Source organism: Zingiber officinale, chromosome 3A (genome assembly GCF_018446385.1).
Source record: "Zingiber officinale cultivar Zhangliang chromosome 3A, Zo_v1.1, whole genome shotgun sequence".
NCBI classification, from domain to species: domain Eukaryota; kingdom Viridiplantae; phylum Streptophyta; class Magnoliopsida; order Zingiberales; family Zingiberaceae; genus Zingiber; species Zingiber officinale.
Genome location: NC_055990.1, coordinates 21,288,042 through 21,432,220, shown reverse-complemented (window position 1 = coordinate 21,432,220; position 144,179 = coordinate 21,288,042). Strand labels below are relative to the sequence as shown.

At 37.8% G+C, this 144,179-nt stretch overlaps 8 protein-coding genes across 18 annotated transcripts; 3 read left to right on the top strand and 5 right to left on the bottom strand.

The window, feature by feature from the left end:
* Positions 1 to 7,990: 7,990 nt before the first annotated feature.
* On the bottom strand, positions 7,991 to 13,371 carry LOC122050254. Its single transcript, XM_042611175.1, has 2 exons — positions 12,991 to 13,371; positions 7,991 to 8,131 (listed from the first exon to the last, which is right to left on the bottom strand). The coding sequence occupies exons 1-2, from the start codon at positions 13,369 to 13,371 to the stop codon at positions 7,991 to 7,993; spliced, it is 522 nt and encodes a 173-aa protein (XP_042467109.1).
* Positions 13,372 to 24,568: 11,197 nt separating this feature from the next.
* On the bottom strand, positions 24,569 to 37,190 carry LOC122051377 (paired amphipathic helix protein Sin3-like 4). 6 transcript variants are annotated; one of them, XM_042612489.1, is made up of 23 exons: positions 36,774 to 37,190; positions 36,088 to 36,255; positions 35,823 to 35,991; positions 35,648 to 35,746; positions 35,397 to 35,570; positions 34,892 to 35,201; positions 33,694 to 33,827; positions 30,972 to 31,047; positions 30,816 to 30,893; positions 30,428 to 30,672; positions 30,173 to 30,327; positions 29,891 to 30,006; positions 29,502 to 29,756; positions 28,653 to 29,315; positions 28,474 to 28,565; positions 26,506 to 27,156; positions 26,333 to 26,433; positions 26,111 to 26,249; positions 25,877 to 26,029; positions 25,557 to 25,729; positions 25,376 to 25,487; positions 25,106 to 25,289; positions 24,569 to 24,958 (listed from the first exon to the last, which is right to left on the bottom strand). In XM_042612489.1, exons 1-22 carry the CDS (start codon positions 36,842 to 36,844, stop codon positions 25,122 to 25,124), a joined length of 4,302 nt encoding a protein of 1,433 aa, XP_042468423.1. In that variant the 5' UTR covers positions 36,845 to 37,190; the 3' UTR covers positions 24,569 to 24,958; positions 25,106 to 25,121. The 6 variants fall into 6 exon arrangements, with proteins under 6 accessions (XP_042468423.1, XP_042468425.1, XP_042468426.1 ...); XM_042612491.1 differs by having other exon boundaries at positions 30,828 to 30,893; XM_042612492.1 differs by having other exon boundaries at positions 30,843 to 30,893.
* A 20,692-nt stretch (positions 37,191 to 57,882) lies between these two features.
* LOC122051376 (phosphatidylinositol/phosphatidylcholine transfer protein SFH8-like) lies at positions 57,883 to 69,855 on the bottom strand. Of its 2 annotated transcripts, none has more exons than XM_042612487.1 (15): positions 69,602 to 69,855; positions 69,434 to 69,529; positions 67,371 to 67,665; positions 66,608 to 66,707; positions 64,546 to 64,812; positions 64,361 to 64,438; positions 64,173 to 64,274; positions 64,047 to 64,096; positions 63,858 to 63,957; positions 63,676 to 63,774; positions 63,475 to 63,591; positions 60,249 to 60,381; positions 58,639 to 59,033; positions 58,360 to 58,434; positions 57,883 to 58,273 (listed from the first exon to the last, which is right to left on the bottom strand). In XM_042612487.1, the coding sequence occupies exons 2-15, from the start codon at positions 69,465 to 69,467 to the stop codon at positions 58,253 to 58,255; spliced, it is 1,866 nt and encodes a 621-aa protein (XP_042468421.1). In that variant the 5' UTR covers positions 69,468 to 69,529; positions 69,602 to 69,855; the 3' UTR covers positions 57,883 to 58,252. The 2 variants fall into 2 exon arrangements, with proteins under 2 accessions (XP_042468421.1, XP_042468422.1); XM_042612488.1 differs by having other exon boundaries at positions 69,434 to 69,518.
* A 12,316-nt stretch (positions 69,856 to 82,171) lies between these two features.
* On the top strand, positions 82,172 to 87,168 carry LOC122051375. Its single transcript, XM_042612486.1, has 8 exons — positions 82,172 to 82,896; positions 83,391 to 83,484; positions 83,771 to 84,142; positions 84,229 to 84,281; positions 84,775 to 84,812; positions 85,035 to 85,353; positions 85,605 to 85,906; positions 86,068 to 87,168. Exons 1-8 carry the CDS (start codon positions 82,330 to 82,332, stop codon positions 86,702 to 86,704), a joined length of 2,382 nt encoding a protein of 793 aa, XP_042468420.1. The 5' UTR covers positions 82,172 to 82,329; the 3' UTR covers positions 86,705 to 87,168.
* Positions 87,169 to 87,862: 694 nt separating this feature from the next.
* Positions 87,863 to 92,261, top strand: LOC122051373 (histone H3.3b-like). 2 transcript variants are annotated; one of them, XM_042612485.1, is made up of 9 exons: positions 87,863 to 88,027; positions 88,120 to 88,154; positions 88,238 to 88,274; positions 88,390 to 88,514; positions 88,634 to 88,708; positions 89,823 to 89,898; positions 91,540 to 91,669; positions 91,742 to 91,855; positions 91,949 to 92,261. In XM_042612485.1, exons 1-7 carry the CDS (start codon positions 87,928 to 87,930, stop codon positions 91,590 to 91,592), a joined length of 501 nt encoding a protein of 166 aa, XP_042468419.1. In that variant the 5' UTR covers positions 87,863 to 87,927; the 3' UTR covers positions 91,593 to 91,669; positions 91,742 to 91,855; positions 91,949 to 92,261. The 2 variants fall into 2 exon arrangements, with proteins under 2 accessions (XP_042468419.1, XP_042468418.1); XM_042612484.1 differs by having other exon boundaries at positions 87,864 to 88,027; positions 91,540 to 91,855.
* A 1,051-nt stretch (positions 92,262 to 93,312) lies between these two features.
* Positions 93,313 to 97,477, top strand: LOC122051372 (ABSCISIC ACID-INSENSITIVE 5-like protein 2). Of its 4 annotated transcripts, none has more exons than XM_042612481.1 (5): positions 93,313 to 93,510; positions 94,355 to 94,420; positions 94,502 to 95,388; positions 95,499 to 95,570; positions 97,140 to 97,477. In XM_042612481.1, exons 3-5 carry the CDS (start codon positions 94,558 to 94,560, stop codon positions 97,218 to 97,220), a joined length of 984 nt encoding a protein of 327 aa, XP_042468415.1. In that variant the 5' UTR covers positions 93,313 to 93,510; positions 94,355 to 94,420; positions 94,502 to 94,557; the 3' UTR covers positions 97,221 to 97,477. The 4 variants fall into 4 exon arrangements, with proteins under 4 accessions (XP_042468415.1, XP_042468416.1, XP_042468414.1 ...); XM_042612482.1 differs by having other exon boundaries at positions 93,314 to 93,510; positions 94,355 to 94,370; XM_042612480.1 differs by having other exon boundaries at positions 93,314 to 93,510; positions 94,355 to 95,388.
* A 1,022-nt stretch (positions 97,478 to 98,499) lies between these two features.
* On the bottom strand, positions 98,500 to 105,938 carry LOC122051371 (probable galacturonosyltransferase 7). The gene is made up of 9 exons (XM_042612479.1): positions 105,409 to 105,938; positions 105,111 to 105,139; positions 104,963 to 105,022; positions 104,168 to 104,291; positions 104,018 to 104,073; positions 103,448 to 103,743; positions 100,138 to 100,495; positions 99,504 to 100,049; positions 98,500 to 99,324 (listed from the first exon to the last, which is right to left on the bottom strand). Exons 1-9 carry the CDS (start codon positions 105,563 to 105,565, stop codon positions 99,043 to 99,045), a joined length of 1,908 nt encoding a protein of 635 aa, XP_042468413.1. The 5' UTR covers positions 105,566 to 105,938; the 3' UTR covers positions 98,500 to 99,042.
* Positions 105,939 to 110,629: 4,691 nt separating this feature from the next.
* On the bottom strand, positions 110,630 to 114,900 carry LOC122051370. The gene is made up of 5 exons (XM_042612478.1): positions 114,671 to 114,900; positions 114,328 to 114,498; positions 112,589 to 113,600; positions 111,452 to 111,621; positions 110,630 to 110,897 (listed from the first exon to the last, which is right to left on the bottom strand). The coding sequence occupies exons 2-5, from the start codon at positions 114,462 to 114,464 to the stop codon at positions 110,795 to 110,797; spliced, it is 1,422 nt and encodes a 473-aa protein (XP_042468412.1). The 5' UTR covers positions 114,465 to 114,498; positions 114,671 to 114,900; the 3' UTR covers positions 110,630 to 110,794.
* Between the last annotated feature and the right edge of the window lie 29,279 nt (positions 114,901 to 144,179).

Here is a 144,179-nt window from a genome sequence, read left to right as displayed (position 1 = left end):
TGGCGAGAAGTCCAAGCGGGTCGACGGGCTGATTGGACACTTGGCGAGAAGTCCAGCTAGGTCAACGAGTTGACCGGATAGCTGGCGAGAAGTCCAGACGAGTCGAAGGGCTGACCGGACGTCTGGCAGGTGAGTAAAGGTAAGTCACTGGAAGGGAGTGACTGTGAGGACGCGCTCCCGGGAAGGGAACATTAGGCGTCGATCCGGCTTAGATCCATTTCGGATATCTAAGTCGAGATCGTGACTAGATTCTAGTCTTGGAAAGACGGAATCTAAGTCATACTCATTTTGCTAAACTATAAAATGAACTAACACTCTGTTTTGCAGGTTATAATTTATCTACTTGCCTCGGACTAACCTTGTTTTGCAGGAAAGATGCTCCCTGGAAAAAGGTGGTCCGGGCGCCCGGAAGGGATCCGGACGCCCGGGAGGCAAAATTTATCCAAACGCGGCGTCGCCACGTGGAGCTCATTGGTTGGACCTGCCACGTCTCACCAGGGCGCTCGGAAGGGATCCAGGGCGCCCCAAGCTTCATATAAAAGAAGGGCCAGAGGCAGAGCTTCAACAACAACTCAGAATCTGCTTTCCTACGCTCCTGCAACGCTGCGAAGTTCCGACAACGCTATTCTTTTAATTTCTTCTTCTGTCGGTATAGCTTTACTTTGTTTTTCATTAGCATTCCTGTATCAGTTTGTAATAGTTATCGAATTGCTAGTGAATTGCCCATCGAAAGCACCCTCGTGTGCGGACCTTGGAGTAGGAGTCGACACAGGCTCCGAACCAAGTTAAATTGGTTCTGTGTTAGCATTGATTTTCTTTTCCGCTGCGCTTACTCTTATCGACGAACGGTTTTCGATATTCACCCCCCCTCTATCGAACGTCTACGCCTTTCATTTTTTCCCTCCAAAACTATTTTTGAAAAATACATCGTCATCTCTTCACCATTGTTTAGTATTGACAAAATATTACATTTTCAAAATTTTGAAATAATATTTTTTTTTAAATATTTTATTAATATTTTATTATTATTTTCGAAAATAGTGAAATATTATTTTTTCCAGTACTGCTAATCCAAGACCAAGTCTTGGGATTTTTTGTCTGTTTCTCTGTGTGCAAGAATAATGCCTCTTCAAGAAGGATGGAACCCCAACGAACCACCACCGTACGATCAAGATTTCAACTACTGGAGGCGAAGAATGGAATGTTTCTTAGGAAGTCTAAACTTTGACTATTGGCTGATATTGAGAAAACTCTCTCAGAACTCAGATATAAACACAAATGTAAGTAAAATTATTTGTAATGTTTTACCTAACAATGTTTTATGCAGACTAGAAAAGTACAAAGATGGACATGAGCTTTGGACCTAGTTAATCAAACTTCACGAGGAGCCGATGAAGCTCGAGGATCAAGTAAAAATCGAATCCGAACTCGGGTTAGATTCAATCGAAAAGCCTACTGAATTAGGGGATGCGGTTAAGGTGAGTAATATTTATCAAAATACTCCTGCTAATAGTAGTTTAAAGAATATACATGTTAATTTGGATATTTCTGGAAATATCTGTGAAAATAGTATAGCTGGCAATACTTGCAAAAATACCCCTAGGATATTTTCTAATAAAATAAATCTAATTAATTTAGAAAATTCAGAAAATATGAAAATAATTAATAATCCTAAAAAATCAAATTTAAACCTAAACAACTGAAAGTTCAAATAATAATGATGATAAGGTCAATATTAATCTAGATAGTATCAATTCAGAAAATCCTATCCAAACCCAAGATAATTTAATTAACAAAAAATTAAATTTTAAATATAATACTTATTTAATAAATTTCACTAATTATATCAACTTAAAAGATAAAGAAAATATAAGGATAAAATCAAACACTCTGATAAAATCAAAAATAAATTTAACAAACTTAAAATTAAATGTTAAAGATAACATATTAAACAAAGATAATCTAGAAAATTCAAAATTAACAGTTAATAAAAGGTTAAAAGATAAACCTTTAAAGAAATATAATTTAAACAATTTGATTAATTCAAACTCGAAAATTAATAAAAACTCAATTATTAACAATAATCTATTTAATAAAGACAATTCAATTAACTTAATAAAATTGAAATTGAAAGAAAATTCAAATATTAAATACACTCTCTTAAAAAATGATAATTTGACAAATTTAATTAATTCAAAATTAAAAACTTAAATCTAAATTACAAATTTAACATTAAATTTTAACCAAAACTTAACTATAATAAACCCAGAACTAAAAATTAAATTAACGGCCAATAATTCAGGGGAGGCTCCAGAATAGCTGTACCTCCAAAATTAACCTACCCGACAAGGGTAACCCTAACCAACCTACCCGACAGGGTAACCCTAATCAACCTACCCGACAAGGTAACTATGACTAGTTAGAAAGGGTTTAAGTTTAACTTGAAAAATGGTATTGGTGAAGTTTTGGATGATAGTACGTTAGGGAAGCTTAGTCTATGCATGTCTAGGAAGATATGGCTTCGACCTAGTGCATTTGGCTAAGTGGAACTGACCGAAGCTACCCTTTATGGATCTTAACCAGTTAGACCAAGGTTTTGTACTAAGTCCAGTGGATATGACTATTTGGAAAACCTCGAAGGCATGGTTACTTTAATGATGTCTGAGTGACTCACCATAGCCCAGAAGTTTATCCAGAGAACGCCTATTTGTTGAATCCAAAGCTAAACCTGAATCTAACACAAGTTAAAAACAAATCCTAAAATTGAACCTAATTCATCTCACAAAATTATAGGATTACCTGATTGAAAACATAGATCGGGTGAGATGACTAAGAACCTAAAATGAACGAAAATAAAATTAAATTAATTAAAATTAAATTAAACTAAATCAAATTTAAATAAAATTAATTAAATTAAATTAAATTGATTAAATTAAATTAAATTTAAATTAATTAATTAATTAAAATTAAAATTAAAATTAAATTAAAATTAAATTAAATTAAATTAAATTAAATTAATTAAATTAATTAAATTAAATTAATTTAAGTTAAATTAAATTAAATCAAATTACAATTAAAAGTAATTTTTTTTAATTAAAAATTTTATTGAACTTAATTTAAAAAAAAACAAAAACTATTTTTAAAATCATTTTAAAAATTCTTTCAAAAATTATTTTAAAAACTATTTTTAAAATCATTTTAAAAATTCTTTCAAAAATTATTTTGAAAACTATTTTAAACTATTTTAAAATCATTTTAAAAATTCTTTCAAAAATTATTTTGAAAATTATTCTAAAAACTATTTTAAAAATCATTTTAAAAATTCTTTCAAAAAATATTTTGAAATTCATTTTAAAAACTATTTTTAAAATCATTTTAAAAATTCTTTCAAAAATTATTTTGAAAATTATTCTAAAAACTATTTTAAAATAATTTTAAAAATTCTTTTAAAAACTTTTAAAGCTCATTTTAAAAAAAAAACTTTTAAAAATTATTTTAAAAACTTTTAAAACTTATTTTAAAAATCTTTTAAAACTTTTTTAATATATTATTTTAAAAATTATTTTAAAAACTTTTAAAAATCATTTTAAAAATTCTTTTTTAAAAAATTTATTTTAAAAAAATTTAAAAATCATTTTAAAAATTCCTTTTATTTTTAACTTTTAAAACTCATTTTATAAGTTCTTTTAATCATCATTTTAAAGTCATGTTAAATTTAAGACACTTAAGTTTATTAAAATTTTAAAACTTAAATTTAAAACTACTTAAATTATAACTTAGAATTAAAACTTTAAATTTATACCTAAGATAAAACTTAAAACTTAAAATTTTGACTTTAAACTTAATCAAGTAATTGTTTAAGTCTAACCTTATTTGAGAACTAAGGTTGATTTGATTAGAACCTAGATTTAACCTGATTAAAAACATTAAAATTATTCTAAATCATTTTTAATCAACCTTTAAAATATTTATTATTTTAATTAAAACATAATTAAAGTTTGACTTAAATTGTACCTTACTTAACTTTGTTTTATACTTTAATAAATTTTACTTCAAACTTTAAACGTAGTTAATCCAACTTAAAAGGAAGTAAATAAAAAAGTCAAATTATAACTAATACTTTTATTAACCAATTCAATTAATTAATACAAAGGTTAAATTATTTTAAATAAGTATTAAATTATTAAATCAAGTAAAAATTAATCAATAAATTATTGATAATGGTTAACTGTTATTGAATTAATAAAATCTTATCTTATTTAACCTTAAACTAAAGCTTAAAAGCCTGAATCGAAAATTAATTATTGATTAATCAAACTCAAATAAGCAATTATACCAAGGATACAGAGATAATAATAAAAGTGTTACTAAATTAGACAAATATGTTAGGGCTTTGAAATTTAACACACCCAAACCTTAGCATTATATTAAGGGGGAGTAATAAAATAAGGAGGATTAATAAATTAAGGGAAAGTAAAAAATTAAAAAGAGTATCAAATTCAAAGGGAGGTTCACATCTTTTTATATTTACTTAAAAAAAAATATTCCCCTGAGTTTTTTTAATTTCTTAGACTTTTTAAATTTCTCTTTAAAATTTCTTTAAAAAATCCTACCTCAATTTTAAAAAAAAATGAGTAAATTTTTTTTTTAAAAATTTATGTCAGGTTCAGGGGGAGGATTAATTAGTCTCATATTTATTTTTCCTTTACTAAAAATATTTTAAAATTGGTTTTTGAAAAATACTTTCTTAAAAATATTTTAAATCTATTTAACAAATCCGACTTCTCTTTGTAAAATCTAATTTGATAAACTTGGTTTTTAAAATCTTACTTTTGTAAAATTATCTTTATAAAACTTATGTTTAAAAAGGTGTCTTAACTTTACAAGCTTATTTTGAAATTTTCAATAATTGGATCTAGCTTTAAAGTTTGATTTGAAAATTAAACTTCACTTCATTTTGAAAATCTAGATTTTGCAAACTTAGACTTGAAAAATAAATTTTAATTAGCTTTGAAAAGTAGAATTTTCAAACTTAGTCTTAAAAATTTTTAAACTTATGTTTTGAATATTTTTTTATATAACTCTATTTTTAAAAAACTAGTTTTTTTTATAAACTAAGGGTTTAGTTTTGAAAAGTAGATTTTCAAACTTAATTTTGAAATTTTGATTTTGAAAACTCATGGTTGTAAAGAATTCCAAGTTGAAACTTATTTTGAAAATTCAATTTCTTGAAACTTGGATACTTATGTTTGAAAATTAGACTTATACTTGAAAATTAGCTTTTAAAAACTTTCTTTTTGAGTTTGCAAATACATTTAATTTTGCAAAAATTATCTTTAAAAATTACTCAAAATATACTAACTCATCACTAAGTTATCTTGCTACAATTAGCTACTTTTTCAAAACTTAGGTATTTTCTAAAAGCTAAAGCTAATGCTTTAACAAATCTTCAAAAGTTTAAAACTCCCCCAAGTTAACTTGACATCATTCTTTACATTTTAACTTGGTCTGTATTTTGTATTTTTGAGTGTTTAACTTATGTCCTTGTTTGATGAATGCAAAAGGGGGAGAGATATGTGGTTAAGTTAGAAAAACAAAATGTCAAAGTTAAAAACTAACTTAAACCCTAAAAATCATGTTTTTTCTCGCATATTTCTCACTAACTTAACCAAGTTGTCATTCCATCAAAAAAGGGGAGATTGTTGGTGCGGTTAGCACTAACGGTCTAACTAAGGTTTTGATGAATGACAAATCAGGTTAAGTTAGGTTTGTTGTGATCTAACACTCTGACCGAGTGTGCAGACAAAGTCCAGACAGGTCGACGGGCTGACCGGATGTCTGGCACGAAGTCCAAGCGGGTCGACGGGCTAACCGGACGCTTGGCGAGAAGTCCAGCTAGGTCGACGTGCTGACCGGATAGCTGGCGAGAAGTCCAAGCGGGTCAACGGGCTGACCGGATGCTTGGAGCGAAGTCCAGCTAGGTCGACGGGTTGACCGGATAGCTGGCGAGAAGTCCAGACGGGTCGAAGGGCTGACCGGACGTCTAGCAGGTGAGTAAAGGTAAGTCACTGGAAGGGAGTGATTGTGAGGACGTGTTCCCGAGAAGGGAACATTAGGCGTCGATCCGGCTTAGATTTATTTCGGATATCTAAGTCGAGATCGTGACTAGATTCCGGTCTCGGAAAGACGGAATCTAAGTCATACTCTTTTTGCTAAACTATAAAATGAACTAACACTCTGTTTTGCAGGTTATAATTTATCTACTTGCCTCGGACTAACCTTGTTTTGCAGGAAAGATGCTCCCTGGAAAAAGGTGGTCCGGGCGCCCGGAGGTCCGGGCGCTCGGGAGGCAAAATTTATCCAAACGCGGCGTCGCCACGTGGAGCTCACTGGTTGGACCTGCCACGTCTCACCAGGGCGACCATAAGGGATCCAGGGCGCCCCGAGCTTCATATAAAAGAAGGGACAGAGGCAGAGCTTCAACAACAACTCAGAATCTGCTTTCCTACGCTCCTGCAACGCCGCGAAGTTCCGACAACGCTGTTCTTTTAATTTCTTCTTCTGTCGGTATAGCTTTACTTTGTTTTTCATTAGCATTCCTATATTAGTTTGTAATAGTTATCGAATTGCTAGTGAATTGCCCATTGAAAGTACCCTCGTGTGCGGGCTTTGGAGTAGGAGTCGACACAGGCTCCGAACCAAGTAAAATTGGTTCTGTGTTAGCATTGATTTTCTTTTCCGCTGCGCTTACTCTTATCGACGAACGGTTTTCGATATTCACCTCCCCTCTATTGAACGTCTACGATCCAACAGAAACATCATCGCAATCCGCTTCCTCGGTGGTGTGGACCCCCCACCCGAACTACCCCACGCCATTCCGTCGAGCGGATTGAAACCTCAACCCCAACCCTAGCATCGTCGACTGTTCCCCCTACATCATCTGATTGGACTCCATCCCTGTCCAGTCTGCCACAGGGAACAATTTGCACGCCGTCAGTTGCCTTCATGCCGCCGCCATCGAAGGTTTAAAAATCTGGCATCCGTCCAACGTCCGGTAGAGCGACCTTGGCCCAGTCAACCCCGAGAGGCCAGTGCTAGAACGACAGTTCTCCATCTTCCGACCGAGGAATGGAGCGAGTCGACTGGCACTGAATCCCGATCCCCTGAGCACCAATAATCATTCAGGGACCGCTAGGGCAGATATGGGCTAACGCCCAAGCTCACGTAGCGGTCATGCCCCCGGGGGTGCTCGCAGACAGTCACACCCAGATGTCCACTGGGATAAGTGTTGTATTCCTCTTAATTTATCTCCGATCGGCGCTTATATTTTCTTGGGTGCTTGCAGTATTGGGTAGAGAGTCTGACCATGTACCAAAGACTCGCTTTTTTGGAGCAGGAGGTGAAGCAACTGAAGACGTCGAGTGGCCAATCATCTGCTTCTCAGGAGTGGCTGGTGCAGATGAACACTGAGATGGCTCAGCTAAGAGCCGATCTGGCTAAGAGCACCGATCTGCTGGAGGCGGAGAAAGGAAAAAACACCGAGCAAGCCACCCAGATAGCTCGCCTTAATAAACAAGCCAACACTTTTGAAGCAAAAATCCATTCGGCTAACACCAGGAAACTCCGAGCTGTTGACGATTTGGAGATCAAGAATAAAGAGACCCGAGCTCTCACCCAAAAACTCAAAGAAGCCGAGGATTTTCTGATTACCGAACAGGAGAGCCGGTCAGCCACAGAAGCTGCCTTTCAAAGCCAACTTTCTACGAAAAATGATGAGTTGGCTACCGCGAAGGACAAGCTGGAGGCATCTCGGGCAGCTCTGAAAACTTATCAAGATGTCGAGGCTCACCGGTTTAAGGCTATGAATAAAAACTACCTTCGCTCGAATGCCTTCAATGATCGGCTTTCCGACTAGGCGCTCCGCCTCTTCAACTTAGCCATCGACGGCACGATTGACCAGCTCCGAGAGGGAGGCTATTTGTCGGCTGCTCTAACCGGCAACGCCATTAGCCTGACGATGTGCTTGATTATCTGGAGTGATTTTGTATTCACCCTTGTTTGTAATCATCTTGCAAGTCTTAATGAATGATCTCTCATCCGACGATCTTTTCTTATTCGTTCTCTTGCCGCCCTTCAACATTTTTCAATTTGACTCGCATTTTAGTTTCTAGTGTTGCCGCATAAAACCTTGAGCGAGATTGCAAGTTGTTTATTGTGACTTTATGACCTTCAGATCGGTGACGAGAAGTCATAGCAGAATAATCCCGAATAGTCACCGTTTTTTGAAGACTTCGAATTTTTGAGTAGTGCGTATTCATGGTCGGTCGTTCATCATTCTTGAGTTATAAGAACAGTGTTTGATAGCTTATCAAGACCAGGGTTTAAGGTCGTCGTGTTAGTATTATCTCTAGTACCAATTATGAGATGCTTGTAAGGGACTCTTGTTGTATCATACTTCATTATTAATAAAAGGCAAAGTTGGTTATTATATTTGTTTCAATTCAGTGCCGATTAAATAAGTATAATAATGTCATTGGGTAGTAGGTTCTTATCTTCAGTATATTAATTGGTTGAATTGATAGAGAGATATTGTAGATATACATAGAACACTACTCTTAGTCAAGCATTAATATATAAAGACAATATTAATACGTTGAGACTAGCATGTAAATCAACGGATGACTTAATCTTACAAGTCATGGATATGAGATATCAGGTTGACACATGGGTATATATTAGAGAATATATACTGAATGACCCGCCATGAAAATATTTAATGGATCGTTATATGAGTGTCATAAACATTCTCATATGACCATTGGTATGAATAGTCCTTAGACCTGAAGTCATTATGGTTCCCTACATAAGGAGTTGTGTACTTTGGTATTGGCAAACGTCACCTGTAACAAGGTGGACAATAAAGTCGATTACTGGGTATGCAATGAATTATGCGGAGGGATGTGAGTGATGTAGATGGGATCTATCCCTTCTGTTAGAGTGTATACTAAAAGCCTAGCTTTTGTAAACATTTACTTTTGAAATAAAAGAATCACATTGGTCAAATGTCTAGATTTATTTGTGAAGTGTAGTTGTTCAATTAATTTATATTGTAGATAACATGGTGTGTGGTGTCACACACAAAAGATCATGTTATCAGTTCCTTATAAATTATAAACAGTTGCTCACGACTAAGATGGAAAGGAACAAACCATTGGAAAAGTCGTAGTGTAATTAGGGATTAGTTTATCTTGATTAATAAATTACACTAGTACACTCTAAGTGTATTGAGTAGAACCATTTTAGGTAAGTTCTTTTTATACTGACTTAATAAAAGAACTAGACCTTAGTTATTATGGAAGTGTGTGCTCTTAATCCTAATATAATAACAAGCATATATATTTAGTATTTATTTCTTTAACTTATCAAAGGGTGAGATTTAGCTCGATAAATCATTAGGTTCGATAAGTTGGAAAATAATATTACTTATAGTGTGTGTTGTTGATTATAGAAGGAAACTGTGTCCTAATAATCTAGGTTGAGAATGCCCCCAAGAGGAGCTCATAAGGATTGTCATGTTAAACCCTGCAGGTGGACTTAGTTCGATATGACAATTAGGTTGAGTGGTACTACTCTTGGACTAAGACGTTAATTAAAGTGAGTTGTCAGTAACTCAATTAAATTAATGGACATTCAATATCTTAAACACAGGGAGACTAACATACTCATAGTAAGAAGGAACTCATAATGTAATTTGAGATTGGTGCGATAGTGCATTAATAACTCTCTAGTGGAATGAGTTATTATTGATGAACTTGAGTTGTGTGTTCGGGGCGAACACGGGATATTCAAGCTCGTAAGAAGGCCAAAACCAATTTCTCCTCTAGGTCCCTGTCGTAGCCTCATTAATGCCTTAAATCCACTCATGGAAAAGCTCATCTTGGTGTCCAAGAGAGGGTCGACCCATGGCTTGGTGACCAAGCCATGTGGCCGGCCACTTCCTCCTCAGACCTCAATGGGGTCGGCCTCTTGCTTGGTGCCCAAGCAAGAATGGGCCGACCACCATAAATCAAATTAGGAGAGGTGTTTTGAATTTTTAAAATCTTCTTTTTGTAGATAACTACAAGTTTAAAAGAAGGATTTTAAATTTACAAAACTTTCCTTATTTGAATTAGGCCACATGGTTTAAAAGAAAGTCCAAAAGTTTTAAAACTTTCCTTTTTAAAACCATCCTCATGGTTTTAGAAAAAAGGAAGAGAAGTTTTAAATTTGAAACTTTCCATTTTTGTAACCATGTTAAAAAAAGGAAATTTTAGATGAGAAGTATTAAATTTTAAAACTTGGTTTTAATTTTTAGAACTTTCCTTTTTTAACATCCACATTCGGAAATTAAAAGAGAGCTTGTAAAATTTTATAAGAGTTTTTTTCTCTTTGCTTATAAAATTTTTACAAGGATTATTTTTCTTCTTTTAAAGGGTCGGTCACCCTTGCTTGGTGCCCAAGCAAGGGGTCGGCCAATCAATGATTGAATCAATCAAGAGGAAGGAAAAGGAAAATGAAAAATAAAAAGGAAAAAGGAGAGACAAGAGGAAGATTTTATTTTTTGTAAAAAGTCTTTCCTTATTTGCCTTGGGCTATAAAAGAAGGGGAGGAGAGGCCTCATAACACATCAATTCTTATTCTCTTGTTGGTGCTCTCCATTGTGGCCGACCCTCTCCTCTCTCCCTATTCTTTTCCCCTTGCTCTATTTTCCTTCGTGGTGGTGGTGGCCGAATATTAGAGAAGGAGGAAGAAGGCTTTTGGGTGGTGTTCATCTTGGAGAATCATCACCCATACGACGTCCAAGGCAAGGCGAGGAATACGGCAAAAGATCTCGAGGTTATTAGCATACAAAGAAAATGTATAACTAGTAATTGTTTTCCGCATCATGCTAGTTATTTTTCTTTGTAAGAATTCCAAACACAAGAGACAATAGATTCTAGTTTTTCGAATTTGTAGTTCGAGTTTGTGTTTTTTTTGTTTTTCGAATTTGTGATTCGATTGTTCCTTTTGGTTAAACCTAGAGTTATATAAGGAAATTAAATATTAGCTTTCCTTAAAAGGCTTTGTCTAGGAAGTGGTGGTTCCTCCCATATCCAAGAAGGCCTAGTGCCTCGCCATGTTTAACCTGGAAGTCAATTATGGAAATTAATATTTAATTGACTTTATAACATAGGTGGATTTGGATCAATAGTGTTAAGTTCCGCTTGCGATCCAAGTCTAAACCATTAAGAATAGATAAGTTAAATTTGGAATCAATAATGTTAAGTTCCGTTTATGATTCTTAATTTAATTTCTAAAGAACACAATAGGTTGTTTAGGAAAGGTTCGACACTTGTACAAAATTTTTGTACAAAGGAACCGGTACGATCTTCCTAGGACTAACCATCACCTTCCATATAACAGAAGCGATATCTGTGGATCCCTTGATTAGTAGAACATAAGCAAGCAGGGTCATGCGCAAATAAGTCAAGACACACAAGTTGATAAGAGGATGACACAATCTATGCCTCATTGATCAATCTAGATATCAAGGATAGAGATGATGTCTTGGATACAAGATAATAGCCACGGACAGGTTAGGTCGGATCCCGACTTTCTCGTCACTTGGATAGCAATGATGTCTTACTAGATGCTACTCATTGCTTATGTATCTAAATGTTGATTTGAGTACATTGCCAACATTACGAGAACCTATTGGGTCACACACAAAGAACAAGCAGATATGGAGATGGGTTCATCGGATTAAGTCTAATCCGAATTGGACTTATTGAGTAAGACTCAATTGGATCTAATTGTTGGATTAAATCTAATTCAAACTAGACTCATTGAGTCAATTCGAATAAATAAAATGGTGATTCATTGAATTCGAAATTGCATGAGAATCAATGAGTTAGACTCATTGGATGAACTCGAGTTCACTAAGGATTTAAATGGTCAAAATTGAACCATTGGATTGAATGGTTAATTTTGAGCCATTAGATTAGAAGATGAAAGGGAAAAACCCTTTAGTATTCATGAGATGGATATATATATATATATATATCATTTTGGATGATATTTTTCATTATGATGAGAAGGTGAAAAATCTTTGATCTTCTTCTTCTTCCTCCTTCCCTCTCTTGGTTGAAATCACCATTGTGGTTACTAGCACAACCTTAAGTGATTTCCATCTCCATCTTGTGAGTTTGTGAGACAAACGAAGGTAATGTTTGTTCGTGTGGATACCGTAGAGGCGCGAATGTGTGATCGTGCTGAGATCCGAGCCGTCGGGAGATCGTGTACACGCATCAAAGGTATAATCCTATTATGTAACTTAGTATAGATTGTTTTTATCAATGTTTTTTCCCTTCGCATGGATCTACTGGATAGAGGATCTAGTTAATTTTCGCTGTGCTTTTCGCGTGTTTAGCGCGCTAGATCCCAACACGCCGCTCGACCGTTGATGAAGATGAGGGTTTAAGGTCGCCGCTCGACCGTTGGTGAAGACGAAAGTTTAAGGTCGGCGCTCAACCATTGGGGAAGACGAGGGTTTAAGGTAACCGCTCGACCATTGGGGAAGACGAGGGTTTAAGATCACCGCTCGACCGTTGGGGAAGATGAGGATTTAAGATTGTCGCTCGACTGTTGGGGAAGACGAGGGTTTAAGGTCGTCGCTCGACCGTTGACTCAGCTCAAAAAGTGGCGTACTTTGCTTTTATTCATATTTGTCCATCATCCAGGAAACAACATACAAGTACATATATATTCACTTGCGTACCTCTTATCCGACCCTGTAGGGTTGGAGATGATTCGCGTTCCATGGTCGCTCGAGTTGCCTTCCGCTCTCATCCTCCAAGTAGTAGGCGCTTGAGCGGAGCCTCTGCATGAGACCTTGAAAGGTCCTACCAATGGGGTTTCGAGCTTGGCGACGTCACCGACCGGCTTTACTTTCTTCCACACGAGATCGCCGACCTGAAAAGACCTCGGGATGACCCTCCGGTTGTAGTTCTGCTTCATCCGTTGTCGATACGCCATTAGCCGCACGGCTGCTTTAGCCCGCGTCTCATCCACCAAGTCGAGCTCCATGAGTCTTCGTCCGACATTTTCTTTATCATAGAACTGCACCCGATCGGACTCCACTCCAACCTCTACAGGAACGACTGCTTCGCCGACGTATACCAAGTGGAAAGGAGTTACGCCGGTCCCCTCCTTTGGGGTCGTGTGAAGAGCCCACAACACACTGGGGAGCTCATCAACCCAGCTACCTCTGGTGTGGTCGAGCCAAGCCCGTAGCCCTCTGAGGATTTCCCTATTGGCGACTTCCGCTTGCCCGTTACTTTGGGGGTAGGCCATAGAGGTGAAGGTCTGCTGGATGTCATAGCCCTCGCACCACTCTCTAAGCTTCTAACCGGCGAATTGTCTCCCATTATCTGATACGAGCCGGCGTGGGATGCCGAACTGGCATATGATGTTCTGCCAAATGAACTTAATGACCATATGCTCGGTTATTCTTACGAGCGGCTCGACCTCCACCCACTTCGAGAAGTGATCCACCATGACGATCAAGAATCTCCGCTGACCTATCGCCATGGGGAATGACCCAACGATGTCCATGCATCATTGGTCGAACGAGCAAGACACCGTGAGCGTCTTTATCTCCTATGTCAGACGATGCAGAATATTTTGATATTTTTGGCAGGACAACCAAGTGCCTACTGTCCGAGAGGAGTCCTCTTGAAGAGTGGGCTAAAAATATCCAGCCAGGAGTACCTTTCGGGCCAGCGAGCGACCGCCCGGGTGGCCTCCACAAGAGCCTTGATGTACCTCCTTCCAGATGTACTCGGCATCTTCCGACCCAACGCACTTGAGCAGGGGCCAAGAAAAGGCTCTTTTATATAATGATCTCCGATGATGGTGAACCGTCCAGCTCTCTTTCTCAGTAGACGAGCTTCTTCTTGATCGGCTGGTGTGACTCCCGATTGGAGGAATTCTATCAGTGTCGTTCTCCGGTCACTCGGGAGGGTTATCCCTTCTATCTTGTCAATATGCGCCACTAATGAGACTTGCTCGATCGGATGCTCTATGGTGATCGACGCTAAGGAGCTGGCTAATCTTGCCAACTCATCCGCTGCTTGGTTCTCTGATCGGGGGATCTTCTGTATGACGACCTCTTTAAAGTTGGCCTTCATCTTCTCAAAGGCTTCTGCGTAGAGCTTAAGTCGGACATTGTTTATCTCGAATGTCCCTGAGAGCTATTGAGCAACCAACTAAGAGTTTGAATGGATGAGGACTTTAACGGCTCCCACATGCCGGGCCGCCTATAAGCCAGCTATTAATGCATCATACTCAGTTTCATTATTGGTGGCTCTGTAGTCCAACTGTATGGACAAATGCATACAGTCTTCCTGTGGTGAGCTTAACATTATGTCAATCCCGCTACCTTGCCAAGTGGACGAACCATCCACATATATCTTCCAGGTTGCCTCCGGCTTAACATTCTGGACCTCTGTGACGAAATCAGCCAAGGTTTGGGCCTTAATTACCGTTTGGGGTTGATATTCTATGTCGAATTCGCTTAGTTCACTCATCCATTTGATTAGCCTCCCAGATGCCTCAGGGTTGAGAAGGACCCACCTCAAGGCGCTGTTAGTCAGCACGATGATTAAGTGTGCTAGAAAGTATGGACAAAGCTTCCAAGCGGTGAGTATCAATGCATAAGCTAATTTTTCCAGATCGGTGTAGCGAGACTCTACATCCTTCAATATATGGCTTAAAAAGTATACAGGCTGTTGTTCCTAGCCGTTCTACCTTACTAAAGTCAATCCAACCGCGTGTTCACTGGATGATAGATAGATACAGAGCGACTCACCAACAATCGGCTTGGCTAATACAAGTAAGAAATTAAGATACTCCTTGAGCTTTTCTAATGCCTGATTACACTCGGCATCCCACTGGAATTTTGTAACTCGGCGAAGCACCTTAAAGAATGGTAAGCTCCGGTTGGATGACTTGGATATGAATCTAGATAGCGATGTGATCCGACCGGTCAGCCTTTGGGCTTCCTTCGGACTCCGGGGTGGAGGCATGTCTTGTAGCGCCTTAACCTTGCTTAGATTGGCCACGATGCCCCGCTCAGTGATGATGTAACCCAAGAAATGGTCACTCTTCGTGTTGAACAAACATTTGTTCAAATTCAGCTTTATCCCATAAGCCCTCAGAGTTTGGCAGGTCTCCTCAATATCTGCGCATAGGTCAGTAGCACAGAGAAATTTTATCAGCATGTCATCCACATATACCTCCATGGTACGACTGATCTGTCTCCAGAACACCTTGTTCATGAGTTGCTGGTAGGTGGGGCCCGTATTCTTGAGTCTGAACGGCATGACGTTGTAGCAGAACGTTCCATCGGCAGTGATAAAGCTGACCTTCTCCTGGTCTTCTCGAGCGAGCGGCGCCTGATGATAGCCTTGATAAGAATCAAGCATGCAGATCAGCTCACAGCCCGTAGTAGAGTCCATCATTTGGTTTATCCAAGGTAGCGGTTGCTAGACCCCGTGGTTGTTTTGATGTGATCAACCAAGTTAGTTAGGTCCTGCTTGTTATTTGATCCCTATGTCTAAGTGTGCAAGAGCTTAGGAGCGCAGGAAATCGAACGGAAGAGCAGCTAGCGAGAAGGACGACACGGGAAGAGAGCCGACAGGCTCGGTGCATCCAAAGGACGAGAGAGCTGCGGAAGAGTACATCGGTGGGCAAGAAGAACGAGCACGACGTTCAAGGGACGTAAAGCCGGGACGGAAGCCTACTCGAGGAGAAGACCGAAAATTGGGTTCGGGTGAGCCCTATTTCGGTTGGCCGGAATCACCCAAAAGAACGGAACTTCGGAAGTTGAAGCAAAGAAGCAAGTGTGCTGGAAACACTGCTCAAGGCGCCTTCATCATAGCTTGAAGGCACCTTCAAGACTTGATGAAGGCGCCTTCATCTGGTCAAAAGTGATCGTTTGAGCGCGGATAAAGTTTTATCCGCTGACTTGGTTAGAGGCGCCTTGGACCCTCGGGATAGACTTTTAAGAGCTATATAAAGGCCCCTGGAGCTAGGAAATATTCATTCATTCAAGCATTCAATTCCTAGCAACTTGTGAACTCGTTTAGTGTGTAAAAAGGCTTCTCCGCCTACAGTGAAGGAGACATTCTAGTAGAGTTGTTCAACCGCTTTGGATTAACAACCATCTTGGTTGTAACCAAGTTAATTTCTTGTCTCTTATTTTTATTCTGCCTTTACTTTAATAGTTGCTATTTATTTTGAGTTGAAAATCTGAGGAGGGTATACTTTTATTTTGACAGGCAATTCACCCCCCCCTCTTGCCGGCCCCGCTGTCCCAACAAGTGGTATCAGAGCCCGACTGCATCAGAAGGACTAACCGCCAACTAAAGCACAAAGATCAAGATGATGGCCGGATCTAACATTCATCCCCCGAAGTTCGACGGAGACTTCGCTACATGGAAGCGAAAAATGGAGGTATTTTTTAAAACTGAATTTGATATACTCTTAATAATGAAGTATGGATATGCAGCGCCAAAAGACAAAGAAGAATGCAACTGGACGAAGAAGGAGCAGACTGATTGCGTGGCCAACGGAAAGACAGAATTTCACCTGCTCAGTGTTCTGCCGCCCCAGGAGGTAAGTCGGATCGAAAGCTACAACTCCGCCAAAGACCTCTGGAATAAATTCCTAGAGCTCCACAAGGGCACCTCAGAAGCGAAGCTAGCAAGGCGCGACGTCCTCCAGACACAACTAACAAATCTCCGGATGAACAACGGCGAGAAGGTTGCGCAACTCCAAGCGAGGATCAAGGAGCTGATAACGCAATTGACAAATCTCGGCGAAACGGTAACAAATTGAGATTCCATCCGGTATGCACTAAACGCCTTCCCAAGGACTCCAGAGTGGGCGCCCTTAGTAGATACTTATTACATCTCTAAGGACTTTGAGGTAAGTAGTTTAGAAAGTTTATTTTCTACCTTCGAACTTCACGAGTCTAGACTTGCAGAGCCTAAACAAGTAGAGAAGTCGAACCTCAACATTGCCCTACAAGCCGAAAAGGACGATCCCAACTCCGAAGCGTCGATCGATGAAACCGAAGCAGCACTACTGGTAAGACGTTTCAATAAATTTCTTAAAATTAATAAATTTAAATCACAGTCGAAGAAGCATCAACACAATAGAAGGACAGTCAGGTGCTATAATTGCAACGAAAAAGGGCACATCAAGGATGACTGCCCAAAGATAAAGCCAAAGACAAAAGACAAAGAGAAGGTAAAGTACAAGTCAAATTCCTCCAAGCACAAAATCCTGAAGGCCACTTGGGGTGATTCTACGTCCTCCGAATCAGAAGTCGAAGCCTTCAAAGATGACTCAAGCTCAGAGATGAGCATAGATGAAGGGGGAGGAACCTCAGAAGGAGAATAAAGCTGCGACAAAGGGGGAGCATCACCAAGTAAGGTAAGTAAGGTATGTGATCTCACTCCTAATCAGTTCTTTCAATTTATCAAATTGCTTACGAAAGATCTAGCAAAATTAGAGAAAGAAAATGCTGAATTGAAATTGAACTTAGCAAAAGCATGCTCACTAAAAATGTATGATAATTTAAATTTAGAAAATGAAAAATTACAAATTGAAATTGAGAAATTGAAAAATAATCATACATGCTTAAATAACTTTCCAAAATCAAAACTAAAGATTTATGGAAAATTAAATTGATACATTAGAAAACATCAGGGACAACTTAGGAAAGTTCCTAGAAACTATGTACCCCCTAAGTTTTTAAATAACCCGGTAAGAAGAAACCTTTACTGAGTTCCAAAATCATTTCTACACTAAATTTTTCTTAAATTAGGGCTAACAGCAAGAAAATTAAACATTACAATTTCTTTATGAAGTTTTGTCTAAGGAAGTGGTTGTTGCTCCAATAACCAAGAATGCCTAGTGCCTCGCCACGACCTGGAAACCAAAATATTGAAATAAAATGTTTAATTAGCTTTCTGGTAAAGCATTAAAATTGAAATTAAATAATACTTTAGAAAATTTTTTTAACATTTTTTAATTCAAACAAAAATATTTCCTGCATAAAATTTTTTTTAGGAAAATTCTCTATAATATTTTTTTTTTGCCTAAGTTAAAAATTTCTTCTAAAATTAGAACTAAATTAGAAATTTCTTTTTCTTGCCTAAGTTTTAGCATAGAAAATTCTTTCAAAGTTCTCATAAATTTGTATTACATGACTTAGGAATTTTTTCCCCCGTTTTTGTTGTAATCAAAGGGGGAGAGTTTAGGGGGAGTTAGGAAAATTAAAATGTTTTTCATTCTAACTTATGCACAGTCTATTAGTTAGGAAAATTAAATGGTTGTTACTCTAACGTATGCAAATTCTATTATTCCAATTTAAGTGTTTAAAATGTTAGTTTAGTAATTTTCTTAAAATTACTACTTGTCTGTTTTTCCCTAACTTGAACTTGGGTTGATGCACATCAAAAAGGGATAGATTGTTGGACCCCGTGGTTGTTTTGATGTGATCAACCAAGTTTGTTAGGTCCTGCTTGTTATTTGATCCCTGTGTCTAAGTGTGCAGGAGCTTAGGAGCGCAGGAAGTCGAGCGGAAGACGCAGTTAGCGAGAAGGACGGCACAGGAAGGGAGCCAACAGGCTTGGTGCGTCCGAAGGACGAGAGAGCTGCGGAAGAGTACACCAGTGGGCGAGAAGAACGTGCATGACGTTCGAGGGACGTAAAGCCGGGACGGATGCCTGCTCGAGGAGAAGACCGGAAATTGGGTTCGGGTGAGCCCTATTTTAGTTGGCCGGAATCACCCAAAATAACGGAACTTCGGAAGTTGAAGCAAAGAAGCAAGTGTGCTGGAAACACTGCTCAAGGCGCCTTCATCATAGCTTGAAGGTGCCTTCACCTTGAAGGTGCCTTCAAGACTTGATGAAGGCGCCTTCATCTGGTCAAAAGTGACCGTTTGAGCGCGGATAAAGTTTTATCTGCTGACTTGGTTAGAGGCGCCTTGGACCTTGTTGGAGGCGCATTGGACCCTCGGGATAGACTTTCTAGGAGCTATATAAAGGCTTGGAATTCCTAGCAATTTGTGAACTCATTTAGTGTGTGAAAAGACTTCTCTGCCTACAGTGAAGGAGACATTCTAGTAGAGTTGTTCAACCGCCTTGGATTAACAACCGTCTTGGTTGTAACCAAGTTAATTTCTTGTCTCTTATTTTTATTCTGCCTTTACTTTAATAGTTGCTATTTATTTTGAGTTGAAAATTCGAGGAGGGTATACTTTTATTTTGGCAAGCAATTCACCCCCCTTTTACCGGCCTCGCTGTCCCAACAGCGGATAGAAATCCTTTGGGCATGCCTTATTTAGGTCGCGAAAGTCAATGCAAGCCCGCCATTTATTTCCTGGCTTGGAGACTAGCACGACGTTAGTGAGCCAGCTCGGGAATTGGACTTCTCTGGTATGGTCGGCCTCCAGTAGTTTTTCTATTTCCGCCTGAATGATCAAGTTTTGTTCCGTGCTGAAGTCTATTTTCCTTTGCTTCACCGGCCGAGCATTCGATCGGACGTGAAGCTCATGCTGAGCGGCGCTCGGTGAAATTCCAGGAATCTCATGTGTCAACCATGCGAACACATCATGATTTTGTCTAAGGTAGGCGACCAACTCTGCCTTCTGCTCCACCTTCAGGTCGGCTGCGATAAAGGTGGTTGCTTCCGTCCGGTTGGGGTGGATCTGAATTTCCTCATTTTCTTCGTATACCAATGAAGGAGGTTTTTCAATGATTGTATTTACCTCTAGGCGCGAATTCTTTCGAGCATTCTTGGCTTCCGACTTGACCATCTCAACATAACATCACCGAGCGGCAAGCTGGTAGCCTTTGACTTCTCCCACCCGGCTGTCCACCAGAAATTTGATCTTTTGGCAGTATGCAGACATTACTGCCCAGAATTCGTTGAGTGTCGGTCGACCCAAGATGATGTTGTAGGCCGACGGTACATCCACCATTATGAAGTTTGAGGTCCTGGTTCTCCTCAGTGGCTCTTCTCCAAGCAAGATGGCCAGTTGAGTCTGTCCGAGCGACAATACCTCATTGCCTTTGAAATCGAGAGCGGGGTGGTCATAGGTAGCAACTCACTTCGATCAATTTGCAATTGATCGAACACCTTCTTGAAAATGATGTTCACCGAACTCCCTGTGTCAACAAAAGTTCGGTGAATGGTATAATTGACAATTACTGCTCGGATGATCAGCACATCGTCATGAGATATCTCCACTCCCTCCAAATCTCTGGGGCCAAAGCTGATCTCGGGCCCTTTGTCCCTCTCCCTGTTACATCCCATGGCGTGAATTTCCAATCGGCAAGCATGCGCTTTCCTGGCTCTATTCGAGTCGCCGACGGTCGACTCCCCTGCTATCATGCATATTTCTCCTCAAGCGGCATTATTTCTATTTTCTTCTTCTTGAGCTGAGGGTCTACTCTGCTCAATATGGGGTCGAGAGGGACTTGCATTTTCCCTCCGTCGGTGTTCTTGATCGTGTCGCTCGGGCACCCTCCTTTCGTCCTCATGTCGCCCCGTGGATATACGCCTATGGTTCTGATTGGGCAATGGAGATCGGCGGTGGCATCCTCTCAGTGCTAGTTGGCTAACAATCAGTGTCAGATCGTAACATTCGCGCGTGTTATGCGTCGTCGACTGATGAAAAGAGCAGAACATTAGCATCCACACCTTTCCTTTTGCATCCTTATGCCGACCGGAGGCCACATGTTGCACGACATGTGTCCTTCCGTCCTAGTGTGGTTACGCTCCCTCTGCCCTTTGCCCCTTGGGCGATTGGTGGTTGTTCGACAGTCGATGCTCGAACGCTGCCGAGGGTTCGATCAGCGCTTCCTTTTTCCTTGCTGCCTAGGCTTCTTCCACGTTTATATATTCGTTAGCCTTCTTGAGCAGGTGGTGGAAGTCTCTGGGTGGCTTTCGGATGAGCGACCGGAAGAATTCTCCTTCAGCGACCCCCTGGGTGAAGGCGTTCATCATCATCTCGAAAGAGACTGATGGAATGTCCATGGCCACTTAGTTAAAGCGCATAATGTATACTTTGAGCGCTTCCTTGGGCCCTTACTTTAGGGAAAAGAAGTTGACGCTCGTCTTCTGATAGCGTCGATTGCTGATAAAATGGTGCAGGAATGTAGCTCGGAAATCCTTGAAGTTGCGTATTGATCCATCTGATAATCTTCTAAACCAGCGCTGTGCCGATCCGGAGATGGTAGTGAGAAAGACTCGGCACTTCACCCCATCTATGTACTGATGCAGCGTAGCCTCATTATCAAACCTATCCAGATGATCATCTGGATCGGTCGATCCGTTGTAATCCCCGATCGCCAATGGGGTATAGTGCCTGGGCAGAGAGTCACACAAGATCTCCTCGGAGAACTGCAAATTGATCCGTTTGGGAGAACCGTGGCTTCTGGACACCTTGCCTTTTCGTGCATCCCGAACGAGCGCGTCATCCGAAGATGATCCCTGTTCTTGGTTCGCCTGGGCTAGTTCTGAGGGGGTTTGGAACAAGGCATGATGGAAGGGGATTGGTGCGAGCGGCGCATCCCCCTACGTGTTGATCAGCCTCCTATTCTGCCCCCATATGGAAACTGGTTCCGCTTGGTCTTTTAGCCCCGCTCATCTCCCGGTTGTCGACGTCGCAAGTTGTGGTGCTTCTCAATCGACTAACGCCTGTTGTTGTTGCTGCTCGACCATCTTCGCCGCTCGGGCTTGCACGAGCATGTCGAGCTCCTCCTTGGTGAGCGTCACGGTAGTGAGTCGTCCAGCGTCCTCCATCTTCTCAACTCAGATGCAGGTTAAGTTCCCACAGACGACGCTAATATGATCTTGTCTGAAAGTCGATGAGATGGAAAGCTGGGGATGTGGATGTCACGCTGACAGCTCATAGACTCCATTCCGCCTTGCAAAACAGATGACGTCAGTGTCGAGCCAGGGAAGAGGTCGTCGGCATTGGCCCTCCGACACTCAAGTCAGTCACCCGCGATAATGTAGAAGGTGGAGCAACAGAAATGAAGACTGTAGCGCAAACAGTGTATATCGCGTACCTCCGCCGATGCTTGAACTCCCCTCCTTTATATAGAGCTCCTGTAGCCCATGTGCACGCTTTCCCAAGCGAGCGCGCTTCTCGAAATTTTTCCTGAAAATAGTTGTCAGTAAAGTGCCTCTGACAAAATACCTTAACAAGCCGAGCATATCTATGATGTGACAGTGGAAGGTTCCGTCGTACGATCCTCTTGTTGACCATACCTGGTATCGGCGAGACTCACTCCCAAAAGGATCTCGAGAAGTAACACAGTGAGTTTGTTGTTGGGCCGAGCGGGTTAGCCGCTCGGCCAGAGATATGCTGTGCGTGTACTGCGTCTGCTCGGCGAGGACTCCGCTAAGCCTGTACCGAGTCCTGTTGTCTGGGCGAGCGGGGTACCTGATCGGCTAGGATTCTGCCTATTGTCTCCTCCTCCTGGTGTCCAACACTCCATTGAGCATGTCGTTTGACACCTCCCCGAGTCAAAAGGTAGGGTCGGACCGGAACTTTCTCCTCCCGGTCGGGGACCTGATCGTCTGACCGGCCAATGAGATTATCCTTCGTTTGACCATATGATACCAGAACGTTGATCACCTTGACTCTGATCTCCATCGTGACAACCGACCCCTTCTAGATGGACCCCTTCATGTCACCACAGCAATATTCATTCTAAATGCTCCTTTCAATCTGTCCTCAGATTATACAAAAGGAAAATAGTCACAAGACTTTAGTAGATATGCTTGAAGGAGCACAAATGTTACAGAACCAAAGCGGCAGTCCAATAGGATTTCCATTTGATTGTCCAATCCAACCAAGATTTGAGTCCGGTGAATCTGGTACGAATCTAAAGATCACTCGGATTCCTAATTAGGTGTTCATTATGACCATGTTTAGATTTTTTTTAAAACACATAATTATTAAGTATTTTCTAAAAACAAACAAAAACAACAGACGAAATCCTCTAATTTGTAATTTACGAATAACAGGATGATCTATTATTTTGGTTGATCCTCAAAAGACAATAAATTAATGCAATTCAGAGACAAATTGTATCACCATATTCAATATTAGCAACCCTATTTTAAATCACTTGTGAATTATTTAAATAGCATCAGTTTTTATTGTAAAATTTTAAGAGAGAATAATAAAAAAAACCTAAGAAAATTGTTAAAGATTAATTTATATCTCAACTATTAACTATAAAAATTATACATCTGCCTTAACGATTAATTGAAAAGTATTTAGAATAAAAATAAAATTTACATATAATCCTAGTTGATTAAAAAAAAATTCTTAGTCCTAAAAAAAATTTATATTAAAAATTATAAAAAAATGTTAACGTAATATATATTAAAATAATCAAGAATATATAAAAAAAAATATAATGATAAAGAATAAATGTTTCAGGCGAACTAATCAAAATATTTTTTATAAAAATAAGATTACACCGTTTAGAAATATTTCCTATAAAAATAAAATTATATAAAAGATCAACTCTAAATATCAATCTTTTACATTAATTATAGATAAATTTAATGAACATATCCAAAATACAATATATCTATCTTTTACATTAATTATAGATAAATTTAATAAACGTATCCAAAATACAATAAATGATACATATTATTTACAAATAATATTATTCTAATAGATAACATATATGGAGTAAATATTATGTTTAAGATTATTTTTTCTAAAAGAAGGAAAGAATTGAGAGATGAGTTATATATAATAGAAATAAGATAGCTGAAATAAAAGAGATCGTGAGGTATATATAATAGATAAGATATGTGGAGTAAATATTATATTTAAAATTATTTTTCTAAAAGACCGAAAGGATTGAGAGATGAGTTGTATATAATAAAAACAAGATAATTGAAATAAAAGAAGCCGTGGGATGTTCTACCTCTAAATTTAAATTTATTTAAAAATTTTACAAATCAATCTAATAATATGTTATATGAAATTAAATGTTAAATTATGACTCAAACACATAAATATAAAATAAAAACATTAAAATAAAAATACATATAAAATAAAAAATAAAAATATTAAAAAAAAAATCAAAATTACACCTATTAAAGAGAAAATCAAAATTACACCTATTGAGAAAAAATTTTAAAAAAATATAAATAAATATTTAAACGACTAATAAACACTTAGTTAGACGATGTAAAATTAAAATAAATATACAAATAAAATAAAAAAGAAGACTAAAACAACTTTAATTAATAACAATAAAATAAAATAAAATTTATTTAAATATAAATAAAAATATAATAAAAGTTAGAATTCAATAATATAAAAAAAAGATTCATATAGCCAACCTCACTTAATAAACCTAATAAAATAAAACGGATTGTTATTATACCTTTTAACACATTCAAATTAAATATACTAGAGGTGAATGGTATCAAAAGATTAATGATAAAAAAAATTATATTTCTTTTTCAAACCTCAAATTTAACCACAATCCAAATCTCCCAACACGAGGCATCCATAACACATGGAAGTGCATTGAAACCTACACTTGTTACAAAAATAAAATAAAATAAAATTTAAAAAAAAATATAAGCATTTTATAACTGAACATTACACATTTGTTCTGGTAGACTGGCAATATGTGAATCAGGTGGAAAGAAAATAGAGTATGAATAAAGAGGGGGAAAGTTAGGGGTTGCATATGTACAAATTTGTGATGCCAACAGCTATAGAATAATCTATATACAGTGTTGACATGCGTACCAGAAATCCAGCAAAGCAAATTCGCCATGGTTGCTGGTAGATTCTTGACCTTTTCAGATTCATCACCTGAAGGATGGAAAGCTTGAGGAAATGATGAAAATAGATAAACAAACAAATTATAGTTTTTATCTCTAGTCTTTTGTGCAAATATATCAGAAATTCTTCTAATAACTGAGGGAATTGCAATTGAATGAAGGAATATTTGATTCTTACCAACTGCAGCATTGCATTAGGATCTGCACATGAAAGTGGAAACGAAGTCGCGGAATCGATTTGCTTTAGTGTCGTATTCTTGTGTCAAGTTTGTTTGGCTACTCGACATAGTTCCGTCGCTTGAATATCTTTTTCTCTTTCTTGACCGGAGCAATAAATCCTCAGTATCTAGCACGTAAGACACCTGGGAAGAAAAGGGGAAAGAAATAAGATAGTGTGATCGAAGAGGTAATTAAACTAAAAGTTTCAACTAAAAGTTCACTCATGTACCTTAGATGAACTGCAAGATATCTTGCACTCCAAGCCGTTGATGACTTGAATCCCTTTCGTGGCTTTGCAAGTAGCAGAATACTCATCTGCACCCTTGTTTTTGCGCTTATTCCTGCCAAAGTTCATCTGGTAAAAACATTGGGTAATGTAAGAACTTGAGATTAGTGTTGATAATACTCACCTTCCCATGAAGACGCCCTGCAACCGCTTCCTGACTGGCACACTTGAGAGAAAATCATTGTACAAGTAAGATGAGAAGTTGGGATCCATTGCAACTGCCGTAGCATCGTGTTTTTCATGTCCATATTCCATGAGTTGGATTGACAGTCGGGTTACATCTGAAGGATGTGAATACTGAAAGAAGAAAACATTTGCTTAACTATGGATAGAGCACAAAAAAGGTAATTAGAAAGAAGAGTATTGTTTGTATGCATGTTCCCTCTTTCGATCAAAAAGTGAATGTTGCTTCATAAAAAAAGGCTAAGAGATGAAGAAACTGACACTTTCAAATCTGTAAATACTCTCATCGTGCAGAAGAACCCGGGCATTTTCATGATAAACAACATCAAAATGTCTCCCAGCTCGCCTTGATTTTTCATACAAGTAGAGATGGAGAAGCTTACTATTCATCTCATCTGAGACTATTGCCTGAAGCTGGAAACAAACAAAGATGTATATATAAAACAAAATGATACAATAGTTTGAGAGCCATCTATGAAAATATAAAAAAGATACCTGTTTAACGACTTTGAAGATTAGCTTGTCCAATGTAAAAAGTACATATGACTGGGTCCCAATAATGGAACGGCAATCATCTTCAAATTTGGTATTGTCAGCAGAACCATCAAGTAGATTGAATAGAGCGCTCATAAATCTGCAAAGTAAAATATATTAAGCCTTCACGCATAACTATCTGGAAACCCAAAATAACTGCGGAACATGTTTAAGTGACATTACTTAGCATATAAATCAGGATGGTTTGAATCTTTAGAATTTCTCCATTTGTTTTCAGCAGCAGATGAGTTTGTCTTAGCAGAGACTATCCTTTCATACAACATCTGCAATGGAGATAGCACATTAGTCTACTATCTCATATATTGGTAAAAAGAATTAACCAAGGACTATCTGACCTGATGAAGCCGAAACAGCACATAGAATGAATCATTTCCATAAAATATCTTAGAAGATTTTTCATGCTTATCATGTAATGCAGCATGCACATGCCTAGCAAGAGGTTTCACAGTGTTAAGAAATCGTTCTGAATATGGTAATGATGTAATTTCCCCTTCAACATCGTGTGCTTCAGTCATTCCTTCAGCCTCCCCTTCACTTTCAGCCTTAGGCTCCTCATCATCATGCTCTGCATCATCCTCTTCCTCATGATCTTCATGGGAGCATTCCTCCCCATTACCAGATTCACTACCAGATGCATCCTCACCCGCCTCTGATGCATTTTCACTGGCATCGGTGGATCGTTGAGGACTTTCTTCATCCTCATCATCAGCATTATTCTCACCAGCAGCATCACCACATCCAGGCCTGACTTGGTACTCTCTGCTAATGGAAACATCTTTCTGCTCAGCAGCTGCAATTATGGCAGTGTCTCCAAACGCCACAAAATTATCCTCTTCAAAATCTCCAGTAGGTGACAATTCTCCTTCTTCTCTTTCAATCTTAAAATTCCTAAGGGATGTAGGACTTTCAGTAGGCTTGAAACCTTTACTACCTTCAACAGTGCCACCAGTATTTACAGACATAATTGGCCTCCCAGAGTGTCCACCCTAGAACATTAAGAAACATCATGGAACTCCATATGAAATTGTCATCTCTAAGGAAAACATCAAAATTCCCTTAACAGGGCAAACATCACTAGCACTCATTGATACACATGGACAAAGAAAACAATAAATTCTGAAAGAGTGGTTTAGGTGGTCAAACAACAGATGTGCATTATTTCAGGAAAGGGATGGTTAATGCATCCACCTTAACCACATATCCCTTCAAGTTGTGCATCCTTCCAAAAATGCACATGACTGCTGTACATTACTCAGATAGAATAACTGATGCAGCTCAAAATATTTGACATGGTTATTAATTTTTTTACACGTGATCAATAGAAATATTGTGTAACTCGTAGTATCTTTTGTCCAAACGTTGATATTTGACATGACTATAGTGGAGACAAATGTCGAGTCTAAGTATGAGAGGAAATCACATGGGTTGATTAATATTATACTGCAAAGGTTGGCATATATTTTTGGTATCTGAAATTATAAATGACATTATGTAGAATTATAGACGCATAGATTTAAACATCATATTTTCATTAGTTTGCTGCACAGATTTTATGTATTTTTATCAACATAAAGATTAATAATATTTCTTAATATGAACAGCATGGACTACCACATATGCATAATTATGTGGGGTGCGTGCAACGGATTTAATTTCCTTTTACTGCCATGGTCAATTTAGAAGAACTCTGCCTGTGATGAATAAACTAAGGTGAACCAGTCAAATTTGTAAGCCAGACAAGCCAGATCCGGCAGGTTCTTTTGGAAGAACCCAATTAGAACCTGATTAGTTTAAAAAATAATGCATTCCGGTTGTATTCTTATATAGTTTTAAAAATGAAAGATTTTAATGCAAGAGACATCTTAGCAACCAAAAAAATATTGTTTGTCACCCGATTTAACCATTATCATCATCAATAATGCCTGAAATTAAGGCAACATAATAATAGAGAAAAAACACATTTCCAAAACATGGGTAATGCATCTGTCCATACTCTCTTTCAACTATAATGAGCAACATTTTTAGTTCCCAATTGAAGTAGGATAACAATTAATGTTTAATTTCGAAATATTGATCTGCTAACCCAGCTGAAAAGACTTTTTGTCATATCCAATAAATAACCATAAGGCATAGACCTTGGCAAAACATGGAGCATACTGCCATATTCATATGGCTAAGACCTTGGCAAAACATGGAGCATACTGCCATATTCATATGGCTAAGTATAATATCATGATTCATGCAAACATAAATCATAAGCCATATATCCTGACTCAAATAAGGACAAAAGGTCAACGTTATACCTCTGAAGAAGGTAAAGTTTCACTGGTTGCACGGGGTTCACCTTGCAGCTCTGTTCCAACATTAACAGTTCTCAAAGATGCACCAGTAATCCCTTCCAGATAAAAACCAGAAAAATAAGAAAAAGGTGACAAAAATGGAAAGTTAAAATCTTTTGTTAAACAAAAAGTAACACCAATACCTGTTATATTCCCTTGATTTGATCGAGTATCAACTTCTTCAGCTCTATTTACAACATTGTTACTATCTGGTAACTCTTCTGAATGCACATTTGGCAAAGCTCCTCGAGAAACTTCATCAATCATAGGAACACTACTCTGCACAACTCCTTGATGTGGATTATTGATAAGATTTTCACCATGCCAAATGGCACGATCTACATTATGAGAGCAAGTTTCAGTAACAATCACGTCTTCATTTAGTAAGCCAGTCCTGCCACAACCTGCTTGTTCATGTAGAATATTATTGTCAGTTTTAATTTGCTTAATAGCTCCAGCATTCCCATTGCTTTCAGCCAAATCTGCAACACTGGTTTTGACAACACGACTCTTCAAATTTATATCTTGTCCATCTCCTACACCTTGATTTCGATTTGGAACACCCAACAGGGACTCCAAAAAAGTACTCCATAACTTCATGACTTTGTCCAACTGGTCTGAAGATGTGCACACTTCTCCACTTGAATATTTTATGATTCGATATAAATCCTCGTGAACATCTACATCTGCATACTTAAATTCCATATTGGGAATAATTGGGTGCCTATTTTTGGCAGCAACAGCAAGAAGAATGTCATCGTCCTTCTTCATCTTGTCATTAATTTCTTTAATATCAGCCAACAAAGCTATTCAAACAATAAACAAACAGATAAACAAGATTGGAAGGAAAAAAACGAAGAAAATGACATAGAAGGCTAGAATATGTGCATTACAGCATTATCACTTTAATAAGCAATGAGAACTTCTGTTGTTAATGTTATGTCTCTTAAAATACTCATAAAGAACTGTAAACAAAATAAATGATCACATACTTTTTGTGCTCAAATTCTTTGAATCCTGTTGCTTGAAATAGAAACTGCGATGATCAAGTGACTTATGATAATTCTTGGCATATATTTCTGCCCATACTTTATTGAAATCTGACCGACACCTAGACCATTCCTCTTGCTTTTGCTTCAGACGAGTTAATATGACTGGCAATGCAAGACTAGCATTTTTCTGAATTACATCCATGACATCAAGACCATGGTCTCCATATAGCCGTTCAATACATCTCAAATTCAAAGCTATTTAAGAGGGAGAAAGAAACACAGAAATTCAAGTCATTGAAAAGCTAAGCATGTAGTCAAAGTAATGCAGTAAAATGCTTGAATGAAACATAAGCTACTTTTTAATAGGTGAAATTGTGATGTATACTAACAAGTAAGATGGTCTTCAATGCGTATAGTATTGGCAGGATCTTGCATCATTTCCAGCAGTTCCTCAACACGCTTAGTGGTGGCATTCACTGATTCCAATAACATATCCATCTCAAATCTGCACGTGCATCAATAATAAAATAAAAAATAATAAAGATCAAATATTAAATTAAAAGATGGTGTAAAGGACAAAATACACTTATAATAGCAAGTCATTGTTAATAACCCCAAAACAGTGGCTGCAAAAAAAGAGAAACTAAATCGGCAAGTATTTATGTCATTACCTATCATCTTCACATCTAAATAAGCTTTCTTCATATTGATTTTTTCGCATGTGCTTGAAAGAATAATCCTCACTTCCAGAAGTCACTGACACCCAATGATCATTTAATACTGACTCTCCAAGTTCAGTTCTGTGGCTAGTGGATGGTATAGGATACTGGCAAGCAATAATCAAAGTATTCAACATTAAAATCAACTCAAATATGAACTACATAAATAAACGTATACACATGAAAAATATTAGGGATAAAAATTACATTTTTTGGAAGAAGGCGGTAACTTGGAGTACAACATTGACAATCTGAGAGATCAAGCTCTGAAATTGGTTTCCATAAATTATATTTTTCTTTGTTTGAGCATAAAGTAGCCTTGTGCGAGATGCCTTTATCAACTCTTTCTCTTTCAGTGTTTCTCTCACTCTCATGATCTTTCTCCCGTTCAACCAGTTCTCGGTCCCTTTCTCTGTCTCTATTCTCTATCTTAACTGGCCTAGCCATATGTCCTTCATTGAACAAGCACACAGTTAGAATAATAATAAAACTGAAACAAAATAGATGTATTTCAAAGTACTGAATTTTATGGACATAAAAAATCCAAGAAAACAAAGAATTTATCAATTTCAACATACACTAGAAAGAAAAAGACCTTTGAACGTACTTTTGTTGAACACACCTTCTAGAAATCCATCTGCAGAAAAATTTTGGGGTAGAAAACTCTGAAAGCCTAAATTACCAAAATATATTAATAAAAACACATATCAAGTAGTTGGATGGCTGATATTAGAAAGATGTATAGCCACACCTATATTCTCGCAGTGGCCCAGAAATTCATTGAAACCTTCCATAAGCTCTGGATACTTCCCTAGGATGTCGCTAACCTGTAACAACAAGCATGGAGTTTTAAAATATATAATTTACTGTATCTTCAAACAGAAGACAATAAAAAATACAAATATTGACAAACATGTTATGCATAATAGGATAGCCATAGAATTATTGTCTTTCCAAAAATATATCACTGTCTTAAGAATTTGCATTCTTTAGCAAAGAAAATTGAGACATATATATGCATATGCACCGCATGGGTACACAGTCCATTTTGTAACCGAAAAAAGCTGCTAGAGAACCACCTGTACTTCGAATCATACAAGAATTTATTTAGTCCATTATAGATTCACTTTTATTGGATAGCTACCATGAGCTTCAAGAAACACAAGGTAAATTTAGAAGGTAAGCATAGCATAAAGGTTGTTGCACTTGGGTAATATTAATTATTTACTAAGAGATCCTTCTAAATACATATATTTTTGTGAATTAAATCTGCTAATACAAAGTGGTGGCGCTATAACACAATAATGACGATAACTTTGGATATGGTGCAAAAACTGGCTACAAAAGGAGGGTTATTAAAAAAATATCAAGATAGGAAGACATCAACTAGATTAAGATAATCTTTGATTTGTGAACTTTAAATTCCTATGAGATGGGAGTTGGTATAATTATTTATTTTAGAAACCCATGTTTTTATGTGCAGCTACAAAACCTACCAATTTAATAGAGATACCTTAAGTATCACATGTATTGGGATTCTAAAATTACTTTGATATTTACCATTTTTTGCCTTAATAATTTTCTAATAGTTCACAATTTTCCCTCTTTGACACAATTCTGCCCATCTTATTTTACTATGTTTCATTTTATCTATTTTGGTTACTTAGTGAATGGAAGTTGAGATTCTCATCTCGATGATCTAGTTAAATCTTTACGAAACGAAATTGGGTCTTATCAAATAAAAAACCATAATTGCCTCGTATACAAAAGTAGGAATAGTGTTTTGGAAAATTTCCCAATGCTGCATCAAAAGATTGATGAATAAAGAGCAGCCCGATGCACAAAGCTCCGGTCAGTGCACGGTCCTGGAGAAGAGTCGGACCACATTGGGTCTATTCTAAGCAATCTTACCTGGCATTTTGCAAAACGTTGTTTCTACGACTCGAACCCGTGACCTCAAGATCACATGGTAACAACTTTAACGTTGCGCCAATGCTCCCTTTCTAGAATACGAGCCTCTATGGAAAACAAATCTTTAGTTAAATATTATTGGGGGTATACAACATCCATTGCCATCAATGAGGACAAGTAGTGTTTGATAGTAGATGAAAAAACACCATAATTTAGATCTGGAAAGAGGAGAAAGGGATTAAAGTTTAATGAAGTCATCGATGTAAAAAACATTAAAACCCAGAATTTTAGCCCAACTCCTACAAATTTAGTGCAACTCTCCACAATAAATCCATTCCTAATACTTTCATCCATGGAGGAACAACTCCATATGAACCCTACAATCTGTCATGGTTATCTCATCACATAAAACCAAAAATGACAAAAGTAAGGCAAAACAAATAGTAAAAATACAACCACAGCCCAACTTTGGACGACACAGCGACCACAATAATTCAAGTGACTGCTTGATGATTGAATTAGTCCCTGATGTGGCATAGAAGCAGAATTGATCCAGGAAGAGAAGGTTGCACTCAAACTACCATGGGGAGAAAGCAACCTTGTGATAGGAAGAAGTGGTGGAGAGAAGGGAAGTTGGAACCAAGATGGGGAATAGAATAGGTCTCATGAGAGGAGCATTCTCGAGGTAAACAAAGGTCTCTAGGATGGGATGGCAAAGGCAGAAGTGGTCACTTGGTCCCTGGGAACTAGTAGGAGAGTATACTACTAGATCAAACATAACTAGTGTTAGAAACATATTGATCACTATAAGCAGCAAAACTTGAGATGTACTTATACAAGAACTCCAAAGACTTCATAAATTTCATCATTTTCCCTGTATATGAATGTTTTATATAACCTTTAGTATGTGGATTATATTGGTAACACATCATATTCTCGGCAATGTTGAGGTATTGTCTGCTTTGACCGATACAATTTTGTTCTACAGTGGAATACAACTCCAAGGTGAGGAGCCCTCCCAGTGACCATTCCGGGACTACTTTACACAATCACAATTAATTATGGAGTTCTTATAGAACCCAACCAATTCTACTAAAAGGTGACTCGTTAACAAGAGTAGCCTTAGACCCATGGGCCAGTCATATCTTTTTTCTTCTTTGATGTGTGTTTTGGTTCATTCCTGCCCCCTGCACCGTATATCACTGCCAAAAGGCACGCCTTGTTCAAGATCTCGCCGGAGCAACCACTTCCCATCCTCCATAGACGATGTTATTAAATTCTGTGGAGGGTAAAAGTTGTCATTTATCTTCTTAATGCACTCAGTGCCAAATATACATCTCCGGTTATTTTATTCACTGCATGTCGAAAAGCCATTTCTTTGTAGTAGGTCAAGGGTCAACCATCATAACAAGTAGTTTCAATATTGGACCGTAAGAAAGAGAGAACAATAACAGGTTACAGCATTGATACATTAATGCAAAATAAAGTTGATGAATTTCAAAGGCATTCCAATACTGACATAGAAACCATACATATTCTTGCTTCCAGAATCAATTGCTTACCAGATTCTTTAGCTCTGTTCTAGTAACTATTTCTTGGCTGTATATGTGAAGACATTTCAAAAATTCCTGGTAGGTCTCAGGATGCAACTTTTCCTTCACTTTTTCGCAGAAATTAAATTCTCGAGTATACACACCTGCCACATATAAGTTGAATATTAAATAAGATACAACAAGATGCAGCATTTACGCAAGTATATATAGACATAATTAGACAACTGACAGATATCTAGCTAATAGAAAAAAATAAGCAAGTAACTCTGATAAGCACAGTAAATTCTCATTAAACTGTTGAACCTAACGTAGGGAATTGGCCAGGCAGGATTTTTAACCCAAAAGCAACCTAACTTGGTCGTATATTCTCAACTTCTAAATCCAAGTCTAATTGAACCAGGTTTAACCAAAATTAAGCAAATGGAGTATATTCCAGCAAACTATCAAATATCAACTCCATCCAGATAGACATGTTACCTACACTACACTGCATTATTCCAATATTCTGCATAATTTGTCCAGTAAACATTTCACATTCCATTAAACTAGATAAAGTAAAATACCTTCAAGCAACCCAATTTTTATTATCATTTTCATTAGTGTTCAATAATAAATGAATGAATCATTATTTGAGTTTCTAGTATAGAACTAAACATCTTTTTCACATTCCTTTGACCAAAATATGGAAAAATTGAAAATTCAGATTTGGCAGAGTCACTGTGCAGTCCAGGTTTGGCAGCAGGAAGATTTAACTGAAGCCTGTCTCCGATCTAAAAAAATATAGTGCTAATCTCAAAGAAGTTTGGTACATCATGCTACAGCGAGCCTTAGACTCTGGAAAAGTCAATTTCCCTGGGAAAGGCATACTTTTTTACAGATTAAAGCAAAAAGTAATAAGATAGAACAAGGCCTTAATCAGAACAAATTAGCTTTATCACACAAGCTGAACAAGTAGGGAAACATGGTGAGCACGACATCATTAGAACATAATAACAAGTTAATAATCTACAAGTTCACTCAACGACAAATGTCTCAAGGGGCATAGTTAATAATATTGCATGAGCACGGATGTTGAAGATGGAAAATTTATATCAATGCATTAACTATGCAAGCTAAGGAAATTATTGTCAATGCATCAAATATGCAAGCATCAGAAAATTAACCAAATTAAACATATGAGTCGACTGGCCGATGATATGAGACATACTCTTCAAAGCATTTTTATCATCAAATGTTGAAGATGAAATGCTATAAATGCCAGGGCCATCAGCTCCTTGTTGCATTGGCTCAGCAGTAGAATCATCAGCTCTTCGAGGCGAAAGTTTACGCCTATGCTGTGCATTATCTAAATCACCACTATCTAGCTCCAAGTCCTCATCTCGTTCATGATCTTTCCTGTCACTATCATCCTTCCTATCCTTGTCCCTATTTGGATGTCTTCTCTTTCTATCATGTTCTGTATCAGGGCGATCAACACTAAAGTTGCGGTCAGCATGTGCCAAATGAGCTCTGTCCCTCTAGAAACCAAAATGGACTTAATTTAGTATAATAACTGATAATAATAAAGTCATAGTTCTCTTAGAAAAATTTGCACCAGCACCAAAAGTGCAAGTCTTAATTAGTATTCACTTTTTTGGAGTCACAAAAAGAAAGACATTCAAGAAAAAATTCCAGAAATGAATAAATCAGCTTAATAGGAAAATACAGTGTACCTTATCCACATGAAAATGCCTTACTGCAGGCATCATAGAGCTCCTGTCATCTCGACGTGGAAAAGCTCGACCAGCATGTCCATGATGCAGCGGAGCATATGTTGCTGAGGTATCAGGCAAAAAGTGTGTGAATTCCTCAAGCAAATCGTGATGATTTTGAAAGAGAGCTGCTACCTGGTAATATCAGTCAATATGTTCAAATCGCACTTAGTTGTAGTCACAAAGTACAGTGTTAATTACAAGAATAATACCTCTTCATAGACCTCATGGATTGACTTATTCTCCCTACGGTACATATTCAGGATATCTAAGAATGACTTGTAAACATGTTCATCATTCTCAAAACGATTCTGCAACAGAAGAAATGCATTAAGGTAGTTGGTTTAATAGTTATAGTTCTAGAAAAACCATGAGTTGCATCTGTACCTTGATTTTATTAACAAAATCAATTGCCTCCTCAAACTCAATTGGTTTCTTTTCTTCAGGTAGCTTAATCTCATATCCCTTTGGTAAGAAGGTGTTAAACCCCAGGATCAAATCCCGATGCCCCTTAAATAACTCCTTCACCCTCGCAATTACTCCATTTGTATCAATCCTGCAAAGGGACCACAGTAAAATACACATGTACTTAACCATGTAATAAGGCAAGGTGAGGGAAAAGAAAATTAAACCAAAAGGATAAAGTGCAGACCTCTGGCTCTTGAAGTCCTTCATGACCTCAAGAAATTCATCGTATTTTTCTCTTTTGTCCTGAAATATATCCTTCACGGCCTTCAGATAGGCAAGGGCATCATTGGTCGTAAGCTTGGGTGTAGTACCAACAGCGGCTGGTGCTGGCGCCATATGGGTTTGCCCAGACCTGTAGAAGAACACCAAAATCCTTCTAAATCTAACAGATCTAAGCCTACCTCACATCCTTCCTAAATCAAAAGCAACAATGACCAAAAGGGCGAAGAAAATAAAGGAGGCAATCAGTAGAATGGAAGATAAACATTTTTGTTCTTCACCTTTCAAGATCACCCACAATTTATGCATATGAATTGCCAAACCTGAACAAAAATCGAGAAAGAATAGTCGTCGCGGCGACACTTTTCATAACAAGACGAACAAGGTTGAAATAAACCTACTTGCATAGAAAAGGACTCATTTTTCCTGCGTATCCAACTTTCTCATAGAATAAAGTTCTAAAAATTTCAAAACTTCCTTAATATAAAAAATATCGGACAAAAATTGAAACTATCAGATACAGTATCAAGCTTATAGCCAACGAGACCAACCAACCACACGACGAACAAATTAGACTAATCTCACAACAAAAAATCGCAGAAACATAATCAATCCACGAGCTAGCGACGTGGATAACTAGAAGAAACTCACGGATCCGCTCGAGAAACGGTTGGTCGCTTCAGCTGGGAACCCATACAAGCCTCCTCCCGCAGCCCTTTCATTCAGCCATGAAACGACCGACAAAACCAAAAAGGAGCACGCTCACAAAAATCCCCCTTCTTCTTTCCCCTATTCCGTCGATAAGTCGCCTATCGGACCCGGAACCAAGGCGATCCTCGATCTTCCTCCTCTCACGGCTCCAATTCCGATAGAACCGATACGAGAGCAGTAATTCAAGGGGATCAAGACGAAGAAAGCTCCCAAGACAACAGAAGCACGCGCCGTGAGACCGGAAAGGAGAGACAGAGAGGTAGAAGGCCTCTCCGTCGTCGCTATCCGTCGAGATGGAGAGGAAGGAGAAGCAGAAGAAGCAAGCGGGGAAGCGGAAGAAAGGGCTCGAAACCAAAACAACTTAAGGATATACGAAGAGGTGAGAGCTCCCTTATATATCGGGCGAATTACCGTAACCACCTCGGGTCGTACTCTGCTTCTCCTGACCGTTAGATCTACAATCGACTGTGATAACGTGATCGATGTAGGGTGGGGGCCTCGCCTTCTCGTATCACCATACCGCAGTATGGTTAACTTACCGTGCCTATAGAATTTCGAAGAATGGAAGGAAACAATTAAATCTAAATGCATTTTGATTTTTATTTTTCAGTTTTTTCTAATCCAGCTTTTATTATATACTTGACTTGGACTTTTTTTTTTTCAACTTTAAATATTTTATAAATTAATTTTTCAAATCAGACTCGTAAATCTTGAATTCTGTTTGCAAACACTATTAAAAACCGAACCCACTAAATCCAACAAATCAAAATGAACTAACTAATTTTTTTTTTTACAAACAAACTAATTGAATTTTGTCATTAAAATCAAATAAACTAAACTACAGTTATTCAGTGACACTGTGCATCAATCAATCCATAGTAATTGGATAATCGAACTCTCAATCGACTATTAAACGAATTATTCAATTGTTATTAACTTTTTTTTAAAAAAAATCAATTTATATATAATAATCGGTTGCTCCGGTAGTCGACTAATAGCAAGTCGATTTAATTGGTTATGATAAGATGTCAATTTGAGTGGAATGATTAATAGAGTTACACAATTATCAAAATCAATTTAAGTTCATTTTATTTTGATTAAATTTATCATTCGATTAAAAAAAAAATTAATTAGTTTACGTAATGTTGAATCTGAGACGATCGGTCTACTTCTAAAGTTTTTTATCGGCCGATAAATCAAGAAAATGTACACTAAGACTCATCCCAATGACCAGTATTATCAGATTCGCTATATATTAAGAAAAAATTTCCGAATAATACGGCGTAGTTGGGTTTCGAATTATAGATCCATGGTCTATCATTTAAAATCTAACCATGACATTATGTTCCGGATACGATCATTCGATTAAAAATTTTATCAAATCAAATTAATTATTTTTTGATAAATTAAATCATGAAACTTTGTAATTAAAATCAAATAAACCTATATAAAATTAATTAATTGGATGGATTTTTAAATTAATTATTTTTTTAATAATCATCATTAACTATCGTTGGCTCTAAATTAGATCGAAATCAAATTAATTATTTTTTGATAAATTAAATCATGAAACTTTGTAATTAAAATCAAATAAACCTATATAAAATTAATTAATTGGATGGATTTTTAAATTAATTATTTCTTTAATAATCATCATTAACAACCCTCAATTGAGATCGCAACGTGTGAACTGAAATAAGAAAGATTTTTTTGACTATCCTTGATTTTGACTACCCAAATTAAGTATGTCATTTTGAATGATTTGTTCGATCCAAATAACTCGAACAGCTTTGAAGAATTGATCGGTAAGGACTTGAGATCGATAATCAAACAAATTAATTCGAACAAATCAAAAGGATCAATTAAGCTACTCCCATAATAGGACACATTTTTTTTGGTAATCAATAATCATATAATCATATACGTGAAAAACATATTGTTTAATATGTGAAACAAAAATTGACTATGTATCTATCGCATGCTTCAATTACCGTCCACGGCTCCGTTTTGCAAATCGAAGATTAATAAATTATATTTAATTTGATTTATTAATCAGAAAAAATTTATGTATTGTGGTAGTTAAAATAAATTGGAATCGCCTGATCAGTGTGATCGGTGCGGGTAGGCCTTTGAGTTTGGGAGATTAATGGATAGAATTTGGATGAAAATTTAGATCTTTAGATATATCTCTATTTATTAAATTCATTTCCATATCTAATTTTATATTTATAGGGTATTAAACTTTTATCCTCATTGTACCGATCCAATATACATACCCTACCCATCCTATTATTACTTATAATTTTTTAAAATTTAAATTATTTATTAAATTAATTCTTGAATTTTGATATTCCTTTTGCTCCTTATTTTTCATGGGAAAAAAATAAGGTAAGTATTAGTGACTAAATAAAAATGTAAACTAAGTTTTTTCTTAAGACAATAAGTGGACTATATATATCGGTATCAACTAGGGTATAGATAGAATTTTATCAGATTCTATATCCGAATTTAAAAATAATACTTGATTATTTAATTGAATCTAAAAAAATTTTCCATTAAGATCAGATATCAGATTTTCCATTTAATCTAGGTGGAGTTGTCATCCCTAAGTTGAACACTATCGATCACCTTTGTGTGTTTCAAAGATAAAAATAAATAAATTATGGTCTAACAAACTAAGTTAAGCATGAAAATGTAGCAAGTCAAAGGTGATTATCTTCATCTCAGCATTTTTCATAGTTCATCCTTAAGTTACGCGAAGGGAGATAAATTATCATGTCAATTTATAGTTGACCACCAAGTTTATTAAGGGGTGGGAGAGATTTTTTTTTTATTTATCCGAGGACATGCGTCTATCATGAAATGATCCATTGCCTATTATAATAAGTCTTTTAACCTCTAATCAATTGGACACATTGTCGGTGCGAATTTATGACAGATTCAAGTGTTGTAAAAACATATATACTAATATTATGTTTGGCTAGGGATAATATAATTAATTAGATGATCTAAACTCAATTAAAGATGAGTGCATATGAACTCCTTCACATTGTCATAAGATGAATACGCTTCGTCCCAATATCCTCATCAATTTATCTAGGCCAACATAGAAAAGATAAATGATGAATAACTATTAATTTTAGAATAACAATCAGCCGATGAAGATATTTATTAGTTGTCAAAATTCAAATCCTAAATCTTAAATTGTATCTCATGTGCTAGACCGGCTACAAATGAACTCCTTCACGCATGAATCTTCTCGGATAAGTATAGTATTGAGAATTACCAAAGGAGGAGGCAACGAACTTCTCCTCCGGCAACTTTATTCTTTGCTTAAATGAATAAGCAAAAAAGTCCATGGCTTTAGTTGTCCGCTTTCTACGCCTGATCAGCCACAGACGGGAAACCTCATGCTCCTCCTCCGGGTTGCAGCCGCCGCCATCACCGGCGCCGCGGCGCTGCTCTCTGTCCGCAGGTACCACCGGGAGAGGGCCATCTATGCCCTCCGTCGCGAGCTACGCGACGCGCTCCTTCTCCTGGACGACTCGCCTGCGGTGCTGGTCGCCGGGTTCCGGGCCCACGGCAAGAGCTCGTTCGTCAACACCGCGTGCCGCGTCCTCTCCGCCGAGTCCGGCCCTCTGATCCTCCGGGCCCAGACCGCCCCCGGGGGCGGCGCCACTCCCGAACAACGCCGCGTTGTACGGGCTCCCGTGGCAAGGCCACCCGACGGCGCAGGCGGCGAGGAGGAGGAGGATGCCGAAGACGGTGCGGTGGTGGATTTGATAGACGCGCCGCCGTTTCCGGAGCCGCGGAGGCTGACAGATGCTGACGTGGAGGCGGCGCTCACCGGCGCCCCGACGGCGGAGTGCGTGGTGCTGGTTCTACGCTGCGCCGGGTCGTCGAAGAATCGCCGCGTGGCGGTCAAAAAACTTGCTGAAGTGGCCAACGCCATTCGCCAACGTGGTAGGTTCCAAATAGACCGAACCATGACCAGAATTTGTCCGGTCCTGTCCAATTTTGATCTTGGTTTCAGATAAAAGGAAACGGATTAGGAGCAAATACTCAAATACGCCCCTGATATTGTAAAAACCTCAAATAGGACCATCCAAAATGCTCTTTGTTTCGTGCAATTTTAATATAAAAAATATCACTCATTAAGTTGTTTACTATAGGGTTGCAGTTTGTGGTTGTGTTGACCCGAAAGAACAACCTAAAGAGCAAGAGAGAAGCCTCCGAGCTCCGTCGAAAGGTCATTGCTCAAGTTCAAATTAATTGTGTCTATTTCCTTGAGAATTATGTAGTCAATGAAATGCTCGACTTCAAAATACCTCGGAGCACGAAGAATCAATTTGAGACGCATTTCACGACATTAGTAATCATGAGGCAATGTGTGGAATTCATCAAGGTACATCGAAGTAATAACTCTTCGAGAATAATGTAAGCATCAAATGATGAATAAAATAATTAGTATTTTTGTTATTTTAAAATTTTAGTAGAATATGAATAAAAGAAAGAATTTTTTCCCCTTTGTTGTATTTTTTGGGGGGAAGAAAAAGAGTTTACAATGAATCGGTGAAATGAAAGTTTGCCAAATTTAGATAAAAAAAATGACAGACTGCGCGGCAAAGGCGAGCGTTGACCATCGTTAATTTAAACTCCTGTAAAGAATTTCAAATAGGGGCTTACATTTAGAATTATCGAATCGACACCTATCTGACGTCATTCAATAGAAAAATTGCAAGGTCAGATTTTCAAGACCAACAGGAGCAAGAAGGTAATTTTGAAAAGTTTCAGAGCGAAGTTAAAAGTTATGGAAACTATAGGGGTGTCATTGGAATTTTTGTCGCCTCTGCATCGAATGATTTTTTTTTGAAATCGCGAGGGTCGTCCGTGTCCGTGCGAGAGGGTCTTCCTCCTCCGAACGAATTAGGTCAATTTTCCGATTATCGCGCTGATTCACCGGCATCGCGCGACTCCTTGAATCCTACCCGTTCTACGCTGTTGTAGATCCCAATCTCCTCGCGTCGCCCTCGCCAATTCCGTCTTCCCTTTCGCCAATCTGATTCGAGTATTTTTTTTTTTCCCCCAATCATTCGGCGAGCGTATGTTAGCAAAGTTGCTTCTTTTTCCAAACATTCGCTAAGGATTTTTCATTGTTATCGTTGTTGTTATGAATTAATGGTGGCAAATTTGTGTTTTTAGGTGTCGCGTGCTGGTAAAGTTTCCGTCTTGATTCGTTTCCTGTGCTTCTCGATCGACGATACCCGTCATATGCTGTGAGGCCGCAGTCGGAGAGGTTCGCCAAGCTGGATTCTCGAAATCCTCCCCCGAAGCGGCCGCTTCCGGTGACATCCACCGTGAATCGGCCGCTGTCCCCGCGGAACTTGTCACCCAAGAACAATACCCCTCGCCTCAACATCTCCCGGTCTTTGAACTCCATCCCGGAGTCCACTACGCTTCCGGACTCTCCCTCGTCCTTCCCTCCGCCGTCTTCTAACCTCATCAACCACAAGCCGCGAGGCTCACGCCTCCTCGATGGCGCGCCTCCGAGCGATGCTAGTGACGTTCGCGGGCAGGAGATCGAAGGGGAACAGAAGCCTGGTGCTTCAAACGGCCGCCAAGGGGAACCAAATTCTAGCATCGTCCAACTTCTTGAAGAGAAGCCTGAAGAAGACACGCATGTGGATGATGATGGGCTTGTAGAATCAGATGAACTGGCTAAACCTGGCTCTCTCGATTTTGATAAAGATACGGAGATTAACAATTTCTATAATCCCAATTGCTCAGTTAATAAGCTCGACAGAAATCTCAACTCTGCGATCTGGAAACCTTCTACTCCTTCAGGGGAGTATTTTGATGCCTTCGAAGGTATGCTGTCATAGCACACTATTTTAGTTTCAGATGTCATCATTTTCCTACAAGCATGGGTGCCCATATAACAGCTTATAGTTTCAGTCATTAGTTCTAGATTGAATATTCTTGACAATAACTTGGATATCTGAGTCGGATTGCAAAATGAATATAAATCTTTCTCTCGTACTGTAAATGATAATGGTCAGTATGTTAATGGCAAACAATGACATGAAAAGAATAGTTATTTTAGTTCAGCATTGATCCAGCCCTAAACGAGCCGAGCTGAGCCAAACTTTGTGATGTTCAAACTTGTTTGATAAGGTAAAATGAATTAAGTCATTGAAATGATTGTTCAAGCTTAGCTTGGTTTCTTTTTTATGAGCTTGAGATTGGTTCAAGTTTGGATTGAGCTTGGGTTGTTTATATGTTATTGAGCTCTCAATTCAAACTTGTTTGATTGTTTGAAACTTTAATGAGCTAACACATATGTGTTCAAGCTTTGTTTGTTTACTGGAATTGCTCTTTTATCTACAGTTACTGATAGAGATGACTCCAGGGACTGGCTCGAAAGATGTTAATGTTCTGATCCCTAAATTACCTTGCAATAGTATACCTGTGCCTTTTGTTATGAATACTTTTCATTTTGGTACTTTAGCCAAATTATGGAGAATGCTGAATGTGCAGTAGTTGCAAACCTTCTTGGCATGTCGCTCTCAAGCTGATGAACAGTCTAAGGTGGCTGATCGAAGAATGCTATCTTACTTTTTCTGATGGACAACCTATTCTTGTAAAGCACTGTTGCTTCATCTAGCATTGTTCCACCATGAAAGTTGTTCACTCACTTCAGTTCTGTTTATCCATTGTACCATTGTCATCGTAGGGAGGCTGATAATTGTTCTAGTTTTACTACCTGGCTCTGTGTGACACCTCTAGGATCTGTCAAAACTCTTAAGACATACTTTGCTTATCCGATCTCAGTCTCATTCTTCCTACCGTGCAACTTTGTAGGACCAGTAGAGCTTGACAACTACTTCAATTTATATACTCACAAATAGTTTATTTATATGACAGTTTATTATTTATGTCCACAAGTCCTGTTTTATTCCTTGGTGTGGTGCAGAGTTATCCAGTTGCGGCACTTCACGATCTTACAGTTGGAAATCTGAAGAACTGCATGACTTGAAGCTGAATACATTGTTGGAAGTAGAGAGACGCAAGCAAGCTGAAGAAGAAACTGAGGCCTTGCAAAACCAATGGCAGATACTGAGTCACCATTTGTCGCTTGTGGGATTGAAGCTTCCCGCTCCAACTTCTATCCGTGATGTTATAGATCAACCGAACATCAATCCTGCAGAGGATTTGTGCCAACAGATTGTGGTTTCTCGCATAGTGGCTGATGCTGTAGGGAGGGCCATTACTTGTGCCGAGGCTGAAATGACTATTCAACCTTTGATCCAGTCTAAGAATTTCGAGATTGCTAGGTTGCAGGATCGGCTCCAGTATTATGAAACTGCAAACAAGGAGATGTCTCAGAGAAACCAAGAAGCATTAGGTGAGCATATCAAACTTGATCATTTGTCCTTTCATTTATTGTTTCCATAATCTCACTTAAAAAGTAAATATTTACTGTTTTTAGTCTTGATCAGAACACAATTTTGAAATTATGTCTATGTCAAGAACAATTATCACTTTTAATAAAGATAATTCTCACCCGTAAGCATTTTATTGAATGAGGAACTATTAACAAGTCTAAAAGAATTGCATCCTTCCGTCCAAATGGTTCTTCAAATGTTGGCTTGCTTCTTGCAGTTTTTTATTTGGAAATATTGAGTAGATAAAATGACTAATCACAATTTAGTCTTAAGACAAGAAGTAGAATTCTGTTGTTCCTATGTCAACGTCATGCATGCTTAATTTGTCGAGTTAACTTCACACTATGCCTTAGAAGAGTTTAGACATAATTTCGAATCATATCAATACAATCTCTAAAGTTACTTGTTCTTAGTTTGATGTTCTCTATTCCTCAACATCCTTCTACAAAATAAACAGTGGGGTATGTTTCTGGTGCAGAATTGGCACGACAACGCCGTAACAAGCGCAAGAGACAGCAGAGGTGGATTTGGTCCTCAATTGCCCTCGCTGTGACTCTCGGTGTCATTTCTATCGCATGGCCATGCCGTATTGTTTCAAGGTCTTCCGCTGCAAGCAAAGGCGATGCTACACAAAAAGAAACTTCAATTTAGTCGTGGCTGGACTTTGTTCATTTGAGTTATACACACATCTCTTTCTTTCTTTTTCTATATTTCCGGTGGCCATTTCCATGTCTAGCAGATCAAATGCAGAGAATTTTGGATCAAATGCGGATGGCTACTGTGCCTATTCATGGCATCTGATTCCTTCCATTTTAAGCATTCTCACCATCCAGCTTAAAAGATGTCTCTGCCATTATGCCTGTGGAATTATTGTGCTACGAGATAATCATCATTAATAGTATTTTCATTGCAAACATTTGTTTTACTTTTATGTGGAAGTGTGTTGGCAAAGTGTGTAGTATCTTTGAATGTTTATGAAGTTAAAAACATTTCTAAACAAAATGAATTGTTCTCTGTACATAAATTTGTAAAGACTTACAATTCTAAACTAGATTAAATACATCGATGTACATCCGATTTAACAAAACGGAAATGATGAACTATTGTATGAAATTTGTAGTTTGAATGGAATCAGTAAATAACTGAACGGTTAAATAGAAAAAATCATACTTTGTTTTTTTTTTGGAATGATAGTAATTGATTAATTCGATGATTATTTAATTCAATCAATTAACGAATTAATTGGTTTCTTAGCAGTTGATTGGGAATTAAAATTTAGAGATTTTTTTTAAATATCAATCTAGCAACATCAATCCACTGCTTATTATGTAATAGTTTTCCAACTAATGTGAGTTGGTGTACTTAATTTTTCAATTTTAAAATCTAGATCTAATGAATACATCAAAATAATTGATATTTAAAAAAAAAATTGATATTTAAAAAAAAAATTGAATTTTTGAATAAACAAAATCAAAATTTTTAATTCAATCAATTCGGTTGATTAATTTAGTTTAACCGATTTTTTTTGCTCACCTTAAAGAAAATGGACGATTAAAAATGAATCAAAATTATTATTTCCTTCATTTTTAGTCTTGATCAGAACACAAATCTGAACTTATGTCTATATCAAGAACGATTATTGTAGTTAATAAAGATAATTCTTACCCGTAATCAATTTACCAAATGAGGAACCATTAAGAAGTTTAGAAGAACTGCATCCTTTCTTCCAAATGGTTCTTCCAATGTTGGCTTGTTTCTTGCAGTTTTCTTTTTGGAAATATTTGGTAGATTAAATGACTAATCGCAATTTAGTCATGAGAAGTAGAATTCTATTGTTCCTATCTCAAAGTCATACAGACATGTTTAATTCGTAGAGAGTAAATAAACACCATGTCTTAGAAGGGTCTAGACAAAATTTCCAAGTAGAAATAGAGACACTAACCTTTTTAGGAGGTATTTAATATAAATTTATCTGTATAATAATTCCAAATACATCATTTGATTAACCACAATGATTAGGTAAAATGATAACATTTCGGATCATATCTATAAGTTACTTATTCTTAGGGGTGTAATCGAGCAGAGCGGAGCCGAATTTTTTGATATTTGAGTTTGACTCATTTATAATCGAACCGAGCCCGAGCTTTATTTAATGAATATATTCATGGCTCACGAGCTTATTCGAGTTTTTATCGAGCCTAAACGAGCTTAATAAATATAAATTATAAATTTAAATATTCATTAAAAACTAAATTATATATTTTTAAAAAATTATAATATTCTTGTTAAAATTTATAATTTTATTCTAATAAATAAATTCAATATATTTGTCTATGTTTTTCATAAGTAGAGTGTAAAATCTATAAATTTAATATCAAATTTTTTTTTTTTTTAAGTCGATCCATGAACTTAACGAACATGTTCACGAGCTAACGAGTCGAATATTGTGAAGCTTGAGCTTGGTTTGCTTATCTTAACGAGCCTCATTAAACGAGTTTGAACGAGCTTTTATTGAATCAAGTTTCGAATAGCTCACGAGCGACTTGGCTCATTTACACCCCTTTCTTAATTTCATGTTTTCTATTCCTTAAACTTTTTTTATAAATAGAATAGACCGAATTTTACTATAAAAAATCAAATAAATTAAACTAATAAATAATCAGTTAATTAAATCAGTTATCTAATTAATCGATTTTTTATAATAGTCTACTATACTATTGGATAGTCAAATCAAAAATCAAAATTTTAGAGATTTTTTAAAAATAAAAGTTCACTAATATCAATCCATTGCATGCGATATAACAGTCACTAATATCAATCCATTGCATGCGATATAACAGTCCATTGTACTGATTTAGTTTAATTGGTTTTTAAATTTTAAAATAAACAATAAATTGAAATATCAATTTAAAAAAAAAATCTGAATAAATGAAACTGAATTTTAAAATTATGCTTGTTAATTTGGTTTAACTCTTTACCGGAAAGACGATGGAAAATGAAACTTTGAAGAATAGTTTAGATGATTTTTAATAAGTCTCTTATAATTTACATTAAATCTTTATATATTCATGAAATTTATATTACTTCTTAAACTATTTGCAAATATCTTTCACATCTATTATTTTTTTATAATTAAATTTTATATAAGTTAATAAATAAATTTATTCATAAATTATTTAAAAATAAAGTAAACTTATTTATTTTGTATATTCTTTATATAATCGAGCAAATATAAACTAGTTTTATGGAATTAAACACTAAACTTATCCATGAAGATTCAATTCATTTAATTTAAACCCTTACTAAAATATGATTTAACTAAAATTTTACATTAGTGCAAATATGCTTAACAAATTTTGGTTAGTCGTTGGTATCTATATATTTTTCTTATATGCTATTTTTTATTATGTTTATTTTATCATGAACTTATTTATTGTTATTAGAATTTACCAAAATGACTATATTGTTCTACCATTCAAGTTTATAAGTTTATTTGCCTCCCGGCTATGGTGTGAGGTGCTTCTGTGATTAATCATGTCTTCAGAAGTCGATTTCTATTTACCGTGAAATTATATTCCTCCAATGGAAAATAATTTTAGAACGTTGGCTACGGAACGACGAGCTATTTGTATCTTTTGATTTATCGTGATAACTGATAAAATATTTTTATGAAATTAGATCAATCAATTAATTTGTTTGAAGAATTAGATACTTGAATTAAAAAAAATTATCAATTTATTTGTAGTCCTTGTGTAAAATTTGTTTAACGAGACAGTAATTTTTTTTATAACAAGTATTCAGATTTTACATTTTGACTAATCCTAGGGTTAGATTATCTAATCTCACATGCTCTACACCAAGTAAATTCAAAAAATACGATGACTCTTGAAATGATGCCTCATATTTATTAATCATTCAATCGTCGTAAATGTGTCCGTGTGAAAATTAAACTCTTATTATTTTAGAAATGCATGTTGAACTACATTGTCAAACGAGCTAAACTGTAATAAAATGGATCAGTTATTTGGTGGGGTGAGGCGGACCGATCCATCATCTCGACGGATTGGGAAATCTCCAATTCAACTCAAGGTGAATTACAGGTTAGATGGATCAACTCACTATATATATATATATATATATATATATATATATATATATATATATATATACACACGAGTCAAATCCATTAACGTATTGAATTTTTTACTTTAATTTTAAATTTTGAAGATTTTTTTTACAACCAGGCCAACCCAAATTTATCATGAACTAGTCCGTGTAGATCACAAGCCGAGCCCAAGTGAGTTGATCCATCTTTAAATAAATTGATAAAAATTATATTCAATTCACTTAAATTATTTAAAGAGACGGATTAATCCAATCGCCTAACTCACGGACGATTACCAACTCTATTAAAAATACACCCCCTTACCCTAGTTAGCACTAAAGTAGGAGTAATGATATACTCAAGGAAAAAAATTCAAGGAAAAATTTAAGGATAGACACATAAAGTCATGACCCACTAAAATTATTTTTTTATAATTAAATTTTATATAAGTTAATAAATAAATTTATTCATAAATTATTTAAAAATATAGTAACGAAACTTATTTATTTTGTACATTCTTTATATAATCGAGCAAATATAAACTAGTTTTATGGAATTAAACACTAAAGTTATCCATGAAGATTCAATTCATTTAAACCCTTATTAAAATATGATTTAACTAAAATTTTACATTAAGTAGTGCAAATATGCTTATATGCTTAACAAAATTTGGTCGGTCGTTGGTTATAGAGATATATATATATATCTATATATTTTTCTTATATGCTATTTTTTATTACGATTATTTTATCATGAACTTATTTATTATTATTAGAATTTACCAAAATGATGATATTGTTTTACCATTCAAGCTTCTAAGTTTATTTGCCTCCTATGGTGAGGTGGGTTAATCATGTATTTCTATTTAACCGTGAAATTATTTTACTCCAATGTAAAATAATCTTAGAACGTTACTAGGGATGACGAGCTATTTGTACTTTTTGATTAACCATGATATCTGATAACAGGTTTTTATAAAATTAGATTTTGATTAATCATGATAACTGATAAAAGTTTTTTATAAAATTACATCAGTCAATTAATCTGTTCGAAAAGTTAGATATCTAAATTAAAAAAAATTATTAATTTATTTGTAATGCCTTGTATAAAATTTGTTTAATGAGACAGTTACTTTTTTTTATAACAAGTATTCAGATTTTACATTTTGACTAATCCTAGGTAGATTATCTAACTTAATATGTTCTACACCAAGTAAATTCAAAAAAATACGATGACTCTTGAAATGATGTCTCATATTTATTAATCATTCAATCATCATCGTAAATGTGTCCGTGTGAAAATTAAACTCTTATTATTTTAGAAATGTATGTTGAACTACGTTGTCAAACGAGCTAACCTGTAATAGAATGGATCAATTATTTGGTGGGGTGAGGTGGACCGATCCGTCATCTTGACGGATTAAGAAATCTCCAATTCAACTCAAGGTGAATTAGAGATTAAGTGGATCAACTCACAAGCCCATATATATATATATATAAAGAGAGAGAGAGAGAATTGTTATACTACGGACTCTATCCTGCGGATTGCTACGGACTTTGCCATGTCATTTTCATTTTAATTTTTTTAATACAACATTTTCTTTATTTTTTCTCTCTCCTGCTTCTTCGTTCTCGCCGCGCCTCATCACAGCACCTCGCCGCGCCTCATCACCCTACCTCGCCAAGCCTCGTCACCGCTGGCCACCTGCTCGGCCGCCAGCCACCCTCCTGATCGCCAGCCACTGTCGGACATATCACATCTAAAATCCCAGCGACAATCCGGTTGAAATCCAACCACAATCACGATCACTAGCGTGGTGGCCTGATAGCGTCGGATTTCGACTGGATTCTGGTTGCAATCCATCCGTGAACCGGCGGGGGGTCTGACAGTGATCGGATTCCAACCGCGATCGTGTCGGATTCCGGCCGCGATCAAGCCAGATCGCGGCTGGAATCTGGCGCGATCGAGCTGGATTACGGACGGAATCCATGCCGCAAACCCCCACCATGACAGCCTCGCCGCACGCCACCCGTCACCCGTCGACTGCCCGCCCACCGTGCCGCCTGCCCACCGTGCTGCCCGCCCACCGTGCTTAACTCGCCAAAATCCATCAACGATCGAGGCTACATGGACGTGATTGCGTTTTGGATTCCGGCGCGGTCGCGTCCGAATCCCGGCGCGATTGCGTTCGAATTCCGGCGCGGTCACGTTCGAATTCCGGCGCGGTCGCGTCCGGAATCCGTTGTGATCATCGCATGCCCAACACGGCCGCGGTCGTGTCGGATCGCGGCTGGAATCGAGGTGCGGCCTGGCGGGTGGCGGTGGCCGGCGGCGGGGAGGGTGGCTGGCGGCCGAGCAGGTGGCCAGCGGTGACGAGGCTTGGCGAGGCAGGGTGATGAGGTGTGGCGAGAACAAAGAAGCAGGAGAGAGAAAAAATAAAGGAAATATTGTATTAAAAAAATTAAAATGAAAATGACATGACAAAGTCCATAGCAATCCGTAGGATAAAGTCTGTAGCATAATAATTCTCTCTCTCTCTATATATATATATATATATATATATATATATATATATATATATATATATATATATAATTTAGATTAGAATTAGATGAGTCAAATCCATTAACCTATTGAATTTTTTATTTTAATTTCAAATTTTGAAGAATTTTTTTACAATCAGGCCAACCCAAATTTATCATGGATCAATCCGTGTGGATCACGAGCCAATCCCAAGTGAGTTAATCCATCTAGATTCATTTTTAAATAAATTGATAAAATTTATATTCCACTCACTTAAATTATTTAAAGAGACAGATAATCCAACGGTCCAACTCATGAACCATTACCAACTCTATTAAAAATACATGCCCGCCCTTACCCAGGTTGGCACTAAAGTAGTGAGTAGAAAGTACATGCCACAATGTACTTTCTGATTATAGCAGGGATTATGAGGTCTAACATGGAGCATTATGCATAAAACGGCAAATGACATCGTTGCTTCCTTTATCATTCGTAGCATCCCATCGGCATCGGCATCGGCATCGGCATCGGCGAGCTGTTAGGGGTTCAGGTGGTCAAGCAGACAGACTAACTGATTGGTCATTCTAGACGGGCCAAGCAAACCTAATCAGTTGTTGATGAAGCCGTTAGAGGTCATATCCGGCTAATCCATTAAGACGATTAGGACAATAGTCCAAATGAATGAATTGAATATTCCATATTTATTTCAACACTTGATTTAATTTAACTTGATTTAAATTTTATTTATATATTTCATGCTTTAAGAATAATATTTTCATTTTTATTTATTCTATCCCACCAACCAGGAAGCATTAGCATCCAATACTCTTACGATCGTGAGATTTAAAATATTTCATAAATGAGAAATTTAATTGATAATATGGATATGAGGACTATAAATATTCGGAAAAATATTCAATATTACATGCTCTAAGCAATAGCATAAAATAGCCGAAAGGATTGATGCTTAGTTCCAAAAGTGAAAAATTAGAAACAATTTTTTTTAATATTTCTTGTTGAAAAAGATAAAAAACAGTAATTTTCTTTAGTTATTTTTATATAAAAATATATATATATTATCATAATTTTTTTTAATCTTACATTTTAGGATTGCCAATCTTAATACCTAAGATAATTTTGATGTTATCAATCAAGTTCAGTTATGTCCTGTTATGTCTAATCCTTATATCTAAGTGTGCAGGAACATAGGAACACAAACAAACGAACGGAAGACGCAACTAGCAAGAAGGACGATACGAGAAGGGAGTCGACGGGGTCGGTGTATCCGAAGGACGAGATATTGTGAAAAAGTACACCGACGAACGAGAAGGACGTGCACGGCATTTGAGGGATGAGAAGCCGGGAAGGAAGTCTGCTCAAGGAGAAGGTCGGAGTTGAATTTGGGTGAGCTCAACTTCGATTAATCGGAGGTTCACCTATGCGAAGAACTACGTGAAGAGATCAACATTGAGCTGAGTTGCCCTGTGGAACGCGCCTTCCATGGCCGGAATGCTCATTCGATGAACAGTATGAAGGTGCCTTTCAACCTTCGCTAGCCGTTAGTCGAGGATAAAATTTTATCCTCAGTGGATAAACTCTATCGATAGAAGGCACCTTGGACCTCTTTAGAAGCGCCTTCAAGCTGATGATAACTTTTTATAGGGGCTATAAAAAATCTCTGAACTTAGGAAATAATCATCAACTTTAGTATTCATTTTCTAGCAACTTTCTGAGCGTTCAACAAGTATAAGAGGCTTCTCCACCATCATCGAATGAGACTTTTTTAGTGCTTTTATTTGTCTTGGATTAACAACCACCTACGTTGTAACCGATTTAGTAATTCTTTTGTCTCTTTTCTTTTAAAGTTGTTTATTTATTTTTATTATAATTGTGCTACTGCTACTAATCCAAGTTGAAAGATTGGGAAAGACTTATTTGATTTTCACATAGGCAATTCACTCCCCTCTTGTCAACCCCACTGCATTAACAATTGGTATCAGAGTCAAAATGCCTCAGAAAGACTAACCGCCAACTGAAGTACCAACACGATGGCCAGACTGAGCATCTACCCACCGAAGTTTAAGGGAGAATTTGCGACATAGAAAAGGTATTCTTTAAAACAAACTTTGAATTGCTTTTAATTATTAAATATAGTTTTGTAACTCTCATAAACCCACAAGGAAATGAAAAAGAAATGGACCAAGAAGGAGCAAGCAGACTTCGTAGCAAATGAACGAGCCAAGTTCTGTTCAGCGTACTTCCATCCCAGGAAGTCAATTGGATCGGAGATTACGAATTAGCAAAGGAATTTCCAAAGCAAAGCTCGCGAAACGAGACCTGCTCCGGAACTAACTGACGAACCTCCGGATGGAAGAAAGTGAAACAGTCACATATCTGTACTCATCACCGGATTCACAAATCTCGGAGAAAAAGTAACGAATCGAGATTCATTAAGGTACGCTTTAAATGTATTTCCTATGACACCCGAGTGGACATTTATAGTCGACTCGTTTTATATATCTTAAGACCTCGAAGTTAGTTCATTAGAAAATCTGTTTTCTACTTTTGAACTTCACGAATCAAGATGTATAGGCTTACAAAATAAAGAAGAAAAGACAGCCCACAACATAGCTCTAAAGGCCAACTAGAAAGATAAACCAAATCCCGACTCCTAAGAATCAATCGATGAAGATGAAGTAGCATTATTGGTAAGAAAATTTAACATGTTTATTAAATCTAATAAATTTAATAAGTTATTGGCGAAAAAGTACTTTCGGAGTAAAAGAAATGTCCGATGCTATAACTGTCAAGGAGAAGAGCACATCAAGGACGACTGTCTCGAACTGAATAAGGAGGACAAGAGCAAAAGACCAACAAGATCTTGAAAGCCACATGGGATGAATTGTCGTCCTCCGAGTCCGAGATCAAAGCTTACGCCGGACTAGCTCTAATGATATACCACCAAGGAGAAGATGAAAGTAACTCAGAGATAAACATCGTTGAAGGGGGAAGATCATCAGAGAAAAGCTGCGATGAAGGGAAAGTATCAGAACACGAGATAAGTGAGATACGTGTGCTATCTCCCAAACAATCTTTTAAATTTATCAAAATATTTTCTAAAAATATGTGTAAATTAGAAAACTAAAATATTAATTTGAAAAGACAATTAGCTAATGCATGTCCACTTGAATTGTATGATAATTTAAAATTAGAAAATGAAAAATTAAAAACATAAATAGAGAAATTGAAATATTACCCTGCATGTTCTAACTACATTCAACAAAAGTTTAGAAATTATGGTAGAATAAACTGATACATTAGAAATCACCAGAGACAAATTAAGAAAATTCCTAAAAATTATGTACCTCTCAAATTTTTAGTAAATTAAGTAGGCATGAACTTATATTGGGTTCCAAAATTTTTTTCAAGAACTTATATTGGGTTCTAAAAACTTTTTTAATTAAACTCTAATTTTTTTAATTATTAGGATAGAATTTGTCTCAATTAGAAAAATATTTTTTAAATTTTTCTGTTTGTATTTTGAGTTAATTTTTTTTCGATGCTATCTGATGATTTAATTTACAAATATTTTTTTTTCATATTTTATTTACTGTTGAGTTATTTTTTATAAAATTATTAACAAAAATCATACTTTGAAATTTAAATTTATTTCCCAGATTTAAAATTTGAAAATCTTATTTTTCTTTGATAAAAAATAATATTCTCTATCCATATAAATATTTTTAATTTTTTTAAATAATATCTGATTTATTACAAATTATTTTCTAAAAAAATAATTATTAACATTAAAAATTCAAGAAAATACCAATTCTGAAAATTTTATTTTATTTTTAGTTAAACAATATATCACATATATTCAAGGAAAAATAATAAAATTTTTAGAGTTAAAAAATAATAATAATAAATAAATAAAATATTTTTAAAGATGTATTAATGAAAATTAGCTTATTGGTAATTGTTGTAATGTATCCTCGAAAAGTTTTTCAAATTTTTCTAATAGTTTACTTTATTTTTTAAAATTTTTTCCTAATTATTTTATGTAATCAAAGGAGGAGAAATAAGTAAAAGTTAAGGAGGATTAAGGGGAACTTGGTATAATTCCTATAATTTTTATCCTTGTATTTATTTTTTTCAATTAACTTAATTAATTCATTGTTTTACTATATCATTTCATTGCATTTTTAACTCTAACTTGAATTTGAGTTTATGCACATCAAAAAAGGGAGAGATTATTAGTACCCGAGGTAGTTTTGATATGGTCAACTAAGTTCAGTTAGGTCCTGTTATGTCTGATCCTTGTGTCTAAGTGTGCAGGAGCTTAAGAACACAAGAAATCGAGTGGAAGACGCAGCTAGCGAGAAGGATGGTACGGGAAGGGAGTCAACGAGCTCGGTGCATCCGAAAGACGAAATGCTGCGGAAAAGTATACCAGTAGACGAGAAGAATGTGCGTGACATTTGAGAGACGAGAAGCCGGGAATGAAGCTTGCTCAAAAAGAAGGTCGGAGTTGGATTTGGGTGAGCTCAACTAACCTACGCGAAGAACTACGCGAAAAAATCAGCGTTGAGCTGAGTTGCCCTGTGGAAGGCACCTTCCATGACTAGAAGACGCCTTCAATGAACAGTATGAAGGTGTCTTCTAGCCTTTGAAGGCATCTAGGGATGTAAATGAACCAAACGGTTCGCGAATTATTCGGAGCTCGATTCGGTAAAAAGCTCGTTCGAGTTCGTTTGTTTATCTTATCGGGCCGAGCTCGAGCTTAAGGATATTCGGCTCGTGAGCTTGCGAACATGTTCGCTTATAGGCTTGCGAGCCAAAAAACGGGCCTTAAAACGAGCATTAAACCAAGTCAAAAAAACGAGTTCTAAAACGAGCCAAAAAAACAAGCTCTAAAACGAGCATTAAAATGAGTTTTAAAATGAGCCAAAAAACGAACTCTAAAACGTGTTAAAAACGAGCTCTAAACGAGTCAAAAACGAGCTCTAAACGAGTCTGAAAACGAGCCCGAGCTCGCTTAACAAGTTAGGCTCGTTAACTTTGATAATCGAGCTAATAACGAGCCGAGCTCGAGCCTTGTAATAAAAGCTCGATTCGAGCTCGAGCCGAGCTTGAGCCCGAATATAACTTAAACGAGCCGAGCTCGAGCCTAATACTGTTCGGCTCGGTTCGGCTCGTTTACATCCCTAAAGGCACCTTCGCTAGCCGTTAGTCGAGGATAAAGTTTTATCCTCGACGGATAAATTCTATCCGATGGAAGGCGTCTTGGACCTCTTTAGAGGCACTTTCAAACCGCGGATAACTTTTTCCAGGGATTATAAAAAAAACCCTGGACCTAGGAAATAATCATCAACTCTAGTATTTATTTCCTAACAACTTTCTGAACATTCAACAAATTTAAGAGGCTTCTCCGTCTTCACCGAAGGAGACTTTTTTAGTGCTTTTATTTGTCTTAGATTAACAACCACTTAGATTGTAACTAAATAACTCTTTTGTCTCTTTTCTTTTAAAGTTGTGCATTTATTGTTATTATAATTATGCTATTGCTACTAATCTAAGTTGAAAGATTGAGAAAGACTTGTTTAATTTTCATATAGACAAGCCTCCCCTTGCCGGCCCCACTGTACCAATAGACGACACCGTGAGTTGAAAAGCTTTATAAATATCTTAGGTCAATGACATTAGAAATCATATACCTCAATCCTTTGGCTAAGATCAAGATAATATCAATTCTTTATTTAATATAAATAATTAAATTAATTTTTTGATTAAGATCAAGAATAGTATCAATTTTTATTTAATATGAATATTTAAATTAATTTTTCAATTTTTATTTAATATAAATAATTAAATTAATTTTTTATAAGAGAAAGTCATCTTATTTTGACAAGATGCTTGAGTTCTTGTCTTGGTTCGGTTAATCTAAAGATAAAAGTAAATAATAACAGTCAATAGCAGAGTGACTTCTGCTGGACTTCGCTGGATGGAAGGGGAACAACAGTGCTAAAATACACACAAGATAATAAGATTTTCTACACTTGAACATGTTTGACTTCACCTCGATCAGTTTGCTAATACTTTCGATGGATCCAACTTCCTTATTGACCACTTTGGCTCCGTGCTCCACCCAACCTAACCTTTCGACACATCGATGATCAATCCATCTATCGATAAATCTTACTCAAGTCACCGTGAGAAACCTTGTCTACAACTCAGCTGAGGTAAGACATCTTCGACTAAGCCCTGTTCTTCTCGCTAAAATCAACCTAACTCAAGCGAACTCAAGTCTACTCCAACCACAACTCAGCTAAACTCTTTCCACCTTGATTTACTCTAGTTGACCACCTAAATCCAGTATGAAAGTAGGTTCAGAGCATAATAATCTCACAAGAACTAAGCATAAAACAAACTGCATAGTTCCTTAAAACCTCAATAAAATAAAATATGAAGCACAATATTTTTGAGTTATTTACACAGTGACATTTTATCATTAGAAACAGTTTGTTTAAAAAAAAAAATCATAGAATCTTATTGAAAAGAAACCGACAAAATTGTTTCTATGTTTAAGAACATGGAGATATTTTTGGTTATTTGGTTAAAGATAAATCTATACAAAAGAATGTGAATATGAGGGAAGCTTATCGTCTGCAATATATCGTCAGCAAAATTCAAACCTGATTAGGGTTTGAACTGAAATCCTTTCCTTTTTTATTCAATTGAACCAGGGTGGCTACGAATCAGCCATTTAACCGACTGAACCCATCCGATTCAATTTTAAAAACACCATTGTGTTAAATTGAGTTCCAACTTATATATTTATGTTTGTTGTCCTTAAAATTAACTATATCTATCTAAAACTAAGATATAAGGCAAGTATGTCATACATACATTAGGGTATATCTAATAACACATATAACCAATCTACAATACTCAAGACTATCAAGACTTGTTATTATTGTATTTACCAAGTCAGCTATATCCATATCATTTAATTACTTGGAAAGAGATCATAAATTGATAGTGTAAATAGTAAGCAAAATTGAGAAACGAAGTAATTGCTTGTTCACTATCGATAAAATCCACTATCGATCTAATTCTGCCAAATGATGGATAAACTCCAATTTGCATCAACCACGAATTGGCAAGTGATGGAAAGTTTTAAGGTAAAGACTTCAGGTATTTTGCTTTTCACCTGCATCTGTGAAAGTCTTTTCCCCCACAATTATTGCCAGTAGCCGTGCGCTTCCAGCAATTCACATCAAAATCTTGTGTTCATTAAGCTGCAGGAACAAGAACAAGCTTGGCGTGCTTGAAGAGAGAACAGTGCTTCAAAAGAAAAATTTCTTCTTCTGCAGAATGCACAAGAAAGTTAAATATAAGTTTTGTGAAGAGAGCAGGACTAAAGGAAGGAAAAAAAAGAGAGATGTTAACAAACCCGCAACTTTGCCTCCTCTTGACTGTCTATATACGCAAGAAGTTCATCCTGCCTCATGAGAGCTTCATGCAGTGCCTATGATCATCATAAATAAATATTAAAGTTGTGAATGAGGTGAAGTGTATTAGTCAACATAGATAAAGAAATTATCATAGATATGCAAAAGGCTGTAACATGAAAGTTAACAGATAGATTGTAAGTAATTTACAATGAATGGGAAATCAAAATCATAAAATTGTAGGAAGAAAATTCAAATAATGAATAGTTGATTAAACAAACCTTTTTTGTGACAATAAGCTCAGCTTCAAGTGCATCCACACGACAGACAGCAGCATTGAGCAACTCATCTTTCTCTGAGGGCATTTCAAAAGGTTTTGCTTGAAGGGCATTTGCTTTTTCTTCCAGCTCTCCTAGTTTCCTTGTAAGGCAAGAAAGGAGGTCAGCCTCTACAGATGCAGGAACAGATGATAGAAGACGGAATTCCTCTTCAGGCATAGAGTCCACTAAAAGGAGAGGGTTGTGTCTATGCGTTTGAGAGATTTTATTCTGGAGCCTCTTTGACACATGGCTGGAGGCTGTACAAATCAGTGCAAAGAGATATGTGATGACGGTCATCACACGCAGAGTCATTTGAGCTTTGACTCCTTCGGTCGTGGACGTATAGATGGAGCCTCCTGCCATAAGAACAAAACAACATCAACCTTACATGACAAAAATCATAACAGAAAACTTCCAAAATTCAAAGAATCAAGACTAAATTAAAATTGTGATTCCTAGGTGCATTTTAATTAAGATGACAGAGAGCTGTTGATGAATAAAATGTTCATGAAGACCATCAAACTCAAATTGATAAGAGTTTTTTATGTTCATGTGGTATAAAAATAGAAATAGATATATATAATAAATAAGCTTTAACTAATAAGTTTGGATAGTCAATTTCAAGCACAAAGCTCATGAACAATCCATGAAAAGAATTGTTTAAGGCTCTATATTGATCTTGTTTCTTTAATTTTTTTTATTCAAATATTTAAAGATTATAAACAAGTGTAGAACTTGGGTACTATCTTTTAAGTTTTATTGGTTTGTTTATGTAACTAAATTATGAGAACATTCATTAGTTGAGCTCAGTAAAAGCTCAAGCAGGCTTGGTGCAAGCTTGATAAGCTTTTAATAATCATATGTTTTCTAAGCTCGTCTTGGTTTGTTACAACCCTATAGGTGGGATAGTTTGTTTGGTACATAGATCTTAGTGATAACATGTCCAAAATCAAGCTTGCAAATTACATGCCCAAAATAACAGATGTGGAATCTAAAGATTTCTTTGGTTCATAGATCTTGGTGATTCAGCAGCGTATTTATTTTGAAACAGTTTGTCAATCACCGGAATCATAAATTTTAATCAAATAATTGAATAATTTCAGTAGAAATAAGTAGGTTAGACTTACTGGCGCATTGTTCCAACGAACAACACACTGCCTATTGATTCTGGATCCAAGATTTCACTACTATTATTTGTGTAACACCTCTGTGCATTTATGCATATTTTCGTCAAAAGAAGTTGGTAGGCTAAACAATGCTGTTGTATGACATAACTAAATCATACTCTAATTGGATACTAGCAAAAACTAATAATTTCCTCAGTAGTTAAAGAATTACTGCTAATGCAAAGAAAGTATGAAGGAAAACCAAGCAAGATCTAAGATGATTCTGTTTTTAGGAAAGCAGGATGCCATATATCACTATGAAAATATTTAAATTCCATTTTAATGACATTATTTTCCATTTTCCCATCATCTTCAAGCCACGTTAGTTATGTGGGATGGATATGCAGATTTTAATGAGTTAGTAATATAATTGGAAATTAACTTGTAGATATCAGGATTGTTAACCTTTAGGTGCATGTACCAATCTGTTGGAAACTTGTTTCTTAAGTCCACCAACCACAGCCTTGTCTACCATTGGAACATGTTCATCATACTCTTGAAAGGCAGAAGAGGAACTAGCTACCATCACCAATTTTGCCTGCATTGAGTAGAAAGAGAACAGATATTGATGATAATAACTTCTATCAACATCAATCAGATATTGTTATGAAGCGGCAAACATCAGACTGTTTGTACACAACTACAATGAAAAATGTATAAAGCACCTTTTCCCACCCAGAACATTTTTGTCCATATTTTGAAAACTAAACAGAATCTTTTCAGCAATTGTCATCAGCAAGAGGAAGCAGCAACAAAATAGCAATTGCAGTTGTTGCTTGTTAACTTGGGTGGATAAATAGGAGGGAAAATGGGAGGGAGTTGGGGGGGGGGGGGGAGTTCTCACAGGGAAAATAAAACAAAACAAAACAAATCAATGATATGTATTTCTGTAGTTGTTTCCCTTTCCCTTCTCCTCCCGTCTTTCCCTTCTCTTCCCATCTTTCCCATCTATTTATCCAGTAAACAAGCCATTAAACACAAGAGAAGAGAAAGACACAAAAACAACAATTCACAAGAAAATGAAAAAAAAAAAAAGAAAGAAAGAAGTTATTCCTATACAAAGAAAACACTTGAGTCATGCAAGTCTACCACAGTGTGAGCAAAATAAAGATACAGAGCATTTGACAAGAGTTTACAACAATAACCAAGTCTTATTCCACAAGATGGGGTCGGCTATATGGATCTTTTTATGCCATTGAGCTCTATCTCCTACTATATCATCATTTATACTTAAATAAATTTTATCTTGTTTTATTATTGCTAACCAAGTATTTTCTGGTCTTCCTTTTTCTTGTTTGATATGTGTGCCTGTTATAGGTTTACATCGCCTAACTAGAGCATTTATTGATCCTCTATACATGCTCGTACCATCTTAAACGTAGGGATGTAAATGAACCAAACGGTTCGCGAACTATTCGGAGCTCGATTCGGTAAAAAGCTCGTTCGTTTATCTTATCAAGCCGAGCTCGAGCTCGACAGTTTTATCGAGCCGAGCTCGAGTTTAAGGATATTCGGCTGGTGAGCTCGCGAACATGTTCATTTATAGGCTCGCGAGCAAAAAAAACGAGCCAAAAAACGAGCTCTAAAACGAGCCAAAAAAACGACCCTTAAAACGAGCCAAAAAATGAGCTCTAAAACGAGCAAAAAAAAACGAGCTCTAAAACGAGCCTTAAAATGAACTTTAAAATGAGCCAAAAAAAATGGCTCTAAAACAAGCCAAAAACGAGCTCTAAACGAGCCCGAAAACGAGTCCGAGCTCGTTTAACGAGTTAGGCTCGTTAACTTTAATAATCGAGCTAATAACGATCCGAGCTCGAACTGTTCGCGAGCTTGATAATTCTAAAATGAGCCGAGCTCGAGCCTTGTGATAAAAGCTCGATTCGAGCTCGAGCCGAGCTCAAGCCTAATACTGTTCGGCTTGTTTACACCCCTACTTAAACATATCTCTCGGAGTTTTTCCTCAATAAATGTAACTTTGACTTTCTCTCTAATGCTCTCATTTTTTATTTTGTCCATCCGCGTATGCCCACATATTCACCTTAACATCCTCATCTCTGCAACTCTCATCTTCTGTTTATGTGCTCGAGTCATAGCCCAACATTCAACTTCATATAACATAGCAGGTTAACTGAATTTTCCTTTAAGTTTTAGAGGTAATTTACGGTCACATAAAACACTTGATGCTCTTCTCCATTTCAACAATCTTGCTTGTATTCTATATAAGACATTTCTTTCAATTCCTCCATTGTTTTGCAAAAATGATCCTAAATACTTAAAGCTCTCAGTTCCGGGCAACTCGCCATCTCCTATCTTAACAATTGTCTCATTACGTCTAATATTGCTAAACTTAAATTTCATATATTGTCTTTATTCTACTAAGCCTAAAATCTTTCCCTTTTAGTATTTTTCACCAATATTCTAGTTTAGCATTTACTCCTTCACATGCTTTATCCACTAAAACAATATCATCTGCAAATAACATTTACCATGGTACTGTGTCTTGAATGTGCGTAGTGAGTTAATCCATAATTAGTGTAAAAAGATAGGGACTTAGAGTTGATCCTTGATATAACCCTATCTTTATTGGAAATACTTCAGTTACTTCGCCTAAAGTTTTTACTATGATCGTTACAACCTCGTACATATCCTTAATTAGTTCAATATATGTTATGTTAATACCTCTCTTTTCTAAAATTCTCCATAAAATTTTTCTTAGGACTCTATCATAAGTATTTTCTAAGTCAATCTTGCTTTTTTTCTCCTGATATTTTTTAATTAGTTGTCTAAGAAGATGTATAGCTTCTATTGTTGACCTTCTAGACATGAACCCAAATTGATTTTCAATCACTGTGGTCTCCTTCCTTAATTTTTTTTCTATTATTTTTTCTCAAAGTTTTATGGTATGACTCATTAGTTTAATACCCCTATAGTTTGCATAATTTTATACATCTCCCTTATTTTTATAAAAGAGAATTAGAGTACTTACCTCTATTGATCAGATATTTTTTTCATTGTCAATATTATGTTATATAATTTTATAAGGAATTTAATACCTTGTTTCCCTAGGCACCTTCGTACCTCTATTGGAATATCATCTAGCCCAACGACATTTCCATTGTGCATCTCATTTAAAACTTGTTCTACTTCTGAAGTTTAAATTTTACGATAAAAATTTAAATTTCTATACTCATTTTGACCTACTTAAATTACCTAAGTTAAGTTGGTCACTAAACATTTATTAAAAAGTCGATGAAAATACCTCTTCCACCGCTCTTTTATTTCTCCATCGTTTACTAGTACCCTATTACATTCATTTTTAATACATTTTATTTGGATAGGATCTCTTCCTTTTTCTCACTTTAGCTATTCTATAAATGCCTTTTTCCCCTTCTTTTGTATATAATTTTTGATATAATCATTTAAAAATTTCATTCTTTTCTTTATTCACTACTTTCTTAACCTCTTTCTTGACTATTGTATATTTTTTTAAGTTTTCCACGTTCTTACAAATATATAATTTCTTATAAGTTGTTTGTTTTTTCTTCACTTTCTCTTGTATTTTCTCATTCCACCATCAAGATTCCTAATTTAGTGGTGCATAGTTTAAAATAATAAAAAAAATATAAATTACCTCTTCATGTACTGGGGTCAAGCGAGGATTTGGAAAATAAGCCCTTGTCACTTTAGGAGAAGTGAGGTCTTCAGCATCTGAACCAGATTCAGCAGTAGATGTATCACTGCCCTTTATCTATTTCAGTGAAAAGACAAAAAAAAAGTTCATCATCTTATAGATTGGAATTTAATGGGACTAAAATGAAATGAGAAGGCTCACTTTTGGATAGGATGGCCTAGCATAAGCAATGATCTTTCCTTCACCATTGGAAACAGCCACAATTTGCCTACCATATTGTGCTTCACCATTAAGGACCATCTGCATATAAACAAAAACCAATGGACAAACAATAGACTAAAAAAATGAAAGACGAGGTCGGCAAATGACAATTGGATAGAAACCTTCAGTATATTAGGATCCTTCCAAGGACCTTTTTCAGATTTTAGACAACCACCTTGCTCTGGACAGGTGCAAGAACCCCCTAAGAACTCCGGCAGCTCACTGGAAATGATACAATCAAAAGATAATGTGAAAACATCAGCCTCCTTAATGATGAAATATTCTGTAAAAATAATAGGTAAAGCACACACTTTGGTTCAATTATCTCCAACAGCTTATTCTGATATTTTGTTCCAAGAACCTAGTAGAAATTTGAAAACAATCTTAATATGAAAATTCTCATGTCTAAGTCACATCAGTGTGGGAAAGAAACTTACATGAATTTTTGAAGTAGTCTTTGGATCCAGAAATGATTTTATAGTGTTCCATAGCAGCCTAAATCCTGGGCCAGCATTGACAATAAACATACGGTGCAAGGTCTACAGACATTATTTCATCAATAGACAGGCCAATATTCATACACAAATCCAGAAGTCACTAGCCGAAAGAAGATGCTTCAGTATACCTCGGGGTAGTTGTCACTGTCAATCTTCTGTAACCTCTGAATTAGTTCTCTAGCAGTTTTGCTGAAATTCTTCAAACCCTAGAGATGATGTAGTCATAGCAAGAATTGAAGATATGAATTAGTCAAATGGGCATTCTATGCAAAGAAAATCAACAATTTAAACTAGATCTGGAATGATACCATACCACCCCATAAACATCAAGAATAGTTGTACTTGAATCAATGTGCCTTTTTATAGCAAGTGAACAAGCTGGAAATTTAATTAAAAAGCTCTTTTCAAACTCCTTCACGTGGTACCTAACGTATCGCTCCATTGTGGTCACTTGCATAAGTTTGTTAGGATCAACTTTCCCCAGCCTTTCAATGTAAACCGGTCTTCCTTCCTTGTCCACACCATGATAGCCATGAGGATAATACTTCAGAACTTCACTTAATTCGGAGTACTCAAAATCCTGATGGAAAGCAACATGTGGATAGATATAGAAATTTTTTAGAAGAAAAATCAATTAGAAGAAAATATGAGCTTCTGATGTTCAGAATAAGAGAAAAAAAATGAGATTCTTTTTTGCAAATAGGGTTTCTAATTGTGTTGCAACACTAAGTAGTTCTAGATTTAGGTCCTTGTTATGAGAATATAAATATATATAATAGTTTTCTCTTTATTATGAAATACATTACAATACAATATTTCCTTTTTGAAAAATCTATATAATATCAAAGCCACCCTTTTAGGGCTAGAGAATTCCAAAAGAAGTATACCCTAGGGAGAGTACACCACCAGTGGCTTCCCAGCATCTTGATCTTCGTCTCCCCTCAGTCTTCATTCTCTCCTTCTTCCCATGTCTACATGAGCTATGTGAGTCCTAATCACTTGTGACCTCCTCTCAAATGAAGCCCAACTGTTGTGCAAATTGCATGATAGCTAGGCATAAGAGTTTCCGCATCAATCTGCTTTAATTGATCCATTATGAATTTTGGATGCATTGCGCTTGCCTATTCATGAGAAACCAAATATGCACTCAAAAATATCTCACAAGTAGCTTTCAGAAAATCAACAAGGCGATGATCACCACATGACCTCTAATCACATAGAAACCTTCAAGTGCATGAGTCTTCTCATTCATGTGATAGTAGCACAACCCCTCACACATTCCATTCGTGATCTAGTATTCATTTGCAATTGCTGCCTATGTTGCTCCTTACACATGGTTGCAGCAACACACGTCCTTCCTTCCTTATGTGCCACGAGTAGACAAGGGAATAGTGATCATAGGCCACGATTCTTTGCTTCCCACATGGTAGAGCGGTGAAGCTTTCAACCTACTCCCAATTCAACCAACGCAAGACAAAGCGTCACCACATCACATGGACTTTGACTCCGGTATCCACTTCCACCATCTTGCTTGAGTAGCATAACCACAACCTAGTTCCTGCTCTTCTTCTAGCATTAAAGCTAGCACACCATTGTCACACCTATAAGCGATATCCTCCTCTTCCTACAAGAGAATGAGCTTCACCTTCTTCCCAATTAAGTACAAGAGACCATAGAGAGCGGCAAATCTCTCTTTAAAGTTTTGAAAGCCAAATCAAAACCTGGCAGATCTAATCGCTTGCCTGAGCTCACTACAATGCCTTCCAATGGATGCTAGCAACACTGGTACCCCTCCACCTGTATCAACAACCACACTTCACACCGACTTGAGAACTGTCAATACCAGTCCATGCTTGAAATTTCATAGCCTACAACAATCTCACCTCACTGGACATTACCATACCAACATCTCTATAAGCATCAGCTTGCTATTCAATAGCCTAGATATGCTCACACCTCATGTAGATGCAATACCCACCACTAATGGTCTTTGCTCACACCACGAACGTCTATGTACTCATCAAATATTTCAAAATTTTTAGACTATGAGGTTCAAGGGGCCATTAGATGTCTTCATTGACTCATCAAGTTTTGTTTGTTTCACCTGAATGCAAATATTATGTTTTCTTTCATCATTGTCGTGTTCAATCAATGGTTTTGCTTATGAAAGTTTCTCTAGTTTGAATAACAAGTTGAACATAAATTATATATATTATCCAATTTAAGTGAGAGACTCTTAGAGAAGATTAATAGGGTATTGATCCCACATAAATAGTTCTAGATTGAGTTTTATTATGATTCTAAAGATGACAACAATTTTTTTAAAAAAAAATCATCAAAATCACATGTTGAACTAAAATTTGAAATAATCCTACCTCTATAACAGTGTCAACACCAAATTCTTTTCTCCACTGAAGCATTTCGGCCCACATGTGCTTTGCCTTCTCAACATCAAATTTCCTTGCTTTAAGAAACCTTAAAGGGTAAGCATGAAAATAAAGACCTATAAATCAACTAGTTCACAAGGAATGAGACACTCCGAAGTAGATATTCGAAGAAACCAAAGAAGAAAATTTAGTTTTTGAAACAATGAAACATCTTGCCAGCCACCTATCAATACTAAAAGTAACTAGTTCAAAAGGAATAAGGCACTCAAGCAGCAGATATTTGGAAAAGCTACATCAGAAATAAATTTTAGATCAATAAAAACATCTTGCCAAACCATGAACAATAGGTATCAGAAATATTGAAATATAACTCAATACAGAGTGGCTAGAGATGAATTACATCACGGATAACAAGAAAATAACAACCTTTAAAATTAAAAATCAAGCATGATTATGAGCCTTACCTTAGCTCAGCACAAAAAATCTAAGTTATAAGAATAAAAAGGAGAAGCAAATGAAATGTTAAGATTTCATGAAAATATAATAGTTAAGCTCATGGAATCACTTCAAAATGAAAGTGAAAAAAAGTAATAGAAGAATTTTAGAAATTTAGTTAATACAATAAATGTATGGGTCTAGCTAATCCAGCCTAGTTGCTTGCCATAAAAGGAATTTCAAAAGAAGTATGAATATTGGAAAAATAAGTTTACAGAAAGACAAGGTCAAAAATATTGATAACATCTAAATTTACCTCAACATCATATGATAGTCATCATGCCTCACAGGCAATAGTTCATCTGAAATCAAAGATTGACGGAAAACATCAACAGCCTCAAGTTCTTCAATATTTCTTATATCCTCAATAGAAACAAGTCTGTTGGCATTCTTCCTCCTATTCTTTTTCTTCAAAGAATGCTTAAACCTACTTGATGCATCCAAAGCCTTTTTCTTCAATGAACCAATTTTTGTCCTCCTTTCATCTTCAGAATTTTCAATATCTGATTTGCGTTCTCTTCGTTCATCATGAGTTGAGAAACCCTCAAAACCTATGAAAAATTAAGTTAGTTATATGTGATTCATGAAGGAAAAAATTACAAAAATCAATAAGCACAACACAATATAACAATTTGCTTTGCCACATTGAAGAAAACTTCATTTTACTGAAAAGGAGTAAATTCAGTTTGATAGATATAAAGGCTTGGTGACCAAAAATTGAAAGAATATAACATCTAGCAAGTTCTATGATTCTGAAAAATTATAAAGAAACTTGAGAAACACTATGTAGTATCTTGTAACCAATAAATTGGATTGCAGTAAGAATGATAGAATTATCAAAGGGAGTGGTAAAACAAATCCAAAAACATGGGTAAATCCCCCAATGTAATTGTGCAAAAAAATTACTGTTACAACCCAGTGTGAATAAAACAAGGTGGTGCATCACATTGTCAGCTATTGGCTCTTAATGCTTAAGCAAAAATTACTGGCAGGAAACTAATTTAGGCAAGTACAATGTAAAATGATAAGAAAACTAAAATAAATTGTCCTCGAGAACTTCTTCAACTAGCTAAGATTATCAAACTGCAATGCAACTTGATGAAGAAACTATACAACAGATTTTATAAGCATGGGCCACTGTTAGATAATACTTAAGCTCAAGTTAATGCTACCAGACATGTCTAAGCCAGATAACCCTCTGCTCTAGACTAGTCACAGGACTATTACATAGGAAGTGGAACAAATTGAGTTAACACACCAAAGCTAAACATCCACATTGTAGCTGAAATTTCATTTCATAGCCCAAAATTGTTCCTAATTCACAGACTGAGGAGCCACTGAAATTTCCTTAGCCTTGCAAGTTCATAAATGATCTTTTGTGGTATACTGTTATGACCAAATCTGACAAGAAACTTTAATCATTATCTAGGCTAAAATGCTTGATAAAATACACAAAGGCTGATCAGTCTTACAGACCCCCAAGGCATCGTCTCAATTTCAAATAGAAAATATGTTAAAAGTAAAAATCCGCATTATTGAACAACAATTCTATCAATGACTCCTCAGGTGCTCCTTAGGCAAAAAGAAAGCTGAGAGGAGATTCTAGTCTTGTGTGATTGTTGTGTGTCCCTTGGGATAAAAGAAAATGGCATAAGACTGTGGAAGGTACAATGCACAGTATTGACGAAAAAAAAGTGTTGACAATTAGAAATCAATATAAAATGTCAATGTAGCAGAAAAATAAATGCTAAAATTGATGATTTGGGCTAAATAGAAATGCTAAAAAATAAAGGTAATAGGTATACATATATTGGAGAGCATTAGGTGTATATCTAATAATTGACCAATGAAAGAATATCAGTTAAGATGGTAAGGACAGATTCAAAGAAAACCCTTAAATCATGATTAGACATGTTGAATCAACTATATTTTATCAGCAATTCATTCCTCGCTATAACCTTGTAGATAAGCAAGAATCCACACAATTGCAAAGTGCCGAGATTACAGCAGAAGAAAAGAATATTCTTGGAAAACATCAAATCAATCAATCACAGTCATTATGAGGTGAACGATCATAGCGCCGCTACATTCAGCGCGAGATCACACATTTGGCTTCTAGGATTACATTTATCAATGATGAGTTTAATAAATTTTAAATTGAACGAGCAAGCCTAATAACTGTGCCTAAACCACCCCAGAAAATCTAGCAGATCAGTCTCCAGCAGATCATACTGATCTAAGGTCAAATAAAGAAAAAATAGATCAGCATTTTCTAACCATCCATGCAATCTGGCAGACAAGGAGAAGAGAGCAACTCACAAGGCCTAGCGAAACGATCTAGCGGCCCCGACATATTTATAGGAGAATAACGATGATTGTTAATTGTTCAATGGACCGATTGCTCCTGCAAAGAAACTGCATTCCATTTAGTAACCTAACGAAAACCCTAAACCGTCCGGATCTCGCGGAAGACCAAGCTTGAACTACCTGCAAAATGATCGGGATGGCACGTGGAGACGGATCCGGGGCGACGCCGCCGCGGCGGACGACCTGTTCATGCGCGAGATCAATCGACAGATCGATCGGAGAGCAGAAGGAGTCGGCAGCGATCGGGAGTCAAAGTGGAGGAGCGCTGGCGACGGAAAAAGGGAATGAAGCGGAGTGTAAAGCGACGGGAGCAGAAAAAGAATCGCCGAATCCTCGGCGGAGAAATCGGAAGGCAATTTGGATTAAGAACCGGATGGACAACAGGCTGGACAGCTTGCTGGAAGCTGACCTAGTGGGACTGATAGGACGCCACGTGGTGCGGGGGCCATCATTCCTCGGAGAATGGGCCCCAAAGCGGGCAGATTCACCCGAATTCTATTTCGCCCTTCACTTTGTTTTCCTTTCCTTTTCGAAAGCCCCTGGGAGTTCCAAAATTACCAAACTCTCTTCACATTTCGCAGGTTTGTTTTTATTGAAGAAAGTAAATGACGTTAAAAAATATTAATGAGAAAAAGGTATTAAGATAATGTGATTTGTTTAAAATTAAGGGACTCTTTTGATAATTTTGAAAATTTAAAATTATTTAAATAAGAAGCTAAATTTTGGGGTGAATTGAAATTTTCCTTTTAAGTCGTAGTGGGCACTTTTGGTTTGGGAAGTCTCTCTCTGCATGACAATATTTAATTCAACAGTAAATATTATCTTTAAGTGAAAAGTGTATCCCATACGTGGCGCTATCCATGCATGAATTGCTTTCTTAAAATATAAAGAACATTCATTTCACGAAATCTATATTTAATCCTTTCTATTGGTAGAAAAAAAAAGGCAAAAAAATAAAGGGACGTCCCATTTATATCAAATTAGCCATACTCAAAGTAACATCCTTTTTCATTTTTCATTTTTAATTAAAAAAGAATCTCACCTCTTTCGATAAAATAATAGGACTATTATTATTATTATTATTATTATTATTATTATTATTATTATTATTAATGAGTTAAACTACTGTTCCCCGAGTTAATATGATAATTGAAACATAGAATATTATATGAGATATTAAGATTAAAATTGGATATATAAATATATGTTTTTTATATTTTGATCATATGTACACATGGTTAATAGTCATTCGTGATTTATTTTTTTTATGTTGGTCTAAAGATAAATTAGTGAAGATCCTGATGATAAACGAATCATATTTTTTATCACATAAATGAGTCAAAGTGCTATTGAACTATTTGATCTTGATTTTTTTTTAAAAAAAATCAAATTTATTTGATTAAATTAACAAAGAGTTCGAGTATGATTTCAAATTTGAAAATATTATCAAATCAAGCTCGAGCTTAACAATATTAAATTTATTATATATTGATGATGACTTGTGTGTCGTACATAAGAATGGTAATAAGGCAAGGGGCAGGTTTGCCACCCCATCCCCATCCCCGAATTTTATTGTCATGCCCATCTCTGACTCCATCCCTACTTTTTCGGATTCAGGAATTCTCCGAACCAGAATCATCGGGGATCAAATCCTCATCTCCACTTTCATCCCCACTTTCATCTCAACATTAATTTTATATTATTATTATTTTATTATTAATATTTTAAAAATTTTAAATATTATTATTATTATTATTATTATTTTAAAAAATAAAATATTATATTATTGTTATTATTATTTTCGGGGTGGGTTCGGGGATGGGAACAATATCCTCATACTCACTCTGCACCCGCCCCATCCCCAAAAAAAATCCCTGAACCCGTCCCCATCCTCGAATAAATCGGGGATCCCCGTTCTCATTTCGGATTTTCCCGCGGGACTCCGAACCTGTGGGGAAAATTGGCATCCCTAGTTGTACAGTGCACGACTGTGCTGCAGGATATCACCTATATATTTTTATTTTATTATTATTATTTTTATTTTAAATTGAACAAATTAACATTTTCTTATATAACTCCCAAATACATTAATATATCTCATAAACACTTTAAATGTTTAAATTTTTATTTTTAATTTTTTTAACTAAATATTATAAATTAATTGGAAAATCTGGACCTTAAAGATAAAATTAATAAAACAAAATTAACTTAAATACTACAACGTGATTAGGAAGTTTAAATTTTAAGGGTAAAGACTTAAAAAAATATTTTAATTAATTTTTTTAATCAAAATTTAAAAAATAAAAATAACAAAAGCTTAAGAAACGTCGTTGATGTCCTGCGCGCGCACAGTTGTGCATTGTGTGATGCGTAAAATATCCAGCTGAGTGTATATATATATTTGATATGTTAGGTGATGCACATGAGTGATGTGCGTAGGCGATGCGTGTATGTGCCTCCAATGATCGAAGGTGCCTCCCCGGGTGAGAGGCGTCCATGCATGTCAACTAGCATAACAAAACACTATATATATAGTAATTAAATATCGTAAACGAGCTTGAACTAAACTTGTTTAACTTTTAAACGAACTATTTTCTTTCGAATGGAACTTGAGTCATTCGCGAGCTATTTACTTTCATTACTAATCGAATCCAAGATTAAAAATTAAAGCTCGAATCAAACTAAAGACGACCTCGAGCTTAGGGGAAAATGAACTGAATCAAGCTCGAGCCTTTTACTATTCAGTTTGACTTGGTTCGATTACACACTGAGTCCTGGTACCTAGGCTTATCAACTAGTTGTATGAAAAAGACAAGTTCGTGCTATTATAGTAGTTATAATAACTATAGCTTGTAGCTGCTACAATGTGAGTTTTTAACTGCTATATTAATATATTATTCTTATATTATTATCTCCTACCTAGAAGTGTAAATGAATCAAACCACTTGTAAACTATTCGGTCTCAATTCAAAAAAAAAAAAAATCGTTCGATTAAATTAACGAGCCGAGTTTGAGCATGATTTCAAACTTAAAAACATTACTGAGTCGAGCTCGAGCTCAACAATATTAAATTTGTGAGGTCGCGTTCGTTTACAAAAGTGTTATATATATATATATATATATATATGGGATAATTCCTAATTTAATCTCTCATTATTTGACGTAGTCCCGATTTCATCCCTAATTTTTCAATTGATCAAATTTAGTTCTCCAATTTTCAAACGTTTTCCCAAATCAATCCTTCCGTCCAAAATTCCTGTTAAAATAGACGACTTATTTAACCGGTGAAAGTGACCCGCTGCTTTTATTCTTACGCTATTTCCCTAATCTTGACATTGATTAAGTTCGAGATTTAGAAACTTGTTTCCTTTGTTGGTTTATAAGCTGCGAAGAAGAAGCACTGACCGTATCGAATTCTTTGTTGATTGTTCTGAGATAATGATCGGAAGGATTGCGCAGAGAAGGGTAGGCGAAATCGTTGGAAGCAAAGAACTGAAGAAAAGTTTGAGCAAGGCTGAATTTCCATAGGTCGAAAGAGAGAATTCAAGTCTTAATTGAGCTTTGAGATCGAGTTGGTACCTCGACAGTCGCCGGAGCAGGGCCGAAGAAGACGGTGCTGCCATAGGCGAGGAGGCAGAGGCGATCGAAGAGGTCGAACACCTTGTTGCCGGGCTGGTGGACGGCGGCAACGACCGTCATCCTCTTGCGGTGGGCAAGGCGCGTGATCCGGTGGACGACGTGATAGGCGGCGGCGCGCCGCATGGTCCGCGTCGAGAGGAGGCGGTGGTCTGAGCGAGGATCATGACGAGATCGACGCCAGCCGCGCGCCCCTGCTCGAACATCTGATCGAGCTGCGCCGCCCTTGCCCGCTTCGCAGGCATCGACATGGAGTCCGGCAGCTGGAGCTGCGCCGAGTAGCAAACGACCTCCCTCACTGTCACCGTTGTCATCAGCACGTCGTCTTGGTTCACATAAGCCGACGTTCCAAAGGCAAGCTTCTTTTTCTGGCCATTGATCAAGATATTTCCAAAGGCCTCCTCACAAATGAATGCTAAGCTTGAGGAAACTCGGCGACAAATGAATGATAAGCTAAAACTAAAATAACAAAGAGAAAATGATGGAAGGAGAGGGGAGACCTGTTGAAGGGTGAAATGGAATCAGAGATGAGAAAGAATGACAACAGTAGTAAGAATATGCTACCTCTCCCGAAATCGTTGAACAAGGGCATCATTGAACAAGGCGTTAGTATCTCCTTCTAGGTCATCTCCAGAATGGGGAAATAACACAACAATAAAAGCAAGACATAGGTCACTTCCATCGGTTAAACAAGTATTCTCGTCTATTTTAACAGGGATTTGGACGGAAGGATCAATTTGGGAAAACGTTCGAAAATTGAAGGACTAAATTTGGTCAATTGAAAAATTAGGGATGAAATCAGCACCACGTTAAATAATGAGGGACTAAATTGAGAATTAACCCATATATATATAGATGCACACCCTTAGCTGAGCGACGATGACCAACATCTGACGTGAGTGATCTAACGCTCCCCAAATTTAATTGTTTTAATCCATCTCTCATCTACATATAACAACTTTTCTCTTAAATACTGGTTTTTACAAATCAACATCACCTTGATATTGATTTCCCAACACCAAGGTGGTACTGGGTGGTTTTTAAATATCAATAACACCTTGGTGTTGTTTTTTTAAAACTAGCACCAAGGTGGTTTTTTTTTTAAAAAAAAAATTAGCACCACAGTTAATTGTTGCATTCAATTAAAGGAGAGATAAGAGAATTGTTACATGCATAAAAACTAGCACTATAGTGATTGTTGCATTCGATCAAAGGAGAAGGAAGAGAGTGATTAAAAATTTTAAGAATATATATATATATATATATATATATATATATATATATATATATATATATAGTTTGCATACCCTTATATCACCTGAATTATAGATATAATAATTTCTTAATAATTATTATAATTAAGTATATTAAACAAATTTGAACTAAACTCATTTAAATTTTAATCGAACTGTCTATTGGTGTGGCAGAAATAGTTTGGATCGCTATAGGAGAGGGGTGAATAGCTTGCCTGCAATTATAAAAATACTATTTCTCTTGCTAACGAAGACACACACATTAATATAATATGAAAAATAACTTAGCATAAAAGAAAAGAGATACAAATTTACTTGGTTACAACCCTCAGGTTCTTAGTCTAAGACTATGAAAAGTACTACGAAAAATCTCCTTCTTCGAACACAATTCAGAGAAACTCTTACAGTAGTTGAGCACTAGATGAAAGTAAAGATTGATCATACAGATATTAAAACGAGTGTGTTGTGTTGAACTTTGAACATTAGTCCTCCTTTTATAGCCTTGGTATTTGATTTAACCATTTGCTGACGTGGTGCCTTCTAGGCGCTTAGAAGCAATCCGGGTGCCTGGATTGGGTTGATGTTGATCCACTTGGCAATGATCTGTGCAATGGCTCTGGACATCCCAAGCGCCTAGAAACGATCCAAACACCTGGATTCTACTGACGTGGATGTCGACTTGATCCATTTTGGCAACGGGTAGGGGTGGATCCAGGATTTTAGATCTGGGGAGACCGTATATTAAATGATGAGGCCGAATATTAAATAATGGAAATAATTATTAAACATATTATGTTATAATGATCTCTTCAAATTTCCATGAATATTATATATTTAGTTAAATATATTATATTATAATGATCTTTCCAAACTTACTATATATTTAGTTAGCATGTGAAATATAAAGGAAAAAATATATATTTAGTTAGAATGTGGAATATAAAGGAGAAAAAAAAAATTAAAATTCAATCCAATAAAGATTCAAACTTGAGAAGCGTGTTTGAAGAAAACATAATCTTACTATTAAACCAACCATACACAACTAAATCTAATGGGGTCAAATAATATATATATATATATATATATAATAAAAAAGTCCATATAAAATAATATTATTTAAAAATTGGGGGGTCGTGGCCCCTCGGGCCCTAACGTAAATCCACCCCTGGTAGTAAGTGCGTAATCTGGTCACACTTGTGCCTAGAATAGATCCATGTCATAGAGTCTAGGCGTTCGAAAATGATCAACGTGCTTGGAATTGTCAACTTATAGAGTTGGTCATTCTCTTCTCCCGTACATTCGATGATGGTTCGATTGTCCGAAGTTGAGCTCACTCGAACCCAACTTCGACCTTCTTTCTCAAGCAAACTTTCTCTCTGCTTCTCGTCTCTCGGACCATGTCCTTTTTCATTCCACCAGAGTACTCTTCCGTAGTTCCTTGTACCTTGGATGCACCAAGCATGTCGGCTACCTTCCCGTGTCATCCTTCTCGCTCGCCTACATCTTCTGCCGTCTTTAATGCTCCTTAGTCATTGGGTCTCTATATGTTTTCATAAATCCTTGCATACTTAGACATACATATTAGATCTGTAGGTCTAACTTAATTTGTATTTAACTCATATAAGAATTGTAGCTCAACCATTTAGGGTACTTACAATCTCCTCATTAATCTAAACTTCATGCAAAAAATGATTATTGAATTTTGGATAAATTAATTAGAATTAAATTTTATTTACTTTAATTCGACCTTAATCATCTCAACAGTCCAATTTTTAGACAGAAAGAGATCCTATGATTTTGTGAGATGAGTTACGTTGTATTTAAGGGTTTGGTTTAACTTGTGAAGATTTAAGTTTAGATTTGGGTTCAACAAACATATATTCTTTAGATAAATTTCTAAGCTATGGTAAGTCACCTGGATATTATTAGAGTAACCACACCTTCGAGGTTTCTCAAATAGTCCTATCCACTGAACTTAATAATAAAACTTTAGTCTAACCAGCTAGGATTGGTAAGGGATAACTTCAGTTAGTTTCACTAAACCAAATGCACCAAGTCGAAGTCATATCTTTCTAGACATAATAGGCATAGTTTTCCTAACGTACTATCATCCAAAACTTCTTCAGTACTATTTTTCAGGTTAAACTTTTATCCCCTTTTGATCTAATCCTAATTATCATGCCGGGTAACCTATTATTTTGGAGGTGCTAACTAATTTGGAGTCTCCCTCTAAATTATTAAACTTTTTTGTTTATGTTTTAGGTTTATGTTGATTATTTTTTGTAGTTAAAATAAACTTGATGATAATTAAATTAGCTTTGAAGTTATTTGATTTGAATTTATTTTTTCTATTTAAGTTTGAATTATTTAATTTGATTTTATTCTAAAGTTTGAAATTTAGCTTTAAAAGTTTATTTTGGTTTAGTTTTGAGTTAATAGGTTTAGTTTTGAGTTAATAGGTTTAGTTGGATTTGGTTTTAGATAATGAATTTCATTTTTAGGCATATAAAATTGATTGAGTCATACTTGCGTAGTTAGACACGCTTTCATAACCCAAGCTTTAGTTAAGTTTTTGTTTTGTCTTATAAGTGATATAAAAGTTTTGTTTGTTGAGCTGAACTTGTATCCGAGCTCGGACTTATTGGGTACAACTTTTTGGGGTTTAAGAATTAAATCTAAATTTTTTAATCTAGTGGTGAAAGTTTTTAATAATCTTTTAAGTTTATTAATTTCACTTTTTAAATTTGTGTTTTCCTCCTCAAGTTGTATATCTTGATTTAGATTTCTATTTTCAATTTCAATTGTTGATTTTCCTTAAGAAGTGATTCAATTTGTTTTTCATGTTTAATTGATTTTTTATTCAAACTTGTAATTATTTAAAAAAAATATAGGTTAAAATAGAAGATACCTCCTTTGAACCTTCAAAAATGAGTGTGGATTCATAGCTTGATTCGTCTTCGGACTCATTGTCTTGGCCCAACTCACTTTCTGATTTCGGTTCGATTGTTATCGGTGCGAGGTAGTTGTGATGCTTTTGATCTTCGACATCCGATTCTTCTAAAGATGATTCGTCCCATGTCGCCTTAAGTGCCTTCTTCCTTCTCGTTGTTTTGAGTTTGTCGCCTTTCATCTTTGGACACTCTTGCTTGTAGTGTCATTTCTTTTTACACGCGTAGCATGTGATCTTCGCCTTGGTGTCATTTAATTTGATTACCTTTTGTAGGTCCTTCGAGAAATTATTCTTTTTTCTTATGAACATTTTTTAACCATATTCATGAGTTGTTCTTGTACGTCTTCTGAGTCATATTCAGATTCTGGTTCTAGTTTGTTCTTGTGTTTGATTTATTTTGAAGAACCTGTAAAGAGTGCAATACCTTTCTTGACATATTTTGAGTTAGTCTATTCATGGAGTTCAAGTTCACAAAACAACTCATCTAATTTTAATTTAGATAAATTCCTTGAAATTTTATAGGTATCCACGATAGATGCCCACAGTGCATTTCGAAAAAACACGTTTAGAGCATACCTTTCAAATCTCAATTCTCCATTTGATGATCGATTGTATGGAGCCCGTTGAGGATGTCCTTTATCCTCGCGTGCAGTTGACTGACAAATTCTCCTTCCTATATCTTATGTTAAATAAATTATTTAAAAATAGGTCACTTTTTGTTACCTTTGCGTCGTTGGTTCCCTCGTGTAGTTCTATGAGTTTATCTCATAGCTTCTTTGCATTTTCGTGTGGGTCGACGTGGTTCAATTCTTCCTTCGTTAGCTTGCATTGGATTGTATTGAGGGCCTTAAAGTCAATCTGAGTCTTTTTCTTCATCTCCATATTCTAATTTTCCAGGTCAATTGGAATTCTGGTGTTGTGATCGACTGGGGCCTTATATCCTTTGGTGACACTGAACCATTGGTCAAAGTCGGTCTTTAGATATACTTTCATCCTCTTTTTTCAGTATGAAAAATTGTTCCCGTTGAAGAGGGGAGGACAAACAGTGTTGTATCCCTCGTTTTGAGTCATGAACCTTGCACACAAAGAAGAAAAGGAAAGAAGTCCCAAAACTAGGTCTTAGATTAGTAGTGTGGGAGAAGAAAAAAGATATTAAGACTCGATTGGTGTTGCACAAATTCAGAGTAGTTTGCAACGGGAAAAAATTTCAAAGAGGTAATTGTACCAGTTTTGATTATATCGAAAAATCTCAAAAATTGAAAGAGAAAGGAAAGAAATTAAAAGTCACCCCCTTGCCTGATTGGTGGTTGCACCAATTCAGAGCGGTACATGCTCTGATACCACTTGTAGGACAGGAAAGACGCTAGAGGGGGGGGGGTGAATAGCGTTTGTCGAAAAATCGCAACTAAAAATAGGTACGCAGCGAAGAATAAAAAATAATGCTAACAAAATCAAGTTTTACTTGGTTCGGAGTCTTCAATGACTCCTACTCCAACAATCACACTCGTTGAGTGCTTTCGTTGGGGAATCCATTAATAGCTCGAATGATTACAAAAGTTAAGTACAATAATTAACAAACAATGTTACTAACAACAAAGAAAGTAAGAAAATCTTGATCGTCGATTGTCGGAGGAGCGTTACAGCGTCGCAGAAGATTTTTCGGAGCACCGAGCAAGACTGAAAGTCATAGTAGTTGTTGTTCTGAAGCTCATGGTTGAAGGCCTTTATATAGGCTAATTCCGGATGTCTGGAACCCCTTCGGGCGGTTAGACTACGTGGCTCAACTAGTCGACTCCCTCCACATCAGCTTTTAGATGAATTTTTGGGTCTGGGTACCTGGATTGACTCTGGGCGCTTGGACCGCCCGGGTGCCACAGTACTCACCCGGGCGAGCCTGGTCCAGGCGCCCGGATCCCTTCCGGGCACCCAAACTATCCTTTTCTTTACCAGCTTTTTCCTTGCAAAAAGGTTAGTCCAGACAATAGAAAATATATTTACCCTGCAAAACAGAGTTAACACAATATAATAAAATAATAGTAATAATTAGATTCTGTCTCATCGAGACTAGGATCTAGTTAAGGTCTTAACTTAGATTTTTCAAATGGACCTAAACTGGACCGACGCCTATAGTTCCCTCAACGGGGAGCACGTCTTCACTGAATCTCTCATCTAGTTGCTTACTTCTACTTACTAACTGTAGTCGCTTAACTTGCCTTTGACCCATCTGGTCTTCCCACTAGTTGTCAGGTCCACAGACCCAATTGGATTTCGGCTGGTTGTCAGGTCTTGCGGACCCAACCGGACTTCTAGCTAGATATCGGGTCTTGTAGACTTATTTGGACTTCGCACCAGCTATCGGGTCCCGTGGACCTAGCTGGATTTCAACCTAGTGTCAGGTCCTTCAGATCAGTTAACTCCTGCACATTTGGTAGAAATGTTAGACAAACATGACATCAAACTTTAACCTATTTGTCATATATCAAAATCAGATTATTAGTGCAACTTGCACAAACAGTAAATTCCTCTTTTTCTTCTTTTTTATTTTTTCTCAGGTCTATTATGGGAGATCAGGCCCAACATAGACCTAATATGGGGAGATATTAGGCTCAACAGAAAGGAAAAAAGAAGAAAAAAAAGAATTTATTTTTTTTCAAAACCTCTGTACCACCCTTAGGAAAGTCAAAAATAGTAATGGAGAGCATGTTTGGACTCTTTGCAATTATAGAAATTTACAGGACATAAAATGGTTGCAATCTGAGGTGTCTAGGTTGATAAATGGATTTTAAGCAAAATCCATTAATCGACCTAGAGACCTCATATTGCAACTATTTCTAGTCACGTGGATTTTTAAAATTGCAAGGAGTCTAAATATGTTCTCTATTATTATTTTTAGCTTTCCTAGGGGTGGTCCAGAAGTTTTGAAAAAATAAATTCTTTTTTCTTCTTCTTTTTTATTAGTTTTTCTCAAGCTTGTTATTGGAGATCAGACCCAACAGAAAGTAAACAGAAGGAAAAAAGAGAATTTGTATTTTTTTTTTCCAAAATTTTTGAATCACCATTAGGAATGTTGAAAATAGTAATAGAGAGCATATTTAGGATCGAAACTCACTGATCGACCTAGAGATCTTAGATTGCAACCATTTCAGGTCTTTCGAATTTCTAAAATTATAAAGAGTCCAAATATACTCTCCACTGTTATTTTCAATTTTCCTAGTGGTTAACCAGAGGTTTTGAAAAAACTAAATCTTTTTTTTTTCCTTTTTTTTTTATGGTTCAACCTGTTATCTCCCCATATCAGGCTCAATGTGGGTCTGATCTCCCATAAAAGCCATGAGAAAAAATAAAAAGGAAGAAAAAAGGATTTTTTTAAAAAAAACCTCTGGTTCACCATTATGAAAGCCAAAAATAACAATATAGAGCATATTTGGACTTTTTGTAATTTTAGAAATCCACAGAACCTAAAATGATTGCAATCTGAGGTCTCTAGGTCGATAAGTGAGTTTCGGTCAAAATTCACTGATCGACCTAAATACTCAGATTGTAACCATTAATTTTAGGTTTTATAGATTTTCTAAAAGTACAAGGAGTCCAAATATATTTTCCATTACTATTTTTGACTTTCCTAGGGCAGGTCTAGAGGTTTAAAAAAAATAATTTTTTTTTCCTTTCTGTTAGGCCTGATATCTCCTCATATCAGGCTCAGTGTGAGTTTGATCTCCCATAACTTGTCTGAGAAAAAAAGTAAAAAAATAATTTTTTTTTTGTCAAAACATTTGAACCACCACTAGGAATATCGAAAATAGTAATGAAGAGTATATTTTGATTCCTTATAATTTTAAAAAAACCACAGGACCTAAAATGGTTACAATCTGAGATCCCTATCGATTAGTGGATTTCGGTCGAAACCCCACTTATCGACTTAAGGACCTCAGATTATAATCATTTCAGGTCCTGTGAATTTCTAAAATTGAAAGGAAGTCTAAATATAGTCTCTATTATTATTTTTTGGCTTCATGTACTTTAGTAGTGGTCTAGATGTTTTGAAAAAAAATTAATTTATATTGAATAAAATTTAATAGGTGAGAGAAAAGAAAAAAATAAAAAAGAGATTTGATTTCTTTATATGAGTGGAGCGAGAGGTTGCATGTAGATATAATTATCATGAGGGGTAAAATATTAGTGCACCCTTTGGTATTTATCAAAGTGTGATACTCTTTTGGTTAAATCAAAAAGTTAGATGCTCCTTCTAGTAAATTATCATAGTTTATTTGGTCGGACAGTGATTAGGCCCTTCAACGAATAAGGGATTGTTCGAATTTCAACTGTAACATATTATAAAAGATTTTCTCTCTAATAAGAATTATTAGAAGTAGACTTATGGACAGATCTTCTCAAAATTAGTTGGATCTAAGAATCAGACACATGGTGCCTATTAAAAATATATATATATATATATATATATATATATATATTTTATAATAGTTTAGTTTATTTTTTATTAAATAATTCAAATGTGGTGCATCAAAGTAAATGATTTTTAATTCATATTAATTTTAAATTTCAGTTTATTTACACTCGAAAGTCAATTTTTTAAATATTTATCTATTTAAAATTTAACAATTTAATTGTTGAGCGGGCAAAAAGTCATTGGTATTTTGGTGGTTCGATTCAAGTGAGCGTGGAGCGGTTCAACCTTAAACATGGTGCCGGCTAAAACCGAAAGGGCATGTTTGACTACACCATTAATATTAAGGGAAAAAGGGGCAAAATAAAAAGTAGGGGCATTTCGAAAAGACTGAAATGTAGAGAGTAAAGTGAAATTTACTGGAACTTTTTATTATGGGCACTCAGTGCGGCGCTAGATAAGCCTCCCTCCGCCGTGAGCCACCGCCTCCTCCTCCTCCTCCTCCACCTCTCTCTCTTTCTCTCTCTCTTTCTCTCTTTGCTTCGTCATCTTTGTAAAGTTGCAGGTGGTAGTTTGTTTCTACTTCGAAACAAGTCGGATTCGTATGGCTTCTTCCACCGCAACTTTGTTCCTCCTGCCTCCAGCAATCTACGACCTCCGCCAGCGAGCCAAACCTAAGGCCGCGCCGCCTTCTTCTGCTCTGAGATGGAACCCTTTGTTCCTCAGTTGCAATCGCCTCCCGAAATGTCGGTTCTTCCCCCCTCCGGCCCAAGATAATCTTGGTATAGTTTCGTCGTGTTCTTCCTCTTCCGATGGGGTGGCAGAGGGCGAGGAAATACAGCGGCAAAAACCAAAATCTGGCGGCGGCGTTTCCTCCTTGAGTTCGCTTCTTGAAGCCTTCAGTGCTCCCAGTGGTCCGCCGCTGGTTGCCGTCTTATTGGGTGTCTTTTTGATTGCTGCCAGTCCCTGCGCCGCCCTTTTGTCCGCCGCATCCTCCTTCCCATGCCATCTCTCCTATTCTTCTTGGTGTCACACGGTGCTCTCCTCTTTTCACATCAGTTCTACTCAACTTGAAAATGGCCTCGATAACTTCGTTCTTTCTCTTCTGCTGATGGGTTCTGCAGCCGTGACGTTGGTCGCTGGCTTCTTCTCAGATAAACCTAAGCTTCAGGTTGGTATTTGATAATTAGCTAATGTTTGGTATCTTACGAAATCTCTGAGACAATTTCAGCTTTCCCTTGTATCTTCCAACTTGTGTCACACATATTTCAGGCTCATAGTTAATTCTGCATTCATAACATACTTGTGCAATTACTCTACTAAGCTTCATAGTCAGTCGTCATCTTTTCGCTAGAAACTCTGAAGATATTATTTTCTTATCCTTTTCTCAAAGGATAACTGCTTGTCAATCACCATCTTCTTGTTTATCAAAATTGGTAGATTGATTACCTGTTTATATCCTTACACTCTTTTGCACCTGAGTACCAGCTTTAGTTTCCTTTAATATATTGAGATATAATTGAAAAGGCTGCAAATTTTGACTTCACTCCCATTACTGATGATCGGTATCCTTTTTTTCTTTTTTTTTTCGTATGTGAGAATTTCAGGAGAATTTGTTTATCTTCAGCTAAGCAATTACTGATACTTGTCATCATATTTTTATAGGTGAGCACGCCTGATTCATTTGCACTTGCTCTTTATTGGTCATTTGAGAATGAAGATAAAGCCATCCTAGAGGAATCGAGGAGTGCGCGAACAGGTAAACCTGGATTTGTGACTCTAGCAACTTCTTAGATTTGTAGACTCAACATTTATATCTTTTATCTTCTGGAAGGAATCTTTTCCACACTCATTCGAGTTTGATTAAGGGTATCCTGTCTTGACGGGTTCATGATATTTGTGCTTTTCTATACTGCGGTAGATGTCATATTCTACTTATCTAGCTTTCTATACTATGTTAGATGTCTTGCAATTAGATTGATATAGAAGTAGTAAATCATAGTTCACGAAAACTCACCCTTTTCTCATCTGGTATTTGTCTACAGATTATTTTGCTTCCCAAACTTTCTTCAAAAATCAGGGAGATGCACTTGGAATTTCATCCCTTAAGGGGAGAAAGTTCGTTATGAAGTGGAACAATCAACATGCCAAAAGACAGATCCTTCAAAGCCTTTCTCTTGATGATATACGTAGGCGTTTCATGACGGCAGTTGCTACTACCAGCCCACGATGTCTTATTCCTTCTGACTGTGATGCCAAGATAGTACTTGTTTCCGACTCGGATGCTCAAGAGGTTCAAGTTGAATCAACAAATGATGAGGATGAAATTGATGAGAGAGAAAGATTGAGAAGGGCAAGGATTTCTAAAGCAAATAAGGGGAATGTCCCATGGAACAAGGGAAAAAAACACAGTGCAGGTACAGTACTGAAGTTCACTGACCTTACTTTGCATGTTTTATGAAATTCATCTTTCTCATCTTCATATTCATAAACATCCTTTCAGAAACACTTCGGCGCATCCGAGAGGGGACCAAATTAGCAATGCAGAACCCAAAGGTGACGTCATGTAAGAACTAGCAATGATGCAAAAGTATTCTCAAACAGTTGTTAGAAAATCTAATCAGATTTATCATCTATTTAGTAAATGGCAACCCGATGAATTCAAAATCCACATATTTAGGAAAAAGTCAGTTCTCAGTTAATTGTGCATATCCTATTAAGTTTATTGTTTCTCTCTAACTATTTATTGATTTTTCCCATTCTATTGAAAGTGGATCAGCTTGCTAGATCTGCTTTTCATTCTTTTGACAAACTCGCCTTGAAGATTCATAAAATCCTTCCATTTCATATCTGAGCTATCTGGAGTCATTGATAACTTCCTTTTTCCCTCTTTCTTCAATGACTTGACAGATTCTGGAGATTCTAGAATCAAACCTTTTTTTGCTTCTGGAATGTTTAGTTTATTGCTTTATTTCTATTGTAGGCAAAGCATGCAATTAGATGATTCTGAATTCATCATCATCTCATGTGTATCTTGATTGGGGTGCAGGTTAAAATGAAATTAACAACTTTGGGGCATGCTCAAAGGTTTGTTGGATTCTATGCCCTAAGATTTCTTTTATGAAAGATCCATGGATTCCATATCTATGTTTTAATTGTCTTTTCCTTGGGAAACCTAAAGATTTACAAGTCAAATTCAGTGGCATAATTCGTATGCAAAAGTTTCATTGCTAAGCAAAATTCACCAAGTTTGTAGTATCTTAAAATTGTTCTCAGTACTTTTCCCCCCTTTTTTTTGTATTTTTTTAGTGAGGAAACGAGAGCGAAGATTGGTGCAGGAGTGCGTGAGGGTTGGCGTAGAAGACGACAAAGGCTGTCAGTGCAGGATGGTTGCTTTTTTGAATGGAAGAACATTATAGCTGAATCTGCTAGAAAGGGTTCTGCTGGTGAATACAAGCTGCAATGGGATTCATTTAATACGCAGGAAAGACAACTAAAGCAGGAGTGGTTGGAGAGCATCGAGAAGAGGAAACAAATGCCTAAACCCAAAGGGAACAGTCGAGCACCAAAATCGCTTGAGCAGCGTAGAAAGATTTCAGAAGCAATCTTGGCCAAATGGACTGATCAAGTAAGTCGAGGCTTTCCTCGGGTGTATATGAACTGGTTTCTCTTCAGAGGATGTCATGCAATAAAATTCATTTTAAAAATATATTTTATTGCCTGTTTTAGCTTTTTGTTTGTTCCCTTATCGATACAATTTGTCCTTCAGAAACATCTTGTTGCAATAGTTTCATGGGTAGTAGCAAAATTTGTTTTTCCATTCTATTCTTCTTCTTTGCTCTATGAGAACTTAAAGGTACTTTTTTTTTTCTATTCAAGGAATATCGAGCTCGAGTTTGCAGTGCGTTGAACAAGTATCATTCCACGTCTAATCCAAGAGAAAGAAATCAAAGAAAACCTAGTAGCACACCTCGTACGAGTGACACAGTGCCAAAGAAAACCACAAAATCCAATAGCATCACAAAAGTGAACATAAGCCCTAAGCAAGTAGGGTCAAAGACAAGAAAGAACTCCACTCCTTCATACAAAGACCCTATGGCAAGTTATAAATTCAAAATTCTAAAGAAAATAAAGGAGCAGCGAACAGCAAAGGAAGCAAAAGATGCCACTGAAAAGGCAAAGTAAGTTGGTGTTGACTTCTAACTCAATTAAGCTACCATTTCAATTCCAGTGATACGTGCAGTCTAAATATTCAATTTATTGAAGTTCGAGTAAATCATTTAGTTTTAACTCTGAATTGGCTTCATTACTTATGTTAACCATCTACATTTTTGGTCTTCAGGCTGCTAATTGCTGAAGCTGAGAAGGTTGCAAAAACCCTTGAGATGGCTGCGCCGAAGAGTTCACTTGCACAGGCTTCACTTATGGAAACCAGAATGCTCATTGCCGAGGCAAGACGATCCATTGAGATCATAGAGGCTGGAACATTGACAATGCAGGAGTTTAGAGATGAAAAATCTTTAGACTCCAGTGGAAAATTAAATCATTTCCAGTCCAGTTCAGGGCTACCGAACACTGAAAAATTAGATCAAAGGCCTGTAAATGGTTTCCATCATCCAATCTCCACTGAAACTCGCCCAAAATATATGAATTTCAACAAGTTATCATCGGAAACTGCAGTGAATGGTTGGACACCGTCAATGGCAACCCAAAACACAGAATACATGGAAGTTGGTTTGACTTTGGACACTGAAAGTGTGGCCAAGGGAGTAGAAAACAGCAACGGCTCATTTATCAGTAGGTCAAAAAAATATGAAGCAGATCCTTCAAAAGGGGATAGTGAAGCACCAGGAGTGGAAACTAGTCTACCTACCAGCACATTTCCTGTGAAATCTAAGAAGAGATGGTTTCACGGAAGACTAGTTGAAGTTGAAGAAGATGGGGTTACAGAGCATAATAGAATAGGAAAGAACAAATAGAGATTTTGTCCATGAGAGTGTTTCATACTGATATTTGATGTCTGAAAGCTCAGTTCTTTGTAAATTTTGGCTGCGCAAGCTCTGGATTAGTGACCTTGGTCACAGTGATCATTACTGAACTTCAAAGGATGAGCCAATAGAAAACAGTCTTCGATTTTTTCAGCTAATTTCATCATGGGGGAAGTATGCTTGCAGGATCATTGGTTCCAGGACTCATGATCAGTAACTTCTGATACATATATTTGTGCATTTATCTAGATGTTGTAGAACAAGTTTCGACCTTGAGAAGAATGTTTTATGTATCCAGACTATAGTTCTGCAATTTTGCTGAGTTAGAGTAAATTCTCTAACGACCAACAACAGCACTGTTATAAAAATTCGATCCATCGGTCGCACATTATTGTTAGCATGTTTTTGGTAAATATGGTTGTGAAGTGATACATAACTTTAAAGGTTCATTGAAATTATGCTTAATAGTTGGCTTTTGTGAAGGAATTAGGAGCAAATCCAAGGTGAGAAAGATTTGTATGGTTCTTCTATATTTTTCTGTTTCCTTTAGTAAGAATAGAAAAGGGAAGGATCCTATTTATTTACGATGGAGCTTGAGTAAAAAAATTATTTTTAAATTTTTTATTAATATTTCAATTTTACTTTCTTTAAAGAAAATGATGAAAATCAAAGTTGTCATTTCCTTCTACCAAAAGAGTTTTTCTATAAATTTCTTCCATTTTCTGTCAGTTTATTTAGCTATTTCTCTATCTTATTTCTTCACAGGATTTTATTTTTACATAATAAAAGCATATTTTATATTTTTTATTATAAAATATTAAGATAGAAATGGAAAAGAACGCCCCTTTTACATATAATATCTTTTTAAAATAATATATTACTTATATTTCTATGCCTAAAAAACTTTTCACATTCTACTTAGGCGTTTAATATACAATAACAGTCAAATTTGTGGGTTATGTCGATAATTTTAAAATTCAGAAGAGTATTTTGAAAAAAGTAGGTGAAATTTAGGCAATGAGAATTTCCAATTAGGCCTATTTTTGAAATCTAAGCGGCATTAAACCCCCAACGTACGCGCAGGAAATCTGGACGGTCCATCGTTGCTTCATCTGCTTTACGATTCGTAATCTGAATGGTCGAACTTCGCCAAGAAGGACCAAAGCCCTTTTCTGTCTCCTTTCGCCTTCTTCCCTCACGAGTCCCTTCTCGCCATGGCGAGGACGAAGCACACCGCAAAAAGAGGCCTCTCTCGCCCCCATCGGAAGCGCTTCCAGTTCACCGGGTCTCCCAGTGCCCGGCGGAAAGCAGCAGGTCTTCCAGTTCACCATTTCTTCTGTCTTTTCGCTGACTTCGTTTACCTTCTCACATCTCTCGTCGCTTGCTCTTGCTGTTCATAACTAAAGCTACCTCGGCCGCGACCCCGTCTCGTACCGTTCCTGTGTGCTTCTGACTTCTCTTTCGTTCTTTTTCTGTTTTTAGCGTTTCTTTCACTGACTAGGTTTGTGGATTTTGCACCCACAGAGTGACACCGGGGCCAGTTCGGAGGATGCGCATCAAGGTTTTCACTTTTCCTGCATCGTGTGCTTAATTAGATGTGAGAGTTATCCATTTTGTTTTCCTTCGGCGTTCACCCTGAAAACGGAATACTTTTCATTAAATATGAATGGAGTTAGGAACGCAGAGGCAGACTGAAAAGCGGAGTCGCCGATCTAGGCCTGGAGTAGTAGCCTTACGTGAGATTAGGAGGCTTCAGAAGTTGACGAAGCTGCTGATTCCTTTTGCTCCATTTGCCAGACTTGTGAGTGTCATCATAATGTATCTAGGCGATAGTTATTAGCTGTTCTTTTGAGTATTTGTGATTCAGGTTCAATAAGGCTGTTGAGATTTGCTTCTCATGATGTCTGTTGTTGTATATAGATTAGGGAGATCACTGGTTTTTATAGTAGGGAAGTAACTCGGTGGACCCCTGATGCTTTGCTTGCGCTTCAAGAGGTATGTGCTTTAGATTTTTCACTTGTTTCATCTAATTTGTCCTGAGATATTTGGTCATCTTTTGTAAATATTTTTGCTTGAACTGATTGTTAGATAATTAATTATTATAAATGTGGATTTGCTTCTTATTTGTCCTAATATATTTAGTCAAATTTTGTTGATATTTTTGCGTTAATTGATTGATAGTTTTTTTTTAAAAAAAAAAGCAGCTCAGTGCATGAAGCTCCTCCTCAAATTTGCATTTACTTCGTGATCTGTCGAATAACTTAATCAAACAAGGCATACAAAATTTTCCATGTATATTACTCTGAACTGAACCTACTTGTACTTGGCTGAAGCCTGGGTTAACAAACATGCATTTGAATTGATTACCATCCAATTGGAGTTACCGTAACCTAATAGGATAGTTAGGGAAATTGCAGTGTACTCTTATTGCTTATTATGTGGAACATTGTGATGAACTCATTCTATTCTTGAAGTGATACTTCTTATTTCGTTATGGTATTATTCACTCTCTGTTTTCTTTTCTCATGAAGTGTCATCTAATGGGTGCCAAATGTACCAGATTTAGCTAACCATGAGTGATTTAGCACCTTATATTCTTTGATTTTTGCTTGGACTTGTTCTTTAAGCCACATTCAAACCCCTGTTGGTTTATATTATCTATTGCTAGTTTCATTTTTTTTAAAAAATAATTAGAGGCTCTATTTTTATCTTACCTTATTTGCTAGTTAGATAATGTATTTCAGTTTCCAGTTCTTTCACATTTGCATTGTAAATTTAAGGTAATATCTACATTCTTTTGGGACAAAACATTTTGAAAATGTGTCCGATAGCAGTTTCACACGAAAATATATACATTTGAGATAATATAGCTTAATTTTGTCATGTTTAGAGAGATCAATTGTCCTTGGCATAAATAATTATTTATTTTTATTTTAGCTTAGACATTTTTCCCAAACAAAGACATGAGCAAATATATGCGACCATTTATTATGCAACTACAGTCCTTTGTTTTCTTATTTCACCATTTGAAAAGTTAATTTTATTAAATTGTTATAAAAACTTTCTCTATGATATATGCTTTGCTTACTTGTCATTGAAGTTTTTGTAGGCAGCAGAATGCCACTTGCAAGCAATGTTTGAGGATGCATATCTATGCTCAATACATGCAAAGCGTGTTACTCTTAGTAAGTCATATTAGCGTGTATTTTAGACCTTTTCATCTCATTTTCAGTAGATAAGATGAAGTTAACTACAAGATATTAAAGAGAGGATGTAGGTGGTCATTAGGCATCTGCTACTGCAGTGGGCAAAACTTGGTGTAGAGTCAATAGGAGGTTGGCCTGATGCTCTGGTGGTTGGTTTGTTTGCATTTGGGACTAGAGGACTTGTGTGGAGGTATTGCATGTAGCCAATAATGGAGGAGTCTCTGCATGTGTAGAGCATCATGCATACTACATTGAACGAGTGTCAGTGCATGTGGAGTTGCCACAGTGATAGTGCATCTGTGAGTGTAGTTTCAGCATTGTGGTGGTCGTCAATGTTGAGTATGGTGGTGTCGGGAAAGAAAAAATGTTTAATTTCATCACAACAAAGAATTATCCTTCCAACTGTTGGGCATTTTCCCCATCATTGAAACACATTTTCACTAGTGAACCAAAGTTGTCGCCTAGGTTGGCTGCCTATCCCACATCGCTCCTGTACAAGGATTGTATACCCTATAGGTGAAGTGGGATCTCAAATAAACATATCAGCTGCCTAGGCCACTTTTCACACCATGATTGTTTATTTATAGAAATGAAAATTGTAACTTTTTTTATAAATGAATTTATATATCATCCTAGCAGGATGTTTCTTTAAACTAGTTTGATTGTTTTGCAAACCCAGAAGATCCGAATGATTTTTATATCATCCAACCAGTTGGCCTTTTCTTAAATTAGTTCTGTTGTTTTTTCAAACACAAGGAACATAGTAGGGGTAAGTCCATTTGGACTTGCCTGTTTTTTTTTCTCTAGAATTCATCATTGCTATTCTCCAAGCAATTTGTTAATATTTTAAGTTATATTGCCAGTAGCTGATCTAGGCTTTAGTTACTCTTTTCAACTCCATAATGGTAATTGTGATTTTGTATGATTGAATTCATGGGATCTCTTGGTTGCTAATCTCTAGAAAAATTTGAAGGTTCCTTCATGGAAAGGATTGCAATTTGTTTTATATACTAACACCTCAAACCAGATCCCATATAAATTTGGTGGCTAAATACAAATGGGGAAATTAATATGAGAATGGATGTTTGACAACCTGTGTTCAGCCTTTTAATAATTTTACAAACCATATAGTCTAAATAAGATTCGATAACTTATTATGTTCACCTTAAAATAGATAAACCTATTTTTTCAGTAGTTTCATGCACCTAAGCCATATAAATCCCCCGGTAGGCCATTACTTTTCATGCTCCAATCTTCTATCTTAAGGTCCTAGTGGTGGCATGTACTCTTAATTCATAGCACCTCCAACAATCACAAGACCAGCTTACTCTCATACCATTCCTAGAAAGTCGTCAATCTGTCAAATGGGAGAGTTGTTTCACTTGTTAAGTCCGACTATTATCGCAATCTACTGAAGTTCTTTTACACAGAGGGAAACTTCTTTGTAAAAATTGACTTTGATGCTTTTTGTAGAGCCAGCATTTTCAGTTCCTTTTGTTAATTTAGGTAACACGAACCAGCTACAAAGTGATAGCATCATAGTATATGATTATTCAATTAGATTGAAACTTTGAGGTTCTCTTCAACTCTCCTTACGATTTTCCTCGTATTTGGTTGCAGTGGTGAAAGACATACAGTTAGCTAGGCGGATAGGAGGAAAGCGACACTGGTGAGAAAGGCTGAAAGGATAAGCCAATCTGACATTGACAGAACCATGTGCTGTTGTTTGAGCCAGCAACACCATTGTCATGTACCTCTTTGAGTCTTTACTCTGAAAATGTTTTCCGATACATTGAAAGTGCAGCTGATGTATATTTTGCAGGAGCCAACTGCATTGAATTGCCATACTGAATCCTCTAATTATCGATTCATTTAATTACGAGATGGTCATTGAACTGTGAAACTTGCTTCAAATACTGCCTAATTATGCTCTCAAGTGAGTTGGCTAACTCATCTCTATTTGGTTTAGCTTTTGCCTCCGATTGAAGTATTGTTTTGGGTCTCTCATTATGTTGCTCATCTTCTATAGGTCAGCGCAAAATGCCAACCAAGTTAGGTTCTCCTTTTCCCTAATTCTTCCCATCTCATATAACCTTCTGTTTGGATGAGGTGTCTGAAGATTCATTAATAGAAAAAGAAGGGAGGGAAGTAAAGTATTTATATTCTCCTTATTTGATAGAGGAAAGGTTCTTTACGTAACATGTATTATCGTATTTAGGAGGATAGTAAGGGTAATAAAAGTTAAATATATAAAATTACTCATTTTTGTTAAAGACTTGCGCGTTAAGAATCTTGTAGATATTTATTGGTTAAAACTTATGCATTTAAACATTTATAGTTCATTTGTCAAAGTCGGCGTCAGTGTCAAAGTCGGTGTCGGTATCGATGTCGACGTTGAAGTTAGTGTCATCGTCAAAGTCGGTGTCGACATCAAAGTCGGCGTCAACGTCAATGTCAACGAAGTGCGAGCATCGGACGGTGCGAGTCGAGCGGTGATAGTTTTTTTCGTCGTGACGCAAATAATACCTAAAATAATAATTTTTAGAATTAATATAATAAAACAGGGATAAAATTAAAATATTTTTTTTTTTAATTTTCTTTACCCTTTCTTACATCCGAAATCGGGGTGCAAAAAATTCTTTCATTTCATGGATAAGGAAGGTTAAAACTTAATTTTCCTTACATTTTCTTTTCGTAGCTCGCTTCCTCTCAAATAGGATTTCAAATTTTTCTTTCCCTTTTTACCCATCTCTCTCTTTTTCTCACCTTCTTCCAAACAAACAGTGCATAAATAGGGCAGCTCAAGGGGTTAGTTTCAAAGATATTTGGTATAGTTGATTCATTATCTATTATTTAGAGTTTAAGAAAAAGCTATGAGACATGATAAGGTGTTTTATTTTAATTTATTCTAAAATGTATTTTTTATTAAACTTATTTAATAATATTATAACAGTTTTAATTAAAACTGTTTAATATTAGTGAAAATTATATCGGTTAAAATTATTTTTATACTGATTAAAAACATTCTAACGTGAGTTAAAATTACAACATTGATTAAAATTGCTGGAAGTGAATTTAAATCATTTTACGTTATTGACAATAATATTATTTTGATTTCAAGTAAACGGTCCAATTGGCTTGGATATATTTTTAGATTTTTTTTCTCTCCCAGTAAATAAGACAAAAATAAAATAAAATAAATAAAAAAGGTATTTGATTGGAATAAGGATTTTTCTCGATTTATCAGTCGATCCGGTTCGGGTCGTCGATGGTTCAGTGTTTGGTGTTTTTTTTTTACTTTTTTTAAATTTTATTTTAGTCCTTATAGAAGCGACGACCAAAATATATTTTCTCCCTCATTTTCTTTTCTTTTCAATTTTTTTTTTTCGAAATAGAAGCTACAGCAAGAACAACTGAACCACACCCCTCTCTCTCTCTCTCTCTCGCGAAGATCTCGCAACTCTCTCGCTCCGCCATCGCCATTCCGATCTGTCCACTGAATTCGTATCGGGACAGCCAGCCGACGGGGAGATTTCTGAGAGTTCAATGTGAAAGGTGGCCTTCGCCCTGCTCGCTTTTCAAATGGAGACGGTACGTTCCCTTTCGAATCCCTACTCGCCTGTTTCGCTTTCCTCGATTCGCTTTTCGATCTTCGTTGCACCCATTTTTTGATCCGAGGAAAATTGCTTCGTTTGGCCATGCCACTCGTCTACTGCCTTATAGGTTCGTACCCGCGATGTAGGTTTTTCGCTGACTACTATTTGGTCGTTTATTTGCTTAGATCTGGTTTGATGTGTTCTTTATAGTTACTGGAATTCGTTTCCCGGATAATACTGATTGGACCTTGTGATTTTGGGGTTCCATGTACGTAGACGTTCGTTTCTCCAGAACAATGACCGTTGGGTTTTGCCTTTTTTTCATTCTTCTGCAATGATAATGCTCCGAGTTTGTATGTTTTCATTTGGTGGTTGTCAATTTGCCGGACGCCAGTTCGGTAGGATTGATGTTCTGCTTTGCCATACGATCTGAATGTAGGATTAACGTTTGTGCATGTTTTCTTGTGAACTTTAATTTCGAGGATTTGCATAGATTTTTGATCTTTTACACCACTGTACTTGGGATTGTGAGAAGAAGTCTGCAATAGTTGTTGATGATATTTACTGAGTACAATAGTGAGTGGACTGGTGCTTCATGATGCTGACCAGTAGGCAGCTGTAGGAAACTTAACTGGATTGTCTATTCTGGCATTAGTACAATTTAATGGGGCAAGCTATTCATTAATCTATTTAATGGTATTTATGCGAGAGTACTTGACCTGTTTTGTGATTTAATTTCCAAATAATTTGTCATCTACTGTCTTTATGTAAACTTATTGATGAAACTGGTGCCTTTCTGTGAGCTTTGGACTAATCTGTATTGTCTTTTGGTTTTGCAGATTCTGAGACGAATAGGTAGGTGAATTTCTCGTTCAAGTGAAAATAATAAAGCAGCAATAAGAAGGGTTGGAATTCTTTTGCTGTGTTCCTGAGTTCTTTACTCCTTTGTTTTATTACTGCTCAAGTACTTGCTTGTGGGTTTTTAGCCTAAGGATTTGGTCACCGATATCTCTTGCTGAAGAATCTAGTGAATGGGAATACAATGGCAACAGAGAGAGATGGGGGCAATGGTTGCCAGCGTTCCCAGATACAGAGCTTGTCTAGGCAAGGATCACTTTATAATTTGACTCTCAATGAAGTCCAGAACCACATAGGGGAACCTCTTCTTAGCATGAACCTTGATGACCTCCTCAAGACTGTGTTCCCGAGTGAGGGTAATCAGTTATGCGCTGCAGAGGTTGATATGCCAGCTGATCGGCATGCCTCCAGTTCTGGTCTCCGTCGTCAGGGTAGCATGACCATGCCATGGGAGTTGAGCAAAAAGACAGTAGATGAAGTGTGGAGAGACATTCAGCAGGAGCAGAACCAGAAGAAAGTTGAGATCCAGAGATTAGGTCATGAGAAGCAGCCAACACTCGGAGAAATGACGCTAGAGGATTTTCTAGTAAAGGCTGGTGTGGTTGTTGGTGCACTTGACAAAGATGGGCATGAATTGATTGGGGATGTAGATCCAGTGGGGAATATTGATCCATTGCAGGGAACACAGAATTTTACACAAGGAACAGGTTGGTTGCAGCAATTTCAACAGATGGCTGCTATGGATACACAGATGCACGGGCAACAAAGCATTATGGGCACTTACATATCAAACATACCACATCATCAAATTAGTCCTGGAACTATGTTTGAGGCAGTGTTCTCTGAGGGTCAGGTAGATATAGCTTCACCAACACTAGGTGTGTTTTCTGATCCTCAAACACCAGGTAGGAAACGTGGTGCTTCCGAGGACATGGTGGACAAATTTGCTGAAAGGCGACAGAAAAGGATGATCAAAAACCGTGAGTCTGCAGCACGTTCAAGAGCAAGGAAACAGGTTGATAGCTACTTATTATATCATTGAATCTTTCGTAGTTTCCTTCATTATCTTTTATTGCAAGTGAAATTTGGGAATTAAGTATGAAATCGATTATGGTATCATGTCAGGCATACACCAATGAGCTGGAAAACAAAGTTTCTCGCCTAGAAGAAGAGAATGAGAGGTTAAAGAAACAGAAGGTAGACTTGTTCTCATTTATCTTGAGTTGGTTATCTTTCCTTGTTGCAATATCTTAAGATCAGTTATCAGTGGTTGTATGGATATCTGAAGTTTTTCATGATCATATATGTTTTTTTATGGGTGTCCTATCTGTCTTTTTGATGATTTTTTTTAGTGAGGTCATTTAAGAAGTTAATTTCACTTCTGTTGTTAGGAGAGTTACTGGATCGCTAGGGTTAAGTTTTAAATGTTCTTGCAGTAGATCTTGTTAGTTATATAAGACAGATCACGAAGGGGAGCATTGAAGCAATGGTAGAGTTGTTGCTGTGTGATCTAGAGGTCACGGATTTGAGTCTCGGAAATAACCTATTGCAAAGCAGGGTAAAGGAGGGTAAGGCTGCATAATAGACCTTTCCTCGGGACTTCACATTGGCGGGAGCTTTGTACACCGGACTATCCTTTTTTATATAAGACAAAGACCACAAGTCTATTGGATCATTTGAGATTGTAAACAAGTGAAAAATAAACTAACAGAAAAGAGGGCATGAAGAAATTACATTAACAGACTCTTATCAATCAAAGGTTCGTGAAAATGTTGATTTCATTGTGATCCAAAATATCAGAATGAATTTAGTAATTGCTGATTGTGATTTATGGTTGTAAATAATGGATGGTTTTATCAAATTTACTGGTGCGGATAGCTTGGTGCCAGCAGTCTATATCGCACTATCGTAGTCAACATCTGTTCAGGCTGAATCAAGCTCAACCCACTGTCCGTTAATCACTGAAATTTTATAATAAAAGGTAGCTTTAGCCCTTCTTTCTGCTCAGCTCACTTAAGATTTTCGCTTTAGGCTCAATGTTGGTTAAAGGCAGCTTTAACCACTGCAATATTGCTATTAGCACTGGTTCCCAATGCTAATAGCCTGAGGACCACAAGAGACATCTATAATTGGTTTACCTCTGGTTTTCTTCTCATTACCTACCTTGTAAAAAGCTTATCCATGGCCATGTTCTTTTCTTTTCACTTTTCATTAAAAAAAAAATACAGAAAGTACTAGAGACATATACTCCAGGACCACAACTTTTAAGGAAACAACATTCTGCAGCAAGTCCTGTGTTTTTTTTTTGTTTTGTTTTTGCAATGTCTGCTTCTGAAACAATGTAGTTGTTTCGTCAAGAATTATTATCCAACATCATTTGGCAATTACGTCCGTAATTTATTCATTATGTTCTGCCTTATCATCCAATCATACTGTATTTTTTGCTGCATCCACATGTGTGGCTATTGTCCTTGACTGTTGTTTGTATTCATGAATTGCTTCAGGTATGCATCATCTGCTATTCTGTTATTCGCAGCACAGTTAGCTAGAGATGGAAGAAATTGAATGTTCTTCTGAATTTTATTGTGATACCACCTATACAAGATCATCAAACTTCAAAGATATTTGTTGTGAATAACATCAGCATGGATCTTGGATCTTGTGGATATCTGTTGCAAGTTTGATAGAATTAACGGGAAAGATAACATCCATTCGCCAATCTTAAATATTTGATTTTACATTTTTCAAATTTTCAATTTGTTGCAGGAGTTGGACAAGTTGGTGTTCTCCGCACCTCTTCCAGAACCGCGGTATCAGCTTCGTCGAACGAGCTCTGCACCTCTTTGACTCACTTGTACAGTAGATGGTCATGCAGACATTGTAGCTCTAAAGTTTGGAGGCAACCCTAGGTATTGTTCTAGCCCTTTTTTTTTTTTTTATTCTGTAAAGGCTCTGTTCAATTGTTAATGTGCTTGGAGTGAGCCTTTTTTATAAGTTAATTTGTAAATATCGAAACTTAGGGATCTTGCGTCTTCAGTTTTGTCCATTGCCATATATGTAACTAAATCTCTGAACTTAGTAACGTAAAATGTGAGGTCTTTGTAGTGGTAGTAGTTATATTTTCTCTCTCGTCAATGGGACAAGCGTGTGAAGGCCTGCCTACGCGTCCTACATGAAGCCCCTTTGGACATTCGTAGGATCACGTAGGGTTTTAATACTAGCTCTACACGCACGGGGCGCGCTGGACAAAAAGACCTCACGTGAACATAACTTGCAAGGTCAACTCACGTCTATGTGTCCACGTGCACACACATGTATCACGTGAAAAAAAAGTTGCAAATTAACTGAAAAATTCAAAAATATAAATAATTTTGGCGGTGAGTTTAGTTCGAATACTTCTAATCTTGATTCGAGTAATTTGATTTGGAATATTTTAATCTCAAATTAAAAAAAATATCAAATATATTCAAATTATGTTCAAATTTAATAATTTTACTAATCAAATTTTTTTTTAACCAGTTCGAAAAACTCATGAACAAATTTGAATGATTTGCACCCAAATATAGATGCACGTTGTTTACTCGAACGAAGAGAATGCCTAATGTTTTTCAATATTTGAGAAGTTTTAGTTAGCCTTTTAGAATTTCGAATGGACAAATGACTCGAAAGAAAGGAATGAATGTTCAAATTCATCCTCTTAGGCAAGGAGAAAAACACGCTTGATATTTAATACTGAAGTTTCAACAATCTTTGAAACAAAAATGCCATGCTATCATTTTTTAACCAAAATTATTAAACCTTTTTTATTTAAAGTTCAGTGCATAAACTCTTTAAGACTTTGACATTTATTATTTATTTATGATTTAGGTAACCACAGGAATACAAAAAAACAAAAAAAAAATCAAGAAATTATAAACCAAACACACCTACGAACAATGTCATTTATTGTCTCAACTGTTAATTTCACTGCTGAGTCGCATGGCCATTGTAAGCTTAACAAAATGAAGCCTATTCAAGAAAGCTTCATAGTTAGAAGGGGGCAGTGAAAGCTAACTTACTTCCGCACAAGCACACTGCAAGTAATTGGCAAGTATTCTGTGAAAACAGTTTGAAACAAATACTAAGATTTTAAATACAAAATGGTTTTTTATTACCAAGTTAAGCGGACACAAGTTTGTCGAGAATGAAAACCCTTGCTCGGGTAGAATTAGTAACAAAGAATTGCTAATGTGAGACGGCAAAATATACCCTCATCGTGGAGTGAAATGGAATCAACAAGGGTTAGGGGCAATAATAGGGGGCCAAAAAAATCGATCTACACTGGTCCAAGTACGGCATCGATCCAGTTAGAAGTGCCAACCTACTACTCTTCCGACTATATAACAAATGGATGATATGCAACCGGCTAAGATATGGACTTACCTGAAACGCCGTTTACGAGATCTATACTCGCAGCCTACTTCCTTAGATGTTCTTCTTGCACGACGACTTCTGAGTGTTTGTGAACCAGCAGTGACAAAAAAAAACTCCTTTTCCAATTTTTTTTATTGGTTGACTCTTGATGGTTGAAGTGTTGGTTGATGTCTCAGCAGCAATTGCAGACAAAAATGCAGGCAAGTTTTTGGTCTCCTCTTCAATACAAAACTAATACTTGAGCTTGTGGCCGAGGCTATGGGTTAACATTGCATTCTTCCATATATCGCTCATCTCGTGTAAGGTACTTCTTCCAGGAGTTCTTGTATTTGGGAATGGCTAAATCGAGCCAAGGCTTCATGTTGCCGTTGTAATGCAATGCCGCTGCATTCTTCACAGAGTCCTCAGAGACTTCGTAATCATGGCCAAGCCCTTGCTGAACTAAAGTATTGTCGAGAGCATATATATGACCGTGAAAAGCAAGTAAATTTGCAGGAAGTGCAGTAGCTCTCCACTGTGCCTCATTTTCCTGTTTTAACTGTCATGGGGCAAGGAAAGAAAAAATAATAATTAGACAAATGCATTTTGAATGTTACTAATTTGAGTAAAAATAACGAAGAATTCTATACCAGTACAGCCTGAAACTAAAAATAGGACTATGGAAACTGGAATGGTTATTGATATTACAAGAAACAATTTCTAATCCTAGGCAATTACCTGATCAACAATCCTTCCATAAACTCCAGTAATATCAAGTTCTCTCCATTTCTCCAAATCAATTATGCTTACGCCAGACATCCAGGCACAAGCGTTACTGTCATACACTGCGGTGCCCAGATTTGATTTCAGATGGCCCAGTTTTACTCCACAAAACTCAGTAGCGCCGATTACTTTTCCACCTAGATCAAGATTCCACAAAAAGGATATGTCCTTTTGAACAACCACATCATCATCCAAAAGAACTACCTTCTTTAGATCCTTGAACATATCGGGAAGAAGAAAGTGGGAATGACCAAATACGGAGAGGTATTTAGTTCCCATCTGCAAAGGGGTTTGTTGTGAAGTAGCGTGACTAGAGATTCGGAACTCCTCTGGCATTGACATCTCTCCAAAGTCTAAGTTGGAAACATGATTAGACTTTAGCTCATCAAAGTTCATAATGTGAACGGTTGCATTTCCATATGAGTGTCTGACAAACCAATGTTTCATAGAGTAAAAATTCTGTTTATCTGTTATCACGTGAATGACGATGCTATCAGATTCCTGTAATACACAGGAGAGAAGTCGTTAAAAATTATGGAAGAAAAATCTTCAAAAGAGAATCACAGGAAAACAGGATCAAATGCCAAACCTTAGAATTTGTCACAGTAGAGTTGATAGTGACCGATACTGCTAGTATATTTCTTGAGAAGATGACATAGTGCAGATAGCTTGGATTGACACTTTTAGAAGCAGATATATGCTCCACATTAGATGCTGGAGATTTGAAGAACTCTACTGTCAATCTCATTAAAAGACAATGAAAAGTTTTAGACATGGTCTGGACACCAAGCTGATATAAAAATGCACTTTGTTTCATATGAAAATGAGCTTCATCTTCTGTAAGATCAAGGATCTGCCTGAGTTTCCTATCAACATTATTGCAATCAACAGGGCATGACTTAGCTTTTGCAATGACCTTGTCCATATTTGCAATCTTCTTCCCCACACTAGAAAGAGAATATGTTAATGATTGGATCTAAATGGCAAAAGAAAAATTGAAAGGAAATGCAAAATTTTCATAAGATTTCCAATGGATTAATCTCATGAAAGATAAATGGAGATACCATCTCTTGGAACAAGAGAGCATCCCAATCATGATATTCGGATAACAGTTTACTTCAAGTTAAATGCTCTACAAACAAAATAGTGTTATGCTAAGCTTGTTTCTAGGCTCAATTTATTCTTGACATCGTCAATATTCTCATACAAATGAGAATATCACTTCAAAGGAAACAATGAAGCAAGCAGGAAATCCTAATTAGCATTCCATAGCAAGTCTAATGGCAATCCCTGTGTTTTTTTCTATCAACTAAATCATGATTTAAAATTTCGTATCATGCTAGACGAAATGGGTGAAATTTGTCAATCCATCTGCCATTCGGCATTGGTACCAGTACTACACCATGTGACCATGGGACGCCGCGATCTTGCGGCGACCTCCGCAAGCCCGAGGGGGTGCCGCGATCACATTTTTTTTTTCTTTTAAAAAAATATTTTATTTTTTATTTTTTTTATAAATTTTTTAATACTCAAATTAAAAAATTTATTTTAAATTAATATATTTTATATTTAAAAATACCAAAATGATATCGTTTTGGTCATAAATTGAAACTCCGATATAGCACAAAATTTTAACCAAAAAACAAATCACAAATATAGGAACAAGTCTTTTTCAAAAAAGACAAATAAAAGGAAAAAAAAAAGCAAAAGTAGTCCTACACATGATGTCACTTTCATTTGGGCCCCTTCATTTTTTTCTTTTTGCTTAAATGGTGTCCGTTAGCTTTCAAATTTAAGCCATTTTAGCCAATCTATCATTGTTTATTTGATGGAAACAGGAGAGACGTTAACTAGAATAGCTGGTTAACATATTTAAGCTAATGTTTAGTTGAAGGGGATGGAGAGGGGAAAGGACAGAACGATGTCTACTTCCATGCACAGAAAGAAAGATGTGTATTCCTTTGTTTTGTTCACTTGGAAAGCATTATGGTAATCATGGTATTCATCCCACCAAAATAGTTGTGCCAAAATTGCAAAGAAAGAAGAAAAATGTTGTTCATTGAGAGGACAAACAGAGCCACACTACATCCACTTCAGCCCATCACCCAATGAGATTCTCCATGTTATCTCCTTGCCTATCCGATATACTGCAGTCATCACCATGCTCTCTCGTCAATGATGGCCGCTATTTCCTTCCAACCACATATACTTCAACAAACAATGGATATCAAAAAAAGGTGAGCAATGATTGAAAAGCAGAGGCTGAGAACTTAGCTTCTTGCACAAGCAGCAAGAAGATCTACAAAATCCCTTCTCCAATTTGCGTATAATTTCAACGAAAATACATGAATGGACATTTCCCATCCCCTTCTTTCTCTTCTTTGCATCCACCACATTTTGGACTAAGACAATCAATACGGAAAATTGTCAGAGAATTCCTAGACACCTCTCCCACACAAATTTTGCACAAAGCAAATAGCAGAAGGGGCTTCTATAATTCTGTTCCTTATCCATCACTGCTGATCCCACATCTACTTTGCCAAAGTACACAAGGCCTTAAATGCATTCTTACCTCCTTGTTTTCCCTGTCAACTTACTCTAATATACTCCAGAAATTTTAACAACTTCCTACTCACTCTTCCTCTACCTCTAATTGTGCTAGGATGCAACACAAGGTTATATGCCTTAGTGAGTTGGTGACCAAGGACAAGAGAAACAAGTATACATGAATACTATCTTGAACAATAGACTGATGCCTTATAAGATTCTATAACCCAAATAATTATATTATACCAACTCTAACTAGGACTAGGGAAAAAACAGAGATTATGGATAGTTTGGATACATACAGAAAAATAAAAATAATATTAACTCAGATACCAAAATCAATCTATTTTACTTGAACCACTTTACTTATTTGCATCACCCTCCCAGTTCTCTTCCTCACTTCGTTTGAAATCCTCTTCCACTAGCTCTTTCAACTTCTTGTTCCTCATGGATATAGAGAAATAAGGCTTGAAAAAAGTTCAGCTAGCAACTTCCCCTTAGCCTAATCACTCAATCATAGGGCAGCTTCAACTTTACATGTATCTGCAATAACCTTGGCACACCAATTCCATTCTCTCTCTTCCCCATTCTGTTTAGACTATGGGATTGCATTTATCCTCCCTATTTACTCCAGTCAAACCTGCCCTTGCAGTACTCCAGCAACATTACAATATCCTTTCCCAACCTCTTCTAGCTAGCCACATTCTCATTTCCTTTGAAGTTAGCCTCAAAAGGGGTCATGTACCCTTAATCCTTATCCTCACTAACTTAGACATCTTCTCAGTCCTTTCCTAATCATAAATTTATTACGGGCGGGCGAGGAAAGAAGGCATAGGGAAAAACTCATGGAGTTTGTTCTAGGTCCAGGCAGAGATGGCATTTTGTTTAATGGACCTAGGGTGGGGTGGATGTGTAGAAGCTTTTCTAAGGAAAAACAACTGGAAAGCCAACCAAAATCTGAATATTTAATAAACTAATCATTTAATCATGGGACTGTTACTAAAAAGATATTACTACATCTAAGATGTGTATTCGTGTGGTGAGAAAGGGGCTACCTATGTCAAAATAGTATATTATGCTAATCAATAATACACACCTCAGATCAGGCACTTCCCATGTGATCAGGAGCTTAGGTAATTCCAATAATTGAAAAAAGTATTATCAGCCATTTGATTAGAACTTCCTCTAAGTCTTGCTAATATTCTTAGTTGGCTCCAACATAAAAAAGAAGGGTGGGCCACTAAAATGGTCGTCTTTGAAACAATCAAAGGAATTTTAAGTGTTTTTGGTTGATTTTATCAAGAACAAACAAAGATGTCCATAGATTCCAAGTTTTATAAGAAAATACTCACAGCGGTGGTAGATCGAGATCAGAAACTGCTTCACTAAGCATGCGCTCATGATCTTGAATATTCAGTTTCAATTCACGAGTCAAGGTTTCCTTTCCTTGAATTTTTGCGATGCTAGGGTAATAAGCTCTTGCCACAAAAAGCTGGTCCTTGAGTCTCTTAACAATAGAATCTTTCATAACTCGTCTATGTTTTCTGGACCAAAGACAATAGCTTCCGAATTCATGTTCACAAGATCTGTCAGTCTCATATACACTCATAACTATATCATGGCTCGGCTTGCTATCTCCTACACCAATCTGGAAAAATAACAGTAATTAGGCAATCTAAAAGAAGTATAAAATACAAACCATCTAGCATAAAGAGCTAAATTAGTAGTATATAAGTGAAAGGATGAGATAAGGTAAATTCAAGACATTTACGTCAAGAAAAATAGCACTTCACTTAGCATACAAATAATCATCATCCAGACTTACTGCACATTGCTACCATATTCAAGTAGTAGTTAGTTTGGTACGTCAAACTAATATTTCAAACAATATTCTCGAATTGCTCAAGGTGTCAAGAACCTACTTTAGTATTAGGAGATGAAGGCTCTTTTGAAGCACCAGCATGTCTTTTAACAGGACCTGCAACTCAATGGTCAAGGATGATTAAAAAGAATATAAAAAGCATACAGACGTTAGGTAAGAAAGAATTCACATAGAAATACCCCTTACATACCGTTTGATTTGAGCTCATCACCCCTTGCCTGAGAGCTATAATTCTTGAGTTGTGATGTGGGTGAAACAAGGGTTTCCTTGATTCTCTTGCTCAATTCCTCAGGAGGGGGCACATGAAGAACATCCTGATAAATAAGCAATTAAAACATACTTTAAAGAAAATCTGCCCTTAGAAGTCAACAATACAAAAAAAATAATAACAAACTTGCATTAACTTTAAATTAAAGGTGTTCGTTCATAGATGGATCAGTAGTTACAACTTAAACGATAAAAAAACCTAGGAGTTAAATTATAGACTACAAGAATAGGCAACCTCATAAGTGACCAAAGCAATGAAACCTTGGAATATGTGGAGTAAGGTTAGTTAGAAAGTTAATACAGAATATGTCTGAATTCCAGCACTTACTCATCCATATGCTGACTGGACAACATAATATAGATAATTGAGATTAAATCCAATTATAATTACCTATGGATAGAGACGGGTAGCTACCATAACCAAAAGCATCTTCATTATTCTAGTAATAGAAGATCAACATATACAAGCATAGATTAATGGATAATATACTGGATAATTATTATCTCCTGCTTCCATTTCTCCTATTTATTTCAATTCTGCCAATACATACATACATACATCAACTATTAAAGGAAGCAAAGAAGAATACTATCAAGTTCAGATCAAAGAAATTATACAAGGTGTTGCAACTGCAAATAATGATACAGAATTCCAAGTATTATATAGGATGAAAAAAAGCAAATCATTGTCAACTTGAGATAAACAGCAGTAGAGAACCTTCAATGAGATCAGCTCTTGTTCGAGAGTCACATTGCGGTAAGTGTCAAAGTTACTTTCCTGGATATTGATGCAAAAGAAAATGATATCAACTCAACAGATCAAAACCGAAAACCCAAGATAACGCAATCATAACAAATTCTCTGACCTGCTGGGAGCGAACATCGGCTAAGTATCCTGCAGAAAATCACAGGTACGATATAAGAAAACTTCACCAACCACATTTCAAATTCAAAACAGACAATACTATTAAAATAACAGCAAAACCCCCCAAAACATTCAACGGCACGATTCCACAATCCAATCACGACTACAAACTGGACCGGATCAGGAAGAATCATGTTCCGCGGCGAGATGCGGAGGATATAAGGGGAGCAGCTCGCCATAGCGAGATCTGGGCAGAACGACTATGATTTAACGAGGAGAGATCTGGCGGAATGACGCACCGGAAGGGAACCGGTTCTGGAGGCCGAGGAGGAACACGAGGGGGACGAGCAGCGAGAAGAAGACGAGCGCGAAAACAGCCGCTGGCTGTCCCTTCCACCTCCGCTTCGCCGCCTGCTGCGCGGCGGCGGACAGCCCGCCGGGGCCGTAGCCTTTCATATCACTTCGCCGCTATCTCTCCGCCTCACCCTCTCGTACCTTCTCCCAATGTAGAGGCTCAATCGCCGTCGGATTCCCCTCTCCTCCTCCTCAACCAAATCTCCCTTCTCTCTTCCAACAAACCGCGCGGCTCTCCGACGATTCCGATCGCGATTGCATGCGCATCAATCAACGAGCAGATCTCTGGATTTCTCTTCCCCCTTCCGAATCTCGCTCCATTTCGATCTACGGCGACAATCTGGAGTTAATCTTCGCCTCTTCGACGATTTGGAATGTGGATTTGTTTCTTTCGAAAGTGGTACACGAAACTCAGAAGAAATAATAAGGAAAGAGGAGGAGGAGAGAGAGAAGGCGGCGAGGAGGAGAGAAAGGAGGCAGCGGAAGCCAGGAGCGATTGGTAATTATATAATTGTTTTAAAAAAAACAGAAAAAAAATATATTTAAATAATAAATAAATAAATAATACGCGATCAAATTCAATGACAGTTTCATCTTTTTATGTATTTTTTTATTAGAATCGTAAGGACATTTCTTTTTTTATTTATCATATAACTGTACTTATTTTGTAAATATACATAAAAATTAAGAAATTATGTGGTAGCAACTATAGATTAATAAAAAATCTGATCGAAATTATTCAATATTATATTATAACATGGCTTTTACTTTATTCAATAGTAATAATATTGTATTATATCACATAGAGTTCGTAATATTTATAATATGGGCATTTTATCTCGGTTAATATTGATCCATTATAATCAGTATTATATCATAATTGTTATAATTGATCTTGTAGTTACAATTTCAAAAATAAAGTACAGTAGTAAGATGGACCTACAATGAATGAAAGAGAGATGCGGCAAATTCTAAAAAGGAGCGTTTGGTTTGATTTTTGGTCAAATAAAAAAATTAACCCACTATGAGGATGCACCCAAATTAACTTTATGCCCACGATATAACGCGAAAAGAAAACGAACTAGCCAAACTGTCAAAGTAGGCAATGACCTGTTTGTGAGCAAGAAGAAGAAGACAGTAAGTTGGCAAGGAGACAGTGAACCTGTCTGACGATAGCAATGTGTAATCTTTACAGCAGTCTTTAAAACCCTGCAGAGGTGCTGGCTCCGGAAAGGAATAAAATTGAGAATGAGAATAAGAATGATAGAAGTGGAGAATAGGAATGAAGGGATTTTTATTCTCCTTATTTTGTTAACTAATGGCTCATTTCTAAATTTGGGGTATTAAATCTGTAAGATCCACCATCAATTCCCTAAACCAAGCACTATTTTCTATTCTTTTTCTATTCCCTACTCCCATACCATCCAACCAACCGCCTCTTAAATCTCAAATTTTGTTCTTCAACAATAACAATAATCAAATTTTATTTCATTAGATAGGTCGACTATATATGCTATATGAATCCTTTTGTATCATTAAACTCTATGTCCTACTATATCAATAATATCATCATCTATAGTTAAATAAATTTTATTATGTTTTATTATTGTTAACCAAGTTTTTTAGTTTATGTGTTTGTCATATTTTCATATCTTCTAACTGAAACATTTATTAGTCATCTATGTACATATTCATACTATTTTAAATGTGTCTCTCATAAATTTTCCTTAATAGATGTAACTTTGATTTTCTCTCTAATATTATCATTTCTTATTCTGTCCATTCTCGCATGTCCACAGATCCTTATCTCTGCAACTCTAATCTTTTACTTATGTATTCGAGTTATAATCCAATATTCAACTTCATATAACATAGCAAGTATAACTGTAATTTTATAAAATTTTTCTTTAAATTTTGAAAGTACTTTATGATCTATAAAATACCTGACACTCTCCTTCATTTCAACCATCCTACTTATATTTTATGTAAAATATCTCTCTCAATCCCTCCATCATTTAAAAAAAAAAGATCCTAAATATCTAAAATTCTCAGTTCCGAACAACTCATCATCTTCTATTAACAATTGTCAATATAATATTTAATATTGTTAAACTTAAATTTCATATATTATGTCTTTATTCTACTAAACCGAAAACTTTTCTCTTCTATTATTCCCCACTAAGATTCTAGTTTAGTATTTATTTCTTCACGTATTTCATCTACCAAAATAATATCATCTGCAAACAATATGGATCACGGTACTGTGTCTTGAATGTGTACAGTGAGTTTGTCCATAATTAATATAAAAAGATAGGAACTTAGAGTTGATCCTTGATGTAACCTTATCTTTATTAGAAATACTTCAGTTACTCTGCCTGAAGTTTTTACTCTAATCGTTACATTCTTATATATATCATTAATTAGTTCAATATATATTACGCTAACACCTCTCTTTTCTAGAATTCTCCATATAATTTCTCTTGTGACTCTAACATAAGTTTTTTTTAAGTTAATAAATATCATGTGTAGATTTTATTTTTGTTCTCAATATTTTTTAATTAATTATCTAAGAAGATATATAACTTCTATCATCGACCTTCCAAACATTAACCCAAATTAATTTTTTGTCACCGTGGTCTCCTTCCTTAATCTTTTTTCTACTATTTTTTTTTCCAAAATTTCATGGTATGGCTCATTAGTTTAATACCCCTATAGTTTGCATAATTTTGTTCTAAAAAAAAAAATTATATCTTAAACCTTGACCCGTAAGGGCATCTCTAATAGTTAAAGCTCTATAAAAAAAATTTATGATCTAAATATGTCACATCAACATTCTAAAAGTCTATTGAAACTTCTCTAATATTTAGAGCTCTAAATAATTTTTATGTGGTCCAATTCATAACATTTAATAGCATAACTATGTGCATATTACATCAATTTCAAGTAATTTTTTTTTTTAAAATTTCACTATTGCCTTTAAACTATAAACCTTAAACTTTGTATCCATAACGGTTAGAACTTTTTTGTTTTGCTTTTTCAATTCACAAACCTCTTTAAAAATCTTGCATTAGAGATGCTCTAATCCATAAACTTAGGGGATCTCCAATGCAAGGTTTGTGAGAGTTTCGTAGAATCAAAAAAGCTGGATAAAAAAGTTTGAACTATTATAAAGGTGAGGTTTAAGGTTTGTAGTTTAAGAACAGTAGTGAAAACTCAAACCTGTTTTTTATCTTGAAATTGATGTAACATGTATGAATCCATACAAGTACATGTTATAAGAGCATCTCCAATAGTTAAAGCTTTAAATGAATTTTTTTTATGCTTTCAATATGTCATATAAATATTATAAAATTTTACTAAAACATCTATAATAGTTAGAGCTCTAAATGAACTTTTTTATTGTCCAATTTGTAACATGTAGTTGCATTGATTCATGCATGTTATATCAATTTCAAAATAAAAGAGTATGTTTTAGTTTTTACTACTACTCTTAAATTACACACTTCAAACCTCATCTCTACAATGATTCAAACTTTTTTTTTATTCTATCAAGTTCTCATAAACCTTACATTGGAGATGCTTTAAATTACACCACAAAAAGGCTCATTTAGAGCTCTAACTATTGGAGATGTCCTTAAAAGAATCCTTTTCATTAGTTTTCTCATACTAAGGACATTTCCAATAGTTAGAGTTCTACAAAAGATTTGTTTTTATAATCCTAATATGCCACATCAATATTCTAAAAACCTATTGAAACATCTTCAATAGTTAGAACTCTAAATGATTTTTATACGGTCCAATTCATATCATGTAATTGCATGACTACATGCATATTACATCAATTTCAAAATAAAAAATAACTTCTAAATTTAATTATTACTCTTGAACTATAAACTTCAAACATTGTATTTACAATAGTTAGAATTTTTTTATTCAGCTTTTTTATTTCACATGCCTTAAAAATCTTACATTGAAGATGCTCCTAAAAGTATTCATATCAATTTTCTTATCTAAAATACATAATTTAGGATAAAAAAAATTACTTTATTAAATTAAATTTGAATATCTATTTTTCACTATACTCTTCCTTATTTTTTCTCTCTCAACTATAATATTTAGGGAACAAAATTTATTTTTTAAATTTAGAGAAATATTATTTATAAATATAAAATTTAAAAAATAAATAGGATATCTAATGTAAAAAAAAAAAATACTATCCTAGCTGAAATAAAATTTTGGATAAAATAAATGATGTGATATGGATTCTCTAAATCCTAAAACCAACCCTAATTTAAACTCCAAAACGTGCACGACAAATGCATGCGCCACCTGGGTCCATGCGCTCATGCCAATGACTAGCGGCACTTCCATTGCAAAAGCACCACCACCCACTTGTTTGTAGAAATGCAGAGGAAGAGGAAAGAGGAAAGAGGAAAGAGAAAGAAAAAACGCATTAATTCTGTGTTCTCTCTAACTACGACAGTGTCGGGCTTCGCTAATTAAATCCTTCCTGCAGATGCCGGCAGTGGCCGCCGGAAACAACCCAACTACCTCAGCTTCTCCCACCAATTGCGGAACCTGACCTAGCCGGGCCACCCACCATCAGCACATTGCGGATCTCCCATGACAGCAGCTGCTCCACGACGTCCCGCTCCGGGCTGTCCTCGCCTAGCTGGTGCCGAGGGAGTGGAAATAGGGCGTAGTAGTAGCAGATCGTCTCTACAAATCGTGCCAGGAATGACACCACCTGGCTCAGGTCTTGCTACACCATCGTTAGCATCATGTTCGGGTGGCTAAAGACAATACGCTCGTCCTAGCACTCTAATCAATCCACCCTAAGACTGACATGGAAATAAATCATGATGACTAAAAAGACAAATGAGATAAGTTGTACATGGATTATAAGGATTTACGCTCCGTCAACCCTGAGAATTGACCCCAAGACCTTATGTGACATCAATCCTACCACTTACAATCTCAATTAATCCGTGAGAATTGAATGTTTTCACTTTATGGATTGGCAAGTGTTTCTGAATTCTTATTGATATTCTAGTGATTGTTCTTTTGGCTGGTTCACACATTAATATTAGTTACTGATTCCATATATTGTTATTTGTAAAACGTAACAAATCGATAATCCATGTAGATGCAGAAGGCAAAAACAAGTGAAAGAAAAAATGAATAAGAGGAACAATTCCAAATAGCCACTTCTTCAAGTGCAAAATTTTAAAAACCAAACAAAAAAAAAGAAGAGAGAATAAATGGAACAATTGCATTTTTTTTTCTCTTACAGATTAAAGAAGGATTGTGGCGATTTGTATTATCAGACATCTACGCCATCCAGAACTTGAAGAAAGCGCTCACAAAAGCTTTTATGGCACCCCACACTGGATTCTTCTCCAACTGCATTTCTTCACTGCCATTTGCATTCTTGCTGCAACATTGTGAGAAATGAATGGCTAGTCAACGCGTATTATCCTTGGGCTCAATTTGATACACACAATTTTGATGCAATATAAATCACCATAAATAATTTTTTTTATCAATGAAAGTATGAACATTTTAACAAAAAATGACCATTTTAAAAAGAAGCTCATCCATAAACTTCTGTTGTCCAAGTTTACCTGCCACTCCTGTTTTCAATTTTGTTGGATCTACTGGGTCACCATTGTCATCCTCAAGCCATTTTGTCACACCTATTTAGAATCGCCTACTTAAATCTAAAATTACATTTCTTAAAAAAATATTCTAAATCTATTAAGTTCATTTCCATTTTATTGTATAATATTCTTCTTCATCATCCTCAGCCCTAATACATTCCACTATTTCAAACTCTGTCAATTCAAATTCTTCTCACTATAAAATGTCTCAATTGCAAAGTTAGTTAAAAGGTTAACGTCTAAGTTTTTTTTTCCCAAAAACTTGCATGCATTATTAAACAGCTTGCACGCATTATTTATAAGAAATTAAAATTGTGTCAAGCTTTACCTGCTGGAAGAGGTACCCATGTCCTTACTGCTACTACTATCACTTTCATCCTCAGCAGTCGATATCATTGTGGCTTCTTCTTCCATCCTTGGAGAAAGTGGCTCAACTAAAGCACATTTGGTTTCGTGCTTGGTGCTATCCATAACATGAATCTGAGGCATACTTGGTTCCTGCAGAAGCAATTCATTGATTTAGTTTCCGGTTGCAGAAACATTAACTTTAGATTAAATATATGCATTTGAAAAAGAAACCTAGGTAGAAGAAGCCCCTTTGATAAAAGTACTATTTCAGACTTCCCACAGATGCCCGCCATAGGTCAGATAAATTGAATATACATGAATCCGATAAAAGCACCAGAGGTCAGACAAGTTACATGTGTCTCTCACCTCTACTTGTACCATCCCACAAGTTTTATGCTGTTTATCAACATTGACACTTGAGGGAAACGACATAGGGACTCCACCTGGGAAACTCATAACTAATGTAGTTCCCAAAACTACACTACCTGACACACTTAAGTTGACACTCGGACACAAGACACCCATTTATTTAGGATTTTTTTCCCCCATTCTTAGATGATTTCATTCATATATAGCTCTTATGCTACTTAGACATGTCAGATTCAAATTTTGAGTTGCACTCTTATCTATTTTATTGGTACAGAATTGAATCTTATTATGGTCGTAAGTGATGGGAGACACCCTAATAATTAGGAAACCTCAATGTATGCTCAGAGTAACAAAATGTAGGATATTGAAGTCTGCTAAAAAAACTCCTGTATATTAGTTTCTTTCCTCTTGCTCTTTTTCCACAAGTCACTAGTTTACTCCCTCTTCCTCCTGCAAGATGTTCTCGCTAATAATACAATCTTATCCCATAAGTTATATTTATTACTGAATCTCCTTTTCTTCAATCAGCTATGTACTATTTTAGTTTCCCCCTCCACTTTTTAAGAGGTTATTCTCAAACTGGACAAAGTCCTATTAACACAAGTTAAACAATGACTTCAATCAAACAATCCTGAACTGCAGATATACCTAAATCTTAGAGAAACTATTTTGAAAAAAAAAATGATAAAGATATTGAAGAATCATATAACCAGAAAAATCACACAAGTAGAAATATTGTAAAACTGACCTCAGTCACTGAGGTGGCAGATGAAGGGACAAGTAAACTTTGTGACACGGATGTAAGGTTTGCTTCTCCATCTAAACCATAAGAATCATCTTTTATGAGCCCTCTTCCATTTGCATTGGAAAATGTATCAATTTGCACGTGTGACAATTTCTGTTCCTTTGATAAAGAATCTTTGGATTTAACGATATCATCTTTTCCCAAGCATACTGATTCTAAATCACCATTAATGGCAGAAGATGAGAATGAAGCAACTCCTACATCATGGAAAAAAGGATCAGAATTCAATGAGCTTAGAGAGAGCTCCACTTCTGGTAGTCTAGCAGCCATATGACTTTCATTGATTTTTGTAAATTTTTCTGCTGACTCTGGAAGGCTATTACAATCCTCCTTCACATCTTCAAGCAACGCCAGCTGATCTTCAGCAGCAGGAGACAAAGTCCCACACAAAGGTTTTGGTTGTTCAACCTTTTGAATATTGAATCTTTCTATATCCCCTTGAACTTCTGCACTAATTTCTTGCCTGACTTCTGTCTGAATTGGTAGCTCTCTTTTGTTTACTTCATCAAACTCATATGCAACTAAATTATCATGCTCCTTTGCACCGTAGGTGTTCTGTTGTAGATGGTTAAATCCATGGTCTATCACATGTGAGAATACCATCTGCGAATCCTGTTCATGTACAAATAGATCATTATTCTCAAGTGCTATAAATTCATCAGTAACCTTGACGCCGCATGGGTGAGAAAATGTTTCTTTCTGCTTCGCATCAATTGGAAGTTCAATGGATAACTCAGATAATTCATCCTTGGAATCCATGGTATACAATTCAGTCTCATGTTCTTCCAAACAATCTTCGAGAGTGAGTAGTTTCATACTTGGACTACCAGGACCCAACACCCGATTTTCCTGAATTAAATCTCTAACAATTTCCCTAACTATGTAGAACGATCCACCAACTTCCTTGTGTGTCATATTAAGCGAAGGGAATTTACCCTGATTTGACAATCGGTATCTGATAGCACATTTGTAATAAGATGTGAAACAACTTCATTTTGACTATGATAATATAAATACATTTAATGAGAAATCATCAATAAAAAAACCCTCCAGGAATGCTAACTCTTCCAGTATTTAAAAGTAAAATTTGCAGAATGAATAGGAATTCATCTTCATGTTTTTAAATAGTATAAAAGTTTCCATAAACAGGTAGATGATTCAAATTGGGGATAAAAAAAATTAGATGTCTGTATTTATTTATAGTAATTGCTCAAAGATATGTACCACATTAAGGAACTCAGAAAGCATTGCAAAACCCTGCTTTCCTATGCTTTTGGCCACAAAACAATAGTTAGTTGCAATGATAGTAATTAACTCTTATTTGGTTCAACTCTGAACAATCAAATTGCCATCAATTCCTTATATATGAGTTTCATTTTTCTATTCTCTTATAAACAACTGGAACAGACGTTGACTCTAACAACTGAAAGAGTTGATCATTCAGGCTTGTGGATTCATACATGTGGATCTTGGGACGTGCTAATGGGGTATTCCTAATTCTCATAAAGATTATATTCATTCAACACTTGATGAAGGGAGAAAAAAGGCAATAGGTGATTGAAAATAAATTTTCATTGTAGAAAACACAAATTCAAGAGTCATGCAAACAAATTAATAGAAAGAACTAGAGACAAATTGCTTTTCTGACAATGAAAATTCAGTAACAAGGAAAGAATGACTACTTGTCGATAAATGACTCCACCATCGTTCTCCTTTCCTCTCTTGTCTTTCTTCGTCGTTGAGACTTCTTGTCATTAGAATCGGAACATCTAATTAGAGGAAATCTTTGCTGAATACAACTAGTACTTAGGCCCTGCATGCTGAAAAATCCTGTACAAATCTCTGCCAACAACCTACAAAATGTCAAGAAACCTGCATAAGGAAGATAAAAAATAACATTTCGCAAATACATCAACAGAATAAACACGGGAGATTCTACCATCACCGCACTCGCCTTTTTAACATATCACATATGAACTCGAACAGTAAGTCAAAGAATAGGAGTGAGGAGGAAAGAAAAGAGACCTCAGAGAGTCAACTCAACAGGGTTCCGCACATCATCTGCCTACCAAAGCACTTCGATCGCATGCTTCCGCCATCTACCTTCCACCACAGCTGTAATCCCACCGCGATTAAGGAAGTAGAGGTAATAGCGAGCTGATGGGGAAGGAAACAGGGAGAGAGATCGATCAGAGAGGGCGTCGCCGAGCAGAGCGAAGAGCGACGAGTGTTGACGGAGTGAGACGAGGAAAAGGTGAAACAGTCAAAAAGTGGGTACAACTAGGGTTTTATGCTCCTTATCGGATCGGGTTTTCGAAATGAACGAGTTATCGGATTCACAGAGCAAATCCGCCCCGAAAAGGTTAGATTTCAATATTATAATGGCAATTGGCCAGAGGGCTAGGAGGCAGATCTCCTGGATTACTTTTTATGGTCCAGGGGATGTGTCATTCGTATTTACGGTCGGATCGTAAAGTGGTCCAGAGGATGTGTCATTCGCATTTGCGATCCGACTGCAAATGGGTGTGATCCTTTCTTGGATTCATCGTCCCCACTAGATTATAGTTTTTGTTCGGAACGGGCGGTCGGAGGTCGTCTGGAGGACACCCTCGCTTGACACCCAATAACAGCTGGTCACTTATCCACCATCGGAGGCCTTCGGGTGGCCTCAGACCGTCCGCTTCGAATAAAAACTATAATCTGATGGGGATAATGAACCCAGAAAGGGATCAAACTATTCACAACTGAATCGCTTTTGCGATCCGATCATAAATGTGAATGATACATTCCTTGGAGCACAAAAAAAAATGATTTGTGGTCCAGAAAATCTATGCTCGAGGGCCAGGTAGATTTTGAAATCGATTAAAAGATGTATAATTCATTGGAAATTATTAAACGACATACTTAATTATTTATTCTTCTGGTTCTACCCTTTATGCCAATCTCTACTTTTTGGGCATCGTTTGCCAAGACATTCGAGTCCCATTGTAAGAAATTCTAATTCAAAAGTAATTTCTATAGTTCAAATGCACATCACCTTATAATGTATCTTATCCTCTCTCTCCACTCGTATGACATTGATCTTTGTCCATAGTTCTTCTTGTTCATATAAACACAACGTCATCATGAACCTCTTCTTGCTTGCTATACCTCTTCTTGCAATTTGAGGGATTGCAATAGAATAAGTAGTAAACGGGAGTATTATTACAAGGTGTTCAAGAGGTGATTTCGAAGAACAACTACATTGAAGAACAACGGCGTTAAAGAACATTGGTATTGATGGACAAATTTCAAGCAAGTCTAAATTTGGTAGAAAAAAATAGATAAATATTTGTAAGTATCTCAGGTTAGTTTGATGTTGATCAACTAAATTAAGTTAGGTCATGTGTATTTGATATTGACTATTCGAGGCGCCTCGGATGACCCAAGGTGCCCTGAAGACTCGAGGTGCTTCAAATGACCAGTGTTAGAGCCATTGCTACGAATGACAACTATGGTACTTAAGGCTCCCCCATTCACTCGAGGCACATTTGGAAAGAAGAGACATTGCGACGCAGATAAGAAGCAGAAATCCATGTTAACCCACTCGAGACGCCTTCGACGAGTCGAGGCACCTCTAATACCTACAGTTTAGCAGAAAGACATTGATGTGTGGATAACAACTCATCCCATTAGAGGCACCTTAGATTAATGGAGGCACCCTAGATGACCACGTCAACAAACCGGTCACTTCGACCAGGTGGTTATAAATAACGTCCTAAAGCTAGTTGTGAAGTAACACACTCTGGATTCACTTCTAAATTCAGTTTTAGTTGTCTGTACGATCAACTACTATAAGAAATTACTCCGCCTCTGACCCTTGTCAAAGAAGGATATTGATAGTGCTTCCAATCACTTTAGATTAATAACTACCTAAGTTGTAACCAAATACATACTCGAGTCTCTTATCTCTTTACATGTTATTTTTATTTAATTAATTAGTGTGTCAGGAAGTTAGCAAGAGAGAAAGGTTTTAACTTTTGATTGCAAGCTATTCATTTCCTTCTAATTGGTTCACTGAACCAATAAGTGGTATCAGAACCCGACAACCTTAAAAGTATTAACCGCCGACTAAAATAACAAAAACGATATCCGAATCAAACATCTATCTGCTAAAGAGAGCTCATGATATGGAAGCGTAAAATGGAGGTCTTCTTTGTTGGTGCAATATTTCCCAGATCAAGGTTGACCGTGTTGACTGAGCTTGAATTGAGTCAAGCTCGAGTCTTGATGTTATGGTTTCGATGTTTGACAATACATGTAGTCAATACATGAAGATTGCAGGTACAATTGTTCATGTGTGAAGGAGAGTCAAGTAGGTCAAGGTTGACTGGATACTTGACTGGAAATCTTGGTAAGTGAAGTCATGTGAAAGACCTAGTGAGTGAAGCTAGGCAGTTGGAAATCCTGGTGAGTGAAGCCAGACATTTGTGAAAATCCTGGTGAGTGAAGCCAGGCAGATGAAAAGACCTAGTGAGTGAAGCTAGGCAGAAGAAAATCCTGGTGAGTGAAGCCAGGTGAAAGACCTAGTGAGTGAAGCTAGACAGAAGAAAATCCTGGTGAGTGAAGCCAGGTGAAAGACCTAGTGAGTGAAGCTAGGCAGTTGGAAGTCCTGGTGAGTGAAGCCAGGCAATTGGGAAAGTCCTGGTGAGTGAAGCCAGGCACGAGGAAATCAATATGGATCAAGGCTGATCGGACATCTGGTGTTGGAAAGTCCAAGTAGGTCAAAGGGATTGACTGAATACTTGGCATGAGGAAGAAAAGTCCAAGTGGGTCAAAAGGATTGACTAGACATTTGGTGAGGGAGTCCTAGCAGGTCAAGGGTGGTCGGATGCTAGGCATGATGTACCAACAGGTCATGGTTGACCGGATGTTGGTTTAGAGGACTTTGGACTTGGTTTTGGGCAAAAACCATGAGCTGGATCGATCAGCCGATCGATTGGCTCATGACCAATCGATCAGCTGATCGATTGGGCAAGTCCCCACGACAAGCCTTCTCCCAATCGATCAGTGGATCGATTGGGGAGAAGTGTCGCGCGAACAGAACAGCTCTGGATCGATCGGCTGATCGATCCAAAGTCTCTAATCGACCAGTGGATCGATTGGGAGGTTTGATTCTCTGCAATAAGCCCTGGATCGATCAGCCGATCGATCCAGGCAATTCCTGAGAGCACAGAGGCACTCTGGATCGATCAGCCGATCGATCCAAAGCCTCCCCAATCAATTGGGAGCAATCCAATCGATTGAGATCCGACCGTTGGCGTCGTATTTAGCTGCTGGCGAGCTGTTCTCTCGACAGATCTTCCACGACTTCTTCTCCAGCAAGCACAGATCTTCACAGAGCTTCTCCACAGAGTTCTCACCGCCAGTTCTTGAAATTCTTGGAGGTTCTTCCAAGTCAAGAGGCGGATCTACAACGAGAAGAAGAAATCTAGGGTTAGGGTTTTCTTGTGCAAACTTGTAAGTTTTTGCTTGTATTTTGTTCTCTTTCCCTTTCTTCTTGTAGTGTGAACTTGTAGGGCTTCTCCGCTTTTGGTAGTTACCATAAAGGAGGCTTTTCATAGTGGAGGGTGCGTGAGTGTGTGGATCCTTGGATTAGTCACCTCTTGTGAGGTGGATACCAAGTAAATATTCTTGTTAGTATTGTATATTTTGTTTCTTTGTATTTTCCGCTGCATATCTTGAAGAAACAAGCAACGAAGAGCACGATGAGCGCACCGAGCTATTCACCCCCCTCTAGCCACATAATTGGTCCCAACATTCTTCAAGACGGATTTCGTGTATCAAGAATGGGGTTGAAGTACCCAAATCGAAAGACGGAGAAGAATTCGAGGAACACTAATGGAACAAACGTCAAAGAGATGAATTCATGGCCAATGGTAAGGTTGAATTTCATCTACTTAATGTTCTACTCGTATAGGAACTCAATCATATCAGCAACTACTCTTGCAAAAGAACTTTAGGTGAAGTCCTTAAAACTTCATGAAGGTACGTTAGAAATTAAATTAGCAAGAATAGACTTACCATGAAATCAGTTGAGCAACCTCCGACTAGAGGAAGGAGAAATAATTGCTCATTTACATGGTAAGTTAAAAGAGGAAATAATCGGACTAAGCAACATTGGTGAAATGGTGTCAAATAGGGATAGTCTCCGATATGCATTAAATGCATTTCCGAGAACTCCGAAATGGACATTGATAACAAACTCCTACTATATCTCAAAGAATCTTGAGGTGAGTACTATAGAAGATCTTTTTTTTTTACTTTAGAACCTCATGAGTCTCAATGTACAAGTATAAAAAAGAAAAGACAATTAAGAGCATAGCCTTGTAAGCAAAGAAGGGGTGAATAGATGGTCACCCACTTCATTCATTTTCCTATACTTGTTAGCGCAATGGAAATACACACAACCAAATATGAAAGTTAACCCTAGAGACAACAAGAAAGAAAATAAATCATACCACATTTGTTTACGTAGTTTAGAGATGATGCTCCTACTCCACGGTTGTTCATAAGGTAAAAAATCCCTCAATCCTTGAGGAGTAGGTCGAAGTTGGATTCGGGTGAGCTCAACTCCATACGATCAAAGCACCACCCAAGCGAGCGAAGTGAAGAATGGTTAACTTTTGATGTTGACCATTTGAGCTACCTTGAATGGCCCGAGTCACCCTGAAGACTTGAGGTGCCTCAAATGACCTAAGGTGCCTCAAATGACCACAGTTAGAGACATTAATGCGGATGACATCTACAGGACTTGAGGTGCCTCCGTTCACTCGAGGCACCTTCGAAGAGAAGAGACATTGCGAGACGAATAAGAAGTAGGAATCCACGTCAGCCCACTCGAGGTGCCTTCAATGAGCCGAGACACCTCCAATGCCAACAGTTCAACAAAAAGACGTTGTTGCGCGGATAACAACTCATCCCATTGGAGGCGCCCTGGATCATTGGAGGAGTCATGGATGGCTACGTCAGCAAAACGACCACTTTAACTAGGAGGCTATAAATAGCGTCCTAAAGCTAGTTTTGAAGTAAAACACTTTGTATTCATTTCTAAATTCAGTTTTAGCTGTCTGTACGATCAACTACTGGAAGAGGCTCCTCCGCCTCCGACCCTTGTCGAAGAAGGAGATTGATAATTCTTCCAATCACCTTGGATTAATAACTACCCAAGTTGTAATCAAGTACATACTAGAGTCACTTATCTCTTTACATGTTATTTTTATTTAATTAATTAGTATGTCCTTGCTAACAAGTTAGCAAGAGAAAGACTTTAACTTTTGATTGCAGGCTATTCATTCTCTCTAGTCGGTCACGGATCCAACAAGATTTAGTGATGTATGTATCATATTTGCTACTGTTTGTAAAATTGGTATCTAATGTTAAAAATAATAATAATGTACACAAATAATATTTATATTGTCCATCAATGTGTAGAAAAGATTTATGATACAACATCAGCAATATGATATCATCCATTATTTATTTAGGGCTCTCTGGAGGTGCTCTACTATGATGCTAAATTTTAGATAAACCATGGTTCTAGTATCTAGGATACCAAGCCTACAGAGGTTCGATTGTACCCAATTCAAGACGATGGATTTTTGAGGCTTTAAGGAGATCAATGGTGCCCTCCATTACTTATTTAAGTCTCTCCCGAGGTGATCTAATGTTACAATAAGTTTCATTAGAATGTGAGCTTGATATGAGATCATATTGGGCATGATATGAGATAATATCAGGCCCTTTGTAGTACGATATCCCTATACTATGGTCACATTGTTCCTTAATAAGAACTAAGGTTTAACACCATATCTATCTTCTCCTCACCTAACTATTCCTAGTGATTGTGAGTTTATAGAATTCAAAATTCCCTAACTCCATCAGTAAGATTCGATCAAAATCCACTGATCAATTATGAAATCTAGTATGTACACCATATCTGTCGTTGCTTGCTTTTTGAATTACATCGCCATTTGATTTTAACATTATAACTTTTCTAACTTAGTTTGTAATTTATATTTTAGGGACGATCACATTACTGAAGAAATTCTCTCTATGATATGGAATACACTTGATACAAATTCTGCCAAGGAATAAGAAACTAATGTAGTAGAAGTATCCATAACTAATATTTTATCTTCTTCTGAGTAAACTAAAAATATAATCAATTTGACTTTTGATCTAAATGAAGAAACAAGTAACCTTGAAGATGAGGTTCTGAATCCTTATATGGCACTTATTAAATACTTTGAGCTTACTTGGAGTGAGAAAGAAGAGCATCATATCCGGATTGCAGAGGAATTACAATGAATACAGATATACAAGAATTTTTAGTTGATGATATGCAGATTGAACAATATGAATTTTTCTAAAGCAGTACAATGACTTAGAGGAGGACATCTTAATAGTTGATGATCCATATATTTAAATTCTCGATTGTTACAAAGGTCAATTGAAGATGCAACATAAAAGCATGAATTTTTGCTAGACAGGTTTTTCCATCTTAAATAGGAGTTTAATAATGCACTTGTGAAGCATGTTATAGTTAAACATATAAGATACAACCCAGTTAACACCCGGATAAATAGAGTTAAAGCAATCTACTTCAATCAACCATGTAAATGGAGAGTAATTGGACGGGGGATGTGGAGTTCACTATTATGAAATATGTAAAAGAACACTAATATTGCACCATTAGGGAAAGTGTTGATCATCAAATATGTTTTTCCTCATTTATAACATCTTTTATTGAACAACAATTTGCTTTTAACAAATATCCGAAATTCAAAGGGATAGAAAGTCGGGGATGTGACGCTTCCACTAACCACCTGTAGACTCCGCTCAGACCTGCAACACAAACTAGGTCAGTGTCGAGCCAGGAAAGGGGTCACCAGCGTTGGCCCTACGATGCTCAAGTCAGTCACCGATGATGAAGTATAAGGCGGAGCAACAAGAAAACTGTAGCACAAAGGTTGACTTGAGCGTCGAAGGTTAAGCTCCGATAGTGTGCATGCACGCTTCACAATTTTCATTACATCTTGCTTCGCCGAAGGTTGACTTGAGCGTCGGAGGCTCATCGCGGGGGATCCCTTCCCTGGCTTGGCATTGACTCTACTTATGTTGCAGGCAGGCACGGAGTCCCTCAGAGGTCAGCAGGAGTGCCACGTCTCCAGCATCCACCTCCCCAACTTTCCGACATGACCATATTTGGTGTTGTCTGTGGGAACATCACCTGAATTCGAGCTAAGGAAATGGAAGACTCTGGACAACTAACCATCGTGACGCTCACGCAAGAGGAGTTGGAGATGCTTGTGCAAGCACGAGCAGTAAAAATGATGGAGCAGCAACAACAAAAAATGATAGCCGATCAGCTAGCACCACAATCAGCGACCTCGGCCACTGATCAGCGAGCAGGGCAAGAACACCGAGCAGAGCAACTCTTCGTATGTGGGCAGAACCGTAGTCCGACTGGCACCCAAGGGGAGGCGCCGTCCACGCCAATCCCTTTCTATCGGGCTCTGTTCCAAACCCCCTCGGAGATAGCTCAAGCATATTAGGAGTGAGAATCATCATCTGACGAGGCGCCCGTGCAAGACGCAAGGAAAAGAAAAACGCCCGGAGCGCCTCATCCCTCGAACGGATCAACAAGCAATTCTCAGAGAAGATCTTACAAGACCCTCTGCCTCGACATTATACCCCGTTGGTAATCGAGATGTACAACGGGACGACCGACCCAAATGATCATCTGGATCGGTTCAACAACGAAGTCACGCTGCACCAGTACACGAACGGAGTAAAGTGCAGAGTCTTTCTCACGACTCTCTTCGGATCGGTGCAACGCTGGTTCAGAAAGCTGTCGGACGGCTCAATACGAAGTTTCAAAGACTTCTGAGACGCCTTCGAACACCACTTCGCCAGCAGCCGACTTTACCAGAAGATGAGCGTCAACCTCTTCGCCCTGAAACAAGGGCCCAAAGAAGCGCTCCGAGTGTACATTCAGCACTTCAACCAGGTGGCCATGGATATCCCCTCGGTCTCGTCCGAGACCATGATAAATGCCTTCACTAAGGGGCTTGCCGAAGGAGACTTCTTCCGGTCACTCATCAGGAAGTTATCCCGGGACTTCGACCACATGCTGAAAAAGGTCAATGAGTACATCAATGTGGAAGAAGCCCATGTGGCTAGAAGAAAGGAGGCGCTGATCGAGCATCCGACACCGACCGAACGTCAACCAACCAGCAGCCATATGCCGCCCAAAGGACCGAGGGTTGAAGGATCACAACTACATCAAGAGACCAGAGCACACGTCGTATAGCACGTAGTGTCCGGTCGGCCTAAGACACTCAAGACAGAAATGAACGTCAAGTGTCTGCAGAACCGGGTCGAGCGGCTACCCCGCTCAGCCTTACATCAATGACCATATCAACAGAGTAGAATCATGGCCGAGTGAACCATACGCAGACAACGCTACTACAGCTGAGCGGCTATCCCATTCGGTCTAGACATGTATAGCAACCAGACAGTGAAAGTATCAGCAGAGCGGCTATCCCACTCAGCTAAGTAGTAGATTCATCAACCAGACAACGGAGACCCCAGTCGAGCGATCATCCCGCTCGGCCCCGCAACGAACGACACTGGGACAGGGAACTCTCAGCTGAGCGACCATCCCGTTCGGCTGAGCAATTGACACCAAGGGATATCATTCACCTTCCTTTTGGGAGTTAGTGTCGCTGACGGGGCGACATGGTCATGCAGAATATCGTACGGCGGAAACTTTCACTGTCACTTCAGATATATGCTCGGCTCGTTAAGGTACTGTGTCAGGGACACTTTGCTGACATGACTATTCACGGAAGGTTTGGGATAGTGCACTCGCTTTAAGAAGCGTGCACACATGCTACAGGAACCCTATATAAAGGGAGGGTCCAGGCATCGACGGAGGTATGCTTTTCTCGTGATCTCTACTGTTGTGCTACAATTTTTGTTGCATCTTGCTTTGTCGGAGGCTGACTTGAGCGTTGGAGGGTCATCGTCGGGGATCTCATCCCTGGCTCGGCACTAACACTGCTTGTGTTGCAAGCAGATGCGGAATCAAGTATTGCTACACTTCTAAGGTCAAGAGGTGTTTCTAGATAAGAAGAGGAAACTAGCTAGGGTTTCATTTGTGTAAATCTTGTATGGATTTCTATTATACTAGCTTCTCTTTTATTCTTATTGTATTGTGAGTTTGTATGAGGTATCTTCACCTTCAGAGTGTTTCCGAGAATGAGTGTTTTGATAGTAGATGTGTGGGAAAGGGTTGGATCGTTGAATTAGTTATCTCATTTGAGGTGGATACCAAGTAAATCCTATTTGTTAGCATTGGAGGAGCTTAGCTTCAAAGATTCCACTATAAATCATCATTATCAAAGCGAAGTGAGCTATTCACCCCTCCCCCCTCTAGCTCCAAAGTAACCCAACAATTCTTTACTATTTATGCATAGTCAATGAGCATAATATCAAATAAATATCATAACATTATATCAATTGTTAGGAAAGTCTACTAGACTCTCCATCATGCTTTCTGTTGTTACCACATGTCTTACAACATGGTAATAGATATAGGTGGTAGGTTAACTTTAGATTTGCTTTGGGCAGTAGCACAAGGAAACACAACACTCTAGTATGATGTAATAATGTAGTTCATGCTGAAAAATATCTAGATACCCATAAGCGGCTTTAGCATATTGACCCTAAAAGATGAGCAAATGTACACTTTAGTGGGAGAAGGTATACAATACCAATTACTAATTATGTAAAGAGTTTAAATGTTTTATTCAAGTATACACACAAGCTTCCACTATAACAAATTTATCTTTTCGCGGCGCGTAATTATGCTATCCGCAACGCGCATCGTATGTTGCACAACTGCAAGCTGTTGAAAGTCATAAGGCATCGACAGCGTGCACTGCACGCTACAGTTAATAGCATTCACAATGCACGACGCACGCTGCGGTTAAGAGCATTCATAGAACACACTGCACGCTACGATTAAGGGCATTCATAGCGTGCGCTACATGCTGCAATTAAGAGCATTCACAGCGCGCACCGCAAGCTGCGGTTAAGAGCATTCGTAGCACGTAAAGTGCGTTGCAGTTACATATAATTATCAACATCGTACAATTATTTTTTTTAGAATATACAATCCAAATTTAAAATTTAGAAATCATCATAATTCATTCATCACTCAAAATGCAAATACATAATTTTTATTCATCTAATGAACGTTTGAGTCAATTTTACAAATGAAACACTAATGATATGTCTTTTATATTCAAAGCTAATACATCATTAAAAATAACTGAAAAGGTATCTATTCTCGCACATGATTTTCTACCCTCCCTCTGCTTAGATTCATCATACGCCGAGGAACGTCTGTGCTATGCCTCTTTGTCTTGATAGCTTTTGATATTAGGTCCTATGAATACATGAAAGTCACTTTGATAGACATGGTTGAATTCAGGCTTTTTTGGAGAATGGTTGAGTTTTCACCCTTACCAATGCAAATTGAAAGACAAATTAAGTGAACTTCCACAAGTAGCTTCTCCATGAAGATCAATAGCTAGATCATCCACTTGGTTAATTTCTTTTTCTTGGAATATCTGAAACGTTAGAGAGTAAAATTAAAACCTTCTTCAATATACTCTGGCTCAACAATTCTCCAAATCTAATATACAATGCGGAACATAAGAAAGTACCTACCAATTTACTCTCCTTGAGCAAGGCAAACAAAAACATAATATACCTTCCTATGCATTGGCCAATAAATTCAAAGTCTTCCTTCATCTTGCAAGATATTACATATGGTTCAAAAATCATCCAAACTTAGCTATAAGAAAATCAAATCAGACTAAATTGGTCAGCATGCATATGTTGCATAGCAACGCCAAATACCTGTGAATAGATTAAGCGAATACATTCCAATGAAAGATGAACAGGAAGTTTGGTAAAGTCTACAACCTAAATGATCTACTAAAATGATCATCTAAAACATAATTAGCAACTAAAACAAATTGCATAAGTAACCGTCATTACTTCTTTCAAAAATTATTTTGGATAGAAACTTTCATTTAATGGCATCTCCGTCAATATCATCCATAGAATGTAGTGTTGGTTGCTACTCGGAAAACCTAATGGTTCCACTATACAAAAATTTTGTACAAATGTCTGAACCTTTTTCTAGCTACCATGTGTTCTTTTAAATTAAACTTGGATCGCCGGCGGAACTTAACACGTTTGATCCAAAGTTTAATCTATTTGTTCTTTTAGGTTTAGACTCGGATCTCCTGCAGAACTTAACACGTTCGATCTAAATCACCTAAGTTATTAATTTCATTAAATATTAGTTTTCAAAATTGACTTCCAGTACTGACGTGACGAGGCACACGACCTTCTTGGATATGGGAACAACCACCACCGACTAGACAAAGCCTTTTAAGGAAAGTTAATATTTAATTTCCTTAAATAACTTTAGGTCAACCGAAAAGAACAATCAAATCACAAGGAAAAGAAAAAACAAAAGAATACAACATCGAAAACAAATTCGAAATACTAGAATCGCATGCCTCTTGTATTTAGTATTATTTCCAAAAATAACTAGTATGATGCGGAAAGGAAAAATACTAGTTATACCTTTTAGAAAGACATCTTGATCTTCTACTATATTCCTCTTCTAACCTCGGACGTTGTGTGGGCAACGATCTTCCGAGATGAGAACCACCAAGCACCTTCTTCTTCCTTACAAGTTTCGGCCATCAAAACTTCTCCTAGGATGAAGAGGTTCGGTCACCACCACCATGCTCCAAGGGATGCTAGAAACAAAATTTTCTTTCTCTCCTTCTTCTTCTTCTTCTCTAAACTTGATCTGGCCACCATATGAGTCTCCACAAGAAGGATGAGGTTCAACCATCAAAGAGAAGAGAGGAGGAGAGGATGGCCGGCCACACCAAGGAAGAAAAAGAGGGAGAAAATAGAATAGAGTTATTCACCATGAAGTCTTCTCTACCCCCTCTTTTATAATCCTTGGTCTTGGCAAATAAGGAAAATTTAATAAAAAATTCCTTAATTCTTTTGCCATTGAAAAGGAAAATTTATTTAATTAAAAATAATTTTTTTTTTCAATTTACAATTGCCGGCCACACCATAAAATTTCCAAGCAAATAAAATTTTAAACACAAATTAAAACTTCCTTATTTGCTTCCGGAAATTTATAAAAAATTTCTCCAATAATTTTTATCCCTTCATGATTGGTTAAAAGGAAATTTTATAAATTAAATCTTTCTTTAAACATGTGGATAATTTCTAGAAAGTTATCTCTAAAAATTAAAATCTCCTTTTAATCTACAAATAAGGAAAGATATCAAATTTTTTCTTAATCTTTCGTAGAAACTAATAAAAGAGAATTATTAATTTTTTAAACTTTCTTTTAAATCATGAACATGATTAAAAGGAAATGATCCGGTAGTAAGAGTGGGCCCCCCCCACTTCCTGCAAAGTCAACGCCAAGTGGAAGTCATCGGAACAGCCGCTCACTCAGAGGAGAGGGTGGTCCGACCGGACGGACGACCTTAGATGGTCGGTCCGATTGGCCTGCCGGCCGGCCTATGGGATCGAGTACCCGGAGTGGTCCGGCCGGCCCGCACTTATAGTTGGGAGGCACCCTGTCAAATCGGGGTTCCGACGCAGTTAAAAAGGTCATGGACCGAGCTGACCTTTTGACCGACCACAGTCATAAAGCACCCCTGTCAGTCTCCACAAAGCACAAGTAAACCACTGCGGATGTCCAGTCGGATGTTTAGGTACCTGTCCGCTCGGACTACAAGTTTGGAGCAAGGGAAAAGGCCAGAGGATTTCTTTCTTTGACAACCTGTAGGTTTCACGTGTGTGCCATGCTCCAAATCTTGTGACAGGGGATTCTGCTGTCCCATCGAGGGCATGCTTTGACTGTATCGATATGGGTCAGGTAAACTTTCTGACAGCCGCGTACCTAGGAAAGGACAGGTAAGCTTTCTGACAGCCGCATACCTAGGATAAGACAGAGGACATTTATGCACCTTGGCACGCGTGCCCAAACCTTTCACAGCTCTATATAAAGAACTTCAGGTTTCACCGAGAGAGGATTCTGGGTACGTACTCTGAGACTTTGGGAGCCACCTTATTCATCATAGTTTACCTGACTTGAGCGTCGGAGGGTCGTCGCCGGGAACCCCCTTCCCGGCTCGACTTCTGTGCAGGTTAGCCGGAGCATCGCGCCACCAGGTGGAGATCTACATCATCGAACTAGGGAGCGCCACGTGCCCAGCGTCTGTTGATTTCTGGTTCGGACAGGATCAAATTGGCGCCGTCTGTGGGAACGCACCTGCATTCGAACAAGAGCAATGGACGAGGCTGGACGACAACATACGGTGGCGCTTTCAACAGAAGAACTCGAAGCTCTGGTCGAGATGAGGGCTGCCAAACTAGTGGAGCAAAGACAAAAAAAACATCAGCCGAACGGCCAGAGCAACAAGCAACATCTGCGTCCGGTGGCTGAGCGGAAGCACCTCCAGCCACCATCGCATTCCATCGGGCCTTATTTCACACCCCTGAAGCCGCACCAGCTCGAAGAGATAGAGGCTCTTCTTCAGACGAAATTCCAAGGCGGGATGACAGAAAAGGAAAAGCTCCCCGGGCGGACTCATCTCCCGAGCGAATCAATCGCCAATTCTCGGAGGCTATTTTACGAGACCCTCTACCCAAGCACTACGTGCCTCCGACGATCGGCGAGTACAATGGAACAACGGACCCGGATGATCATCTGGGTAAGTTTGATAACACAGCCACGCTCCATCAATACACCGATGGAGTAAAGTGCCGAGTCTTTCTTACCACTCTCTCGGGATCTGCTCAACGGTGGTTCCGGAGGCTGCCGGACGGATCCATCACTAGCTTCAAGGACTTCCGAACGGCCTTCCTCCACCACTTCGCCAGTAATCGGCATTATCGGAAGACAAGTGTCAGCTTGTTTGCCATCAAGCAAGAGCCGAGAGAATCGCTTCGAGCCAGCGATTCAACCAAGAGGCGACGGATAGCCCCACGGCCACATCGGACAAAATGATCAACGCCTTCACGCAAGGCCTTGTGGATGGAGACTTCTTCCGGTCGCTCATCCGAAAGCCTCCCGAAGATTACGATCACATGCTACAACGGGATAAACGTGGAAGAAGCGCAAGCCGCTCGGAAAAAGGAAACTCCAACCGAGCGCGCGCCTGTTCATGCCGAGCGGAAACAGAACGCCGCTCAGCAGCCACCCAGAGGACCGAAGGCCGAAGCGATTCGATCCCCCCCACGCCAGATCGCACGTACAAGAAGTGGCTGCCGCTCGGCTCAAGCCAAAGAAGAGGTGGACCCCTATGTTCTGCTCCATCCACCAGTCGGATACGCACAACACGAGGGATTGTCGAAGTCTTCCCTTCGTGGCTAATCCCGTTCCCAGGAAAGCCGAACGGCGGTCGCCTCCCATGAGACAAAGGGCTCATGAAGCTGACCGGACCCGCACCGAGAGGCGTCATCACCAGACGCCCGATCGGCACCGATCCCCAAGACAAGAGAATCACCGGGCGTCCAGAGAACGGTCCCGACCGTCCACTCGGGAGGAGGAAAACAGGAGCAATACTTCCAGGGGCGAGATCAACGTTATTGCTGGTGGGCCGACCGGAGGAGACTCCAACCGAGCCAGAAAGGCGGGCGTCCGGCAGCTGCAGATCCACGCGGTCGGCTGTAGCCAAGAGCGGGCCAGAGGACCGGAAATCACTTTCGGACCCGGGGACTTAGAGGGAGTAGAAGTGCCCCACGACGACGCGCTGCTCATTAAAGCGGTAATAGCAAATTACACCATTCACCGCATATTTGTTGACACAGGGAGCTCGGTCAACATCATATTCAAGAAGGCGTTCGATCAGCTGCAAATTGATCGAGCCGAGCTGCTGCCCATGACGACCCCGCTCTACGGGTTTACGGGCAACGAAGTTCAGCCGGTCGGACGGATCCGACCGGCTACCTCAGGAGGACCAGGACAATAAACTTCGTGGTGGTCGACTCTCCCTCGTCCTACAACGTCATTTTGGGACGACCGGCGCTCGGCGAATTCCGAGCGGTTGTCTCAACCTTCCACCAGAAGATAAAATTCCCCGTGGAGGATAAAGTAGGAGAAGTACGTGGAGATCAGCTAGCGGCTCGACGGTGCTATATAGAGATGATCCGAGCAGAAGCTTGTTCCGCTCGGAAGGCGCCCCGAATCGAGGTACACGCCATAACCGAGAAACCTCCTGCTTTAATTTATGATGAAAAGGAGGAAGTTCAGATCCATCCGACCCGATCGGAGGCCACGACTTTTATCGCCTCTGATCTGGAGGAAGAACAGAAGGAGAAGCTGATCCAATGCCTCCAACGAAATCATGATGTCTTCGTCTGGACGACACATGAGTTGCCCGGAATTTCGCCGAGCCTAACGCAGCATGAGTTGCATGTCCGACCAGACGCTCGGCCAGTGAAGCAGAGGAAAAGAGATTTCAGTGCCGAGCAGAATGCCATCATCTGGAGGCCGGCCACATACGCGAGGTGCAGTTCCCGAGCTGGCTGGCCAACGTGGTATTGGTCTCCAAGCCGGGCGGCAAGTGGAGAGTTTGCATCGACTTCGGGACTTAAACAAAGCATGCCCCAAAGACTTTTATCCTCTGCCGGATAGATCAGTGGTGGACTCTACGGTGTGAATTAATTGCATGCTCGGCGCCTACGGGCTATCACCAAGTACCGCTCGCCCGTGAAGATCGGGAAAAGGTTAGCTTCGTCGACGGCACATATTGCTACAATGTGATGCCGTTCGGATTGAAGAATCTGGGGCCACCTATCAACGCTTGATGAACAAAGTGTTCAGGGAGCAGATCGGCGGAATCTGGAAGTTTATGTGGGCGACATTCTTATCAAATCCTTCGAGCGGCCGATCTCTTCAAGGACATTGAAGAAACCTTTCAAACGCTACGCAGATATGGAGTCAAGCTAAATCCCGAAATGCTTGTTCGGAGCAAAAGGCGTTTCTTGGGATATATAGTGACCGAGCGGGAATTGAAGCCAATCCTAGCAAGGTGAAAGCTCTGCAAGACATGCCGCCTCCAAGAAATGCAAGGAGCAGTTAACCGGTCGGATAACTGCTTTGTCGATTCATCTCCAAAACCACCGGAGCCTACCATTCTTTAAGATCTTGCGCAAGGCTACCAGGTTCCTGTGGGATGAGGAATGTGACCGAGCGTTCGAAGAATTGAAAACATATCTGAATTCTCTGCCTATACTTACCAAGCCGATCGGGGGTGAGTCACTTTATCTGTATCTGTCGTCAACTGAGCATGCTGTAGGCTCGGCACTTGTGAGGGCGAGCGGCGAAGAGCAGCCGGTGTATTTTCTAAGCCACATTTTAAAAGATGCTGAATCTCGTTACACCGGGCTCGAGAAGTTGGCCTTTGCTCTGATTCTAGCCGCTCGGCGCCTTCGACCATATTTCTTGGCTCACACCATCATCGTCCGGACAAACAGTCCACTAGGAAGAGTGCTGTTGAATCCAGAAGCGTCCGGACGGCTCATCAAGTGGACGACAGAACTAAGTGAATTTGACATCCAATACCAGCCTCGCTCGGCAATCAAAGCGCAGTCCTTGGCTGATTTTGTGACCGAAGTGCAAAGGCCAGAGCCGGAAGCTCTGTGGAGGATATATGTGGATGGGTCTTCCACTCGACTCGGAAGTGGGATTGGAATATTGGTGATCTCACCTCAAGAAGAAAAGATGCACCTATCCGTCCGGCTGGACTACAAAGCCACCAACAATGAAGCAGAGTACGAGGCCCTCATAGCCGGATTACAGGCAGCCCGGCATGTGGGAGCCGGTCGGGTGACACTCTATTCGGATTCACAGTTGGCCGCTCAGCAACTTTCTGGTACCTTTGAAATCAATAGCGTTCGGCTTAAGCTCTACGCTGAAGCCTTTGAAAAACTCAAAGCTACTTTCCGAGAGGTCCTTATTCTAAAGATTCCCCGAACGGAGAACCAGGCTGCCGATGAGTTAGCCAAACTAGCAAGTTCTATAACGCCGGTCGCCATTCAGCAACCAATTGAAAAAGTATTGCTGGTGGCGCACGTCGACCGAATGGAAGGCCTCACATTTCCAAGCGACTGGAGGACACCCATCATAGAGTTCCTCCGCTCGGGAGCCACATCGGTCGGTCGGGATGAAGCCCAGCTGCTCAGGAGGAGGGCCGGTCGGTTCACACTCATCGGCGATCAGTTCTACAAGAAGGCTTTCTCTCGCTCGCTGTTGAAGTGTGTGAGCTCGGAAGACTCGGCTTACATCCTCCAAGAGGTACATCAAGGATCGTGTGGAGGACATCCGGGCGGACGATCACTAGCCAAGAAGATTTTACTAGCTGGATACTTTTGGCCGACCTTACAAACAGACGCCGCCCGGACAGTATCTACTTGCCTTTCATGCCAGAGGTATCACAATGTCTCTCACCGACCGGCAGAGGAGATGAAGGCATCAACCGTCTCATGTCCGTTCGATCAATGGGGAATGGATATCGTGGGTCCATTTCCTATGGCGACCGGGCAAAGGAAATTTTTGCTAGTGGCGGTCGATTATTTCTCCAAGTGGGTAGAGGCCGAGCCACTAGCCAGGATCACCGAGCAGATGGTCAAGAAATTCATCTGGCAACATATCATCTGTAGGTTCGGTATCCCTCGCCGATTGGTTTCCGACAACGGGCGGCAATTCACAGGGAAGGTGCTGGAAGATTGGTGCAAAAGCTACGGCATCGAGCAACACTTCACGTCTGTGGCTTACCCAACAGTCAAGCCGAAGTAGCCAATCGGAAAATTCTCCTGCACGCTCGGCTCGACCACGTGGGAGGAAGTTGGCGGATGAAGTCGGGCGTTTATGGGCCATCCGACGGGCGCCAAAAGAAGGGAGTCACGCCGTTCCATTTGGTATACGGCGGTGAGGCCGTCGTTCCTGTCGAGGTCGGCGTCGAGTCCGCGCGGATCCAGTGTTATGATGAAGGCAACGCCGAGCGGAGAAACATGGAGCTGGATTTGGTCGACGAAGAGCGTGCAAGGGCATCCGTTCGGCTAATGGCCTATCGTCAACGAATGAAGCAAAACTACAACCGACGCGTCATTCCCAGATCATTCCAAGTAGGCGACCTGGTCTGGAAGAAAGTCAAGCCGGTCGGCGACGTCGGCAAGCTTGAGGCTCCGTGGGCAGGTCCCTTCAAAATCATCGAAAAGCTCGCGTATTATTTGGAGGATGAGGACGGTAGGCAGCTAGACAGGCCGTGGAGCGCGAACCACCTCCAGCCTTACCGGGCGGGGTGAAAGGTGTGCCTATGTAAATCATCCTGTGTACATTTTTCGATTGATGACTGGAAATGCAGAAATGAAAAGTCCAAAGAGCGAATATAAGGCATTATCATCGAGGAACGAAGGCCCTGCGCCGCTCAGCCGGAGGTAAATGGATCGAGCCAAACGCTCAAGGAACGAAGGCCCCGTGCCGTTCGGAAGGAGGCAAATTATTCGAGCCAAAATGCCCGACGAAGTAGGCCCTGAGCCGTTCGGCCATGAATACGTTCTCCAAGTTGGGTGAAAGGTGCGCTGAGTATAAACTTATATACTTTTTGGTCGCCTATGTACTTGCGATGCAGGAAGTAGAAAGATGAAAGCACAGGGTATCCTCTGCTGAAAGGAAGGCCAAGGTCGCAAGACCTGGTAAGGAATTAGCCTTAAAGGCCGTCTAGCCCAGACGTTAAACCGTAGAGCCGCGCCGTCCGGCTATAAATATCCGCGCCGACGAGCTCCGTCGTTAAAAATCGAGAGACGAGCCGGCGTCTATAAACAATCCGAGCTGATAAACCGACGAGCTCCGTCGTTAAAGATCGAGAGCCGCGCCGTCCGGCTATAAATATCCGCGCCGACGAGCTCCGTCGTTAAAGATCGAGAGCCGCGCCGTCCGGCTATAAATATCCACGCCGACGAGCTCCGTCGTTAAAGATCGAGAGTCGCGCCGTCCGGCTATAAATATCCGCGTCGACGAGCTCCGTCGTTAAAAATCGGGAGACGAGCCGGCGTCTATAAATAATCCGAGCAGAATATCGTCGACACTGCAATTATCCGTATTCTCCGCCGAGTCAGACCGACGCTAATTTCCGCTCGGACTCGAGGTATAAAAGGTTCGGATCGGCTTATAACGAGCGATTCTGGCTAGCAGCGCAGAATGATATTCGGCCGAACGGAAGCGCTGGGGGAAAACTCTTGGCAAGAATGCACCTCGAATGCCCAAGGTATGATGTGATAGAAGACGAGCGGATAGTACAAGTGTTAGCAAGGGAACAGTGTCAAAAGATAGAGTACACGAAAGGAAAGCATTTCACTAAAATTAAAACCTTAGGCCGAGTGGCCTAATACAAAAAGGTTCATGTTCAGCCGAGCGGAGAAATTACAAGAATTACTCGATGTAGTCGTAGAGGTCCCTCGGAATGTTGCTCAAAAGCTCCACTTGATCACCGGCCGGAATATTGGTGGACTCCGGAAGAAGACCCTTCGACTTCAGATAGGTCATAGTGGCCGTAATGGCCAAGTCGAAAGCCGAGTACATCCGCTCGCAAATTTTCTCCGAGAACTCGGGCGATCGGATGTGGCTTTGTCGGAGAGCGGCGACTCGGCTCGGCTCGGCATCCTGGTATTCTTTGAAGGTTGCCTGGGAGCTTGTGAGGGCCTCATTCAGACGTTCAATCTTCTCCGCATCGGCCGAGCGGCCTTCCCGAGCTGCTCCGTCAGCTCCTTTATCTTCAACTCCAGGCCCCGGGCCTCCACGTTTTTCTTCTCCAGATCGGAGATGGCTGTGTTCTTCCGAGTGGTGGCCAGAGTTATCTTTGTGTCAAGCGACTTGACCTGTCGCTCGGACTCGGCTAGGGCGTGGGCCTGGTCAGCTGTTTTCTTCTGCTCAGCAGCCAGCAGAGTTTGAGTTTTCTTCAGCTCTTTTTGCAGCTCGGAGTAGGAAGGGCCTTGGGAGCCGCTCGGACCGCCTGCCGCCCTCAGTTGCCTTATCTCCTCGTCCGCCATAGCCAGGCGGCTGGAAACTGCTATCTCTTCCACCCACCTCTGAAGCAAGACGCATTTGTTAAAAGCCGGGCGGAAATATTCAGACAAAACTTCAAAAAACAACAAACTTACCCCCGTAGCCGCTTGCATGTGGCTGTCGGCTAAGTTCCGGAGGGGGATCATTGCCACGCGCGCCCGAGCGTCGGCCCACATCTCGGCAAGGGGCCCTTTCAAAGTAATGGTGTGCTCGGGCACGGTGGGCCGGTCGGCTTCTGGTAGCAACTCTTCAGTTGGAAGATGAAGAGTTACCCGTATTGTGCGGCCGTGACCAGGGATCGCCCGACTGGGATCAGAAGTTGGCACAGAAAACCGCGAATGGATGGTCGAACGTTGGACTGAACGGCGAGCGGGGGGGAGAGTGTCGACCGGAGTGGCCTCAACCGGAGCAGTCAGCTCGTCCCAGTCAGAAGGAGTCCGGTCGGACGAAATGGTCTCGCGCCTTTCGCAGTCGACGCGGCCCGATCGGAGGGTTGGACCGCGGAGGTAGCCGAGCGCAGCGGAGTCTCCAACCGGCGCCTCTTTTGCGGTGGCTGTTCCTCCTCCCGAACGGACCCTTCCTCGGGAGCCGTTGGTTCCCTGGAGGGTAGCTCCGCTGTCGCCTGTTGTTGAGAGGCCTCGGCCGATTCAGCCTGAGTGCCGCTCTCTCCTTCGTGAGAACCGACCGACTGAATACCCAGCGCTTTCATTTCCTTAGCCGCCACGGCCTCTAGCGCCGCTGCCTTCCTCATCACCGAGTCCATGACGATGTCACCTGCAGGAAGAGAAGAAGAAATCGATTAGCAATTAAAGCAAGTGCCCAAGCAAAATTCTTATCGAGCCGGTCAAGTGGGGTCCATATAGGACTCAGCCCAAAAATGTACATCACTCCCTCGTGAAGAAGTTTGTTGATGTCGAGCCGCAGACCGGCTAGTACATTTGTGGCGTGAAGATAATCCGGTCGGGTCTTGAATTTCTTCAACTCGGGAGTAGGAGGTAAACCGACTTGCCACTGGGTCGGAAAGTTTGGCTGACTGGACATGCGGATATAGAAATAATAGTCCTTCCAATGTTTATTGGAAGTGGGTAGTTTATTGAAGAAGCCAAGCCGGGCTTGGAACATAAAGGTGCCGCTCGGCTTGCTTAGGATAATAAAAATAAAGAAGACCTCCGGTCGGAGGAATGTTGTGAATCTTGAACAAAACGACAACGCCACAGAGGAGACGGAAGGTATTGGGTACTAAACTTCCGAGCGGCACGCAAATAATTGCAGGCGTCTGCTATAAAAGGATGTCGGGAACCGCGTGATGGCGGTCGCGAAAAACAGAAACCACCGGCGCGTGTGGCCGGCGGGGACCAGCCAGGCGAACCCGATATCCTCGGGGATTTGAAATTGTCGTAATATATCAAAATCCGTTGTTGAAGCAGGATCGCATAATAGTATACCATGGGCCTAGGGATTGTTCTTCGAGATGAGAGGAACTGGCCATGATACGCAGAAGAAATCAAAAAGGAAGTTCCAAAGATGAAGGAATGGAATTTCAAAGACCGGAGCTAGGGAAGAAATCACGAATTAGATCGGAAAGGAAGGAGGAGATCTAAAACCTTCGAGGAGATGAATCGAGGAGGCGCGGAGGCGTCGAAGGCGAACAAGATCGACGGAGCTCCACAGTGAAAGCACCGAGAGGTAACGGAGGCGTGTGAAGGCGAGAAGGAAACGAAGAATTTATAGGGTGAAGGCCAGTCGGCCTCCACCATCGGATCCAGGTCATGGGAATCAATGCGTACATCTAGCCGTTTATTTCGAATTGCTTCGGTCACATCCAAATATCATGCAACCGCCTCCGTACTCTGATGGCATTGCTCCACGTGGCAGTCAATCATTCGGAGCATTTAATGAAGGTATGGTCGACATTGATGTCAAAGATTTACGCAGAACGCGAGGAGATCCGGCGAAAGCCATCATTGATGCATTCAAGGATATCTCTGCCGCTGACCGGGCGGAGAGTAGTAGCATGTAGGAGCCGTTCGGCTAGACTCACAGTCCAGTCAGTCGGACTATGCGCCTCCTTCGACTAGACTTGAAGGGAAGGCAAGTGATCCGGTAGTAAGAGTGGGCCCCCCCCACTTCCTGCAAAGTCAACGCCAAGTGGAAGTCACCGGAACAGCCGCTCACTCAGAGGAGAGGGTGGTCCGACCGGACGGACGGCCTTAGATGGTCGGTCCGATTGGCCTGCCGGCCGGCCTATGGGATCGAGTACCCGGAGTGGTCCGGCCGGCCTGCACTTATAGTTGGGAGGCACCCTGTCAAATCGGGGTTCCGACGCAGTTAAAAAGGTCATGGACCGAGCTGACCTTTTGACCGACCACAGTCATAAAGCACCCCTGTCAGTCTCCACAAAGCACAAGTAAACCACTGCGGATGTCCGATCGGATGTTTAGGTACCTGTCCGCTCGGACTACAAGTTTGGAGCAAGGGAAAAGGCCAGAGGATTTCTTTCTTTGACAACCTGTAGGTTTCACGTGTGTGCCATGCTCCAAATCTTGTGACAGGGGATTCTGCTGTCCCATCGAGGGCATGCTTTGACTGTATCGATATGGGTCAGGTAAACTTTCTGACAGCCGCGTACCTAGGAAAGGACAGGTAAGCTTTCTGACAGCCGCATACCTAGGATAAGACAGAGGACATTTATGCACCTTGGCACGCGTGCCCAAACCTTTCACAGCTCTATATAAAGAACTTCAGGTTTCACCGAGAGAGGATTCTGGGTACGTACTCTGAGACTTTGGGAGCCACCTTATTCATCATAGTTTACCTGACTTGAGCGTCGGAGGGTCGTCGCCGGGAACCCCCTTCCCGGCTCGACTTCTGTGCAGGTTAGCCGGAGCATCACGCCACCAGGTGGAGATCTACATCATCGAACTAGGGAGCGCCACGTGCCCAGCGTCTGTTGATTTCTGGTTCGGACAGGATCAGGAAAGTTTTTATCAAAATTAAAATCAACATTTTAATCTATAAATAAGGAAAGAGATTTAGCTCTTCTCTTAATCTTTTGTAGAATCTTATAAAAGGAAATATTTAAAATTTTAAACTCTTTTTTAAATCATGTTATCCACATAAGAAAAATAAAAATCCTTTTATTTTAATTTGGGCCGGCCACACCAAGCTTGAACCCAAGCTAGGGTCGGCCACCTTGAAGCACCCATGAACCAAACTTTGGTCGGCCCTAGCTTGGTCTCCAAGCTAGCTTGGCCGGCCCCTATGGGATGGGTAAGAAGGTGGGTATAGGTGGGTATAGTACTCTATAATTAAGAGGCTACGATAGGGACCGAGAGGAGGAATTGGTTTTGGTCTCCTGATAAAATTAAGCATCCCGTGTTTGCCCCGAACACACAACTTAATTTTATCAATAATAATTCATTCCACTAGAGAACTATTATTGAACTACCGCACTAATCCCAAATTACATTTTGGGCTCCTTCTTATTATGAGTGTGTTAATCTCCCTGTGTTTAAGATAACAAATATCCACTAATTAAGTAAGTTACTGACAACTCACTTAATTAATATCTAGCTCCAAGAGTAGTACCACTCAACTTCATCGTCATGTCGGACTAAGTCCACCTGCAGGGTTTAACATGACAATCCTTATGAGCTCCTCTTGGGGACATTCTTAACCTAGATCACTAGGACACAGTTTCCTTCTATAATCAACAACACACACTATAAGTGATATCATTTCCCAACTTATCGGGCTTATTGAATTATCGAACTAAATCTCACCAATTGATAAATTAAAGAAATAAATATCAAATATATATGCTTGTTATTATATTAGGATTAAGAGCACACACTTCCATAATAACTGAGGTCTTTGTTCCTTCATAAAGTCAGTATAAAAGGAACGACCTCAAATGGTCCTACTCAATACACTCTAAGTGTACTAGTATAATTATATAGTTAAGATAAACTAACACCTAATTACACTACGACTTTCCAATGGTTTGTTCCTTTCCATCTTGGTCGTGAGCTACTGTTTATAATTTATAAGAAACTGATAACATGATCTTCTGTATGTGACACCACACACCATGTTATCTACAATATAAATTAATTGAGCAACTACATTTATCGTAAATGTAGATATTTGACCAATGTGATTCTTATTTCTAGATAAATGTTTATACCAAAAGCTAGGATTTTAGTATACATCCTAACATGTAGAAGTAACGATAACCCCCTCAATCAAGCAAGCATACTAGGGGGAATGATTTGATTCTATTAAATTCATTAGCTTCAAAACTAAATCATCATTACTTTTATACACTAAAAATGTTAACTGAAGTCCTTTCTACAATTTATTAGCAAGCATACAAAAATTTTGAAGATAATAGTTTCATGTATGATATTTATACCAAACACAGGAATTGTTATTCCATGCCAGCATTACTATATCCAATAGGAAATCACTCGAGGAATCCCTTTTAGAAAAGTATTGGCCAAATATATTGTGATTTTTTGCAAATAAGAAAATCAAATTCCCAATTCACATTGGCTATTTTATCCGAGTTTGTTACTTTTCATTACATGTATACATAACATTGGTCTGTGCAATATTACTTATCCTAAAAAAATTCAAATGGTATAAGCAGCTTATTCATTTCCCGTATAAGAAATCTAGGTAGCTCTGATGGCATGACCTGCTATGATTGCTGGAATTATAGCTCCTAGTAATGACCACCATGCATCCACCATTTTACTCTGAATTGTTTAACCTGTTGCTATGACTGCTCTTCTTCCCTCTGCTTACATGAAGCGAAAATGTGGTAAAAAGTTTTATCGTCTTGCACATTTCTCAATAAGTTTAAAAAGCAAGATAGATAATAATTGAGCAAGGATGCATCAAAATTATGCACACATTAATTGATCAGAATAATAGATAAAAAGAAATAGAATTATAAATCACATCACCCTCGACCATTATTACACCAAATCTCATTTAATAGAAATCCATTGATTTTGATGGAACATACCTTGAACATTTCAAAATAGAAATACATTCAAATGAACTTTTAGGGTTGAGAATCATCCTTGCCACAATGAATTCATTAAGACATGAAGCAGCTTGGTAGTGAGAATTGGACAAAACTCATTAAGCTAAAGAATGCTATTAGGAATATGATAAACCTCTGAAAGATTCATCAATAAATATACCACAGAGTGATCGAAGACATGAGGCAATTTGGAATGGCAGAACAAAAGAGAGTTAAGAGTTTTGAGAAACATTTAGATATGATTAGATTTCTAAGCCAAATAGTAGTGAAGCAAGCAATAGAAAGAAATGAGGTTCGATACCAGGTTTGTTTGGATTCGACATTAGATGAAAATAACATATTGTTTACTTAGCATAATTTCTTCATTGAGATGAAAATATAAAATAGTAAATACCGACATGTTCTAAACACTCTAAAAACGAGTTCATACATAGGGCTTCAACGGAATCACTCTCCTCAACAACCTTTTGAAGCAAAACATCATGTAAACAAACACAAGTTAAATAGAAAAAAAATCAAACCTTTCTCTACCTACATAGGGCTTCAAAAGGTGCCAAAAAATCAAACATTTCTCTACATGCATAGGATCGACGGTAGACAAGGAAAACAAAAGATCCCAGTGATATACAACGACAGCATAATACAAGAAAAACAAAATAAAATAAAAGAAGATACAACCTGAGAAAGACAAGGATTGCGAGAACGACAAAAAAAGGATCCCGGCGAAGATGTTCAATTCGGTGGAGAGCTTCAATGGAGACAGTTTCGGCGGAGAGGGCTTTGACGGCGAAGCAAGGGCTTTAGCGGAGAGGGCTTTAGTGGCGAAGCTAGGGCTTTAGCGGAGAGGGCTTCGTCGGAGAGAGGATGGGCGGAGAGGAGTTTAGGGTTGGCGGCAGAGAGGTTTCGCCGGAGGGAGTTTGCGTGAGGAGGTTGCAATTTTTGGTTTCAGCTTCGCGTGAGGGTTTCCACACATGAGGAGCATGGTTTGCGGGAGGGTTTGCGGTGTGAGGAGGTTTGGCTAGAAAATAATTGTGGTCCGCATGAAAATTTTCAACGAAAAATAATTAGGGAGGCTAGGTGTTTTGGTGAGATGTATTAGAAAATTTCGAAGATTATTAACGGCGCACATTGCACGCCTTTAAAATTTTATAATATTTATTGATAGCGTATATTTTTGCACGTTGTAATTTATATATATATAACAAGTATTAACAGCGCAATCCGCACGCCATTAATATTAAGTTTTAATAGCGCACTCTGCATGTCGTAGAAAAGTTTATTGATAGTATATTTTTTTGCATGCCATCATTTGACAGTATATTTTTGTGCACGCCATCGTTTGTATAAGTATTATATTATCCGCAGCGCACATAATTAGGTGCGTCGTAAAAATTATTATTAACGGCGTGCTCTAACTGTGCGCCATTGATGATGCGCTGCGCAAAGTTACTTTTGTTGTAGTGTTCCTATAAACAGGTTAATTAATAACACCAGAAGAAAGATAGCTCAATGGTTTTTTAACAATAGGGAGGAAGTCTCGAAATGATATATTATTTTGACACCTCATGGAGAAAGAAAACTAGATTATATAAAGTTCACTCCTACTCTCAATCTGAAATGGAAGTAGAGATACGGAGTGCTTCATTTATTGTTGATTTGGAAAGAAAATATCAACTGTAGAGAGTTTCAAAATTCAAGACTGTCTTGCTCACATGCTATTGTCATTATCATTCATCTGAATATAAAAACACTCTCGTATTGTGAGCATTATTTTCATTTACAAAATTGAATGTCACTTACATGGATCGTATTTACCCTTGTCGAAGAAAGGAATTTTAACCTAGTGGTGTAAACAACATTGTAGTTGTATGTCCCCATAGTCTTGTGTAGCCGGTAGATGAAAAAAAGGCACATATCGAGTTAAAATATAACGGGAAGGTAAACATCAAATGCATCCCTTGCAAATAACTGGGTCATAATCTAAAGTCTTGTAGAATGCCATCAACCCTAGGTTCTTGACTTACTAGTATATGTATGCAAGAATATTATGCTTAATTTATATATTTTGTAAATAGGAATAGTATATCTATATATGTTATATGTAGTACATTCATAATGTTATAAGAAAAATAGTTGTGTAGAGTGTTGTTACTTTTATATCTTTGTATGTCGCATATTAACTATGATATGAGAAGTATATACTGAATAATTACATGAATAATAACATGATTGCCTAGCCAAATAAAAATCATAATGCCTAAATTGACATGGTAGTGCTGATTAATGAAAAGCATCAATGTAAACCAATCCCAGCAAGCCAAAAAATAATTATCTTGTTTCAAACTATTTCAAATTGCACCACATTGCTAAAAACTAATATTTCACACTATATCTATGTTTTTAGACTAAACTCTTCCTAGTAGTTGTGATTTTTCAGAAATCCAAATAGACTAGGTCCAATAATGGCCAATGGGTTTCAACTCTATAGGGTGTACTTGAAAATTTTAAATAGACCTGTTTTAAGTTATGACTTTAAAAATTGGATGTTATTGTGATTGTAAATTTAAACTCTATAGGATATGTTGTCCATTGAAATCTAGCAAGTGTTAGTTGTAGAGAAATATAATAAAATCTTAAAGGAAAGAATACTCACGGGATTTACTTAGTTTCCAACTCTCTATATCAGTACATCCAAGGCGTAATCACAGGAAGCATCCATCCACTAGTGGTCTTCTTTCCGAAACTTTTTGGAGATAGTTTGAGATACAAGCATAAATAAAAATAATGAATTAAGTACAACTTGTAATAAACAAACTAAATAAAAGATGACGACTGATATAGAAGTCTTAAGGGCAGTGGAACGCACACCTCATGGAGCTTCCCCAGTTACAGAGCTTCACAACGTAGCTTTCTAAGCGCAGAGATGGAGAGTAGAATGGAAGAAGTTGTGCTTCAAAGCCTTTGCTCATAAGACTTTTTATACTACTTCTCCAAGCGTCTAACCATCTCCGGGTGCCTAAACTCAACCCCATTCGATCCGATCAACCCGTGTCGTTATCTCATAGATTAGATTTTAGTCCAGGCGCCTGTACCAATCCAGGGCACCTAGACCTGACCAGTCTAGGTCATGTGTTCTGTTATCTTCCATTTGTGTCTATTTGCTCCCCTGGACTTACTTTCAGCTCTAGGTTCCTACAAGATAAGCATACTACAACAAACAAGCAACCTAAGTCTTAATCTTATAAGTTTACTTGACCTACTAGACTTACCTTTTACTAAAGGCCCTTTCTCCAAGTCTACCACCTAAGGGTTAATTCCTTAGGATCAAATTGTGCTCCTGTAAATCTATCTGGCCTATTAAACTTCATGTTTAGAGTTCACTTCTCCAAGACTTTCCAGTACCTAGGGTTATCTTCCCCTAAGATTTTCCACTTGCCTAGCTTCACTCACTAGGACTTTCACCACCTAGCTTCATTCACTAGGGTCTGACTCCACTCACTAGGACTTCCCCTTGCTTAACTTCCAGTTAGGACTAGTCACTCAGTAGACTTCTTATCTACCTAACCTCTAGTTAGGACTTAGCTTTGCCTAATATCTAGTTAGGACTAGTCACTTAGTAGACTTCTCACCTGTCTAACCTCTAGTTAGGACTTATCCTTGCTAGTCATCTAGTCCTGATTAGACTTCTCTCTTCCAAACATCAACTCCTGTTTAGATTAACTCTTAGTCAAACTGACCAGACTTAAATACATTGTCAAACATTGAAACCCCTGGAGGTTAATTGCACCAACAATTAGAACAAAGGTTTGACACCATATCTACATTCTTCTCGTCCAACCCTTCCTAATGATTACAAGTTTCTAGAAATCCAAAAAGCCTAGGTCTATCGGTTGATTTCAGTCAAAACCTATTAATGGACCTAAACAGGTCTGATTTGAAGCACAGTTCGTGAACAAACTTGGTGTTTGGCTTAGTAAGAGTTTGTTTATATTTGTTCAATATACACAAGATCAATTAAATGAATAAGTTTGAACAACTCATTTAACTAAGCAAACAACCTTGAACACATATGTGTTTAGCTTGTTAATGTTCGTGAACATGTTTGTAAGCGTTCATGAATAGTATTCGTGAACAACATTCATCAATAAAACTCTTATCAACTTGCTAAATAAATAGATAAAAGACTTTCAAAATGAATTGACAAATTTATATTATCAAGCTCAATAACTAATCAAATAAGCTTAAAA

Coding starts and splice junctions, on each gene's coding strand:
- LOC122050254 (XM_042611175.1), bottom strand. CDS start 13,371: ATGGCCTACCCCCAAAGTAACGGGCAAGCGGAAGTCGCCAATAGGGAA. Junction 8,132..12,990: donor TCATCCCGAGGTCTTTTCAG/GTCGGCGATCTC, acceptor AAAATGTTGAAG/GGCGGCAAGAGAACGAATAA.
- LOC122051377 (XM_042612489.1), bottom strand. CDS start 36,844: ATGAAAGGGCTGCGGGAGGAGGCTTGTATGGGTTCCCAGCTGAAGCGA. Junction 36,256..36,773: donor ACCGTTTCTCGAGCGGATCC/GTGAGTTTCTTC, acceptor GTTCTTCTACAG/GTCTGGGCAAACCCATATGG. Junction 30,894..30,971: donor GGGCCACTGCGAGAATATAG/GTGTGGCTATAC, acceptor TTGGTAATTTAG/GCTTTCAGAGTTTTCTACCC.
- LOC122051376 (XM_042612487.1), bottom strand. CDS start 69,467: ATGTCGGGGCCGCTAGATCGTTTCGCTAGGCCTT. Junction 64,813..66,607: donor GTGTTGACACTGTTATAGAG/GTAGGATTATTT, acceptor GCTTTCCATCAG/GATTTTGAGTACTCCGAATT. Junction 58,435..58,638: donor AGCTTATTGTCACAAAAAAG/GTTTGTTTAATC, acceptor TGATGATCATAG/GCACTGCATGAAGCTCTCAT.
- LOC122051375 (XM_042612486.1), top strand. CDS start 82,330: ATGGCTTCTTCCACCGCAACTTTGTTCCTCCTGCCTCCAGCAATCTAC. Junction 84,282..84,774: donor TAGCAATGCAGAACCCAAAG/GTGACGTCATGT, acceptor ATTGGGGTGCAG/GTTAAAATGAAATTAACAAC. Junction 84,813..85,034: donor ACTTTGGGGCATGCTCAAAG/GTTTGTTGGATT, acceptor GTATTTTTTTAG/TGAGGAAACGAGAGCGAAGA.
- LOC122051373 (XM_042612485.1), top strand. CDS start 87,928: ATGGCGAGGACGAAGCACACCGCAAAAAGAGGCCTCTCTCGCCCCCAT. Junction 88,515..88,633: donor TTGCTCCATTTGCCAGACTT/GTGAGTGTCATC, acceptor TGTTGTATATAG/ATTAGGGAGATCACTGGTTT. Junction 89,899..91,539: donor TGCAAAGCGTGTTACTCTTA/GTAAGTCATATT, acceptor ATTTGGTTGCAG/TGGTGAAAGACATACAGTTA.
- LOC122051372 (XM_042612481.1), top strand. CDS start 94,558: ATGGCAACAGAGAGAGATGGGGGCAATGGTTGCCAGCGTTCCCAGATA. Junction 95,389..95,498: donor GTTCAAGAGCAAGGAAACAG/GTTGATAGCTAC, acceptor GTATCATGTCAG/GCATACACCAATGAGCTGGA. Junction 95,571..97,139: donor AGAGGTTAAAGAAACAGAAG/GTAGACTTGTTC, acceptor AATTTGTTGCAG/GAGTTGGACAAGTTGGTGTT.
- LOC122051371 (XM_042612479.1), bottom strand. CDS start 105,565: ATGAAAGGCTACGGCCCCGGCGGGCTGTCCGCCGCCGCGCAGCAGGCG. Junction 105,140..105,408: donor CCAGAACCGGTTCCCTTCCG/GTGCGTCATTCC, acceptor GATTTTCTGCAG/GATACTTAGCCGATGTTCGC. Junction 100,496..103,447: donor GATCTCGATCTACCACCGCT/GTGAGTATTTTC, acceptor TTCTCTTTCTAG/TGTGGGGAAGAAGATTGCAA.
- LOC122051370 (XM_042612478.1), bottom strand. CDS start 114,464: ATGCAGGGCCTAAGTACTAGTTGTATTCAGCAAAGATTTCCTCTAATT. Junction 113,601..114,327: donor GTGGAGTCATTTATCGACAA/GTAGTCATTCTT, acceptor ATGTGCTATCAG/ATACCGATTGTCAAATCAGG. Junction 110,898..111,451: donor ATGGGTACCTCTTCCAGCAG/GTAAAGCTTGAC, acceptor ACAATGTTGCAG/CAAGAATGCAAATGGCAGTG.